This window comes from Stenella coeruleoalba, assembly GCF_951394435.1.
Source record: "Stenella coeruleoalba genome assembly, chromosome: X".
Lineage (NCBI taxonomy): Eukaryota > Metazoa > Chordata > Mammalia > Artiodactyla > Delphinidae > Stenella > Stenella coeruleoalba.
Window position 1 is genome coordinate 7,599,861 of NC_137152.1, and position 143,838 is coordinate 7,743,698.

Consider the following 143,838-nt stretch of genomic DNA (forward strand, 5'->3'; position numbering starts at 1 on the left):
GCAATTTGAACTCAAACGAAAGGAAACTAATCTATATGAAACTGGAATACAAATAAAAACAGTTCCTGCTTTTGCTCTTTCACATTTCAAAAACAAGAAAGTTGATATCTTCACAGTTTAAGTCTGAAATATGCCATTTCAAATTTATGAAATGATCACAGTTGGAATTTTCTAAGTCCGTCTAGGCAAGGCTGTTTCAGTTGTGAATGAGAAATATTGACATTGTACATATTTTCTTTAATAGATGACTCACTTTCGCAGAATGTGATAAAAATTAGAAAACGTATAATAGTGAGTTATTGCGAATTAACTTTCATGTCTGAGAGATCAAATTCTTTGCCAGAAGATTTAGGAAAACAGACACAAGTACAACCGTGCTCATGCGCTAGCGCTTTACTTTAAACAGTCAAATGTTCAAGTAAGAAGTATAACTACGTGGTGTCACTGTTGTTTTCTTCGGCAAAAACACGGTGATATTGGAATGCAGGTATTGAGAGTAATTACAAGCATTATTCATCAGTGCAATTAGTATTACATTCCACAGTGAATATGCTTCAAATTAATGTATTTGATATACGGTTTGAAACATGGACCCTCTATGCAAAATATGTATATGCATTCTGTATTTTAACTGTCATTTTGATTTGCACAAAATAGATTTATTTATTTAGTTCTCCATTGCATTTGATAAAGACTTCTTAAAAATAAAAGACTAAATTATTTCCTTTCATTACTAATCCCCTTATTGAAATCCTATTACCTGCGTGGAGCCTGGAGTCATTTGGGTCTCCCCTTCTGTGTGCCGTTTGTTTCCCACAGTTGGTGGAAGGCTAGGCCAGCTGCCCACACCAAACACACCGCCCTGAAAGGAGGCCAGAGCGAGGCTTCCCGGCCACTCGCTCCTCGCCTACAGGGACTTCCAGGGTCTTCCCCCGCCCCCCTCCCCTCCTCGCCCCGAGGGCGTCACGTGGCGGCGTGGGCCCGCCTCCCGGTGACGTCAGCGCGCTCGCAGCCGTTGAGCCGAAGAAAGGATGCTCTAGGATGCGGTGCAGGTGGGCGACCGGCCTGCGCCATGCGGCACTGCAGGTAAGGGACTCTGCAGGAGGAGCCCCTGCAGACCGTCGGCGAAAGTGGGGTTTCTGGCTGCTGCGGCTGCTGCAGGCACCAGGCAGCAGGGGGGCGCGGAGGGCGGTTGCTGCAGGCTCACGCGTGACTTGGGTCTTGGCAGGCGCACCCTGGGAAAGTGGGCACGGGCCAGACTGAAAGACCCGGGCCTCTTTCACAGGAGGGGAAAAAAATCAGGAATGATCACAGTACAGGCATTGTAAGGAGAGACAGGGGCTGCTCGTCAAAGATAACTGTCTACCGACGGTCATTGTGCTTCTTAAATAATGACACATTTACTGATTCTCCTTACAGGGGTTTGTCCTCAGTGGTCAGCCTGATTTCTTTCAAAGCCAAGCTGCTTTGCTTGAAATGGAATGGAAACTTCTTGGTTAGCATTTGAAGAGCTAGATGTGCGGTCTAAATTGTTTGGCATTATTTTGCAAGGTTCCGGCATTTAAAGGGGATATGTCAGAAATGTGTTTGTTTTCTCCGGGTGTTTTAAATAGATTAAAAAATAACAGTATCCAATAAAATAAAATAAAGCTTCCAATGTGCGTGTAGGAGAGTGCAAACCAGCTACGTCTGTTAAGAACAAAAAGGTCTTTAGAAGGGGGTGGAGCTGGAAATGAACACCAAAATCCATGAATTTCCAGTGTTCTTTTTAATTCCATTGCTAAGTAATTTGCTTGCTGAAAGAAGGGGCTTGATGACGCAGTGGCAGATGGAGGAGGGATCAGCTGACTTCAATTTTAGCAGGACAGGAGGTGGGATTTTAATGGACTCTTTTGAGAGTTCAGGCCTGTGTTTACATTCCTTTCTCTGGTTCGCAAACGACCCGAGGCCAGGACATGTGTGGGTACCCTTAGGAGGAGAATGTGGTGTTCTTTCCTGTAAAACGTGACCCCTCTGGAAGCCGTGGTATCACTGAATTGTATTGGAACTCACACCATGGATCATTTGACCCATCCAGCAACTGTGGGAGGACCTGTAAGGCAATGGTATTTTAGTTGATAATTAAATAAGGCATTTCTTTCAGCGTTTGGACACTCTGATGTGTTGCTGCAGTAATTCAGTAATTAATTTACTGCAGTTTTCTTCACTTGGTTCAGGTTGGCTATTAGAGTCAAGGTCCTCAGGCCCCTACCTTCCCTTGTCCCCCAGCCCAACCCTAGACAGAGCAGATGAGAGACAGATGTAGTAGAGACCTGATTCCACTTCTGGCTTTGGGACTGTGGAACCTGGGACAAGTCACTTTGTGTCTTTGGGAGTCAGTTTTCTTGTCCCCAGAGTGACCAAGGAATTTATATCAGGGTTTCTCAGCCTTGGCACTATTGACGTTTGGGGCTGGATAAATCTGTTTGTTGTGGGCACCGTCCTGTGCCCTGGAGGATGTTTCTTTAGCTGCATCACTGGCCTCCACCCACTAGATGCCAGTGGCCCCCGCCCCCCAAGTTGTGACAATGAAAAATGTCTCCAGACCCTGCCACTTGTTCCCTCGTGGGGCTCCATTGCCCCTGGTTGAGAACCACTGATTTGGACGATCTTAGATGTTCTGGCTCTGGTATTCTAGAATTAATTTTCCTATGATTTGTTTCATGCTGAGCCCTTGGTCAGAGATCCGATTCCCTTTCATGATGTTGTCAATGCAGAGACTTTTTTATGCTCTGGGGTTCCAGAAGTAGCTTCAGTCAAAAAGGGGAGGCCTGTCTTGTGTGCCAGTCGTAGCTGGGAAGCTAGCTTGCCAGAGTGTCAGGGAAGGAGGGAAGAGCACAAGCAGCACACCAGCGTGTCGGGAACTGGGGCAGACCAGGGTCCCCATCCTTATCTGCAAAAGTGGGAATAGGACCCGTGTGGAGGTGTCGAGGGGAGGGAGTGAGGTAACGCGGGTGCTGGTGCCCGTTGTGGCCGTCACGGTCACGCGCTTTACGCTCCAGTGTAGGACTGGCCGCTAAAGGTCTGGCTCTGACACTTCAGAGAGCGGCTTTTGCTGCACCACTTCACCTCTTGGAACCGTTGCCGAAAATGTAAATGGGGCTACTGTACTTGCTGGTCCTGCTTCTTCGGCTCTTGGGGGGATCAGATGGATGTAAGAGGGTCAGCAAGCTGGAAACTCCCGGGAGACAGGAAGCAGTCATGGCAGTGGCATTGCGAGGCATGGGCTATGTGTAGTGGGTTTGGGGGAGGGAGCTTATCATCAAACAATTATCCTTGTCCCTCCCACGGGCCTGGGACTGTGGTGTGCCCCTCCCCCAGTACCCTTGCCCACAGCTCACTCTCTCTGCCTCTTCCTGGCCCCATAAAAATTGCTCGCCTGGGGGAGGGTTGGTTCTTTAGCGAGAAGGAGCCAGTGTGCAGAGGCCGGGGCACAGGCAGCCTCCTTTGTCCACTTCCAGCCATTTTCTTTACAGGTGGCGCCCACAGCCGGCCAGGTAGCTTGTCCCCAGAATGGCTTGGCACGCTATGTGGGTCATTGGGCGCTGTCTCTGCACCCAGTCAATGATGTGAAAGAAAATGAAAAAGGAGGAGGGCTTCCCTGGTGGCGCAGTGGTTAAGAATCCGCCTGCCAATGCAGGGGACACGGGTTTGAGCCCTGGTCCTGGAAGATCCCACGTGCCGCGGAGCAACTAAGCCCGTGCACCACAACTACTGAGCCTGCGCTCTAGAGCCCGTGAGCCACAACTACTGAGCCCATGTGCCACAACTACTGAAGCCCGCACGCCTAGAGCCCGTGCTCCGCAACAGGAGAAGCCACTGGAGTGAGAAGCCTGCACACCGCAAGGAAGAGTAGCCCCCGCTCGCCGCAACTAGAGAAAGGCCCTGCACAGCAAGGAAGGCCTAATGCAGCCAAAAACAAATAAATAAAATAAATAAGTTAAAAAAGAAAAAAAAGAAAATGGAGGCGGATCCTCCATCAAATGAGACTTAAGCGCTGGAATCACTATCCTAGGCAGCCCTGCTGCTGTGACAGAATACCACACACCGGGTGGCTCATCAACGACAGACATTTATTTCTCACAGTTCTGGAGGCTGGAAGTCTGAGCTCAGGGTGCCCGCATAGCTGGGTTCTGGTGAGGGCTCTCTTCTGCATTGCAAATGGCTGCCTTCTTGTGTCCTCGCATGGTGGGAAGAGAGCTCTCTGGCCTCTTCTTATAAGGGCACTAGTTGCATCGTGAGTGCTCCATCTTCATTACTTAATCACCTGCCAAAGGCCCCACCTCCTAATACCATCACATTGGGGTTGGGATTTCAATATATGAATTCTGGGGGATACATTCAGTCCATGACAATAACCAGCTATAACTTGTGCCCTTGATTGGATCCTGGCTTGAACAAACATCAGTAATAGGCTTTGGGGACACCTGGGTTATTTTTATGTGCCTGCCTCCTAGATCATGCGAGGAGACTGTTGTAAATTTGATTAGATGCCATAAGCTTGTGGTGTGGTAGGCACCCAGCTCAGCCACTCCTCATTCCTGACACAGAAACAGTGAGATGAGACATGGTTGTTTCCTGCTGCCATGTTTCAGGGTAATTTGTTACACAGCAGTAGATAACTAACACGTGTATATGTACAGGACTCTTATTTTTCAGTGATGCATGCTGAAGTAGTTAGGGGTGAAGTGTCAATGAGAGCAATAAGTTACTTTTAAAGTGTTTTTTTTTTTTTTAACATTTTTGGAGATCTTTTTAATGTATGGCTGAATAGAAGACAGATGAATTCTCAAACCTGCTTCTGCATTCAGTCTGTTGCAGTATCACATGTCATGTAGCCTCTGGAAAATTCCACTGTACCCTCGAAGGAGAATGGAAAAAGGCAAATAAAAATGTACAATTATTATAAGAATGTTTTTGGCAGCATGGACTCCCTTAAAAGGCCTTGGGGACCTCATGGTGTTCCCAGACTACACTTTGAGAACCACAATAATTTACTTTTAAACGGTTCAATTGAATGGAGAGAGAGCGAGAAGAGGCAAATACAGTCAAATAGGAACACTGGTTGAATCTGATTGGTGTTATTAATTGGACTCTTCTCCATAATGTGCTGTGTATTTGAAAATGTGCACAATAGAAAATTCAGAAGAAGGTAGAAAAGAAATATAGACTCTTGGACATGTGAGGGATTCTGATTGAGATCTGAGGGTGAAGCCCAAGGGGAGCATTCTTTTTGTTTTTTGTTTTTTTGCGGTACGCGGGCCTCTCACTGTTGTGGCCTCTCCCGTTGCGGAGCACAGGCTTCGGACGCGCAGGCTCAGCGGCTCACGGGCCCAGCCACTCCGCGGCATGTGGGATCCTCCCGGACCGGGGCACGAACCCGTGTCCCCTGCATCGGCAGGCGGACTCAACCACTGCGCCACCAGGGAAGCCCCAAGGGGAGCATTCTTAACCTGAGCTCCAGGTGCCCTTGATCGCACGAACCTGAGGCCCCAGGTGAGACCTGCTGGCCCGGAGGTTCCCAGCTTGCCCAACAGCCCTCCAGCCCTGCACCCTCCCAAACCAGACCCAGGGGGATTAGTTAGTGGCGAGGAGGGTGGGTGTGTATGAGCCCTCTGCAAATTCTGACGTGTGGTGGCCTTATTATCAAACCCTTGCTTGACTGTATTGTCAGGGGCTGGCCAGAGATAAGTTGTCCTTTCTAAGGGCAGGGGTGGTTTCCTTTCTAGAGAGTGATAAGTAGTTTTTGAATGACTTGTTTTCCATCGAAATAGTAATAGATGCTTTCTGGGAGGATTTCACGCAGGATAAAGGCTATGGAAAGAAAACAAAGTCTCTTTCCCATTCCCGGTCCCCCATCCCACTTCCAAAGGCAACCACTGATAACTGTCTTATATACTGTTTCAGAAAATGTCTATGCAAATACATCCGTCTGTAGAATGTACGTAGCACTTTCCTTTTTCTTTTTTCTTCACTAGGATGTAATTTACATGGAATGAAATGCATGGATCTTAATTCAGTTGGTTTTGACCAACTGAAGAGAACATTCTTGGTACTCCCACAGGGCCTCATCTTGCCCTCCTTTAGTCAAATCCTCTGGCTGGAGGGTACCACCATGCTGATGTCTGTCAGCACAGTTTCCTTTCACCTGTTCTTGAACTTCATATACCTGGAGTCCTATGATCTGTACACGCTTATGTCTGGCTTCTGCACTGAGCGTGATTGTGAGATTCAGCTGTGTTGTATCATGTAGCACTGATTCATTCATTCATTCCATTTTCTTGTGAAAGTACTTGGGAGAGTAATGTACTTGATAGACCTCGTTTCTCTTAGTCCTGCTGTTTGGAAGCTGTTGTACATCAGCTCGCTCACAGCATGTTCCAGAGTGTGGACGGTGTGCAAGTTTACTTAACCAGTCCCCTCTTGATGGGTGTGTGGATTCCTCAAGCTTTTGTAATCAATGCTTGTGGTATTATACCAATGTAAAAATGCCAAACAGGAAAAGACCTCTGGGATTAATTAAATGCATAGAATTTAGATGTTGGAAGCTAGCTAGCTTCAAAAATCAAAGCAACCCTTATATTTTACATATGACCAAGAGATGTCCCGAGAAGTCAGGTGACTTGTCCAAGGTTACGTGACCAGTGGCGACAGAGTTGGGGAACAGCCCAGGTCCCCCCCAGATGCCTTGTACAGAATGTTCTTTTTTGCACTGTAGGCTCTGTGAGGGAAGGAACCGTGTGTGCTTTGTTCACCACTGTAAACCCAGCACATAGCACGTGGCAGAGTAAGTGCTCATTAAATATTCGTTGGATGAAAAATTAAGTGAAATGTTAGTACCCTGAGAAAAGACCACCGATATCCTGAGGACTACAAAGGCGTTTCCATGAGACGTGAGCCTTTATATTCATTCATTCATTCATTCATTCACTCACTCCCTCATTTACTTCTTTATTCAACCAGTATCTGTTGGGTCCCTGCTGTGTGTCTAGGCCAGGGTTTCTCACCCTGGACACTATGGGCTCTTGGGCTGGATGATTCTCTGTGGTGAGGGCTGTCCTGTGCACTGTAGGATGTTTAGCAGTGTCCCCGGCCTCCACCCACTCGATGTGGGTTGCAACCACTGCCCCGTTCCCCACTTGTGACAGCTGAACTCCAGACATTGCCAAGTGTTCCCTGGTGGGCAGAATTGCCCCCGGTTGAGACCTACCAGTCTAGGTACTGGGGGTTACCGTGGAACCAAATGGCCAAGGTTCGTGCCTCGGTGGAGGTGACATTCAAGTCAAGGAAAGAGAAGGTAACTGATAGGTTGTGCTGTCGCATGAAATATAGCGGGAGGCGGAGGGTGGGCAGTGGTGGATTCAGAACCCCGGTTAGACAGGGCGGTCACGGAGGCCCGTCTGAGGGCTCACATGTGACCAGGGACTGAGGGGGAGCCACGTGAACATCGAGGGGGCAGAGAGCTCGGGCTGAGGGAACAGCCAGTGCAAAGGCCCTGAGGCGAGGCAGCAAGGAGGTGGGCGTGTCCAGAGAAGAACCACCCAGAGAAGCCTGGTGGGAAAGGTGCTTGGAAGGGTGGCTGGGCGGACCCTATGGGGACTCGGAAGGAGTGGCACCAACCCTGGTGACTCTAGGTGCGATGACAAGCCACTGGGTGCTCTTGGGTGGGAGAGTGACACTTCTGGACTTGCGTTTGAAAGGATGGCTGTGGCTGCTGTAAGGAGAAAAGTCAGAGGTGGGTGAGAGAGAGAAAGCAGGGTGGCCAGCGAGGAGGTGGGGACGGTGGCCACGTGAGCGGTGACCTGGGTGGCCAGGTGAGCTGTAGCTTAGAGGACCGTGCCCTTAACTAAGTGAGCAGCCACGTCGTGCTCGGAGCCAGGCGGGCCTTGGACATCAGAGGAGCACGTGTGGTCAGGTCACACCGTGAGTGTGTGATTACAGCGCCTCGAGCTGGAGGCCACCTGCCGCACCTGTCGGGACAGTGTCACCAGTGACGGGCGGCAGTTCGCAGGGACAGCAGAGGCGACAGCTCTTGTATTCCACATACGACACTGGAAAGGCTCCCCTTCCGGCCTCCTGGTGTGGATGAAGTCGCTCGAGCTTTCTCGCAGGCCCTTGAGCCCGCCGCCTGCCTCTTTCCCCGTGAACTGGCTGTTCTCTGTCTGGAGGGCTACGCCACACCCCGTGCTGGTCAGCCTGGGTCACCCACCGTCCACTGTCGCCGAGCCCTCCCGTGCAGGTCCTTGTGCCGGTCCTGAGAGCAGGGAGCTGGCCGTCGGTTGGACTGATGGAAGTTTGAGACCAGAGCCTTCCCCGTTGGAGGTGACTGTCCGCCTCCTGGGGTCCCGTGCGGGGAGAGCCCCGCGGGCTAGGCCGGGCCCTCGACCCCCCGAGGATGCTGCGGGGCCCGCTCCCACCAGCGGCAGCGCTGATCCGGGGGTGGGGGTGGGGTTTGGCTGGAGGGAGCGTGACACAGACACGCGGAGTTCTGTTAATCCCCTCGGGAGGTCTGCTCCTTGCCCTGGTGCCCGGGGACCTGCTGACTCATTTCTCGTGGCTGCTGTTGCTTCTCCTGGGCTCGCCCCGCACTTTTTACCACGTCTCTGGGGGTGGCCGGAGCTTACCTCCTGCCGGGATCTTAGCCTCCCTTCTGGGTCGCGATGGTCAGTGTAAAATTTATTGTTTCCATCCACCGGAGCCCTTGGAGGTGCTGGTTGGGTTAGGACGAGAGGGGCCACCGCAGCGATCCCAGACACATTATTTTCCTCTTAGCTCCGTCAGGCCTCCCACCAGCCTGCCTTTTGCCCAAAACATAGGAGTTGACTGACATTTCAGCCCTCACCTTGGTAGCCCCGCTGGAATACGGTGAAGCCACCCCGTGGCCGTGTTCCCGCTGTGGCCTTGCTCTGAGGACACTGCGAAGGACGCCTCGAGGCTGCATTGGAGGACTCCGTGCATTTAACCTTCACGGAGATGCTAGCTGTGAGTGTCTGTGACATTGTTTTCATCCACGAGGGGGAGTAGCCCACATGAGCAGGAAGTAGATTGTTGCGGAGGAAGATGGTCTGCAGAGGTCCCAGGAGAGGGAGGGACGCCGCAGCGTTTCTCACGGGCATCGTCTTCAGCCGCTGTTATGGGCCGATACCGTGTCTCTCAGAGCTCACGTGGTGAAGTCCTAACCCGTAGTACCTCAGAATACGACCTTACTTGGAGACGAGATCTTTATAGAGGTAATCAACTTAGAACGAGGCCACGAGGGTGGCCGCAGTCCAGCGTGACTGGGGTCTTTATAAGAAGAGGAGGTTTCTGCACAGACAGGCGCAGAGCGAAGAGGGTGTGAAGGGGCGCGTGGAGAAGACGGCCGTCTACCAGCCAGGGAGAGAGGCCTGGACGGATCCTGCCCTCACAGCCCCCAAGGAACCAATCCAGGCGTACTGTCGCCTGGATCTCAGGCTTCTGGCCTCCAGCATTGGGAGACAAGAAGTTTCTGCCATTTGAGCCACCTGGCCTGTGGGGCTGGTCAGGGCAACCCAGGTGAACTAATCCAGCGGTGTTTTCCGGGGCACACGAGCCATCGCCCACCCGGGAGGTTGGACGGTAACCCAGCAGCCTTTACCTGAGCGCTTTCCGCGCAGTTTAGGAGAGGCTTGGCGAGCAGTGCCCTCTGCGTGGAAGCAGGTAGCTCTTGGGTCCCGAGAGGAACGAGGCGTGTTCAGTCCTCTCACGACCCAAGAGGAAGGGCCCTCAGGGCCCCGGTGGGAATCTGGCTCCCCGCTCACTGTCTGTGGGACTTGGGCTTGAGACCTAACCTCCCCTCTGCCTCAGTTTGCTGATCTGTAACGTGGGCCTGAGGGTGACGGCATTTACTTCAGAGAGTGTCAGGACCCCTGGTGGTGGATGCGTGTGAAGCGCTTAGGACGGGAGCCCTGTACAGAGTCGTTGTTGTTCTTATTACTGTGAGGAGGGGGCTCTGGGGACGGTCTCCATCCTTGGCCCTGGGTGCCGGGAACGCGGAGAACTCATGGCCATCTCCCTGCCCTCTGGTGGGGGGGATGTGAGAACAGAGTCCATTGCGTCACCGGAGGCCGTGTGCAGTTGGCCTCGGCCGCTTCCCAGCACGCAGGCCATGTTCCGAAAGGGGACACATAGCCGCGCAGCCCTGGGGCCACAGGAACTGTGCCACGGAGGGCGGCCGCGCCCTGCACCAGCTCGCCAGCCTCGGGGGGCAGAAGGGGTGCGGGAGGGCTGGGTGCTGGGCAGGGGCCAAGGGGGAAGCAGGAGGGGGAGGTAGAAGTGACCCTCCGCCTCTGTGCCCTCTCCAGGCACCATTTTGAAGCTGACAAACTTTAATTCTCACGTCTCTTTCTGCGCATCCTGCGGTCTGAGCTTTCTTCTCTTGGGGACGCCCGAGGGTGCCGTGGCCCTCGGCCTCTCGCCACGTGGCCACCAGGGGGCTCATCTCAGTGTCAGCGCTGCTGGGCCTAACCCCCCTGGGGAGCACCGTGCGGTGGCTGGAGCATTGGCTAGAGGGGGTGGATGAAGCGTGGCCTGTCACCCGCCTAAAGGTGTCTGCATCTTGAAAGCGAGACTCCATCATCTCAAATGAATTTGAAGTTGCTGGGGTTTCAGGTGAGATGGCGAGGGGAGGGGAGGAACTTTGACTAGTGGGGGAACTGGCCTCCAGGACGGGCCCGATGACTGCCTCCTGTGTTCATGGCCAGGTGCAGCCTCTCCCACACTGAGTCCCTCAGGGCTGACTGCCACCGGCGGGGTGTGCTGGAAGGGACGGCGTGTGACTCGCCAGGCTAGGTCATAAGAGACGGCTGCTTCCACCTCGCTCCCATGGAGCACTTGTTCTAGAGGAAGCTGACTGCCATGTCCCGAGGACGCTCAAGCAGTCCCGTGGAGGCGCAGGGTGCAGCGTGAACTGCCCTCACGCCAACAGCCAGCACTGCCTTGCCTTCAGATGCCTGCGGCCCTGGGCGACAACCTCCTGAGAGACCTCGAACCAGAAAGACCCAGCCAAGCTGCTCCTGAATCCCCAGCCCATAGATACTGTGTAAGATTATATGTGTATGATTTTAAGCTGCTGAGTTCTGAGGTAGTTTGTTATGTAGCATTCTAGATAATAACACCTGGGGAGGAGAGGAGCTCCATGCACGATTTAGGTTATTGAGTGTAAGTTAGGGCATATTGATGATGAGCTCCAGTGTACTGATTTAAGTAAATGGACAACTGTGTATATTTCAGGAAAATGTCTACTTCCCAGTGGATTTTCATAGCCTGGAGACTTCAATCTCCACTAGCCCGCAAATGCCAGTGGGGTCTGGATGTCTGCTGTCACTTCAAGCACCCAGCATTGCAAATCTGGGATGTCACTTGCTTTGGGAGCATCTTCCCTTTTCTCCCTGCACCAGTGAAACGTGCTCCGGCCTGTAATGCAGCTTGGAGCCCATGTCATGGTGGGTTTGCCAACCCCAGTGCCTTTGCTCGGTCAGAGGGTTTAGACTTTGGACATGAATTATTTCAGTGGGAGATCAGTTTTTCTAGGTAGGTATTTTAAAACAGAAAGAAAGTAGTTCACAGGTGCTTGAGAGAAGTGTTGCAGCATGCCAACTAAAAAATCTAACTTTTGTACAGTATGGCGGTGAGATTTAATTCTAGTTGATGGGTCTTCTGGGTTGCCTTGAGTAATAAATCTTTTATTGAAATATATGTGCAGAAAAGTGTGTAAAGTGTAAGTGTACAGCTTGATGAATTTTCACAAAGTGATCACACCTGGGTAACCAGTGCCCAGATCAAGAAACAGGAAGTGGGACTTCCCTGGTGGCACAGTGGTTAAGACTCCTTGCTCCCAATGCAGGGGGCCCAGCTTCGATCCCTGGTCAGGGAACTAGATCCCACATGCATGCCGCAACTAAGAGTTCGCACGCCGCAACTAAGGAGCCCACGTGCTGCAACTAAGGAGCTGGCGAGCTGCAACTAAGACCCGGCACAACTAACTAACTAACTAAGTAAATAAATATTAAAAAAAAAAAGAAAAAGAAAAAACGTGACCAGCCACCAGAAGCCACCCCCATGTCCGTTCTGGTCACTCCTCAGCCCAAGGGTAACTGCTGTCCTGATTAACTCCACACATTCGGTTTGCTTATTTGGAACTTTGTTTTAATGGACTCGTGTTCCTGTGTCTGGCCTTCCCTTGACATTGGGTTTGTGAATTTCATCCTTGTCAGTGAGTGTATGTAGTGGTAGGTTGTTCATCCTTGTGGTTGTGTCTAGTCACATAGTTTTCTCTGTATATAGGTGTCTTTTTTTCTGCTTTTAGGATATCCGCCTTTTCACTGGGTTTAGCAATTTGATTATGCCACTCCTTAGTGTGGTTTTATTCTATTATTTATTTGGGTGCTTGGGGTGTACTGATTCGCTGAGCTTCTTGTATCTGTGGGCTTGTAGTCTCGTAGTTTAAATCCTGTAGAACAGGATTTCCTAGAGTAAAAGTTCTGGGCCACAAATGAAAACGTATTTCAGAGAAATTTCTTGAGAGAATTTAAAGGGAGTTTTAAACCAATTTCCCTGTGATCTCCTCCACTTGGATAAGAAATGTGAAGTAGGGTTTGGCTCATCGGGCTGCTAAAGGGGCTGCCAACTCTTGGTGCTGCTACCCTGCTTCCCGCTGTGATGGGTCCAAAGTCCACTTCTTTGGGCTCCCAAGATTCTGGGTCAGATGCCTGTGGTTGGGTGTCAGCCAAGATGTTGGCCGGCGGCACCGAGGAAGAGATCTGTCTATATTTGTCAGCCCAGCTTTTTTCCTGGGTGAAAAGTAATAAGGGAATAATCAGGATGAATCGAGCAGTTAAAGAAACCCCCCGAACCTAGGAGGGGAAAGCAAGGCATGCCCTTCAGACTCGCGTTGCTACAGAGGATAAAACTGCAGACCATGGTGCATATGAAAGGCGATGCAGTCAGAGAGACGTGTCCCAACCTCTCATTTTCACGTCTAGTGACTTGAGTATGGTTTTCGTATTCTTTTTGTCCTGTGTATACTCACAGGTAAGCTATCTTTCTTGTATGTATTTTTGAGTGTGCCTGTGCGGTGATGTCTCAGGCACTGAGCTGACTGCTTGATAACGTTTTCTATCTCTAGATGGATGTAATTTTGTTTGTTTTTTAAAAAAATGTTTATTTAAATGTAGTTGATTTACAATGTTGTGTTACTTTCAGGTGTACAGCAAAGTGATTCAGTTACACGTATATACGTAAATATATGTATTCTTTTTTTTACATTCTCTTCCATTACAGGTTATTACAAGATATTGAGTAGAGTTCCCTGTGCTATACAGTAGGTCCTCGTGGGTTATCTATTTCATATTTTAATCCCAGACTCTTAATTTATCCCTCCCTCCCCCTTTCCCCTTTGGTAACCGTAAGTTTGTGTTCTGTGTCTGTGGGTCTGTTTCTGTTTTGTAAGGAAGTTCACGTGTGTATCATTTTTTTTTGGTTGTTTTTTTTTTTTTTTTTTTTTTTTTTTTTTTGCGGTACGCGGGCCTCTCACTGTTGTGGCCTCTCCCGTTGCGGAGCACAGGCTCTGGACGCGCAGGCTCAGCGGCCATGGCTCACGGGCCCAGCCGCTCCGCGGCATGTGGGATCTTCCCAGACCGGGGCACGAACCCGTGTCCCCTGCATCGGCAGGCGGACTCTCAACCACTGCGCCACCAGGGAAGCCCCACGTGTATCATTTTTTAAGATTGCACATATAGGTGATGTCATATGGTATTTGTCTCTGTCTGTCTGACTTACTTCACTGAGTGTGATCATGTCTAGGTCTAGATGGATGTAGTTTTAATAACGCTCCTTGTGGAGGAGAGATCGTGTATGCGGTGGGTGGAGCTTTTTAGGGTTAACGGATATTGTAACTGTACAGCAGGCTCAGCAAACACTGCCTCAAAGGTGCAGATGGTAGATGGGGGTGAGTAACGCAGGCCTCGGCCCTCAGGAGCTCAGAGGCAGCAAGCTTTGAAACAATGATTCCAGTTTATAAGTAAGATCTATAATCAAAATAGTAGTAATTAAAACACGACGGGAAGGATGCAGGGAAGGAAATGGAGTGGGGAACAGGAGTGGAATGAAGGGTTATAAGGGCCCCTGGTTGTTAAAGCCCGGTCTGCGGGCCAGCAGCAGCAGCAGTCTTCCTGGGAGCTTGTAAGAAATGCAGATTCTCGGGCCTTGCCCCAGAGCTGCTGAAGCTGAATGTCTGCACGCGGGACAGGGACCCAGCCCTCCCGATTTGCCAGGTCACCTGTTGCAATCAATAAAGTGTATCAGGGAGTTTTCCTGCGTTCTTGCATGGATGGCAGGTTTTACTTTGCCCATTAGTACAACTTACCCATTTGGTTTCTTTTAAGGGTCGTGCTTTGGTGTCATCCCTAAAACCTCTGCCTAGCCCTAGGTCACGAAGATTTTGCCCATTTGTACCGGGCGGTAAACATCACTCAGGGATTTACGCAGGCAAAGGCATCCCTGGTTGAAGAAAGAGAAAATGGCCTGCGATGCTGCCTTCATTTGGGTTCTTTCAGAAGCAGACCCTGAGACGAGGATTCTGGTGCAGGGCGTTTCTTGGGTGCTGCAGGGACCCTGGGAGGGGCGACTGGGAGAAGAAGGCACCCGTTAGAGCCTGGGCTGTTAATGCAGTTCCCCATGTGGGCAGCCGGAGCTTAACTGCATGCTTTGGAAACTCTAGGAAATGATGCTTGCAGTGTCACGAGCTCCCCAAGTCACCTGTGGGTTCACTAGGAGGACCTAGGGGACTCGGTGTATAGTTGTCTTCGCTGCTGTGACTTCCTCTGATGGAAGGATATAAAGCAAAATCAGCAAAGGGAAAAGGCGATGGGGCAAAGTCTGGAGGAAACCAGGCTCCGGCTGCCAGAGTCCTCTTCCCGTGGAGTCCCACAGGGATGCCCTTCCTTTTCCCACAGTGAGCTGAGGCAACACGGGTGAAGTGCTCTCTACCCAGGAAGCCTGTTAGTCTCAGTGCCCAGATTTCTGTTGGGGGGCTGGTCCTGTAGGCACTCTCTGTCCAGCTTGTATCAAAATTCCAGACTCCCAGAAGGAGAGCAGGGGTTCAGTATCAGTCACAGTATTTGGACAGCCAGTTTAGGTACCGCGAGCCATTCTTATCAGTTCTGGGGATGGTGTCAACCCTCCCGAAATCCACGTTCCCAGGTGCCAGCCGAGGGCCAGCCTTGCCAGCAGGCCTTCCTGAAGAGAGCAGTCTCTGGCCTGCAGTGCTAAGTCTTTTCTGCACAGGTATGAAACACATGCCTTGAAATGACCCCATTCAGGGGGCGAGGGAGTGAGAGTATTTATGCACCAGTTCCCGAGACATCGGTTAATACCTGCTCCCAGTAATGCTCTTCAGGCGTGCCACGCCAGCAGAGCCACCTTCCACGGGGCCGGAGGCAGTGACCTCAGGCACACACATACAGCTGGGAATCAGCTGGAGCTCACTGGAAGGTCTTGAGGGATATGCGTGGGGCACTGGGAGCATCAGGTACAGTAGTTATTCTAGAAATTGGGTGGGGACGACAGAGCCGTGTGTCCAGGGCAGTTCACATGCGTGTAGGCATGCGGCAGTATTACAACTGTGGCTGAGACGACCAAGGTCAAGGCTTCCCTCTAACTTCCTTGGGCTGTGGCAGGAATGCTGGGTAGGAGGCACCGGGAGAGCCATGGATGGGCACCTCCTCCCTGTGTCTGCCTGTTTCTTTCTCTTCTGAGCCTCCCATATGCATATATTTGTTTACTCGATGGAGTCCCATAAGTCCCTTTGTGTGTGTGTGAGTGTGTGTGTGTGTGTGTGTGTGTGTGTGAGCGAGCATTGTGGGGGCAGAAGATACTGGTATGTTTAACAAATGTTTGCTATAGCCTGAAACGTGCATGGCAAAAGAAATTTTTTCTCTTTATCCACAGGAGCACATTGGGAGACCCATGTCTGCTGTGTAATTTGAAGTTAGCTGTGAATTTGTATTGGATTGCATTTTTTTTTTTTTTTTTTTGCGGTACACGGGCCTCTCACTGTTGTGGCCTCTCCCGTTGCGGAGCACAGGCTCCGGACGCGCAGGCTCAGCGGCCATGGCTCACGGGCCCAGCCGCTCCGCGGCATGTGGGATCCTCCCGGACCGGGGCACGAACCTGTGTCCCCTGCATCGGCAGGCGGACTCTCAACCACTGCGCCACCAGGGAAGCCCTGGATTGCATTTTTGAAGAGTGTCATGGTGTTGTGTGCACAGAGATCCAGGGCATGAATAAAGGCAGGCCGGCGTCCCCGCATTCATTTTAAGGTCCTGATTTCCTCCCGCGTCAGAGAACTGAGTGGATGGGGAGCTGGCCTGGCTGCCCTAGGAGGAGGGGCTGGGGGGAAAGGGTTTACACTGGATCACAAGTTCATGATGATGATCGTGGTAATGCAGCCCTTGAGTAGAGGTGTGACACTCTTCAAAGGCAGGAGCTCCAAGACTGCCCTCTTCCCCAACCCCCCTCCAGGATCACAATCTGCATTTTAATAAGACCCCAGGGGATTCATGGGCTCATCCCAGCCTGGTTCAGGGTCTCACCTGAGAGGCTGCACTTTGGAAGCACCTGGGGAGCTTTAGAAATGCTGATACCTGGGCCCCCCAGACCCCGATTTAACTACTCCGGGCTGGACCTGGGGTTGGGGGCCTTTGTGAAAGGCCCCAGGTGATTGGGCTGTGCAGCCAGGGCTGGGACCAGCCTGGAACCTGCTCACCGCGCCTCCGCAGAGCTCTCCTTTCTCAGCCCCCAAGACACCTGCCCTCCTGCCTGCCTCTGACCATGGCTTCTTTTTTAAAAAATTTAATTAATTAATTAATTAATTAATTTGGCTGTGTTGGGTCTTCATTGCTGCGCGCGGGCTTTCTCCAGTTGTGGCGAGCGGGGGCTACTCTCAGTTGCGGTGCACAGGCATCTCATTGCGGTGGCTTCTCTTGTTGCGGAGCACGGGCTCTAGGTGCGCGGGCTTCAGTAGTTGTGGCACGTGGGCTCAGTAGTTGTGGTTCATGGGCTCTAGAGCATAGGCTCAGTAGTTGTGGCGCACGGGCTTAGTTGCCTCGCGGCATGTGGGATTTTCCCGGACCAGGGCTCGAACCTGTGTCCCCTGCATTGGCAGGCAGATTCTCAACCACTGAGCCCCCAGGGAAGCCCCTGACCACGGCTTCTTAATCTGCTTGGGCCGTGATTCTGTCTCTGGCCCCCAGTCCCGCCTGGCTCCCCGCGTTTCTTCTTTTGAGATTCTTTTCCCATATAGGCCATTAGAGAGCACTGAGTAGAGTTCCCTGTGCTATACAGCAGGTTCTTAACTGTCTGGTAGTGTGTGTATATGTCAGTGCCGATCTCCCACTTCACCCCTCCCTCTTCCCTGGGTTTCTGACTTCAGCCCGGCCCCTTTTCTATATTCAAAGTGTGGTCCGCAGACCGGCAGCAACATCTTGTGAGAAATGCAGAGTCTCAGGCTCTACCCTGGCCATGCTGGATCAGAATCCGCATTTTAGCCAGCTGCCCAGTGCTCCAAATGTGTGGGAAGGTAGGAGAGGCGCTGCTCTCGCTGTCAGAGCGGGGAGAACTGGTGGGAGGGGCGCCGCTCTGGCCGTCAGGGCGGGGAGAACTGGTGGGAGGGGCGCCGCTCTGGCCGTCAGGGCGGGGAGAACTGGAGGGAGGGGCGCCGCTCTGGCCGTCAGGGCGGGGAGAACTGGTGGAAGGGGCGCCGCTCTGCCTGTCAGGGCGGGGAGAACTGGTGGGAGGGGTGCCGTTCTGGCCGTCAGGGCGGAGAGAACTGGTGGGAGGGGCGCCGCTCTGGCCGTCAGGGCCGTGAGAACTGGTGGGAGGGACGCCGCTCTGCCTGTCAGGGCAGGAAGAACTGGTGGGAGAGGCGCTGCTCTCGCTGTCAGGGCAGGGAGAACTGGTGGGAGGGGCGCCGCTCTGGCTGTCAGGGCGGGGAGAACTGGTGGGAGGGGCGCCGCTCGCCGTCAGGGCGGGGAGAACTGGTGGGTGGGGCGCCGCTCTGGCCGTCAGGGCCGGAAGAACTGGTAGGAGGGGCGCCGCTCTGGCCGTCAGGGCCGTGAGAACTGGTGGGAGGGGCGCCGCTTTGCCTGCCAGGGCGGGGAGAACTGGTGGGAGGGGCGCAGCTCTCGCTGTCACGGCGGGGAGAACTGGTGGCGTTGGCAGGAGCCAGGGAACCCGGCCTCAGGAACTGGAAGGCCTTTACTTAGTCAGTTTCTCGGGTGTCGCTGTTGACATTGGCGCGGGCCGTTCTTTGCTGTTCGGCCGTCCTGCGCATTTAGGATGTTTATCAGCATCCCTGGCCTGTACCCACTTGATGCCACTCCCCGACCTCCCCCGCAATTGTGACATCTGAGAATGTCTCCAGGCACTGCCAAGTGGCTGCTTAGGGACACAGTTGGCCCTGGAAGGCCACTTTGGGGAGAAATGACCTGTGAATCCACATGGTTCAAAGGTCACCAGTTGACTCTGGGGCCCCCAAATATAACCCCTGCAGGGAAGTGCCCAAAAGGCTCGTTTGGTCCAGTTTTGAATTAAGGCAGAATTTCTCCGCCTCAGCGCTGTCGGCACTTGGGGCCGTCCTGGTCACTGTAGGGTGCTGAGCAGTATCCCTGGCCTCCACCCACTAGATGCCAGCAGCACCCCTGTCAGATGTGACAAAATGTGCCCAGTGACCCCTGGGGGCAGAATTGCCTGTTGGGTGCCACTGGTCCATACATCTTTGGTCTGTGTCGCCCGGTCTCATCCCCCCGCTGTAGACCCGCCGTAGAGGTGGTGGCTCCCAGGGTAGCCACTCCCCTGGAAAGAGGGTCCTCCTTTTCTCTGTCGTCCGCATGTGGCACTGCATGGGTCCTCTGCTCGCCCCACAGCCAGTCGCTGTGCCTGGCGGTTGGAGACTGTCATTGGCCAGCCTGGGTCACGTGCCCACGGTGGGGAGGGGAAGCTTTGGTACCAAATGGAGGGGAGGGACAGTTCTGGGGGGCGAGAATGACCTGCTCTTGCATCCCTGTGCGGAGCTAGATGCTCGGCTGCACTGCCGTCTAGTCAGTAACCAGCTCGTCTAGCGAATGCCAGGTGCCGGCGTTTCTCTGCCTGTTTCCAGGCCACCTCGGAGGGCGCTCAGCCCTTTTACAGGTGAGCAGCCCAGGCTCGGCAGGGCTGGCGAGGCGCCCACATTGGCCTGCAGGGCCCAGGTGTCCTAAGCCTCCATGCCCCCTTCAGCTTCTTCCTCCAGGCCTCCCTCCACGGGCCTGTCAGAGGGCTCTTTCAGAGCATCCTCTTCTTCTCCAAACACTTCTGCATCTCAAAAGAAAGTGAGCGTTTTTAGACAGCCCCGAAGTCCCTGCCCATCGAACTGGAGCTTTCCTTCCCTCCATAGTCCCCTTCTACCCAAACCTCCAGGACCGTGGAGAGTGGAGAAGGGCTTGTGCTCCAAAGAAAAATGACACTACTATCGCTGGAAGAAGGAACAGATGTGCTGGGCAAAAGCCACAAATGAGAATAGTGCCTAAGAAGCTGCATTTCCTGATGGGCAGCCCACATTTTCAAACACTTCTTCAAACTGCAAAGTATAGCAAACACGCCCCAAAGTGCATAACACCTGACTGTATGGCTTAATGGATCGAACACGAAGTCTCATGTCACCACCTAACGTATAATTTATAGGATGCCACGTAGATGGAATCACACAGTGTGGATTCTGACGCGACTCGACTCTTCGGTCAGCAGGCTGTGTGAGACACACCCACTGCAAGCACACCTTGGGAAGCACTGGAGTCAGAGGGTGTGTAGAAGCCGAGAAGCCACTGAAGGTGACAGAAGAGTGGCCACGGGTCGGAGCGGGAATTGGCCTTGAGTTGCTCAGGGCACAGAGCAGAAGCCATGGGCTGTGGAGACAGGAGTTCCTGTGACCTGAGGCAGGAGCTGGGGCTAAAGGAGGCTGAGGGAAGGATGGCAGGTGAGGCAGGGCAGGGTACTGGTTGGAGCAGATGGAGAGGAGGCAGGCCCCGCCCAGTGGACTCAGCCGCCCCAGGCAGCAGGGCTGCTCACACAGCACCTTCTGGTGGCCCTGTGGTGCAGTGACACCCCCTCTGAGCCCCAGGGAGCCCAGGCTGGTGGCCTTCAGAGGAGCGGCCAGCACCAAGGAGCTGGCGGCCAGCAGACGTCAGCCCTGAGTTTAGTGCCTGCTGTAATCCATGCAGGTTGCAAGAAAAGTGACTTGTGATTGGTTGTTGGAGCTTCTGGAAAATCTGTAAGACATGAAGCTTTTTTCCATATATTTTTTTTTAGTTGTCATCTAAGGCCTGGCTCTGAACTCAGTGTTCTGGGATCCTCTCCTCCTTGTGTCCTACTCCTTTTCACGGTCTCTTGTGAGTATGTGTGATCTCTAGCTCTGATGGCCTTGACCACTTTGTCAAAGTGATGCTATGACCATATTCGTATTCACAAGCCAGGGGCATCTGGTGTCTTGAAGCATTTGGATAGCTAATTTGTTGGAGAAACTTTTCCAGTGGTAGGATATCCTAGAAACCTTGATGTGTATGTGTGTGTGTTAAGAACTACCTTTTATTCCCTTGCAGCTTCCAGGTTGAAACGTCGCTCGGGAGGTCCTGTGCTTGCATTTGCAGGGTCCCATCCTTCCCTTCCAGAATCCTGTGCAGGAAGGCCATGTCTCTTCATCTTTGTACATTCCCAGTGGATGGTGGTGCTTGCTCTGCTGCTTCTGTTGGTAGGTGAGGCTTGACGGCCTGCCGGTGGCTCTGGCACTGTGGACAAGGGCCTGGCAGGTGGCAGATGGCCCGTGACTGCTTGTGTCAAGTAGCGCCCAGCAGCCCCCGAGCGCGGCCTGTTTCTGTAGGTTGCACGTCAGGGCACACAGGCACATGTCTTCTTTCTGCTCTGTCTGGGCTGCTCTGTGTTTCAACGACCGAAGGGCTGAGTAGACGAATTGTGACCGAGGCTGCATGGCCCCTGAGCTGAAAATATTTCCCATCTGGCCCTTTGTAGGAAACATTTGCCAAGCCCTGAATGGCAGTTGAGGTACTGTGAGGGCACAGGGAGGAGAAGGACGGCAAGGCCAGCCCACAATAGAATGGATAAACTCACTGGGGTCTGTTTGCACCATTGAATACTATAGGACAGGAAGCGGCAAAGAACGTCATCCCGTGGGCCAAATCCAGCTCACTGCCTGAGCCAAAATGAGCTAAGAATTGATTTTTATATTTTTTAATGATGGAAAGAAACTGAAGGAAGAATAATACTTGGTGACAGGTGAAGATTATATGAAATTCAGACTTCATTGTCGATAAATCGAGTTTCATTGCCACATAGCCCCAGCCATTAATTTGTGTATTGTCTCTGGCTGCTTTTACGTGACAGTGGCAGAGTTGAGTAGTCCCGACAGAGGCCACGTGGCCCACGAAGCTATAGATAGTTACTCTCTGGCCCTTAATAGAAAAAGTTCACTGTTGTAGAGCATAGAGAATGAATGAACGATAGATAAACTCAACACCATGGGTAGATCTTACAACACAGTGTAGAACAGAAGAAGCTGGAAACGAAAGATCCCGTTTATATAAAGTTCAAAAACGGGCAAAATTCATCTGTGGTATGAGGATAGTGATTACCTTTACGGGTGGGGTAGGGGCCCGGAAGGGGCCGTGAGGGAGCTTCTGGGCGCTGGTCACGTTCTGTCCTTGATCTGGGAGCTGGTTATGTGCGTGAGCTCACTTTGTGAAAATTTGAGGAGGTGTACACTTAGGACTTTTGCCTTTTTATGGATAGATGTTTATTTCAATAAAAAACTTACTTAAGAAAAGTGATTTCAGTCTGGCAGCTCCTCAAAAGGTTAAACGTAGGCTTACCATATGACCCAGTAATTCTGTTCCTAGGTATCTACCCAAGAGAACTGAAAATACATGTCTACATGAAGGCTGGAATGACCATAGCAGCATTAGTCACCATAGCTCCAAAGTGGAAACAGCCCAGATGTCCATCAGCTGATGAGTAGACAAACACAACGTGTGTATATCAAATACAACGGAGTATTATTCACCCATAAAAAGGAGTGAAGCACTGATGCTCCAACATGGACAAACCTTGAAAACATTATAATAACAGAAAGAGGCCAGACACAAAAGGCCGCATATGATATGATGCCATTTCTGTGACGTGTCCAGAAGAGGCAAATCTGCAGAGAAGGAAAGCAGATGAGTGGTTACGAGGGGCTGGGCCAGGAGAGGGACTGCTGTGGGCATGGGGTTACTTGTAGAGGATGAAAACTTCTGGAGTTAGATAGTGCACCTCTGTAGCCAGAAGGAGAAGGTCCTAAGATGACAGCCACCTCGCCTGCTCTTTCGTGCTGCCCTTCCAAGCACAGGTGACTCGAAGGTTGACAGGGGGAAGGCCTGACTTTTCCACCAGGTAATCCAGACCTGCCCCCAGATCCAGGCCAGATGAGTAATGCAGAGCAGTTTCCAGAATGTAAGTAAAATGAGGACGTTAGATTTGCTACTTCTCTTTACTAAAATAGCAGTTGCACGAAAAGCAGGGCAAGTTGGAAGATTGTAGATAACTCACTTCCTGGACTTGCCCTGTGATTATGCCCAGGCCAGCCCCGGCCTTCCTGGTCTCTGTTTCCCTCTGGCTTGATTGGAGAGGAACAAGCATCTTCCTAGCACCTACTGGTGCACATGCGTTTCCATCAAGGACAGGAGCGTGGACTCTTGGCTTCTTGCTGGTTACAAGATCCCCCTGCTTACCTGGGGCTTGCTTTTTCTATGTTTTTAATAATCTTTTCTGAGTTGCACTTTTGGGTTCCCATTTCTAACTGTTAAGGGCAATAATGCTCACAGATATCACTATAGCTTTTGAGGATGTGAGATTATCACTCAGATGATCTCAATTTTGCCAACAGTGAAGAGTATGTTCTTTTTTCAAATGATTTTCTGCTCTGTAATGACTGATAGAAACAGCTGGCAGTGAAGACAGCTCTGAAATTTCTGGAAAGTTCCCTAGGCTTAACCAATATCTGTGCAGAGACAAAAAGTTTTGATGGGGCTTCCCTGGTGGCGCAGTGGTTGAGAGTCCGCCTGCCGATGCAGGGGACACGGGTTCGTGGCCCAGTCCGGGAAGATCCCACATGCCGTGGAGCTGCTGCTCCCGTGAGCCATGGCCGCTGAGCCTGTGCGTCCGGAGCCTGTGCTCCGCAACGGGAGAGGCCACAACAGTGGGAGGCCCGCGTGCTGCAAAAAAAAAAAAAAAAAGTTTTGATGAATTGAAGATTGTTTGCTTGTCCCCGAGCGTGTGGAAGGGGCTGGTACTAAGTTTCAGTCTCTGTGTCATCTGCTCTGGGTGGAAAGCACCTGAGAAACAGTCCAGCCCAGGACTGTAGTTTTTGAGAGGAGGGCGGTGAAGGTCAGTGGGGGTCAGCGGAGGTCACACAGCCAGATGGGATTCACGCAAATTTCTCGGTTAGTGGTCTTTTCACTTTGAGTAGATGTATTTCGTTTGAAAGAAAATAGTCTCTCATTAATGTAAACACTTTGAGGAGTTTTCAGGAGAAGATATTTAAAATGCCAGGCATAGATTCATGTTTTAATGGCCTCACGAGTTCTTGGTGAACAGAAATCGCAGCAGGTCCCCCAAAAGTTCAGTTTGACTTGCTTAATCTCCCTGAGCAGAACTGGAATCCATCAGGTCCCTTCTGTGAGCTACAGACATCAAAGGACTGATTAGACAAACTTTGGGAATGAGGGAACATGCAGGGTGGTAAGGAAAATGTGTTTTCATGAAACACTTAAGGGTTTTTTTTTTAAACATTATTATTATTTTTTTTTATTGGAGTATAGTTGCTTTACAATGGTGTGTTAGTTTCTGCTGTACAACAAAGTGAATCAGCTATACGTATACATATATCCCCTCCCTCTTGGACCTCCCTCCCTGCCCACACCACCCGCAGTCTCGCCCATCTAGGTCATCACAGAGCACCGAGCTGAGCTCCCTGTGCTGCACAGCAGGTTCCCACTAGCTATCTGTTTTACACGTGGTAGTGTATTCATGTCAAACCTAATCTCCCAATTCGTCCCACCCTCCCCTTCCACCCCCCTTGTCCACATGTCCATTCTCTATGTCTGCATTTCTATTCCTGCCCTGCAAATAGGTTCATCTGTACCATTTTTCTAGATTCCACATGTATGCATTAATATACGATATTTGTTTTTCTCTTTCTGACTTACTTCACTCTGTATGACAGGCTCTAGGTCCATCCACATCTCTGCAAATGACCCAGTTTCATTCTTTGTTATGGCTGAGTAATATCCCATTGTATACATGTACCACATCTTTATCCATTCATCTGGTTTTTTTAACATCTTTATTGGAGTATAATTGCTTTACAATGGTATGTTAGTTTCTGCTGTATAACAAAGTGAATCAGCTATACATATACATATATCCCCATATCTCCTCCCTCTTGTGTCTGCCTCCCACCCTCCCTATCCCACCCGTGTAGGTGGTCACAAAGCACCAAGCTGATATCCCTGTGTTATGTGGCTGCTTCCCACTAGCTATCTATTTTACATTTGGTAGTGTATATATGTCCTTGCCACTCTCTCACTTTGTCCCAGCTTACCCTTCCCCCTCCCCATATCCTCAAGTCCATTCTCTAGTAGGTCTGCATCTTTATTCCCGTCTTGCCCCTAGGTTCTTCTGACTTTTTTTTTTTTTTAGATTCCATATATATGTGTTAGCATACGGTATTTGTTTTTCTCTTTCTGACTTACTTCACTCTGTATGACAGACTCTAGGTCCATCCACCTCACTACAAATAACTCAATTTCATTTCTTTTATGACTGAGTAATATTCCATTGTATATATGTGCCACATCTTCTTTATCCATTCATCTGTCGATGGACACTTAGGTTTCTTCCATGTCCTGGCTATTGTAAATAGTGCTGCAATAAACATTGGGGTACATGTCTCTTTTTTTTTTTTTTTTTTTTGCGGTACACGGGCCTCTCACTGTTGTGGCCTCTCCCGTTGTGGAGCACAGGCTCCAGACGCGCAGGCTCAGCGGCCATGGCTCACGGGCCCAGCCGCTCCACGGCACGTGGGATCTTCCCGGACTGGGGCACGAACCTGTGTCCCCTGCATCGGCAGGCGAACTCTCAACCACTGCACCACCAGGGAAGCCCTACATGTCTCTTTTTGAATTATGGTTTTCTCTGGGTATATGCCCAGTAGTGGGATTGCTGGATCATATGGTAATTCTATTTTTAGTTTTTTAAGGAACCTCCATACTGTTCTCCATAGTGGCTGTATCAATTTACATTCCCACCAACAGTGCAAGAGGGTTCCCTTTTCTCCACCCTCTCCAGCATTTATTGTTTGTAGGTTTTTTGATGATGGCATTCTAACTGGTGTGAGGTGATACCTCATTGTAGTTTTGATTTGCATTTCTCTAATAATTAGTGATGTTGAGCATCTTTTCAAGTACCTCTTGGCCATCTGTATGTCTTCTTTGGTGAAATGTCTATTTAGGTCTTCTGCCCATTTTTTTTTTTTTTTTTTTTTTTTTTTTGCGGTACGCGGGCCTCACTGCCGCGGCCTCCCCCATTGCGGAGCACAGGCTCCGGACGTGCTGGCTTAGCGGCCATGGCTCACGGGCACAGCCGCTCTGCGGCATGTGGGATCTTCCTGGACCGGGGCACGAACCCACATCCCCTGCATCGGCAGGCGGACTCTCAGCCACTGCGCCACCAGGGAATACCTTCTTTTTCTTATTATTTTTTTAATTTTTTCTTCTGCCCATTTTTTGATTGGGTTGTTTGTTTTTTTGATATTGAGCTGCATGAGCTGTTTGTATATTTTGGAGATTAATCTGTTGTCGGTTGCTTCATTTGCAAATGTTTTCTGCCATTCGGAGGGTTGTCTTTTTGTCTTGTTTCTGGTTTGCATACTAAAAGGATCTTACACCATGACCAAATGGGATTTATCACTAGGTGCCATGATGGTTCAACATCTGAAATTCAACCCATGTGATACACTACATTAACAGAATGAAGAATAAAAATTACATAATCATCTCAATAGATGCAGAAAAAACATTTGACAAAATTCAACACCCTTTCGTCATTAAAAACATTCAACAAGCTAGGAAAGCTTGTTGAATATGAAAAGCCCACAGCTACCCTCATGCTCTGTAGATCCTTTCTTGCCTTTAAGGATTGGATAAAAGACCTAGGTGTCCTTTGTGTCTTCCGAAGTCCCTGTGTAGGTAAATACGGTTGTGTAAGAGAGATGCTCTTTCTTCAGGATGGACACCTCCAGCGTGAAGTTCGATTCCATCCTGTCTCTGTTGCCAGCTGTGTTATCTGTTGCTGCAACTAACTTAGTTAGTTGTCCTCCCTTGTAACTAACTTAGCATCTTCATTTCTTCTCTCCCTTGGAGCCCACGTAAATCATACCTGTTAAACATTGTTATGATGCTGCTACATGACAACCCTTTCAGAAACACCTGGTGGCTTAAAACAATAACCATTCATTTTTCTCACGGTCTGCAGGTCAGCTGGGTGGTTTGATTGGGTCAAAGCCAGCTGCTCTTGGCTGGGCTCACTCATGAATCTGTGCTTGGTGAGCCTGGATGATCTAGGATGGCTTCAGTTGAGATGACCCACCTTGACTCCATGTGGTCGCTCATCTTCCAGCATGTAGCCTAGGTTTCTGCTCATGGCAGAAGGCCAAGGAAGAAAGCAGAGGCCGCGTCGCCTTTGGGGTCTAGACTCAGTACATGCATGCTGTCACTTCCACTGCATGTCCCAAGGCCAGCCCTGATTCAAGAGCTGGAGAAATAGACTCTACCTCTTAATGAAGAGGAGCCGCAAGGTCCCACTGAAAATGCTGTAGATGCAGGGACAGGTAGAGAATCTGAGCTGGTTCTGTGTTCAGTCCACCGTGTAGATCGGGAGTCAGCAAACGTTTTCTGTAAATGGCCGAATAGTAAACATTTGAGGCTTTGGGGGCCATTTGGCCTTTGTCATAACTACTCAACTGTGCCGTTGCGATGTGAAAGCAGCCATAGACAATATGTGGAGTGGGCATGGCTGTGTTCCTCTAGAACTTATTTACAAAGCCAGGCAGCACGCCGGATTTAGCCCACAGCCAGCAGTTTGCTGTGCTCTGACCTTGACGATCCAGACCAAGTAGGAATCTCAGATGCAGGATCTAGGATGCTGTCCTTCCTGAAATCATAAGCAGAGGTGTCATCTGCCAGCAGAAGTGCTCTTATTGGCGAGAAGAAATAAAACCAGGTGAGAGGAGCAAGGGCTCCCCTCTAAGGTGCAGATGACTATAGTTGACCCTTGAACAACATGGGAGTTAGGGACACTGACCCCCCCAGCACAGTCGAAAAGCCACATCCTGCTCTCACTGCCTCAAAACCAAAGGAATTGATGAATGACTCACCCAAGGGCAGGAAGCTGAAACAGTCTGGATAGAATCAGGACTCAAACCCTAGTTCTTGTGATTCTACATATTGGGCTCTCTAATCGAGCACAAACTTTTCCCCTCACGTAGGTAAAGATCTGTAAAACGAAAATACAGGTATGATATTTATCGAACTAAATCCACGTATAAGTGGACCCACCCAGTTCAAACCTGTGTTGTTCAGGGCTCAGCAGTCTTTGCATCCCTTTGGGTGCCATATTGAACTTACACAGGTTAAGTTTATTTCTCATCAAGTCCCTGGAGTTCATTCCATTTTGTTCCTGTGTTTGGCTGGATTCTCATTTCCTATCCATCTATATCTCCCAGGGGATCCCAGATAGAATTCTTTCCATTTTTATTTTCTTTTCTTAAATTTTTTGGCCATGCTGCACAGCTTGCGGGATCCTACTTCCTTGACCAGGGTTCGAACCCCTGCCCTCAGCAGTGAAAGTGCAGAGTCCTAGCCACTGGACCACCAGGGAATTCCCTCTTTCCATTATTTCTGACCTGGGTGCCCTCTTCTTACACTTCTGGTCCTCCTGTCTTTCTTAATCCGAGCTTCAGAAGCAAAGTCACCACCTCCTTCTGGGCCCCCAGGGAAAGCCTCCAATTAGATCTACGGATTAAATCATGTTTATTTTCCTTTACCAATTATGCGTCTGATCGTCAGGACCATGACATGCTCCACCAAAGTTTAAGGATACATTTGTTCTCCAGAGTGACTTTTTGTTTCAGTCATTATTGCCTGGAGTTGTTGCTTGACTAGAGATTTGGTTAAATTTCAGGTAACATGAACTTCTTTTTAATAGAATGTCCAAGTGTCTGCAATTCTTCGATCTGCTGGCTTGGTGTTTCTTAACACGGGCTACCCATTGTGGGTCAGCAGCCTGCCATCTTCTTTTTCCCATCAGAGATTTTCTTTACCACATATAATACAAGGCTATTACCGTCTTGCGTTTCTAGAAATGAAAATGAAATCTTTGCTTTCTAATTTTATTCCTTCCCTTTTATTAATTGGTTGCTACTGACTTCTGCAATATGATTCTTCCTTGGGCATTCATCAGTGGGTATAGTTTTCAGCTTGGCATGGCTCAGACTTCAAACTTTTTAAGTTTTAAAGTAGCAAAGTTGCACAGACAGTCAATAAATCAATAACTATCGCCATTTTATTGCTTGTAAGGTGATTACTCCACTTTGCCTGTAGCGACTTTTCAATTTGATCAAAATGCAGTTTTGTCAGGTCGTGGTTGAGTCCTCCAGATATAAAAATACATAAAGCAATTGAGAGAAGCCTGTGTTCAAATATTTTAATAACTACCCTTCACTTCTTAAACCATCTTATTCCGGCACTTTTGTGGTTCCCGTCGTATAATTCAAATTTCCATGCTCTTTGCCAAAGAAATTTTGATTTAGTGCCTATTCCAACCTCTTGTCTTTGTAAGAGTGTATTATTTTTCTTGCTAACTGGTGGTGAGCACTGGTCCTGCTGCAAAGAGTTTTCTCTGTGTCAAATTATTTCCTGTGTGATCTGTAAATCAGGTTCTGATGGTGGTGTAACATGGAAGATGTCTTGGTTTATTTGAGATTGTTTTCCAGACAAGGGGAGGCAGAATAATAGGAGTGGAATTGTTATCTTAGGCAGGAAAGGAAGAAATCCTCCACTTTGCTACTGCCCTGGTAGCAGGCACCCTTTTGACTGTATTTTAAGGAAAATTAGAAGTGAGGGCCTGCACTCAGGGCTGCTTGCCCGGGGCAGTGTGCTGCCAGCCTGGTATGGTTTGTCTTAGTCTGTTCGGGCTGCTATAACGAAATACCATAGACTGGGTGGCTTAGAAACAACAGAGGCTGGCAGTCTGAGATCAGGGTGCCAGCATGGTCAGGTGATGGTTCTTTTTCCAGTCACAGATTTCCTATTGTGTCCTTACATGGTGGAAGGGGCAGAGGAGCTCCCTGGGGCCTCTTTTATAAGGGCACTAGTCCCATTCTTGAAGGTACTGCCCTTATGACCCAATCACCTCCCAAAGACCCCACCTTCTAATACCATCCTTGGGGGTTAGGCTTTCAATGTATGAATTTGGGTGGGGAGACACACACGTTCAGACCATAGCATGGCTCACGTGGCAGGTTGTCCTGCCTCCTTGTCATCCCCATGGCATCCCCCCCCCGCCCTGGTGCAGAGGACCACTCCCTCTGTGGATCACCTTGGCTCCCACCAGTGAGTTAAGTCTTAGCATTTTCACTCTGCTGTTGCTGTACGTCTCGAGTATCCGCAGAGGTTGTCTGCCTCAGTGGTCCGCTTTATCTCCCAGGAGAACCGGTTACTGGATTGACTACAGTGATTTGGTTTTGAGTGGTATGCCTCAACCCTGTTTCCCCCAGGCCTCTCATGTTGATGCCCTGCTTTTGCAGAACGTGAGGTTTTCTAGAAATGGTTATAGTTGACCCTCATTATGAGCGGTTCCGTATTTGTGAATTTGCCTGCTCACTAAAATGTATTTGTAACATCCAGGGCAATACATGGGGCACTTGCCTGGTCAGTGCACGTGCAGAGCCTCAAAAAGTTTGAGTTGCCAGGAATGCACGATCCCAGCTGAGGTTGGAGAAATTGGTGCTCTGCCGTCTTGTTTCAGTGCCCAGACCAGAAACAAGTGTTCTTTTCACAGTCTCTTTAGTGCCATATTTTTCGCATTTTTGTGTTTTTTTTTTATTGGTAATTTTGCTGTTTCCAGTGGCCTTGAAATGCAGGGCAGGAGTGTCTGTAGTGTTTTTAAGCACGAGAAGGCTGTGCTGGGCCTCATGGAGAAAATATGTTTGTTAGACAAACTTCCTGCAACGTGAGTGACAGTGCTGTTGGCTGTGAGTTCAGTGGATGAACCAACGATATATATTTGATAAGGTGTCTTTAAACAGAAACACACAAAACAAGGTTGTATATTGATTGGTTGCTGAAGATGTGACCAGAGGCTCGAAGGAACCTAACCCTGTATTTCTCTTGGGGACAGTGATTTAGTACTCACTAATTCGGTGGCCATGGTGACTTTATAGCACAAAACTACCACAAATAATAAGAAAGTAACATTTGTCAGAAACAGACTCACAGATTTAGAGAATGAACTTACGGTTACTGAGGGGAAGGGTGGAGGAAGGGGATAGTTAGGGAGTTGGGGATTGACATGTACACCTGCTGAATTTAAAATAGGTAACCAACAAGGACCTACTGTGTAGCACAGGGAACTCTACTCAATATCCTGTAACAACCTAAATGGGAAAAGAATTGGAAAAAGGTACATGTATATGTATAACTGAATCATTTTGCCGTACACCTGAAACTATCACAACATTGTTAATCAACTATACTCCAGTATAAAATAAAAAGTTAAAAAAAAAGAAATTAACGTTTGTGTCTCCCCAAAATTCATATGTTGAAACCTAATCCCCAATGTGATGGTGTTGGGAGGAGGGGCCTTTGGGAGGTGATGAGGTCATGAAAGCTGAGTCCTCATGGATGGGATTAGTGACCTTATAAAAGAGACCCCAGAGAGCTCCACCAGATGAGGACACAGTGAGTAGATGGCCATCTGTGAACAGGAAGTGGGCTCTCACCAGACACTGAATCTCTAAGTAAGTGCCTTGATCTTGGACTTCACAGCCTCCGGAACTGTGAGAAATAAATGTGTGTTGTTGATGAGCCACCCAGTCTGTGGTATTTTTGTTACAGCAGCCTGTGCTCACTAAGACAGACTGTATGTATCTTTCATCACAGCAGAGGTGCCTATGCTGAAATGTCTTTCCTGTGCAAAAAAATAGCACACGTGGATTGTTCTGCCAGGTCTGTGCAGATGTTCTGCTCACGTTTTTAATGACAGGTTTTCTCTCCCAGGTGTAAGTAGCATGGTCAATGCAGGAGCGATGAGTGGCTCTGGAAACCTGATGGATTTCCTTGACGAGCCGTTCCCTGATGTGGGGACGTATGAGGACTTCCACACCATCGACTGGCTGAGGGAGAAGTCACGGGACACCGACAGACACAGAAAGGTACATGCTGTTCATAAGGACACTGTGAGGGGAATCCCTTCGAAGGGCTGGGCCATGCTTCTATCGGACAGTCACTGAGCTAGAGCTTGGGTTCATGTGTCGTGTGCTGAGCTAGGTTCTAGAGAAGAGAAGGGCTAGTGGGAGAGGCAGAGATGTGGACAGGTAATTCTAATACCAGGTGCTTTGGGTGGAAGGCTATGTCATACAGAGTTGTGGTGTGGAGGGCAAGGAGTGGGGCTCTGGAACCAGACAGATTGGGTACATCCTGACTTTGACATCTTTAGGCTGGCTGACTTTTGGGGTGCCATTTCTGGACCCCATCTTCTCATCTGTAAGGATGGAGTTAATTATACCAGAAGATTAAATGGGGCTCTGTGTGTATGAAAGCACATATTACAGTGCCTGGCCTCTCGTAGGCAGTCAATATATATTTTTATGGGCTGCAGTAAGGTTATGTATCAAGTGCTGTGGGATCATTTAGGAGGGATGGTTAGGGAGGGAGTTTTTAGAGGGGGTGCGATTTCAGTGGGGTCTTGAAGGATGACTAAGAATTTGCCAGGCAGAGGAAGGGGAAAGGATTCTCATCAGGAGTGGCTTTTTTAGGTCACAGAGGCATGAAAGACCGTGGCACATTTAGGCAGTTCAAGGAGCTCTAAGGTTTGGTGGCAGATTCACGGAAGGGGAGGACTAGAGATGAGTCTGGCCACGTGGGCGATGGGGCCACATTGGGAACCACTGAGTAGACCATGAAGAGGAGTTTAGATTTCCTTTTTTTTTTTTAAGATTTATTTTATTATTTTAAAATTTTATTTATTTATTTATTTTTGGCTGCGGTGGGTCTTAGCTGCAGCACACGGGATCTTCGTTGAGACATGCGGGATCTTTTCGTTGTGGCGCGTGGGCTTCTCTCTAGTTGTGGTGGGCGGGTTTTCTCTCTCTACTTGTGGCTCACAGGCTCCAGGGTGCGTGGGCTCTGTAGTTGTGTTCTGTAGTTGTGGCGCACAGGCTCCAGGGCGCTTGTGATCTGTAGTTGTGGCGCACAGGCTCCAGGGTGCGTGGGCTCTGTAGTTGTGGTCTGTAGTTGTGGCACACGGGCTCCAGGGCGTGTGGGCTCTGTAGTTGTGGTCTGTAGTTGTGGCACACAGGCTCCAGGGCGCGTGGGCTCTGTAGTTGTGGTCTGTAGTTGTGGCGCACGGGCTCCAGGGCGCGTGGGCTCTGTAGTTGTGGTCTGTAGTTGTGGCGCACGGGCTCCAGGGCGTGTGGGCTCTGTAGTTTATGGCACGTGGGCTCTCTAGTTGAGGCGCACGAGCTCAGTAGTTGTGGTGCGTGGGCTTAGTTGCCCCGCGGCATTTGGTATCTTAGTTTCCTGACCAGGGATTGAACCTGTGGCCCCTGCACTGTAAGGTGGACTCTCCACTGCTGGACCACCAGGGAAGTCCCTGGATTTCCTATTTACTTATTTATTTATTTATTTGTTTGGTTTTGGCTGTGTTGGTTCTTCACTGCTGCGCGTGGGCTTTCTCTAGTTGCGGAGGGTGGGGGCTACTCTTTGTTGTGGTGCGCTGGCTTCTCATTGCGGTGGCTTCTCTTGTTACAGAGCACGGGCTCCAGGCGTGCGGGCTTCAGTAGTTGTGGCGTGCGGGCTCTAGAGCACAGGCTCAGTAGTTGTGGCACACGGGCTTAGCTGCTCTGCAGCATGTGGGATCTTCCTGGACTGGGATCAAACCCGTGTCCCCTGCAGTGGCAGGTGGATCCTCAACCACTGCGCCACTGAGAAAGCCCTGGATTTCCTTTTCATGGCCACAGGATACAAGAGAGGTGCACTGCCATGCTCTCTATGGCTCCTTCTGTGCTACAACAGCAGAGTCCGGTAGTTGCCACGGAGACCAACTGACCTGCCGAACCGAAAATATTTACTTTCTGTCTCTTTATGGAAAATGTTTGCCAACCCTTGCTCTAAAGGGTTATGAGGGGAATGATGGTCTCAGGAATGTAGGATTCTGTTAACACAGGGAGGCAAAGGGGTGCTCTTACGATGTGTTTAGATGTAACCATCTGCCTGGAAAGCGTGATCCAGGCTGGCTCCTTCAGCCTTCTTGCTGTTAATCAAAACTACAATGAGGTATCACCGCACACCGGTCAGAATGGCTGTCATCAAAAAAGCTACAAACAGCAATGCTGGAGAGGGTGTGGAGAAAAGGGAACCCTCCTACACTGTTGGTGGGAATGTAAATTGATACAGCCACTATGGAGACCAGTATGGTGGTTCCTTAAAAAACTGAAATTAGAGTTATCATGTGATCCAGCAATCCCACTCCTGGATATGTATCCAGAGAAAACTCTAACTCAAAAAGATACATGCACCCCAATGTTCATAGCAGCACTATTTACAATTAGCAGTAATCACACCTCAGATAAACCTCATTGGCTATGATACTGTCACTGCACAAAGCTAACAGCACCATTCACAATAGCCAAGACATGGAAGCAACCTAAGTGTCCATCGACAGATGAATGGATAAAGAAGGTGTGGTACATATATACAATGGAATATTACTCAGCCATAAAAAAGAATGAAATAATGCCATTTGCAGCAACATGGATGGGCCTAGAGATTATCATACTGAGTGAAGTAAGTCAGAGAAAGACAAATATCATATGATATTGCTTATATGTGGAATCTAAAAAAGTGGTACAAGTGGACTTATTTACAAAACAGAAATACACTCACAGACATAGAAAACCAATTTATGGTTACCAAAGGGGAAAGAGGGTGGGGGAGGGATAAATTAGGAGTTCGGACTAACAGATACACACTATTATATATAAAGTAGATAAACAACAAGGTCCTACTGTATAGCACAGGGAACTATATTTAATATTTTGTAATAACCTATAATGGAAAAGAATCTGAAAAAGGATATATATATATAGGTATAACTAAATCACTTTGCTGTACACCTGAAATTAACATTGTAAATCAACTATACTTCAATTAAAAAAAGAAAGTTCGGGGCTTCCCTGGTGGCGCAGTGGTTGGGGGTCCGCCTGCCGATGCAGGGGACGCGGGTTCGTGCCCCGGTCCGGGAGGATCGCACATGCCGCAGAACGGCTGGACCCGTGAGCCATGGCCGCTGAGCCTGCGTGTCCAGAGCCTGTGCTCTGCAACGGGAGAGGCCACAGCAGTGAGAGGCCCATGTACCGCAAAAAAAAAAAAAAAGTAAGTTCTTGGGACTTCCCTGGTGGCGCAGTGGTTAAGAATCCACCTGCCAATGCAGGGGACATGGGTTTGAGCCCTGGTCTGGGAAGATCCCACATGCCACGGAGCAACTAAGCCCGTGTGCCACAGCTACTGAGCCTGCGCTCTAGAGCCCGCGAGCCACAACTACTGAAGCCCGCACGCCTAGAGCCTGTGCTCCGCAACAAGAGAAGCCACCGCAATGAGAAGCCCGCGCACCGCAACGAAGAGTAGCCCCCGCTCGCCACATCTAGAGAAAGCCTGCGCACAGCAATGAAGACCCAACGCAGCCATAAAGGAAGGAAGGAAGGAAAGAAAGGAGGGAGGGAGGGAGGGAGGGAGGAAGGAAGGAAGAGAAAGAAATTAAGTTCGTTCTTGTTGTTAACATGTAGCCTGGAAAATGAAAGAAGGAATTGAAGTCTTTGTCAAAGAGGGTCTTTGTGAACAGACCTTACGATTTAGGCTAAAATAATGATTTGTATTCAAAACGGTGACACCGAAGTGATGTCTTCCTTCAGAATGGCTTTGAAATAATCAAAGATCACATCACACTTAGTGAGGTTTTTTTAAGTAAGTGAACTTTTTTGGATTCTTTGGAGACTACCATGGCATCTTTCTAGCTCTGTGAACTAGAAAGCCCATTTAACCACTGTGCTAGGTAACTGAAAGAGTCACGTTAGCGGCAGTCTAGTTGCTTCATTATATTCGTTTTCTCAATCACCGTGTTTCCTGAGGAAACAGTTTCAGAGAAGGAAGCCTGAATCGGAAAGTGTGTCCACATCAGCTCCGATGTCTTTCTGCTTCTAGATAACCAGCAAAAGCAAGGAGTCCATATGGGAGTTCATCAAGAGCTTGCTGGACGCCTGGTCAGGATGGGCGGTGATGCTGCTCATCGGCCTGCTGGCAGGTACGTGGAGTGTTTCTCTTGTACTTCAGGCAAAGGGGCTGTTACTTGAAATACCTAAGGGCACAATACATGACGATACACTTAACATAAATCTATCATCAGTAAAGCAAAAAGACCCCAAGGCACGGACAGGCCCAGGTATGGTCATTGGAGCGCGGTACCGAGAAGGCGGGTTGGCCCTTTCCACACTGTAGAAAGGTTTACCGCCATGCTGGATTTTATTGAAAACACACATTTCACATTCTATAGTACTTGGCCACGTAGAAGGTGAGAAAGGACGGGAACATGTTGATCTCTAAAAATAAAACATCATATGAGACTGGCCTTTACTAACACCGGCAGGCCCTGAGATGAATTGTAAACATCGAGAGACGCTCACAGTAACGTGAGACACCACAGGGTCTGAGGAAGGCCCGGGGGAGGTACCTCCAGCCCATGGGTTGTTCTGACCCTCAGCGACTCCGTGTCCTTCATTCTTATAATCCCAACACCATGTTTGTGAGCAGTTGCTGTTTCCAGAATGAATGAATGAGTATCTGGAGGGGACACCTCCCCTTTTAATAGCAAATGCACAGCCCTCCATGGAAATTGTTTCCTGAAACTTACTTCCTTTTAGGAGGCTGTGAAGGTTAATGTCTAAGGAGAAAAAAATTTGATCATGCTGAAGAGATTCCCTTAAGAAACTCCCCCTGCCTGTAGTAACACGCTAGTTCTGCTTATAGGACTGATCAGAGAATGGCTGTGTGATACAGGTTGAATATAGTACATACTCGCAGAGCACCTGCGGGACATAGGGTAAAATTTTGTGATTAGAGGACTTTGATTTCTGGCTGCCCTGTCACTCGTTACATCTACAGTGGTAAGAGGGGCCTGGTTGCCGGGGAGGGGCTCCCTCTGCCTGGCATGTCCTAAAGGGCCCAGGAGAGTGCTGAAGGGGCAGTCCTCTCCTTCCGGCCACAGCAGCTACCCACCCATTCCGCCCATCCTGTCCTTCCCCTCCCAGTGGCGCTCCCGGTATATATTGGCAGCAGTGCTGGGAGGGAATTCGAGTTCATGGACATATGGCGTTTTGCCACCCATTCATTAGGCTCTATGAAGTCCTTTAAAGGTAGGTGGGGGGGGAGAGGGCGGAGAGGGTAGTTTGCTGCGAACTTTGATGTCTTTCTTTAGAATAGATTTATAAAACTGTACCCTGTGTTATTCTTGGCTCCTGGGAAGGAGGGATGAATACGGGAAATGAAGGAATCAGAGTAGATGTCTTGGCTTCCTGCTGGAGTCACACAGTATAGATTTATCAACTGATCTCAGAGCCCTGTCGGGCTGTCTTTAACAAGTCAGATACCGACCATCGGGCTTCACTGTTAATCCGATTTCCATCAGTTCTTTCAGGAAGAATCACCTGGGGAATTAAAAAAAAATGCTGCTGCCCAGGCTTCAATTAAATAGTAGCTCCCTGGAGATGACACCCTAGCATTGAGTAAAGCCCCCTTTCCCCTGTGATTTTAATATGCAGCCAGGGGTGAGGACTGCTGGAGAAGGGCGATCCCATGGTCACATCAGCAGATGAATATAGGAGGGAGGCAAGAAAAAGATGATCTTGGCAGTGAAGGTGGCGAAAGTGTTCTTTTGATCTGGATGAAGGAAAAGCCATAAAACTGCCCCATTCACCTTCCCGTTCCCCAGTGGCGAGCCCCAGGGGTCCCACTATCTTGCCAGTCACCTCCGTATTGGCAGCCCAGACATTATATTCCGACGCCCAAGCTGCGGCTCCTCTGCAGGGCGTTAACCAGGAGCCACCACTGGGTGTCGCTGTTGTTCCACACAAGGCAGTTTTTGTTCCAATGTCATCTTCTGCTTGAGGTGTTCTCTGACCACCTTTTCTAAAAGCACGTCTCCCTCTCTGAGCCTCGTCGCCCTCGCCCACTATATGTATGTATGTGTGTGTGTACGTAACAGCTTTATTGAGATATAACTCACATACCATACAGTTCACCTAGTTAAAGTGTACAACTTGGTGGTTTTTAGTGTACTCACAGAGTTTTGCAACATCACCAAGGCCAATTTTAGAACATTTTCATCAGCTCCCAAAGAACCTTCCTACCCTTTAGCTATCAGCCCCAGTGTCCCTAGCCTCCGCTCAGTCCTGGGCAACCGCTAATCTACTTGCTGTCTCTGTAAATTTGCCTACTCTGGACATTTCATAAAATGGAAGCATACAATATATGGTCTTTTGTGACTGGCTTCTTTTACAGCATAACGTTTCCAAGGTTCATCCATGCTGTCGCATGTGTCAGCGCTTCATTCCTTTTGGTTGCCATTGTAGGTGGACCACATTTTGTTTCTCCATTCAGCAATTGATGGGCATATGTGTTGTTTCCACTCTTTGGCTTCTGTGAATATGCAGTTGTGAACATTTGCGTACATGTCTTGTGTTGGGTGTATGTTTTCATTTCTCGTGGGCAGATGCCTAGGAATGGAAGTGTTTGGTCAGGTGGTGACTCCTTGTTTAACTTTTTTTTTTTTTTTTTTTGTAATACGCGGGCCTCTCACTGTTGTGGCCTCTCCCATTGTGGAGCACAGGCTCCGGACGCGCAGGCTCAGCGGCCATGGCTCACGGGCCCAGCCGCTCTGCGGCATGTGGGATCTTCCCGGACCGGGGCGCGAACCCATGTCCCCTGTGTCGGCAGGCGGACTCTCAACCACTGCGCCACCAGGGAAACCCCCTTGTTTAACTTTTTGAGGACGTGTCCGACTGTTCTCCTGCACCATTGTAGGAAATGGCTGCCATTGGAACGTGCTGTATTCTCCTCTCTAGCACCTACCACCTTCTGTTGGAGCCCCTCATTTACTTACTTATTCAATCTAGTGTCTTCTCGTACAAGCTGAGATTCCACGAAGGCAGGGACCTGAGTTTGCTTTGTTCACTGCTGTACCCCAGGGTGTGGAACAGTACGTGGCACGTAGTACGTAGGTGCTCAATAAATAGCCCTTGAGTGAATGGATGGACGTGAGTTTCCTGATTTTCATTCGTTTGTTGCTCTCATTCATTCAACATGGATATATAGTTCCAGCTATGTACCTGACGTGAATACAATGGCCCTTGCCCACTTAAAGGGGACACAGGGTCTAGACACCTGGCTTGATCCCCACCGTGGCACACAAACCAGACAAGAGACTCCCCCCACCCTTATAGACTAATTGGAGTGTGTGTGTGTGCATGTGAGGGGTGTGTGTGTGTGTGTGTGTATACACATATATATAAATACTGATCATATCAGGATGTGATAGGTGTGGTGATGGGGAGTGCCTGGGAAGTATACTTAGCCCAGACTTAGGAAATCAGGGAAGGCTTCCTGAAGGAGGTGATATAAATGCCAGCATCTGGAAGATAAATAGGAGCTTGGCGGGTTGGGGGAGGACAGTGCTATCTGAGGTGGTGCAGAGAGGAGGGCCTGGTGTGCCAAGGAACACAGTGTGGGCAGGGTGTGGGATTCGTGATGGAGAGAGAGGAGCCTGGAGAGAAATGTGGGAACGGTGGTCAGAGCCTGTGCGCCGCTGAGGATTCGGGTGTTCTGGCTAGAACAGTGGGCGACTGCTGATGGAACCAGGAGAGTGGCAAGGCCAGGTCGCCTGAGGCTGGCATATGGCTGCCTTCGGGGAATTGATGTTGTAATAAGGATCTAGTAAAAGTGTGAAAAGTTTGGTAGCGCAAAAGTATTCCCTGCCTTCGTGAAAGACTGGAATGGGTTATTCTAGAAAGAGACCTAAAATGGCCTTCTCTGACCCACTGCACACTCAATTTTATCCCACTCCTATCGGCCTTTAAAGTAGTTATTTACTTATGTAGCTCCTCAGTCCTTTATCCATAATTTTTTAAAAATCCAGAAAGTTCTAACAAGTAAGATTTTTCAAGCTGGATTCCATTTGATGGGAAAACTTTATTTCAATGACGAGGCTGTTATAAATAGTTTTGTCTCCATTTTGTCTGAATTGTCAGGTTTCCTGGAGGATATTCATGTGTGTGATCCCAGCATCCTGCCCCAGAAGCCGCTGAGGGGGTTACGTGATTTATAGGGTGTAGGTACCCTGTTTCTAAGATTCGGAAGGGCTGGGTTCTGAAAGCCGCTCGGCCCCAGGGGCTTGCGGTGGGCTCAGTGCTGCGGGTCTCTCCCTCCCACCCTATCGAAGCCCCCCGAGGACAGCGTATCATTGGCCTTTGTGTCTCACTGGGCTGGGCACCACTTTTGCCACACCTGGTGCCCTGCCACTCGCTCAGGTGACCTCAAGACTGAAGAAAGAGGGTTCCTGGGTGCGTGGCAGCCCGGGGCACGGGCATCTCCGCCTGGCCCTCCGGGCGCACGTGCTACCCTGGCCCATGCCGGCCGTCCTTCTGAGTGGCTCTCGCTGCTTCTTCCAGGCACCCTGGCCGGGGTCATCGATCTCGCCGTCGACTGGATGACAGACCTGAAGGAGGGCATCTGCCTGTCCGCCTTCTGGTACAGCCACGAGCAGTGCTGCTGGACTTCCAATGAGACCACGTTTGAGGACAGGGACAAGTGTCCCCTGTGGCAGAAGTGGTCGGAGCTGCTGGTGAAACAGTCGGAGGTGGGTGCAGGGGCGGGTCCTGGCTGGGAGCCCCGTGGCTGGTGTTGGGGGACGTCCGAGCTCTCACCTTGCAGGGTCTGTCCTGACCGTCGTCGTGGCTACTACGAGTGCCACTTGCCACTTGGCTTTTCCTAGCTCTAGGGTTCAAACTTCACTTGGAAAATCCTTTCCCACTATTTCATGTGCACGATGTATGTATTTTCTTTAAAGCCTTTTGTTTGGCTTTATTTTTCTTACTGAGAGTGATCTCTTGATCATGCTGAAGAAATAGGGTTGATTTTTATCCCTTCTGATTGAGAAGAAAAGATGTTACTGTTTTTTAATAACAGCTTTAGTGAGACATGATCCATACTCCGTGGGGTGTACCCATTAACGGGTACAATGCGGTGGCTTTTAGGATATTCACAGAGTTGTGCCGCATCACCCCGATCGAATTTTAGAACTTTTTTTTTTTTAACATTTATTTTTCATTCAAACAGAAAGTCGCAAAAATTATAATCATCCTCATCAGTTCACTCAGTCCCATGTAATTATTTTCATCTTGATCTTTTGTTAGCACTTTTATGAATGCATCAGTTTTCCATTAGAGTTCTGAAAATGCTTATTCATTCAGTTCAGCAGTATAGTCAGTTACCAGAAACCTGTACTTGTCAGAGTCTTTTCCATGAATTCCTTGAAGCTGAAACCCTTTTATAGGAACATTTTTGCAAAAGCGTCAGAGTACACCCAGAACTGTCTGTAAATGACAAAAGACTTAAAAATGACCACAGTTAAAGATTTGATGAAAGTTCATAATAATGCAATTGACAAGGAAACTTAGTTATTTCTGAGATATACATTTTAAAGTAATAACTAGAATTATGACTTATAACATTATACCAGAACATATAAGATTTTTAGGAATTTCATGTAATGTCTGAAACATTTATATTAACATATTTCCATACAAATAACCCAAAGAAAGTTTAGTATTAGTTGTTTTTTTTCTTTTTATACAACAGGTTCCTATTAGTCATCAGTTTTATAGACATCAGTGTATACATGTCAATCCCAATCGCCCAATTCAGCACACCACCATCCCCACCCCACTGTGGTTTTACCCCCTGATGTCCATACGTTTGTCTTCTACATCTGTGTCTCAACTTCTGCCCTGCAAACCGGTTCATCTGTACCATTGTTCTAGGTTCCACATACATGCGTTAATATACAATATTTGTATTTCTCTTTCTGACTTACTTCACTCTGTATGACAGTCTCTAGATCCATCCACGTCTCAACAAATGATTCAATTTCGTTCCTTTCTATGGCTGAGTAATATTGCATTGTATATATGTACCACAACTTCTTTATCTATTCCTCTGTCAGTGGGCATTTAGGTTGCTTCCATGACCTGGCTGTTGTAAATAGTGCTGCAATGAACATTGGGGTGCATGTGTCTTTTTGCATTATTGTTTTCTCCGGGTATATGCCTAGTAGTTGGATTGCTGGATCATATGGTAATTCTATTTTTAGTTTTTTAAGGAACCTCCATACTGTTCTCCATACTGGCTGTATCAATTTACATTCCCACCCACAGTGCAAGAGGGTTCCCTTTTCTCCACACCCTCTCCAGCATTTGTTGTTTGTAGATTTTCTGATGATGCCCATTCTAACTGGTGTGATGTGATACCTCATTGTAGTTTTGATTTGCATTTCTCTAATAATTAGTGATGTTGAGCAGCTTTTCATGTGCTTCTTGGCCACCTGTATGTCTTCTTTGGAGAAATGTCTATTTAGGTCTTCTGCCCATTTTTGGATTGGGTTGTTTGTTTCTTTAATATTGAGCTGCATGAGCTGTTTATATATTTTGGAGATTAATCCTTTGTCCATTGATTCGTTTGCAAATATTTTCTCCCATTCTGAGGGTTGTCTTTTTGTCTTGTTTCCTTTGCTGTGCAAAAGCTTTTAAGTTTCATTAGGTCCCATTTGTTTATTTTTGTTTTTATTTCCATTACTCTAGGAGGTGGATCAAAAAAGATCTTACTGTGATTTATGTCAAAGAGTGTTCTTCCTGTGTTTTCCTCTAAGAGTTTTATAGTGTCTGGACTTACATTTAGGTCTCTAATCCATTTTGAGTTTATTTTTGTGTATGGTGTTAGGGAGTGTTCTAATTTCATTCTTTTACATGTAGCTGTCCAGTTTTCCCAGCACCACTTATTGAAGAGATTGTCTTTTCTCCATTGCATATCCTTGCCTCCTTTGTCATAGATTAGTTGATCATAGGTGCACGGGTTTACCTCTGGGCTTTCTATCTTGTTCCATTGATCTATGTTTCTGTTTTTGTGCCAGTACCATATTGTCTTGATTACTGTAGCATAGTCTGAAGTCAGGGAGTCTGATTCCTCCAGCTCCGTTTTTTTCCCTCAAGACTGCTTTGGCTATTCGGGGTCTTTTGTGTCTCCGTACAAATTTTAAGATGATTTATTCTAGTTCCATAAAAAATGCCATTGGTAGTTTGATAGGGATTGCATTGAATCTGTAGATTGCTTTGGGTAGTACAGTCATGTTCACAGTATTGATTCTTCCAATCCAAGAACATGGTATATCTCTCCATCTGTTGGTATCTTTAATTTCTTTCATCAGTGTCTTATAGTTTCCTGCATACAGGTCTTTTGTCTCCCTAGGAAGGTTTATTCCTAGGTATTTTATTCTTTTTGTTGCAGTGGTAAATGGGAGTGTTTCCTTAATTTATCTTTCAGATTTTTCATCATTAGTGTATAGGAATGCAAGAGATTTCTGTGCATTAATTTTGTATCCTGCAACTTTACCAAATTCATTGATTAGCTCTAGTAGTTTTCTGGTGGCATTTTTAGGATTCTCTATGTATAGTATCGTGTCATCTGCAAACAGTGACAGTTTTACTTCTTCTTTTCCAATTTGTATTCCTTTTATTTCTTTTTCTTCTCTGATTGCCGTGGCTAGGACTTCCAAAACTATGTTGAATAATAGTGGTGAGAGTGGACATCCTTGTCTCGTTCCTGATCTTAGAGGAAATGCTTTCAGTGTTTCACCATTGAGAATGATGTTTGCTGTGGGTTTGTTGTGTATGGCCTTTATTATGTTGAGGTAGGTTCCCTCTATGCCCACTTTCTGGAGAGTTTTATCATAAATGGGCGTTGAATTTTGTCAAAAGCTTTTTCTGCATCTATTGAGATGATCATATGGTTTTTATTCTTCAATTTGTTAATGTGGTGTATCACATTGATTGATTTGCATATGTTGAAGAATCCTTGCATCCCTGGGATAACTCCCACTTGATCATGGTGTATGATCCTTTTAATGTGTTGTTGGATTCTGTTTGCTAGTATTTTGTTGACGATTTTTGTATCTATATTCATCAGTGATATTGGCCTCTAATTTTCTTTTTTTGTAGTATCTTTGTCTGGTTTTGGTATCAGGGTGATGGTGGCCTCATAGAATGAGTTTGGGAGTGTTCCTTCCTCTGCAATTTTTTGGAAGAGTTTGAGAAGGATGGGTGTTAGCTCTTCTCTAAGTGTTTGACAGAATTCACCTGTGAAGCCATCTGGTCCTGGACTTTTGTTTGTTGGAAGATTTTTTTTCTTTTTTTTTTTTGCGGTACGCGGGCCTCTCACTGTCGCGGCCTCTCCCATTGCGGAGCACAGGCTCCGGACGCGCAGGCTCAGCAGCCATGGCCTACGGGCCCAGCCGCTCCGCGGCATGTGGGATCTTCCCGGACCGGGGCACGAACCCATGTCCCCTGCATCGGCAGGTGGACTCTCAACCATTGCGCCACCAGGGAAGGTCTTGTTGGAAGATTTTTAATCACAGTTTCAATGTCATTACTTGTGATTGGTCTGTTCGTATTTTCTGTTTCTTCCTGGTTCAGTCTTGGAAGGTTATACCTTTCTAAGAATTTGTCCATTTCTTTCAGGTTTTCCATTTTTTTGGCATAGAGTTGCTTTTAGTAGTCTCTTAGGATGCTTTGTATTTCTGCGGTGTCTGTTGTAACTTCTCCTTTTTCATTTCTAAATTTATTGATTTGAGTCCTCTCCCTCTTTTTCTTGATGAGTCTGGCTAATGGTTTATCAATTTTGTTTATCTTCTCAAAGAACCAGCTTTTAGTTTTATTGATCTTTGCTGTTGTTTTCTTTGTTTCTATTTCATTTATTTCTGCTCTGATCTTTATGATTTCTTTCCTTCTTCTAACTTTGGGTTTTGTTTGTTCTTCTTTCTCTGGTTCCTTTAGCTGAGGTTAAATTGTTTATTTGAGATTTTTCTTGTTTCTTGAGGTAGGCTTGTATAGCTATAAACTTCCCTCTTAGAACTTCTTTTGCTGCATCCCATAGGTTTTGGATCATCGTGTTTTCATTGTCATTTGTCTCTAGGTATTTTTTTATTTCCTCTTTGATTTCTTCAGTGATCTCTTGGTTATTTAGTAACGTCTTGTTTAGCCTCCATGTGTTTGTGTTTTTTACGTTTTTTTCCCTGTAATTCATTTCTAATCTCATAGCCTTGTGGTCAGAAAAGATGCTTGATATGATTTCAGTTTTCTTAAATTTACTGAAGCTTGATTTGTGACCCAAGATGTGACCTATCCTGGAGAATGTTCCGTGCGCACTTGAGAAGAAAGTGTAATCTGCTGTTTTTGGATGTAATCTGCTGTCCTATAAATATCAATTAAATCTATCTGGTCTATTGTGTCATTTAAAGCTTCTGTTTCCTTATTAATTTTCTGTCTGGATGATCTCCATTGGTGTGAGTGAGGTGTTAAACTCCCCCACTATTATTGTGTTCCTGTCGATTTCCTCTTTTATAGCTGTTAGCAGTTGCCTTATATATTGAGGTGCTCCTGTGTTGGGTGCATATATATTTATAATTGTTATATCTTCTTCTTGGATTGGTCCCTTGATCATTATGTAGTGTCCTTCCTTGTCTCTTGTAACCTTCTTTATTTTAAAGTCTATTTTATCTGATATGAGTATTCCTACTCCAGCTTTCTTTTGATTTCCATTGGCATGGAATATCTTTTTCCATCCCCTCACTTTCAGTCTAGGTCTGAAGTGGGTCTCTTGTAGACAGCAAATATATGGGTCTTGTTTTTGTATCCATTCTGCGAGCCTGTGTCTTTTGGTTGAAGCATTTAATCCATTCAAATTTAAGGTAATTATTGATATATATGTTCCTATTACCATTTTCTTAACTGTTTTGGTTTGTTTTCATAGGTCCTTTTCTTCTCTTCTGTTTCCGACTTAGAGAAGTTTCTTTAGCATTTTTTGTAGATGGTTTGGTGGTGCTGAATCCTGTTAGCTTTTGCTTGTCTGTAAGGCTTTTAATTTCTCTGTTGAATTTGAATGAGATCCTTGCTGGGTAGAGTAATCTTGGTTGTAGGTTCTTCCCTTTCGTCACTTTATCATGCCACTTCCTTCTGGCTTGTAGAGTTTCTGCTGAGAAATCAGCTGTTAACCTTATGGGAGTTCCCTTGTATGTTATTTTTCCTTTTTCCCTTACTGCTTTCAATAATTTTTCTTTGTGTTTAATTTTTGCCAATTTGATTACTATGTGTCTTGGCGTGTTTCTGCTTGGGTTTATCCTATATGGGACTCGGTGCGCTTCCTGGACTTGGGTGGCTATTTCCTTTACCATGTTAGGGAAGTTTCAACTATAATCTCTTCAAATATTTTCTCTGGTCCTTTCTCTCTCTCTTCTCCTTCTAGGTCCCCTATAATGCGAATGTTGTTGCCTTTAATGTTGTCCCAGATGTTTCTTAGGCTGTCTTCATTTCTTTTCATTCTTTTTTCTTTATTCTGTTCTGCAGCAGTGAATTCCACCATTCTGTCTTCCAGGTCACTTATCTGTTCTCCGGCCTCAGTTATTCTGCTATTGATTCCCTCTAGTGTATTTTTCATTTTAGTTATTGTATTGTTCATCTCTGTTTGTTCTTTAATGCTTCTAGGTCTTTGTTAAACATTTCTTGCATCTTCTCGATCTTTGCCTCCATTCTTTTTCCAAAGTCCTGGATCATCTTCACTATCATTATTCTGAATTATTTTTCTGGAAGGTTGCCTATCTCCACTTCATTTAGTTGTTTTTCTGGGGTTTTATTTTGTTCCTTCATCTGGTACATAGCCCTCTGCCTTTTCATCTTGTCTGTCTTTCTGTGAATGTCTAGAACATTTTCATCGCCCCCAAAGAATGCTTGTACGGAACGGCAGTCACTCCCCATTTCCCCCCAAGTCTGCCAGTCCTAGGCAACCACGAATCTACTTTCTTGTGTCTGCAGATTTCCCTGTTCTGGACATTTCATGTAAATGGAATCATACAGTCCGTGGACTTTTTTTTTTTTGCTGTACGTGGGCCTCTCACTGTTGTGGCCTCTCCCATTGGGGAGTACAGGCTCCGGACGTGCAGGCTCAGCGGCCAGGGCTCACGGGCCCAGCCGCTCCGCGGCATGTGGGATCTTCCTGGACCGGGGCACAAACCCGCATCCCCTATATCGGCAGGTGGACTCTCAACCACTGCGCCACCAGGGAAGCCCCTGTGGACTTTTGTGTCTGGCTTCATTCACTTAGCGTAATGTCTTCCATATTCGTTCGTGTCATACCATAGATTGGTACTTTATTCCTTTTCATGGCCAAATAACATTCCATTGTCTGGATAGAGCACATTTCATTTCTCCACTCATCAGCTGAGTAACATGGGTTGCTTCCACTTTTGGGCTATTATGAATGATTTTGCTTTGAACGTTTGTCTACAGGTTTTTGTGTGGACATATGTTTTCATTTCTTTTGGGTAGATACCTAGGAGGGGAATTGCTGGGTCAAATGGCAACTCTATATTTAACCTTTTGAGGAGCTGCCAGACATCTCTTCCAGAGTGGCTGCACCACTTGAGACTCCAGCAGCAGTGTATGTGGGTTCCAGTTTCCCCACATCCTCACCGACCCCAGTTGTTATCTGGTTTGGATTTAGCCCTCCTAACATGTGTGAAGTGCTGGCTCATTGTGGATTAAGTTACCATCTTCCAGTGCATCTTAGGAGCACGTTACAGAGGATGTTTGTGGGCCTTCTGTGATGGGAATATCCCAGGCCCAGGGGATGTAGCAGTGAAGCACAGACCTGTTGCTTGCCTTCATGGCACTCCAAGCTTCAGATCCACATACACATCTTAGCTGGGGAAAAGGGTTAGTTTCTAACCGAATTCAGTGGTTACCACAATGACTGTGGGTCATCGACAGATCAGAAGCCCAGGTGAGGGGGAGTTAGATTGGAACGATTCACATTAGGGGCAATGTGAGGACCATTCAAGCTAGAAGTGTTCTTGGAAGATAGATGTGATCCCTTTATTCTCCTCTTCCCTCTCCCGCTCTCTTGCCCGATTGACTTAATGCAGCTGAAGACATTTGGAATGCACTTTGCCATTTGCTAAACCTCTTTCTCAGTGGAGTTGAAAATTAATTCCTTCAAATCTCAGAAGTAGACCGGGATCTTGAAATCTCACACATTCTCAGTGCTCTCCATTACTTCCAAAAATACAAAAATAAATTCTCTACTTGAGTTGATGGAGGTGGGCAGGCAGAATTGGCTGGGCGCCATGTTTGATTTCTTCTCTCCTATTTTGGGGGGAAATATGGCCGTCTAGCTTTTCAGCCATTTCTAAGATTTATACTTTGATTCAAAGAATTACTGTTAGTAAGGGTGAGACGTTATTTTTAGTCTCAAAAAAGTCCATTTTTCACTAGGTGAAATGTATTTCTCTGTCTGATTTCTCACCACATAGGGTGTGAATATCTGTGATTGTTAAGGCTAGAGCCATCTCGTGGAGCGTGTTTTTGCGTTTTACAGGCACACGTGTAGCCGTGCCCACAGCCTGGCTTGTAGGTGCCCTCACTTTCCCTCTCCATCACGTGCGGCATCCAGATGGTGGCAAGAAGCTGAGGCCTGGAGAATTGTGGTCTCTGCCCACAGACCAGGTCCTCAGCCTCAGAGACCCCAGACTGTGTATTTGGTTCAGAAAATGTTCCCCACACATCAGATAATTTGAACTATTGGGGCGGGGCCTGAGACTCTGCATTTCCAGCCCACGCCCAGGTCCAGGGACCACATCTGGGTAGCGGTATTCTGAAATGCAGTTCCCACACTTCCTCATTGGCAGGGCAGCTGCGTGCTGCGGCACGGATGTGGCCTTCATGAAAGCAAAGAGGCTGATCCACCATACACGAGACCAAACAAACCTTCCCGGGGCTCGAAGGCAGAATTTTCTCTTACACCTTTCATTAACTTGAGGGCCCGGAGCCATTAAAACCAAGCCTCATTCACAGTTTCTATGACTGCTGAGATCTCACCTGGTAGAAGGTGTGTGTACACAGCTCCCGGAGAAGCAGCCAGCGCTGTGTGTGTGAACCGACTGTAGCAATAGCAGCAGCTGATAAAGCCAACCCTGCCTCTTCGCTGACACAGGACCCGGAGAGAAGCTGCCTGGCGGAGGAGCAGGTGCGTCGCTCGGTTCTGCGGTGGCTCACGTGTTCTTTCTTGTTCTGTGTCTCGTTTAGGGTGCCAGCGCTTACATTCTGAATTACCTAATGTACATCCTGTGGGCGTTGCTGTTTGCGTTTTTGGCCGTCTCCCTGGTACGAGTATTTGCACCATACGCCTGTGGCTCTGGTATACCCGAGGTGAGTGGGGGCTGAATGAATTTCTTTTGTGCCAATAATAAGAATAGCAAATGTTTACGTGGTACTTCTGTGCTAAGCACAGTTCCAAGCATTGGACATCTATTCACTCATTTAGTCCTCACAGGGAGCCTATGAGGTAGGTACTGTTATTCTTCATTTGACGGTTGGGGAAACTGAAGCACAGAGAGGTTAAGTAACTTGCCCAAGGTCACTAAGCCGGTGAGCTGGGAGTCGAATCCAGCTGTCTGGCTTTATGCTCTGTTGCTTCTCAGCTGCTTAAATTCTTGTCTTTACAAACCAGGCATAACCCTTAAAGCCTGTGGAGTCAGAGTCCATCAACCACACACACAAACGTGGCACTCTAGTAACTCATAAGTGCGTCTATGATGGAACGTGAAAGAGGACAACGGTGGAGGTTTACTGCTCAGAAAGCTTACTGATGAGTAAACTCCCTCGCCACGTTTTGCTCTTCTGGTGACAGGGTAATAGCAATCTTTAAAAAATGAATTCCACGTTCAGTACATGCGCCGTGAATGCACCCTTGTGAGTTTAGAGTTCTTATAAATATTTTTCAGCACTTTCTTGTAACCAGAGTATGAGGGAAGTGACCTCATCGACCAGGAGGAATGCCCAAGACCAAACTTCAAACCAAGGAGATCTGCTGGGTTAGAATAACGATGCTTGAGCAAATTCCCGAAAAGCCCACATAGTAAAACTTTTAGCCAGAAATCATTTTAAAAGCACTTAGATGATCATTCTAATCATTGCTGTTCCATTCTCCTTCAAGTCGGTGCTTCAGCAGCGCCCATAGACGGTGGAGATGCCGAGTTGATAAAGATGTGAGCGGTCATGGCAGTGCACCCACACTCTTTGGTGGTGTCGCCAGCACCGCCGCTGGTCTGGGCAGTTCATGCAAAGGGCTGGGGTAATTAAAGGATCATCGAAAGGAAAGCTCAACATTGTCTTGATCCAGGAAAAGATTAAAAAAAAAAAAAGACTATTTCATGCTGAACTTTGGATGGTTTATATGAGCGTGTTGCTGCAGGAGCCTGAAAAATAAGCTGCAATACCATCCTGTTTCCTCGGTACAGCCACTGCTGCTCTAAGGCACCATATGCATTCCTAAAAATCACAAAACTGCATCATCAAAACCACAGAGCTTGTGGGGAAGATGGGGCGAGGGGCACAGCACTCAGAAACTTCACTGGTGACACGTGAAAAAGACAGGAACCTCATAAAAGCAGTAGCAGAGTTAGACACACGTTAAATGGTTAAGAAATGTGTGAATACTCCCCTAGTGCATGCGTGAGCTGGGAGTCGTCTGAGACGTGTGCCTGTGTGCATTTTGTGTAGCCCTGCACGGCTCGATTCGCAGCTGCAGTTTTCCGCCTTGTGTTTCTCCCAGATGAAATTGTGCAGAAACAGATGCGAAATTGGCATTATGCTCAAGTTCTGCCCTGACTGCATGAATCACACTGGAACAAATTTGGGTTTTCCAAACAAGTGTTCAGGCAGAACTGACTGCGTTTTATTGGATATCGAAGACCGAAGGCACCTGGGACACTAAAAAGAACAGATTACTGTTGGCATCTCGGTTTCTGATCGCAATGCCCAACAGCACGCGCTTTTGGACTCCAGCCGCCTATCAAAATAAGGAGATGGCCAGTGGGGAACTGGTGGGGAATTTAAAGCAGCAATAAAAGATGTGGGGGCAATCCCATCTTCCCCTTCCAAGAACCAGAGGTGCGTGGCTCAGCTCTTAGACAGACAGGGAACTCTATCTGGGAGGGGCTGGCTGGACCTGGTCTTCGTCCAAAGCGGGCATCTTTATTTGTGACAGCTGAACTCAAAAGGAATAAACTACTGAGTTGAGCATCGTTTCCCGTGTGACAAAGCACAAGGAACACACTGACATGGATAAAACTCATAAAAGCGGTATCAAGTGAAAAAAGTAAGTTGCAGAAGAATATCTAAATCAAGTATGAATCTATTTATGTAGAGTCCCTAAAACAGCCAAAATGAAACAAGCATACTGTATAGTGATATACATATGTGCTAAAGCTATAGAGAAAGGCAAGGGAATGATTGGAGGCGGGAGGAGGAAGGTTCCACTGAGGAAGCAAACAGGGCTTTCAAAGGTACCTGCTCTTCTGTCCTAAACTTGGTAGTGGGTACATGAACATGCTTTCAGCCGTATATAATATGTAACAGGTTCATGTCTCTATTTATAAAAGAGTTCACAATAATCTTTTCAAGTACCAGGAGCCCAATGGAGATTTCATAATTAAGCTTTGGTTATTATGACTCAGTAGTAGAAAATTTTCCCTATTATTATAGTAGAGCTTGAAATTCCTAACCTAAGGGTGCAATACCTACCCCAGTTCTTGGAGGAGAGGGGCAGAGTGAAAAGTAAGTGCAAATAAGTAGTTCCTGGATATAAAGGATGTCCTTCCAGTTAAAACCCAACGGACCATGCAAACAGCTCTACTCAGTTTGAGATACAGGGCTATTCTTCACTTCAGGAAAGATACTAAATGAGATCTTTAGAAAATAAACTTCCCATCGTAGGAGGTGATCGGCAGTGTCGGAACAAACTTTGAATGCAGTGCACTTCTGAACAGTTTAAAAATCACTCATCCGGGCTTCCCTGGTGGCGCAGTGGTTGAGAGTCCGCCTGCCGATGCAGGGGACGCGGGTTCGTGTCCCGGTCCGGGAAGATCCCACATGCCGGGGAGCAGCTGGGCCCGTGAGCCATGGCCGCTGAGCCTGCGCGTCCGGAGCCTGTGCTCCACAATGGGAGAGGCCACAGCAGTGAGAGGCCTGCGTACTGCAAAAAAAAAAAAAAAAAAATCACTCATCCTTTATAATGTTTGCTTCTGAAACATTTAGATTACTTTGGATGACAGTGTTACTGACCAGGGTTCTTGACCTCCTTAATCAATAGAAAGTGATCAGAGGCCAGGCAAGAAATTCAGGCAAGGCTTTATTGGGGCCCGAGCTGCAGCAGGCGGGGAGGGAGAACAAGTACAGGTGCCCTTGCTGGCCTACTTGCTGGGGGGCAGGGCGAGCTGGTTCCTGATATGCGGTGAGGGGAGGGGTGTGTCCAGGGGTCCGGCCAGAGGGGAGGCTTAGGGGGTCTGCCCACCCCTTTGGTGGTGTTGAGTGCAGGGGGCATGCGCAGTGCCCTGCTTTTGCTCCCGGCTCTTCAGAAGTGGCAGTGGGGCTTTTTGGTCTCTTTGTACCTTGTTGTCCAGAATTTGCCCCAACTGGGCATGCATGCAGTTACTTTTAGTCCCTTATACTTTCTTTGTATTTTGTTGCTAGGTGTTTGTCCAGGTGCAAGCATTGCAGCACTGCAGCAAAGGGTCCCAGGTCCCAGCCAGTGTCAAAAACTCCTTTGAAACATTAAAAAAAATACAAATTTAGAGACCATTTCTTTTCTGTGTAATAAATGCTCTTGTGTTAGCTCTACAAAGCACATTTAAAAGTGCACACTAGTTCTTGGGCTTCAGAACTTAGAGCGAACTGGGCAAGGATGACTCTACTACTATCTGCTTCATTCATAGAACCACTGTGGACCGTATAAGAAATCATGTCCTCCTAGGGACTTGCCTGCTGGTGCAGTGGTTAAGAATCTACCTGCCAGTGCAGGGTACACGGGTTCGAGCCCTGGTCCGGGAAGATCCCACATGCCGCGGAGCAGCTAAGCCCGTGCACCACAACTACTGAGCCTGCGCTCTAGAGCCCGCGAGCCACAACTACTGAGCCCGCGGGCCACAACTACTGAAGCCCATGCGCCTAGAACCCATGCTCCGCAACAAGAGAAGCCACAGCAATGAGAAGCCCGCGCACCGCAACAAAGAGTAACCCCCGCTTGCCGCAACTAGAGAAAGCCCGCACGCAGCAACGAAGACCCAACGCAGCCAAATAAATAAAATAAAGAAAAAAAAAAGTAATCATGCCCCCCTAGAACTTACTTTGAGTTGATGTTTCAGTTCTATACAATGTGAACTCTCTCACAAATATTTATTTGCCAGAGAGGTTTTAAAGTTACCACCATCAAGTCACAAATGTGCTGCAATACATCGCCCTAAAGCCCTGCTTGACTCAGTCTCTGTTGATCCAAATTAAAGCAAGAGATTGGATTTTGGCATCTACTGGGAATGAATTTGCCTTCTTTAGTCCCTAATTTGATCATGACAATTTTATAAAGTCATTTTAGAGAATTACAAAATACCTCTTACATTGTTCAATTCACCACATGTCATGGCTGGCAAAGGCTCAGGTAATTTAGATGCTTGTAATTTTCTAAATGGTATTACGCTCTTCAACTGTACCCTGGGGTCCAAATCCACATTAACTAACTGACAAAAAATTATAGATAATTTTATTCTAGGCAACACAAAAGGGCAGGATTGTGGCAGGCATACTAAAACGTCCCTTAAATAAAGGGATCTGAGATCCCCAGAGCACAGGCTCAAATAGGCCCACTAGCACTAGTTAAAGACCAGTTTAACCACCGCTAGTTTGTCTGCCTTTAGTTAAAGGCTAGTTCAAGAAATACCATCTGATTGTAGAGCTGGAAGACCTCACTCGTGTTCTCTAGGAAGGATCTTAGTGAGTTCTTTAGAACGGATGCCCACACGCTCACTCACTGTTGGTCTTCCTCCTTGAATTAAGAAACAGATCTCTATCAAGAATTCCTGAGATGGAAATGGTCCAGTCACACCCCTGTAAAATTGCTAGGATTAGTTCACTTCACGACCCTCTCCAAATCATCACAGGTGACATGATGCCAAAGAGTGTTTCAGGACCTCCCTTAAATATTGAGTAATTAGGAATACCTGTACTGCTCTTCTCAGGACGAGAGCAGTGCTTCTCTACTGGACTGCATTTTAGAATCACCTGGGGAGGCTGTAAACCTCCTATGCCCAGGATACACCTCAGACGAGTTACATCAGATCTCGGGGTGGGGGGATAACTCGTCCTCACTGGTGCCTAATTCTCCAGGTGATGCCACAGAGCGCCGGTGGAGGACAGTAATAGCTATTTGAGAAACTGATTTCTTGGCGCCCACTAGGAGGCTCTTTGACGTTATGTAAACATCCTGACGGTGACAAGAGCTGAGACTGTCCCATTATGTATTATACAATGGGAAAACGGATACTGACCAAGAATTTCATTAGCTGACTCACTCACTGTCTAATAAATCTCTGATTACAGGCTTGTAAATTGCTAGCTGGGCAGTAAACATTCACTCCATTTCAGCCAGTCGCAGGAGAGGTTGAAGGTAAAATGTTTCTTACCCATTGGTGATGCTTCCGTATCCAGAAGAACCCTGTTTTGGGGGAAGAGGACTCCAGTAGATGAAGTTAATCACTGAGATGGGCACCCCGTTGAATTCTAAAAGCGTTATGCAAATTCACGTGCACATTTAGGGAGAAAGCCATTATTTGGCATTTACAAAACAGTTGCAGGTCTGAAAGTGGAGCACGAGGCAGCTCCACTAACCCCCAGAGGTGCGTTATTAGAATGTTGAGCATCTTCTTTTTCCAATATTGTATTAAGAATATTTTCAAACATACAGGAAAGTCGAAATAATTGAGCACCCATATACCCCTGGCCTGCATCAGGGGTTGGCAGACTTTTCCGATAAAGGGCAGAGAGTCAATATTTTGGGCTTTGTGAGTCAAGAGGCAAAATTGAGGAACTATTCTCACTAAAAGACCGGTAGTCTTGTTTACATATTACATTTAAAAACATTAAAAGCCCTCTTAGCTCGTGTGTCATACACAACAGGCCGTGGGCTGGATTTGGCCCATGGGCCATAGTTTGCCGGCCCTCATCTAAAGTTCAATTGATATTTTGTTGTATTTGCTTTGTCACATAGCCAGCCAGATGTCCCTTTATCTTGGCCATCTTTCAGTAGTGAAAAATTAACAGTTAAAATCAATAGATACAGAACAGTTAAAATCAATTTTCAACACAACAGAGGGTAAAATGCACAGGATAAATGCCATAAATAAAATGAGACTGATAATTACTTACTCAGTCCTCGTTATGATCTCTCATTACTCTCGGAATTATTAAGATTTACTATGCATTGAAATTGTTTCAGGGTTCCATTAATATATAAAATTAGGCGTTAATATAAATTCTCAATATAAAATTATAGCTAAATTAACAACTAAAGCAGCCTGTCCTCCATATGATTTAGTGAATCTCAGTTTGAAAGATGCTTCTCAGAGGAGGGAGAGGTTACTTTCCTAGCCGTGGCGCTGAAGCGGCTCACTCCCTATCGTTCTCCATCCTGTGTTTCAGATAAAGACCATCTTGAGTGGCTTCATCATCAGGGGCTACTTGGGCAAGTGGACCCTGCTGATCAAGACTGTCACCCTGGTGCTGGTGGTGTCCTCGGGCCTGAGCCTTGGCAAGGAAGGGCCGCTGGTGCACGTGGCATGCTGCTGTGGCAACTTCTTCAGCAGCCTCTTCTCCAAGTACAGCAAGAACGAGGGCAAGAGGCGCGAGGTGAGCAGGTGCAGGATGAAGCGCCCTCCCACCCTCTCCGGGCTCACCAGTACCCGCTGATTTGCCGGAAAGGCCTCGGGCTGACGGGGAGCTCTTTGCTTCGCAGGTGCTGTCAGCTGCGGCCGCTGCTGGGGTCTCTGTCGCCTTTGGTGCTCCGATCGGGGGTGTGCTTTTCAGTCTGGAAGAGGTGAGCGTGGGCTCTGGAGGGCCCCGTGGTTCTGAGCGCCGAGGAACACATGGGGGTTCGGGGCGGCAGGAGGCTTCCCTCTCTAGCCCTCTGAGGACTAGATGCGAAGGAGGATTGAGAGATTCCTGCAGCTCATTAAGGAGCCGCAGTGTTCGCCATGAATACGTGTTTTCAAGTCCTGTTGAAAACTTGCCAGTGTGATTTCTGGGGGAGATTTGCAGTCTCCTCTCTCGTTTTCATAAACAACACAATGAAGCATTTTTATGTTTTGCAACGCAAATGGATCTAGTCCAGCAGTTGGCCCACGTTGTCTGTAAAGGGCCAGGTAGCAAATATTTTAGGCTTTGTGGGTCTCAGGGCTCGGTCGCAACCACTGGGCTCTGCCCTTGTAGCGTGGAAGGCGCCGCAGACAACACGTGCGTGCGTGGCATGGCTGCCTTCCCACAAGACCTTCCCTATGGATGCTGAAGTTTGGATTTGATATCATTACCACTTGTCACTAAGTCTTGTTCTTTCGAATATTTCACATGTCACAAAATAATTCTCTCTTCCCCCACCCATTTAAAAATGTACAAACCGTTCTTAACTCACGTGCCCTCCAGGTACGTTTGCTGGGCCAGGGGTTTCAACCCATGATCTGTTGTCTGGAGAATCAAATCAGAGGTTTCTTTTCTTTTAGGATGGTCTCTGTGCCATAAACAGAATTATGATGAAGTGTTCTCATTTCTCTTAAAAAATAGCTCAAACACACCTTGACTAGTATCCGTTCCAATTTTAGACATAGAGTCCTTTAAATATCTTTGTTAGTGCATTTGGGCCATACTCACACCTAGGTTGAGGAAGTGCCCATCTTTGGTCTTGAGTGTGACTTTGTGGCCTATGCCAGCAGGTGGCTGCTGATCAGGGGCTGGGGCTCTGGGCAGCTCTTTCTTCCGCCAGTCTCTGATTTTCCACCTGTTCGTTGGTCGCAGGTCAGCTACTACTTTCCCTTAAAGACTTTGTGGCGGTCCTTTTTTGCGGCCCTGGTGGCAGCCTTCACGCTGCGATCCATCAATCCCTTTGGGAACAGCCGCCTCGTCCTCTTCTACGTGGAGTATCACACGCCCTGGTACATGGCCGAGCTCTTCCCCTTCATCCTGCTTGGGGTCTTCGGGGGCTTGTGGGGAACCCTCTTCATCCGCTGCAACATCGCCTGGTGCAGGAGGCGCAAAACCACCAAGCTGGGGAAGTACCCGGTGCTGGAGGTCATTGCGGTGACCGCCATCACTGCCATCGTCGCCTACCCCAACCCCTACACGCGCCGCAGCACGAGCGAGCTCATATCCGAGCTCTTCAATGACTGCGGGGCCCTCGAGTCCTCCCAGCTCTGTGACTACATCAATGACCCCAACATGACGCGACCCGTGGACGACATCCCCGACCGCCCGGCCGGGGTCGGGGTTTACACGGCCATGTGGCAGCTGGCCCTGGCGCTGATCTTCAAAATCGTCATTACCATATTTACCTTTGGCATGAAGGTAAGTGAAGGGGAGGGAAGGTGTCAGGGGAGGGAGGCAACCTCTATCCTTCTGGGGATAGCACCCTAGTCCCCAGAATAAGATTGTGACGAGGGGAAAAGGGGAGGTGACCTTTACTGAACGTTCTCATGCGCAGGGCACTTGACATTCTTTTAATCAACAAGAAACAACGCTTTTGATAAACAGCAAGCCTATGGAATAGAGATTTATAACCCCATTTTACAAGTGAAGAAGCTAAGGCTTGGAGTATATCATTCATATGGAGACATGTACAGCTTGGTGAATTCTCACAAAACGTACACACTTGTGTGACCAGCACCCAGGGCCAGGAGCAGAACGCTGGGAACCCCCCAGAACCCCCTTGTATTCCATGACTGTTGCTTTTTGTGGTATTCTTACGAATTAAAAAAAACAAAAGTCTAGGGACTTCCCTGGTGGTCCAGTGGTTGAGAATCCGCCTTCCAATGCAGGCGACATGGGTTCAATCTCTAGTGGTAACTAAGATTCCACATGCCGAGGGGCAACTAAGCCCGCCTGCCACAGACTACAGAGCCCACGCGATCTGGAGCCCCCATGCCACAACTAGAGAGAAGCCTGCGCGCAGCAACGAAAGATCCTGCGTACCGCAACTGAGACCCGACACAGCCAAAATAAATAAATAAATAAATAAAAATAAATACTAAAAAAAGTCTGAGAAGCTGTGCACTTGGGTGCAGTGGTCAAACACAAACCTGAATTTTTGCCTTAAGAACAAGGAAGGATGAACGTTATTAAACAGGTGACTGTCTCTGATGCAAAGGGATTTATTTTCTTCTGGTGCCTGCTGGGAGAAGCCTGCTTTGAAGGTACAGGGGATTAAATGATGGGGGGATAAGGGGTGCTGAGAAAGGAACAATTTCCTCAGGAATGTCTCACACTCTGGAAATCACACCCGAGAATCCAAACTTAACTTGAATTTGGGTAAAGATCCACTTGCATCCTCAGGTTGATGACAGCTGGGGGGCGGGGGTGGGGTAGGGGTGACGTAAATGCAGCTCCCGGTCAGGATCGGCGGTCACATGCAGTCTCCACGAACAGAGTCAAGTCTGTTCTGTAGCACATGTCTGATCACTAGAGAAATGAACATGTTTTTCATACAGCAAAATATAAAATACGCTATTACCAAGGCCTTTCAGTTTCCATGGTCTGTTTCTTTGCTGCATTTAGCCTGGCTTGAAAATATTCAGAATACTTTTCGGAAAATGGACTTTGTTAGGAAGACGGACCTGCCCCCCATCTCTCTCTGACAGGTGTTTGGCCACTGTACATACAAGAGGGCAGTAAGCCCGTGCCAAGGTTTTTGGAAGATGCAGGGCAGCTACACTGATGCTTTTAGCTTCTTTCTTTGACCTGTCAACAGTTGAGGCCTTGCTTTTCCATTTTCATGCTGTGGCTTGACATTTAATTTTAAAAGCTAATCTGAATGGCACGTGAGGGGAGAGAGAAAGTGGTGAGTATCTCAAGTGACAGATGTGCAGTTTGAATGTTATTTGCAGTGGGGCTTATCATTCTTTTATCCACAGCAGACAAACTAGGCCAGCTTTTGAAGGCGAGGAAATGAAAGTGTAAAATTGCATTTTCTCCAGGTCACAGTAGATACGACCAAGCAGGTGAAATCACTGGTCCCATGGTTTCCCAGGTGACCCATGTTTTGAAGCGTTGCCCCTCCTTTGAAGACTGAAGCAAAATGCAAGCTCGTCGAGGGGGGCCTGAGTTTCCGGCGGCGGGGCGGCGGGAACGGGGCCCCCTTCCCTCATGCTTCTTTCCCCTGCGCTCCCCGCAGATCCCGTCCGGTCTCTTCATCCCCAGCATGGCTGTGGGGGCCATGGCAGGCAGGATGGTGGGAATTGGCGTGGAGCAACTGGCTTACCATCACCACGACTGGATCATCTTTAGGAATTGGTGCAGGCCCGGAGCAGACTGCGTCACCCCAGGGCTCTATGCCATGGTGGGAGCTGCCGCCTGCCTAGGTACCGTGTGTGTGTGTGTGTGTGTGTGAGTAGCAGAGGGCTTTTCTCTGCTCAGTCATCCAGGGACCCAGGCTGATGGGGTCTCCACCATCTTGCAGCTGTACCATCTACAATAGTGGATAGTCTCTGCAATTTTCCAGCTCGAGGGGTTCTGGTAGAGAGCGATGCTTGCTGAGTCAGAAACCTGCAAAGCCCAAGTAGGCTCCACTCACCAAAAAGCAAGGCGTGTGGTCCTGGGTGAATAGACAACTTGCTGTCCCTCATGGGAGAAGAGCCCCTCAGGGAGATGTGACTTACGGCTCCTGATGCAAGGCTGTGTTTACCGAGTCTGGCCTCTGGCCCAGAGGTCCGAGCCTGGGCGCCGTGTTGGACTGTCTCAGTAGAACAGGTGCCGGGAGGGTAGAGCCGGCTTCTCGGTTTCCACAGTTCATGTCTTCTTGTGGGTGTGGAGTCGAGTCCTGCAATTTCATTCCTCCCTTTGGTTGCAGGTGGAGTTACCAGGATGACGGTGTCATTGGTGGTTATCATGTTTGAATTGACGGGTGGTCTCGAGTACATCGTGCCCCTGATGGCAGCAGCCGTGACCAGCAAGTGGGTGGCTGATGCCTTTGGGAAGGAAGGCATCTACGAGGCCCACATCCACTTAAATGGGTACCCGTTCCTGGACGTGAAGGACGAGTTCACCCACCGCACGCTGGCCACCGACGTCATGCGGCCAAGGCGGGGGGAGCCGCCGCTGTCCGTGCTCACCCAGGGCAGCATGACCGTCGAGGACGTGGAGACGCTCATCAAGGAGACCGACTACAACGGCTTCCCCGTGGTCGTCTCCAGGGACTCGGAGCGCCTCATCGGGTTCGCCCAGAGGAGGGAGCTGATTCCTGCCATAAGTGAGTAAAGCAGGGAGGCTCACGTTTCACGGAGACGAATAGCAGCTCTGTGCCCCGACATTCTCAAAGAGGTTCGACAGAGTGCACGAGGGTCGGAGGGCTTCAGCCCAGGGTCTCTCACGCTTTAATGCTTATTCCGTTTCACCTGGGCGTCTGGCCAGACTGCCGTAGGTCTGGGGTGGGACCCGAGACTCTGCATTTCTCCCGAGCTCCCTCTCAATGCTGCTGTTGCTGCCCCCAAGTCACACCGTGAGGGACAGTGTCTTGTCGGAGGCATTCTTGGCTGGACACCGAGCACCACATTTGCAAGCAGCCCCCTGGGCCGCTCCCGCTAGGACACACGCGCTCCGCCTTTTAGGGACTTGCTGGGCGAAGCTCAGCAGGAAGCGGTGGGAGAGCTTGGGCTGGCCGGGCCAGCTGCTCGCAGAGACAGACTTCCAGGCAGGCTGACCGGCTCAGATGCTGAGCCCTTTGCCTCAGACGCCTCCCTCGGCGCCGCTCAAGCCCGTCACTTCGCCACGATGTCCGGTGCCATCAGTTAGAGACCCACGTGGGTGCAGTCAGTTCCGTGGGATGCTTTTCCTCCTCGTGCGCTAACTGGATCAGCTGGGCTGAGGGGCAGGCTGTTGAGTTGGGAGAGCAGAGAGGGGATGATGCCCAGCTGGATGTTCCCGACACGGGCGGCTCAGAGCAGCCCGGGGCTCCCGATGGCCCAGGGATGAGCGCCTTGGAAGGGGAGCGGGACGTGGGAGGATTCCACAGGCAGAGGCCCGGTGTGAGTCTTTGGAGGCCCAGGAGGGAGGGGCAGCAGGCCTTAGCGGGGCTCCCCCAGGGTGTTCCCTCCGGACTTCCTGATGCAGCGGGGGCAGGGAGCCGCAGAGCGCATCCGCGGCGCACGGTAAACACTAATGCGCGCCGGCTCAGCACCCCTGCATCTCACGGTACACCGGGGCCCACGACATGGCTCACGTGTGCCCTTGATGACTGTACTTCCACGACATTTGTGAAGTTTGCCAGGGGGACTTTTTCAGGTATGATGGTAGAACGCCCCACCGGGAACACACCTTAGCTTATCCCTGCTCTTTGTTAACTATTTCTTAGGCTCTCCCTTTGAATTTCTAAAACCTCTTCGCTATGTTAAGTAGCTTGTAAAATGTTTTTAAAGTATCTTCATCAAAGGCTTTATAAAAATAAGTTTAAATGAGCTATATAGCCCCTAATTTTAGCTTGTTGCTCAAACATATTTCCCTCCCCCAAAGCAACAGTTGATTTTATGTTTTAGACATGAAAGTACATTTGTGCTTCAAGTGCTCCATGATGCTTCTCTTTATTATACGTCCTGTTGCTTAACAGGTAGGTGCCTTTAGGCATGACCATTGCCTTATAAATAATGAGATTTTTTTTTTTAAAAAGCTGTATAGTACGGTTGGGTTTGTTTTAAATTAATGTAATCAGCAGGCTTTAAAAATTTATTCAATCCTTAAAATCTTTTAAGCAAAGGTTGAAATTTAAACACTCTAGTAATAAATGTCACGGAATCCATTACCTATTGTGTAGCTCCAGGCACACCTGCTAAGAGAGAGCTTACTAATTTTGCTGAAACCCATTACTGTAATCAAGTGGGAAACAGTAATTGTCATCAGCCGGTTAGAGAAGAAATTTAAGCTTGCCAACCCAGTGCCCTCCTAGAAGCTATGTTTGGAATGTCTGAAGAGGCAACACGGGGTGTAAATAATACCTTTATGCTTTCCATCAGACCGATAAGAGTGTGGAAGCTGCCATTTACATGGTTTGCAGGAAAGCAAGGAGTGTTTGGCTGTGAGCAGTTTGAAAAGCTGTTTTCCTGCTCCGTGGATATAGAAAAGTCCTGTACTCCGGTGGAGAAATTCATTACCTGTATTTGCAGACTTAGATGCCCTTTTGCGAATATAGAAATAGGACGTAAGCATTTAGCTAGTAAGGATCCCATGCCAATTTCCCTTTCAGGGGACTGAGGAGCAGAGATTTTACATAGATCCAAGATAAGAAAAAAGTAGTAAGTGAGGCAAAGATTTTTTTCTCACGTGTCATGTTTAAAAAGGTGTCAGTTGCTCCCGTGAAGCTGAAAATGTCTTCCTTTCAGTCTCTCTCTGGAATGCCAAACCATAGCTGTTGTCTCTGCTGGAGAGCCAGTAGTCACAGCACCTCGGAAACGTGGCCCCTTCACCGTCACGTACTCACACGTAGGGCCATATGTGGCCCTTGTTCAAGTTCCTGGTAGATGGGACTTTACCTCTTGGTGCTCTCTGCAAACACGAGGCTCTTTCTGTGCTCAGCAGGCTCAGGCTCCTCTAGTCTTGAGTTCCACAGTTAAGTGAGGCTGGATCCAGAAAGGACTCCGTGGGAAGCCGCAAAGATGATTAAAGGGATGGCAAGTTAGAGTCATGGGCCAGAGTTAAGGGAACTCTCATTTTTTTCGCCTGGTGGATGATTTGATGGTGATTCTCCAGCATGTGGAAGAGGCCCACTTGCAGAAAGGGATCCATGTCCAGAACTGAACAACAAGATGCGTGTCAGATCTGTTGGACGGGTTCTTTAGGGATAAAAAGGTTTCTTCCTGGGAGAGCTGTTTGTTAATGATGGGGATAGGCCGTGGAGAACAGTGGTGGCATCTGCTTCTTTCTGCTGGGGATGAAAAAATACATGCAGAGGGACTTCTGCATGCCTTATAAACTATAACTTGTCAGAAAATCATCTGCCTTTTCTTCTAAATAGTTTTTACTTTTTTACCACATCACCTTTGTACTGACCACCACTATAGTTGCTTCTCATTTTCCATTTTAACCTTTCTTGTCAATTATGTCTGTTTTATGGAAGCATGTTTTTAACCTTTGATGTCTGGCATCTGCCTAAACTTTTTTAAAATTAAAAAAGATTTTTTTTATTTTGACTTTTTTACTGAAGTAGAGTGGATTTACAATGTTGTGTTAATTTCTGCTGTACAGCAAAGTGATTCAGTTATGCCTATAGATATATTCATACTTTTTTATATTCTTTTCCGTTATGGTTTATCACAGGATATTGAATATAGTTCCCTGTGCTATACAGTAGGACCGTGTTGTTTATCTATGGAAGCATTTTTTTCTTATTTTTTTTTTAAAATTAATTTATTTTTGGCTGTGTTGGGTCTTCGTTGCTGCACGCGGGCTTTCTCTGGTTGCAATGAGAGGGGGCTACTCTTTGTTGCGGTGCGCTGGCTTCTCATTGAGGTGGTTTCTCTCATTGTGGAGCACGGGCTCTAGGCACGCAGGCTCAGTAGTTGTGGCACGTGGGCTCAGTAGTTGTGGCTCGCGGGCTCTAGAGCGCAGGCTCAGCTGTGTGGTGCACGGGCTCAGTTGCTCCACGGCATGTGGGATGTTCCTGGACCAGGGCTCGAACCCGTGTCCCCTGCATTGGCAGGTAGATTCTTAACCAGTGCGCCACCAGGGAAGCCCCTATGGAAGCATTTTTAACGAACAGGATGATAGCGTATTACCTCCCTAAAAACATGATTAGAGTTTCTCAACCTTAAAGCCATTAACATTGGGGCTGGATCATTCTTTGTTGATAGAGGCTGTCGTGTGCACTGTGGGATCATCTCTGGTCTCTACCCACTAGAGGCCAGTAGCAACCCCATCCCCCCAGTTATGAGACCCCAAAATGTCTCCGGATATTGCCAAATGTCCCCTGAGGGTGGAGGCAGAATTACTCCCAGTTGAGAACCATTGCTCTAAAGCCATTGTAATCACTTACTGGATATGTGATTATTTCCAGTCTTTTAAAATTTCTTGGCCTATCATAGTTTGTGGAATTCACTTTATCAACACTTTCCTCATTACCCTCCCTGCACCTGGCATTATGATCTTACTGCTGCTAGCAAGTGGAATGTCAGGTTGAATGACCTTAACAGGCGCTCGTAAAAGGTGCATCATTTTTCAGGAGCCGCAGCCACTGATAGTAGTTGTGGTAGAATAGAACAGCAGACCACCAATACTAACAACAATTTTAAAAAGTCTAGGGGCTAACAAAAGTTTAGACGTAACAAAAACGATCTTTACAACAAAAATGAAGTTTATTACATTTTTTAAAGTAAAAGTAATACTCAGAATGTTGGGGAAATCAGAAGCAAAGGGAAAATTAACAAGGTGCCCACATTTTCAACACCGTAGAAGGCTCTGGTTAATATTTAGCGCTTTTCTTATCTTTTAGACCTTTTACACATGTAATGTTGGGCTATCTTTTTTTTTTTTTTTTTTTGGCTTCTTTTCTAACACAGGTTCCCATGAGTCCCTGGGGTCTGGGAGCCTATACTCTCATAGCACTGGATCATGTGCTGGGTGAGGGCTTGGTTTACCCTTTCGTACAGGAAATATTTCGTGTAGCATCCACCATGTGCTGGTGCTGTCCCGGGAGCTGGGAGCACAGCGATGACAGCAGCCAGGCTCTGCCCTCTGTGAACTTTCATGCTGGAGTTTGTTGCAGGCATTTTGGTGACAGATGATTTCTTGTCCAAAGTGGGAGTAGATGGTTCCCCCAGTAGAGAGATGAGGAGAGCTTTCTTGCTGATTCTTCCATTCACCAGCTTTTGGCTGTGCGTCGTACCTCCACGCCCAAAGTTCAATCAAGGCTTTAAGATAGGTCTTAAGATAGGTCTTTAAGATAGGTCTTAGTGGCCTCACAGAGAGCCCTTCTGGAGAGAGCCACAGCTGCTACTCTTGGAGTACCAAGGAGCGCTGCTCAGGTCTCCGGCTCTGACCCCAGCTGTTGCCTTTGATTCTTGTTTGGCAGTGGATAGCTCAGGGCTTTCCTTCCTAATGCCTACTTTGTGAGATAGGTTCTGTTCTACATGACAGGCAGAGCCAAGGACACCGACGTTCAGTAGACCTACCCACTCGTTCATCCACTTGTGACTGACGCATGTGTGCACTTGGCAAATACCTGTTTTGTGCCTGCTGTATTCTCGGCATTGTGCAGGCACTGGGATTGCAGTGCTGATCAAGAATTCACGGAGCTAGGTGCTGTTCGCATCAAGGCTTCTAACTCAATCGGTAGATTCAGAGGCAATAGAAGCTTGTTATTCATTTCACCAAGTGAATTGACAGTTGGCTAGGTTGTAGTTGGTTTTATGAGGGGGCTCAGCAAATCCATGTGATCAGTTCTTGATTGGGTTTTGTGGCTTGATCCAATCCTGATGTTCAACTGGATTGTTGAAATAGATGGGATTCCTGTTACATGGGACTTTTAGAGAATCGGTCGGTCTATGAAAATGGGCGATAAGTGTGTGTTGACTGTTTGCCGCCCACCTTAGCATTTCAGGACAGAGCCATCTCGATTTAGGAGAGAAATGCACAGTGTGTACTGTGTGGCACCTACGGCTGAAAGCATGTTGTGCATCAGTGTCATCTGGTATTTGTGGTTGAATTGTACTCCATCTGATGTAACTCGATTGAACCTGACCCACATACTGTGCAGGCATTTGCCCAGCGGGCCCTCTGTTCCCCTTTTAAACAGAGACCCTTTTTCAAACTCAGTCTGACCCCGAATGCTGCCAGTTTTCCATTAGAGTACTCTGTTGTAATAAATAGCTTTAGAGCCAGCAGTTAGAATTTTATTTTTCAAAGAACAATATAGGTGAATAGTAGTCTTTGAGAAGGCAAAAAAAAAAAAAAAGTATTATAGAAAGCAGGATCCATTTTAAGGCAAGCCTTGCTGTACATTTTCCCTAACCTTTTCCCATGAAGCAAAAGAAAGATTAAAATTCCAACAGAAGGAAAATCGCCTTGGAGAAATATCTTGAGACCGATGGATTTATTTCATGTGTGACTTAAAATAGCCTAGGTTTCTAGTACCGCATAAAGCTGTATTTCTAATGAGTTCCTGTTACCCTACTTTTCTTCAGCTTTCTTTCACGTGGGCCCGCCTACAGATAGAAATAGGCTAATTGTTACCATAACAGTTTTACTATCTTTCTTTGAGAAATCCACCAAATGGCCCATATTTAAGAGAGGCGATCCAAGGGGTGGGGGGAATGCAGCTTTTCTAGGGTTATTTCTTTGGTCCCAAGGGTCATAGTTAGACTGAACTGCGTTTCTGGGCTGTGAGCCTAGGATGGTCCTCTTGGTTTCTTGTTCCTTTCAGGATTTATAATGCCATCTGGGCCAGTTATACGTTAGTTTGTTAAAAAAAAAAAAAAAGCAAACCATGTATTAAGGTCATTGGGCAGCTAAGTGAGGTTTCTTTTCACGTCAAACCTCAGCCCCTGATGAGGTGAAGGTGTGTCAGGAAAGCAAGGGTGGCAGGCCCTGGGCCAGCTGGGCGCCCTGGCCTCCAGGCAGAAGCAGTGCATTCGCTAGAGGAAGTAGCCTGGTCAGGCCCGCGTTGCAAGACTTTGGCAGTGAATGATCAGGTCACAGCAGGGGGGTCTCGCGCAGCATTAGCTTGAGAGAGAGAGATGCCAGTTTCACAGATGTTTGGCTGAAGCTCCTCGTTAAGAATGTAGAGTCTGCCTTCCGCGCCCCTCCTCTGTGGGATTCTAGGCTGCTGGGGGAGGGAAGTCGCGTGTTGCTGTGGGATGGGGTGGGATGGGGTGGGATGGGGTGGGGGAAGGGACTCCGCAAGGGAGTCTCGTGAGGCTCACCGTCCTGCTCGCCCATTGCAGAGAACGCCAGACAGAGGCAGGAGGGCATCGTGAGCGACTCGGTCATGTACTTCACCGAGGAGCCCCCTGAGCTGCCAGCCAACAGCCCGCAGCCCCTGAAGCTGCGGCGCGTCCTGAACCTCAGCCCTTTCACCGTCACGGACCACACCCCCATGGAGACGGTGGTGGACATCTTCCGGAAGCTGGGGCTCCGCCAGTGCCTGGTGACGCGGAGCGGGTGAGTGGCGGGACCCTGGGGGGAACAAGATGAAGGGGACGCGGGCTCAGCCCTTGGGGGAGTGGCGGGGACCGGGGCAGGGGGGTGGGTGGCAGTGCTCGGAAGAGATGTCCGTAGGTGAGCCCAGGAGGAGGAGTTGCCAGCGAGCTTGGGACTCAGGCTTCCAGGTGGGGCTCCTGTCTCTGCCCTGAGGTTGAAGGTGGAGTCCGAGGGGAGAAGCCCACGGGGAGGGGCTGTGGCTCCCCCGCCACCCGCAGTGGTCCTGGCTCTGGGAGAAGGTTCGGTCTGTCCTGCTGTGACGTTGCGATGTGACGACACTTTCCTCCACATCACGGTGCTCTGCAGAAACGAGCAACAAGGATCTCAGGGCTGATGAGAAAAATAGGGTTAGGCGCACGACGCTCGAACACTTCGTCAGTGACAGATCAAAAAAAACAGAGATGGCAATCTCATAAAAGCGGTCAGACATTTACACACATTAAATGGTTGAGAAGTGTATCAAAAAGGCCGTTTATTGTCCCTTCACCTTGAGAAAGCCCCGCAGTTGGCTTGTGGAAGCGGGCATCGCGAGGGCTGCGGCTGAGTATTCCCATGCCCCTGGGTGCTCCCGGCCGGGGCATCTTTCTCTGTCCTCCTGGACTTTCCTGTGGATGAAATCACCCATAAGCAAACGTGAGGTTCACAGTATGCTCAAATTACTCCCTAATACATCGGTCGGTTCGAAACAACTTCACGTGTTCAAACGTTATCGCAGAGCCGAGAGATTTGGTGGCCCATGGCATCGTCTCCGCCGCAGCCATATTGCTTTCGCTCTGTGTTATCACGAACCAGGAAACCAGCACTGCAGAGAGCAAAGGTTCGTGATGATGTAAGAGGTGCAGTGCTCCGTGGGCTGTGCTTGGGCTCAGGGGCTCTCCCTAAATTCCAGGGCCTCAGAAACTTGGGTGGAGCGAGAGATTGGCTGGGTCCAGGTAGCGCGGAACCTAGGATTCTCTGCCCAGTTGATTCCTTTATGGGCTGGGGGCTGGGAGGTGGGGTATGGGCTGTGGAGACATCGGTGCCGGGCTTTCCTCCTGCCGCCCTGCTCATGGCTCTGCAAGGAGCTGAATTTGCATTTGACCCAGAGAAATCTCGGCCGATGGGACGAGTGTCCTTCTTAGCTCTGACTGCAGCTGGGGTGTGTCTTGCACATGGAGAGGGGCAATCAATAAGGAACAAATAAATAAGTGTTTGAGGCTAGAGGTCATTTCTGCTGGTGGTTTTTTTTTTTTTTTTTTGCGGTATACAGGCCTCTCACTGCTGTGACCTCTCCCGTTGCGGAGCACAGGCTCTGGACGCACAGGCTCAGCGGCCATGGCTCATGGGCCCAGCCACTCCGCGGCACGTGGGATCTTCCCGGACCGGGGCACAAACCCGTGTCCCCTGCATCAGCAGGCGGACTCTCAACCACTGCGCCACCAGGGAAGCCCTCTGCTGGTGGTTTTTAAAGGAAGTCAGTGGTTCTCAAACTTAAGCAGGCGTCAGAATCCCCCAGAGGAGTAAACCTCTAGGTTAAACCCAGAGTGCCGGGCCCCCCTGCAGCTACTGACCCCTCCGACCTGGGAGGGGGCCCGAGAATGTGTATTTCTAACCAGCTCCCGGAGATTGCTGCTGGTTGGGGTCCCCACTTTGCAAACTGCTGAAGCCCACCGATGAACCTGAATTTCCAGCGCTCGGCAGAAATACCACCGTGATCAGCCGTGTCGTCTCAAGTGTATAGCAGTTTCTCTTTTCCTTTAAAATAATAATCCAATGTCAGTTATCATTGGAATCTCCAGTTCTGGCAGGAAATGCTGCCCTCAACGCCCGCTCACACCTCACGGAGCCCCGTGAGGTTTTCCTGTGAAGATCTGGGTGTCGAAATTGGCTCCGAATGTTCTGCGAGAAAACAATCGCACCCTCTCTCTCGCTCTACGTATTTTAAACAAACACAGATGCTGATACATTAGTGCTGGCAAGAGATCCTTGTTTGCGGGGACTTTCATCTTCTCGGGCTTTGAGCCAGGGCAGGCACGGCTCAAGCCAGCTCGCGTTTTTGATGTATTCCGTCGCCATGTGCCTTCCCTGCTCTAGGCCGAGCACTTGAGCTCGTACCCTTGACTCGCGTTGTCTGCAGGATTTCTCAGGGCCTGGGCTCCCAGGTGATCCTAAAAGCAGACCAGGAGCCAGGGAAGTCTTTGTCTCCCTAAGGCCAGAGTCTAGGAAGCCTCCAGTGGCCAAGAGTGAATTTGGGATTTTCTCCACAGAGGATCTAGAAAGAAAAAGCGAGCAGGGGAGATGGTGTCAGCTTCCACCAAGCCCTGCTAGGTGGGCCTTGGGGCGTGGCCTTCTCACAGGAGCCCAGCTGCTCTAATGTGAATTATGTTCATGGTCATAGATGGACTGTTTATCATTCCACAGGTTCACTTGAACTGCTACCCAAAGGGGCTGGAAGTTTAAACACTTGATTTATATCAAGTAGGACATCTCATACCACTAACAAACCCCGCTGGATTTAATGCTGCCTCCTTTTGGGAGGATGTTCAACTTTCTTCTTTTCTGATACTTATTGTCGCAGGCCAGGCACAATTTATGCCAGAACCCAAGGCAGCTCCTGAATTCATGTTTCCCCAGAGCCATTATAACCAGCTTGACTTTCAGACATAGTTACCAAGCTTTAAGACGGGGTTGTCAGGACTGCATGTGCCTGACCTTTTGCTATTATGTCCAGGATGACTGTAAGGGAACAAAACCCAGGCTTTATAGATATGGGAGGGTGTCTGTGTGTGTTAACAAGTCGTTTTTTCTCAAAGCGGCATTGGTTTCATCAGCATCTTACTGAGCGTCTATGTGAGGGGAGAACTGGAGGAAGCTCAAAAAGGCTTTAAAAAAAAAAATCAAGGAGCTTGTCATCTACCAAGGAACATGGACGTCATCCAATTTGAGTGGTGTTCCCCAGGTGTTCTGGAGGGCAGTGTCCTCAGCCAGGCTTTCAAGTAGAAAAGAAATGTCCGCAAGAACAAAAGAGCCTTTTAAGCTGAGGGAGTGTCTGCCAGTTGGTGGCCGCCAGCCACGGAACTCCTCCCACCGCGGATGAGAAGGTGCTTCACCTTTTCACGTGCTGCCACTTCTCTGATGATCGCAGCTTTCTTAGTGGTGTATTACAAGCGTAAGCTGCTTGCCTTCTAACTATTCCTTTTTGATTTTAAAGGGAGTTGAAGGACCGTTATGGACTGAACTGTGTGCCCCCCGCCCCATCCCCGAATTCATATGTTGAAGCTCCAGCCTCCAATATGACTGTCTTTGGAGATGGGGTCTTTAAGGAGATAGTTAAGGTTAAATGAGGTCATAAAAGTGGGGCCCTAATCTGATAGGACTGGTGTCCTTAAAAGAAGAGGAGGGGCTTCCCTGGTGGTGCAGTGGTTGAGAGTCCGCCTGCCGATGCAGGGGACACGGGTTCATGCCCCGGTCTGGGAAGGTCCCACATGCCGCGGAGTGGCTGGGCCCGTGAGCCATGGCCACTGAGCCTGCGTGTCCGGAGCCTGTGCTCCGCAGCGGGAGAGGCCGCAACAGCGAGAGGCCCGCATACCGCAAAAAAAAAAGGAAGAAAAAGAGGAGACACCAGGGATGCTTGCACAGAGAAAAAGGCCATGTGAGGACACAGCAAAAGGGTGGTGTCTGCAAGCCCAGGAGAGAGGACTCTGGAGAAACCAAACCTGCCAGCACCTTGATCTTGGCCTTCCAGCCTCCAGAACTGGGAGAACATACATTTCTGTTGTTAAGCCACCTACCTAGTGTATGGTGCCTTGTTACAGCAGACCAAGCTAACTCTGTCAGGACACAGACTCAGCTTGGCAGGTTTAGTATAATAGCATCTTGTTTTATGGGGCATCTTTGATTTTACTGTATTTTTATAAATTTTAGAAATGTGTTTGAAGTGATCTATGAGCACAGTTAAAGTCAAGTAGCTCTAAACAGCTGGAAGGAACAATTCCTGGCTCTGTCCTCCTTCACCACCCACCCCCTTTCAGGCAACCGCTTTCTTCCCCCTAAGAATTTTGTGTTCTTGAATTAATAGACTTTATTTTTCAAGCAGTTTAAGGCTTACAGCATAATTGAGCAGAATGTACAGAGTTCCCTCTCTGGTCCTCTCTCTGTTGCCCTTACTGTCAAGTCTTGCATTTGTGTGTTATATTTGTTGCCGTTGATGAGCCAGTATTGAGATGTTATTATTAACTACGATCCATTGTTTACATTAGGATTCGCTCTTGGTGTTGTACGTCCTGTGGGTTTGGACAAATGTATAATGACATGTATCCACCATTGTAGTATCATCAGGAATAGTTTCACAGCCCTTAGAGTCCTCTGTGCTCTGCCTTTTCATCCCTCCCTCCCCTCACCTCCTGGCAACCACTGATCCTCTTACTGTCTCCATCATTTTGCCTTTTCCAGAATGTCTTAGAGTTGGAATCACACAGTGTGTAGCCTTCTCAGATGGCTCCTCCACACCTTTTCCTGGCCTGATGGCTCATTTCTTTTTAGAGCCGAGTAATATTCCATTGTCTGGATGGACCAGTTTGTATATTCACTCACCTACTGAAGGACATCTTGGTTGCTTCCAAGTTTTGCCAATTATGTATGACACATACATCTTCTAAGACTAAGGACATTCTTTTACATAACCACTGAGCCATAATTACACAAAATTAATGGTAACTCAATATGTCACTCAATACCTAGTTCATATCAAATTTCAATCCAGAGTTCCTTCAAGGTTCAGACATCGCATTTGGTTGTTTTTTCTCTTTTGTTTTTTATCTAGAACGGCTCCCTGCCTTTTTTGTTTGATATTTATGACATAGATTTTTTTTTTTTTTTTAAGAATCCAGACCAGTAGTCCCACATTCTGAATTTGATTGATTGCTTCCTCATGGTTTGATTTGGTTTAAGTAGTTTCGAGTTTCGGGCAGTGTTCCAGTGTAGATGATGTCATAATGTCAGCTTTTCTGACTTTGTTGGTGATAAGCTCCATCACTGGGATGAGGTGGGGATGGCCAGAGCCCTCTGTAGTAAGGGGACATTTTTCTCTTTGTACGTAATCTGTGGAGGGATACTTTGAGACCATGTGAATTTTCTGTTTTCCAGCAACCATTTACCTGATGGTTTTGGAATCCATCGATAATTATTGGCTAAACTAATGATTACATTGGGGGTTGCAAAATGTTGATTTTCTAATTCTTTTGTGCTTGCTACATTTTTTCCCCATCTTTTTTTTTTTTTTTGATTATCATGTTAGTCATGGTGCTTTCTTTCAGTGTTTTGTCATCTGTATTGTCATTATTCTTTTCGTTTAGCATGCTTTTAAAGGCCCTTTTTGCTATTTTCCTATCACCTGAAGATGTTCCTATAAGATGGAGGGGCAGAGGTAGTATCTGCTGTCTCCCCCGGTGTGATAGATGGGGAAACTAACACAAGAAATCGATCGCTTTTTCAAGGTTAAGGTCCAGTGTGGTCAGGGACAAGGAAGTGAGAATTCTAGCTGACAGTTTCACTAACCAGTGTCCCTTTCACCAGCTGTCACTGACTGGAGTACTGCTCCAGGTACTTGCGGCCCCTCTTCATGTTCACTTCCTGTTAGTAAGAGATGAGTTTCATAGTTTGGCTTCAATTAAATAAATGACAGTGTATTACAGTTGTGTTTTATGATTTTTTTGGTGTATCATCATTTTACCCAGATACAGAGTAGAAACCTGTCATTTCAATAGCCGTACAGTATTCCAGGGTGAGACTGCCGTCCTTTACTTCTCTATTCTCCTCTTCCTGGGGATGATGGAGACATGGTGAGCAGCGTTTTGCAAACTAATTTGGCAATGGAACTTCTTTTCTCTGAAGAACTTGCAAACATCCCCTTCTTTCAAACCTTTCACTTTCCCCAGGGGGCATGATTTGACCCCAGCAGGTGGTTATTTAAGTATTTAATAAAATCGAGAGTGAGGCATGATCCAGGGGCACTGTTTACGTTGTCGAGTTTGTCAGTGGTGCTCCCTGGAGTTGGGCAGTGTACAGTATAGGTGTCTCTATACCAGGATCCCTGAGAAGTGGCATCGTTTTTATAAGTTGAAAACCATGGAATTATGAAAGAGCAGGTAATTTACATATATGGGCAGAGATGAAACTTTACCCTTCCAGTAAGATAGATTTAAAAATAGAACCGGGCTTCCCTGGTGGTGCAGTGGTTGAGAGTCCGCCTGCCGATGCAGGGGACGCGGGTTCGTGCCCCGGTCCGGGAGGATCCCGCGTGCCGCGGAGCGGCTGGGCCCATGAGCCATGGCCGCTGAGCCTGCGCGTGTGGAGCCTGTGCTCCACAGCGGGAGAGGCCACAGCAGTGTGAGGCCCGCGTACTGCAAAAAATTAAATAAATAAATAAAAATAGAACCAATTGTTATCTTATACTTAAAATTTCTTATGCTTAAAATGCCCCACGCTTGGAATTTCTGCGGTGTGGTCACGTTTTGACAATGGCTTCTGTAAGCCCTTTTTAATTGATTATAGTCTTGGAATTTAGGGGAGCATATTAGTCATCATAGGCTTACTGCTGTAATAAACAAGCCTGCAATCTCAGTGGCCGAACACAATAAAGGTTAATTTTTCTCCCACGTCACTCACATCCAGTGTGAGTTGCAGCAGATGTGGGCTTTGCACCACACAGCCATTCCAGAACCCAGGTCTTTGAATCTGGTGACTCCTGATTCAGTCCTCTGTGACCTCAGAGTCCTTCACTGGCTCCTCCGTCTTGGGCTGGCAGATGAGGAGAGAGGAAATGTGCAGGAGAGTCGGGAGGGGTATCTCTCACCTCCACCCACACGCCATTGGCCAGAGCTCACTCAGTTAGACCCACCCATCCGCAAGGGAGGCTGGGAAATGTCTCTCCGTGTGCCCGGGTGGAAAGGACGCTGGGGATTAGGGACAGGCATGAGTCGATATTGCGAGGCTGACCTCTTTTCTCTATTTTGTTTCTTCTCCAGGAGACTTCTTGGCATCATCACGAAAAAGGATGTTCTGAGACATATGGCCCAGATGGCAAACCAGGACCCTGAATCCATCATGTTTAATTAGAAACAAGATGGCAGTTTCTTTGAGAAAAATACAACTGTGTCATTTGAAAAGAAATAAACAAATGATATGTCATCCTAATGAACGGTCATGCACTGGGGGCAGCGGAAACAAAAGCTTTGTTTAAAAGGAAGGGAAGAAGAATGAAACTTAGAAAAAATACATTGGCGAGTAGGCATTTTATAGCTTTAACCCCTTATGAGTTTCAAGCTGTGTTATGAGTTTAGTAACTACTGTGGGGGCCCGTGGGTGGGTGTAAATGATACGGTTTGTACAAGGACATGGAACACAATTGCTGAGTCAAGAAACATTTGCCCCTCCTGTTGAAGGCTGGTGTTGGTGAAGCTTTGAGTCTGAAAGGCCAAGGGGTATTGGCGTGTCAGCGTCCTTATTTATTGGTTCCTGAGGTTTGGCTGTTATGTTACTGAATCAGATTAAAGATATTTGCACTTACTTTGTTGGAAAAGAAAAATTAAATGTGAACGTAGTGAAAGCTGCAAGTATGCTAGTGGGTTCACTCGTGACCAGCCGTTGCTGGCTCCTGTATTCAGCCTGTTATTTTGCTTATCCATTGCTTTCTGAACCAACGTTGGGTCACCTGCCATGTTGAGTATGAAGAAATCATTTCTCTATGCAAGACCAGCATCTTGGGACTGCGCGATGAACTGTCGAGCATTTAGTGCTGCACTGTTTCCTGCCACGAAAAGGGATTCGTGCTTATTTTGAGGGTATACATACCCCTCATTGATTTGCATCCCCATCGCATTTGCTTCATTTATTTGTTGCTGTTGCCTGTGCATTCTTAAATATTGATCAGTCTAGCGCTTTCCAAGGGCCATGTCCTATATTCTGCCAGCTTGCCGTAGTGGCTGAATTTCCAAATAGCATATACAAGAGTCAAAACAGGCTACCCAGTGTTACTACTTTTTTTTCCTCTCAGATCCTATTAAATGTGGCTGCCGAGAGGGTGAGGCAGACGAGTTCTCTGTGGGAACTCCTCCAAATGGGTTGCAAGAGAAATGCTAAGTTGATTCTAAATCTGTTCCATTCTCTTCTCTGTAGAGTGCAAAACATTCAGCTTTAAAGTGTAAGCATGTACTTTCATATTAACAATCAAAGCGCAGAAGGACAGAGTAAAATTCGAGACAGCCAATTTGAGCACTGGGTGTCTTTGAACTGAACGTTATAATACATTTATTCTTTTAGTCAGGACTTCTGTCTTGTCCGTGGGAAGGAAGTTGTGTTTCTTAGGTCCACTGGGTGATCTCTGTAAGACTGATCCCCCTTGCCCGTTCACTTTCGTCTTTGTTCTTCCCTTTTCACCGAGTCAACCTCATCCTTTTCATTCTCATCATTGGATATTGATGTGTCAGGTGTGCATTTGGCTGCAAGTAATAGAAAACGGAACACACAACGAAGAGCTGCATAAGAAACCTGGAGGTGGGCACTCAGGACTGTCTGTCTCCGTAGTATCGTCGACGACTCACAGTCTTTGGTAGTTTTTTCCTACCATCCTTACCCTTTCTCCTTTGGGTCACTGCCTTGTAGTCACAAGATGCTCACTGAACCGCCAGGTCCGGTATCTGCTTTCTAAGCAGAAAGAGGGAGGAAGAGGCAAATGACAAGGCGCAGTGTCCGTGTCGGGAAGGCAAAGCTTTCCCCGAGATGCTCGGCTTTCCTCCACTGGCTAGCCTTCTGTCGCATGGCGCCCCCAGCTGTGTGTGAGTCTGGGAAGGAAAATATTTAGCTACGTAGGCATATTACGCTGAATGAGATTGAGACTCTCTGAGTAAGGAAGGGGGATTGCTTCCTGGGAGGGGGTGTTGTCTACTCTGTTGGACGCTGTCATCGTGTCCCTGTCATTGTCCTTCTCTTTCTCACTGACCCCCTCCAAACACTCTCCTGTGACCTTATAGTCCCCCACCCCTCCTCTTGGCTTTGACGTAGAACTCCCAGTCAGATGCCATCGTTTCTTAGCCCTAATAAAAATGTTCATTCTGGATAAAAACCTATCTATAAGAGGGCTTCCGTGAAACTTCTAGTGGATACAAGAAAATATACGGATATGTTTAACCTGACTGAAAACTTAAAGGAGTTTAAGTCAGATCACGCTGACAAATTATGGAAAATATGTTTCTGTAATTAATTGGCCTCCTCCCAAATAATATCAGATAGGCACTTCGGTGTGGAAAGGTCAGTCTATACTAGAGAATGTAATCTTTGGTCCTATAAGAGAATGAAATTTGTTGTCTCACTCACAGCACCTAAGTACTGAGTAACGGATCCTAACGTTTTGTTGCTATTGAGGTTTCCACGGAACAGTGCGAGTGAAGCTGGATTCTCCTGGACTTTCAATCCTAAAAAGTCTTAATGTACTTCCCTTCTTAACTCCCATGTAGGCTCTCGAAAGAGTCTTAGTCGTAGCCTCGATTTTTATAATCCAGGACACCCCGTTAGCCGAAACAAGGAGCTTCAGAAGGGAACACGCAACAGTGAACAGACAGCCAAAGGTCAGTAAAACCACAGAATTCCCCCTCCTCCAGCTGAGGCCTGGGAAGGGGAGGGGAGAGTTGACTCTGGGCCGAGGTCACCGATGGGGCTTGTGTCCTCTCCCCATTGCTTAGCATGGAGACGTCCGTGGGGTTCAGAGGGCCAGCATCAGACAGGCAGGTCGAGGCCGGGATCGGGGGCTTGCGGCGTCACTGCCAGAGCCAATTGCCTGCCTTCCCTGGAGCCCTGACCTGTAGCCACCGGCCCGGGCCTCAGACACACTCACGGGGAACGCACTGCTGGGCCCTTTGTGACACTTTCTCATAGAAGTACGTGGATGGGGATTCTGAAGGTGTTGGCTGTATTCAAATGTAGAACTTCATCCACTTTACCTGGTGATCTGTTGAACGAGATGAGTAGATCTGGAATGTGGACGTGAAACCAACATTTCTTAGAATACTGTTTTTGTTTCATTTTCCAGAACCAAAGGCTGTAGACATTCGTTGAACTTTCTGGATTCTTTCTGAATTGTTTTTTTAATGTAAATAAATATAAGTACATAATGGAAAAGGAGTTCTGTAATGAGGTACATCAACCTACTTCTTGCTCTTTTTCTATCACTAAGGGAATGTGTTACAGGACAGATGGCAAATAAAAAGCATCCCGAATGTGACATGTGGATTTCTTGTGTTTTCAGCGCATCCCCTGGGAATGCAGATGTGCATGTGGCTTTTACGGAAAAGCAAGTGCGCTAGGAGCAAATCTGTATTCAGCGTTTGCTGTTCCTTAGAACCAGTCAATCTTAAAGTTCTCTATTTGACATTTCCTGACGACTTGATAAAGGAGAAGACATGTCAATACATATTTTTTTGGCCCTAATAAGTCACAGAAACTGAAAAATTTCCAGCAGTTTGTTTCACTTAGGTGAGAATTAGTTCCCTTAAATTATCAACACATGCGAAATCTGTTCAGTATTCATTGTATTTATTATTCAGATGCTGAGCTGGAACAGGTGAGAAACCCAAGGAGGAGAACTATTAAATTTCAAGTAATTATATTATGTCTTCATTTTCATTTCGCGTGGGCAGTGTTTTATCAGACTCAGCTTCTAACCTTTGAAATATGGTTGACCTGAGCGGGGAGCCTGTCTATCTAAGTTGGGAAACATGAACCAGACTCCATTTTCACCGGCGCAGTCCTAACTATTTATTTGCCATCCTAGTTGTGCTGGGAAAAAGATATATTCGCTTTTGGTGTTGGAATGATGACATAGCGATGCGGTTTGTTTTTGTTTTGGTTTTTTTGCGGTACGCGGGCCTCTCACTTCTGTGGCCTCTCCCGTTGCGGAGCACAGGCTCCGGACGCGCAGGCTCAGCGGCCATGGCTCACGGGCCCAGCGGTTCCGTGGCATGTGGGATCCTCCCGGACCGGGGCACAAACCCGTGTCCTCCGCATCGGCAGGCGGACTCTCAACCACTGCGCCACCAGGGAAGCCCAATGCGGGTTTTTTTTTTAATTTATTGTAACACTCTGTGTAAACGTTGGCACCTTTCTAAACATTACATGTTCGAACTCTGTTTTTTTTAAAGGAACTATTTATTTTATTGGAGCATAATTGATTTATAATGTGTTAGTTTCAGGTGTACAGCAAAGTGATTCAGTAATACATATATTCACTTTTTCAGATTCTTTACCCATATAGGTTATTACAGAATACTGAGTAGAAGAGTTCCCTGTGCTATACAGTAGGTGCTTGTTGGTTATCTGTTTTATATATAGTAGTGTGTGTATGTTAATCCCAAACTCCTAATTTATCCCTCCCCCCACCGTTCCCCTTTGGTAACTGTAAGTTTGTTTTCGAAATCTGTGAGTCTGTTTCTGTTTTGTAGATATGTTCGTTTGTATCATTTTTTAAAATTAGATTCCACGTATGCATGATATCACATATTTGTCTTTGTCTGACTTACTTCACTTAGTATGATCGTTTCTAGGTCCGTCCATGTTGCTGCAAATGGCATTATTTTCTTCTTTTTTACGGCTAATATTCCATTGTGTATATGTGCCACATCTTCTTTATCCGTTCCTCTGTCAATGGACATTTAGGTTGCTTCCACGCCCTGGCTATTGTAAATAGTGCTTCAGTGAACATTGGGGTGCATGTATATTTTCAAAGTATGGTGTTCTCAGGGTATATGCCCAGGAGTGGGATTGCTGGATCATATGGTAGCTCTATTTTTCGTTTTTTAAGGAACCTCCATACTGTTCTCCATAGCGGTTGTACCAATTTACATTCCCACTAACAGTGTAGGAGGGTTTGAACTCTATTTTTCTTTCATAAATTTATTTTATTTATTTTTTATCTTTGGCTGCATTGGGTCTTCGTTGCTGCATGCGGGCTTTTCTCTAGTTGCGGTGAGCGGGGGCTACTCTTTGTTGCGGTGTGCGGGCTTCTCATTGCGGTGGCTTCTCTTGTTGCAGAGCACAGGCTCTAGGTGCGTGGGCTTCAGTAGTCGTGGCTCGCGGGCTCTAGAGCACAGGCTCAGTAGTTGTGGCACACGGGCTTAGTTGCTCTGCAGCATGTGGGATCTTTCCGGACCAGGACTCGAACCCATGTCCCCGGCATTGGCAGGTGGATTCTTAAACACTGCGCCACCAGGGAAGTCCCAGAACTCTATTTTTAAAAATGAAACAAGCACAGAGTCCTTAAGAAGCATGTTGGGAATTGGAAGAGAGATCGATTTCCCAGCCTGTTGCTACCCCGTGGAACCTTTGAAACCTGATTCTTGTGACTGGGAGGTACTTGTCATGTGAGATTGGGGCTTCTGTTTGGCTCACCTTTTTTTTTTTTTTTAATTTAATTAATTTATTTTTTGGCCACGTTGGGTCTTCGTTGCTGCACGCGAGCTTTCTCTAGTTGCGGCGAGCAGGGGCTACTCTTCATTGCGGTGCACGGGCTTCTCATTGCAGCGGCTTCTCCCGTTGCAGAGCACGGGCTCTAGGTGCCCAGGCTTCAGGAGTTGTGGCTCGTGGGCTCTGGAGTGCAGGCTCAGTAGTTGTGGGGCACGGGCTTAGTTGCTCCGCGACATGTGGGATCCTCCCGAACCAGGGCTCGAACCCGTGTCCCCTGCATTGGCAGGCGGATTCTTAACCACTGCACCACCAGGGAAGCCCTGGCTCAGCTTTTAAATCCCTTGTTCTTAGCCTGGTGGGTTTGAATTATGTCCTTCCTCACCAGTTTTGTATTTTGAAATTGTCAACTTTACAGAAAATTTGAAAAAAAAAAACAAAACAGCACAAAGAATGCTCACGTATCTTTGACCTAGAAGAGGCAGTGAGGGGAGTCCCCTCCGACAGGGGAGGGAGCCAGCCCCGGGACCCGCAAGAGCAACTGTCCTGTGGGGAAGCAGGCTTGGGGTGAAGCTGGAGACCACCAGGGGTGAGTGCCTGCAGGCTGTGTGGTGTCTGGGGAAGGAGTGGGGGTTTTGAAGTTGGTTTCCTTTTTCCTGTTCGGGAAGGGGAGACACAAGGAGGCGCTTTGGGTCATGGAGGGCCAGGTACAGATACAGAATTCATGGGAAGGACATGATTTGATTTGCATGGTACACGAACCATTTTGGCTGTTGTATAGCAAGACCAGGAGTCTGGCTGGGAGGCTACTGCAAATAGGTGAGCTCTGATGGAGGCTTGCCCAGAGAAGTTCTTGAATTCTGGGTGTATTTCCAAGGCAGAACCAATAGATTTGTCATGGGATGGATATGAAATGGTACAGCTAGGTCGCCATTTACTGAGGTGGAAGTACTACGTTGGAGATATCTGTTGGACATTCAAGTCCAGAGTTCAGGGGAATTGTTAGGGTTGGCGATGGAGATCAAGCCATAGGCATATCCGTGGTACTGAAGCCATACCTGGAAATTTCTGTGGCCTAGTGGTGTCCGAGGAGCAGAAAGAACCAACATGCTGACAGAATTTCAGCATTGAGTTTCTAGGGATTCACACTGACTTAGATGCCTGTAGGACTGTCCTTGAATTCCAGCTTCATTGCCTCTTGGCTGTGTGACATTGTCAAAGGATCGCACTTTTCAGAGCCTGGGTTTCCCCATTACTGTATAGCATGCCAGTGCCCTTGACCAGAGGCATGGCTGTGAGAGTTACTCACTGTAAAGCACTTGGCATGGAATAGACCATGCAAATGGTAGATATTATCACCTTCTCACATTATGATGCCCTCCCAGTAGCTTTAACTGGAAGTTACTTTAATTAATTTTGTGTTGTTAAAGGACATATTACACTTTAATTATAAGACTGCTAAAAGTAAACAGAGGTTGAGCTAACCAGTTGCCTTTCTCTCCAACTCTTCCTGCAGTCATCCCCCCCCCACAAAACAAAATGAAACCAAGCAAACAAAATAAACAAAATCTCAGATCTCTTAAGGGATGTCAAAAAACAAACAAACCTCACTGACTCCAAATTCATGGGAAATTCTTAGGAAAGAAACCACTTGGTAGGAAATTCCATTTCTCTGTGGCTTTATGTTGACTTTAAAAAAAATTGTAGTATAGTTGATTTAATAGTTTCAGGCGTACAGCAAAGTGATTGTTTTATATGTATATATATATATATACACACACACACACACACGCGCGTATACATAGATATTCTTTTTTATATTGACTTTTGAGCAGAAAAGCATAAATACACATGATGCTAAGCTATTGATTAGCTTCATCTTTGGAGCAAGAATTCCTGAAACAAGACTGTGTGTAACTTGCTTGTTTTCAGACAATGTAAAACCCAATACCCACTGCACTTGCAGACAGAGAAAACTCTCTCTGGCATGGTGTTAATGTAGAAATAAGTCTCATTAGTCAAACTCATGAAGACCAGCCTTTCATAGGCCTTGGATATTTCCCTTCAACATGATGTACAATAGTTAAAAGCCAAAGGGGGAGAATGAACTAACAGGATTTGTCCGAAAGGGGAAAACGCATCATGTTTTAACTCTGGGGGCTTAGCTAGAGCTAACCAGAAGGGCCTTGCAAATAAATGTCCGGGTTAGGCAGGCTTCTTCCTGGGCTTTCATGAGTTGAGACAGGACTAGAAGCTTCCATGTCCTCCCCCCGGGAGTACGCTCTCTGGCGGAGCATGGCGGAGCCCGGTGTGCCTGTTGTTACAGCGCTTCCCCAGTTTGTTGGTAGTTAATTGGCTAGAAAGAAGCTACCATATGGGAAGGCAGACAGGGAGCATCTATTTCTGGCAGTTCCTCAACACTGCATTTCATTAGAGAAATGGCTTTTTCTTTCCGAATGAGCAATAACCATAGAGCACCTTGCCGGGATTTCCGAACCCCTTTGGTCAGGGTTTGGCTCCCAGAACGAAGGGAGCAATTTCTATGTGATTCCAGCATTTATGATGGAACACATATTTCAAAGATTAAGCAGCCGTCCTCAATCCAGACAGATTCCGTCAGAGAAATTGAAAACGCGTAAATTCTCATTCCGCAGGCTGCCTGACAGGTTGAGGCCTGAGGATGCTACTACAAGTAGGACACCCCTTCCTTCCTTCCGCGAGGCTCCGTGTTCATTTCACGCCCTCACGTTCACTCTCGGGGCTCCCACCTGTCTCCCACTGAGGATGCTGACCCAAGCGGAAATTGGAGCTAGCTCCCTTGTGATGAACACTTTTCCTTTTCTGACATTTCTCGAACTTCAGTCGCTCCCCAGAAAGACCAGAGTGTTTCCAGGACTGGCTGTGGGTGGTTGACATGGTCACTGAGGAACTCTCTCCAGGGAGTTGCCCAGCATCGAGTTTTTTCTCCATAGGGTCGGAGTCTCAAAGAGCAGGTCTGCATGCAGTGGGGATGCGCTTCCCAAAATGTTTCCAAGGTACAGTGTTTCTGCAGGATGCTGCTAGGTGCCCGAGGAAAAGGGTGGATTCTGAGCTTCCCTAAATTGCAAAGTTCCATCTCATGGGACTGGGGTTCCAAAGACCAGTCTTGGGGAGGCACTGCTATGGCGTCAGGAGTGTCTCCTTTTTAGTTTCTTTTCAGAATTTCTATCTGAGCGACCTGGAAGAAGTGAGGCACCTTTAATGAACTTCAAGCTCGTCATCTGTGAGGCAGTGACCTTTCCTTATGCTTGATAACCAGGATGATGTCTAGGGATTAGCCATGCCTGCATCCCCAGAGCTGGTTAGAAATGAGTTCCAAGCCCCGCCCAGGCCTGCTGAGTCAGAATCTGCATTTGAGCAAGATCCCTGGGGGTTTGTGTGCAGAGTCAAGTTTGAGAAGCACCTACCCTAGGTGACGGCTCTGAGCGAGGCGATCTCCTGAGTTTACTTCCAGCTCTAAGATCCAGAGTTCTCCAAGATTCTCTCACTTCCAGAGAGAGAGACAGTGGTGGCTGCAGTGATTGAGTCACTGAAGGAGCCTCCAGAGAAACAAGGTGGAGAGAAACTTGCCATGAGGTCTCTCAATCCCATTTTCCAGCCCCCAGACTTCCCCAGTCACCACCGCACTGAGGGCTTCTCAGCATCAGCGCTAGTGGCGTTGGGGGCTCCGTCCTTCTTTGTGTGGGGCTGGCCCGTGCACGGGAGGATGCTTGGCTGCATCCCTGGCGTCTACGCACTAGATGTCAGTGGCAGCCTTCCCGCTGGTTGTGACAACCCCAGATGTCTCCGGATATTGCCAGGTTGTGTATGTGTGAGGGGCAATCCCCCCTTTCCTGCACTTGAATTGTACATCAGCGAGCACTGAGATTTATGAAGCATGGACAAAGGTACCATACCTTTTTGGTGAGTTTTTCATTGAGGTGGTGGGGGGGAATGCTTTGTGTTAGGCAAGGACAGGGTGGGGAATCCAAGGCCTGGGGACAGGCATGGGTGTGTTGGGTGGCTGGGGAAGAGTGTCCCCCCACCTTTAAGCAGAAAGCACCAGTTTAAGGGGAGGGGGGACATTTGCCTTTTTAAAAATTTCATTGAAGTATAGTTGATTTACAAGGTTGGGTTAGTTTCAGGAGTACAGCAAAGTGATTCGGTCATGCATATGCATATCTTCATTCTTTTTCAGATTCTTTCCTCTAGAGGTTATCGCAGAATATTGAGTTCCCTGTGCTACACAGTAGGTCCTTGTTGGTTCCTGAGAACCTAATGTGGTCCACCGGGCAAGGCTGTAGTCACCTTACCGTGGCACACAGCTCACACCAAGTGGCGATTTTGAAGCAGGTGACTTGATGTTCAGCCGGCTGTGTCATCTGCCCTGTCCTCCTTCCCCAGATGTCTCCCACTTCTGGTCCACACATGCGACCATGGGTAGAAAATGGCTCTTTGCTTCTGCCATTTCATTAGAGAGATACCAGCTGCTTTCTTGAGTCGACTTTGAACATTTTTGCGTCTTGATTGCAAGTTTAGAGCAGTGGTTGGCAAACTACAGCCCACGGGCCAGATCCAGCCTGCCACCTGTCTCTGTAAATAAAGTTTTATTGGCCCGCAGCCATGCCTGTTCATTCCCGCATTGTCTGTGGCTGCTTTCGAGCCACAAAGGCAGAGTTCAGTGGTCGCAACAGAGACTGCATAGCCTGAAAAGCTTCAAAGATTTACTCTTTGGCCTGTTACAGAAAAAGTTGGCCGACTCCTGGCTTAGAGTTAATTAGGGTCACCGAACCTCTGGAGAGCCACCAAGAGTAATTTAACTTTCTTTCTTGCACTGGGTGGAAAACATGAAGAGATGCTTTCAAAACAGAAGCAAGGAGAGGCTTGTGTATTGGTGGAGTAAGATGAATGTGTTAAAATGCTTTTCTCTCCTCCAAGTTTCTCCAAGAGTTTAACTTGTGCCAGAGATATCTGTCCTGACTTAGATATTAGCAGAGATATTGGTGACCTCAGGTAAAATTTAAATGTTTTCTGCCAGGGAAACTAACATTTGACTGGCGCTTTGTCATTTATGAAGGTTGAAAACATTGTTTTTTAATTTTTTAAATTTCATTTTATTGAAGCAGAGTTGATTTACAATGTTGCGTTAATTTCTGCTCTATAGTATAGCACAGTGACTCCGTTATGCATATATATATACATTCTTGTTCATATTCTTTTCCATTATGGTTTATCACAGGATATTGAACGTAGTTCCCCGTGCTCTACAGTAGGACCTTGTTGTTGATCCATGCTCTATATAATAGCTTACATCTGCTAACCCCGAGCTCCCAATCCATCCCTCCCCGACCCCCCGCCCTTGGCAACCCGAAGTCTGTTCTCTATGTCTGTGAGTCTGTTTCTGTTTCATAGATAAGTTCATTTGTATGGTTTTTGGGGGTTTTTGGGGGTACGTTTCTGTGTTTTTTATTTTAGATTCCACATATAAGTGATATCATAGGTATTTATCTTTTTCCTTCTGGCTTGCTTCACTTAGTATGATAATCTCTAGGTCCATCCATATTGTGGCAAATGGCATTATTTCATTCATTTTTATGGCTGGATAGTATTCCATTGTATATATGTCCCACATCTTCCGTATCCATTCATCTGTCGATGGACATTTAGGTTGTTTCCATGTCCTGGCTATTGTAAATAGTGCTGCTGTGAACATAGGAGTGCATGTATCCTTTCAAATTAGAGTTTTGTCTGTATATATACCCAGGAGTGGGGTTGCTGGATCATATGACAACTCTATTTTTAATATTTTTAGGAACCTCCTTACTGTGTTCCATAGTGGCTGCACCAATTTACATTCCCACCAACAGCGTAGGAGGGTTCCCTTTTCTCTGCACCCTCTCCAGCATTTATTGTTTGTAGACTTTTTTTTGGCTGCGTTGGGTCTTCATTGCTGTGCGTGGGCTTTCTCTAGTTGCGGTGCGTTGGCTTCTCATTGTGGTGGCTTCTCTTGTGGTGGAGCACGGGCTCTAGGTGCACGGGCTTCAGTAGTTGTGGCTCGCGGGCTCTAGAGCGCAGGCTCAGTAGTTGTGGCACATGGGCTTAGTTGCTCCGCGGCATGTGGGATCTTCCCGGACCAGGGCTCGAACCCATGTCCCCTGCATTGGCAGGTGGATTCTTAACCACTGTGCCACTAGGGATATCCCTGTTTGTAGACTTTTTGATGATGGCCATTCTGACCTGTGTGAGGTGGTACCTCCTTGTAGTTTTTTTTTTTTTTTTTTAAAGATAAATGTTCCTGGTTTTTTTCAAAGATTTTTTTTTTTGATGTGGACCATTTTTTAAAGTCTTTATTGAATTTGTTAGAATATTGCTTCTGTTTTATGTTTTTTTTTTTTATGTTTTTGGTTTTTTGGCCCCGAGGCACGTGAGATCTTAGTTCCCCAACCAGGGATCAAACCCCCTGCACTGGAAGGCGAAGTCTTAACTGCTGGACCGCCAGGGAAGTCCCACCTCATTGTAGTTTTGATTCGCATTTTTCTAATAATTGGCGATGTTGAGCATCTTTCATGTGCCTATTGGCCATCTGTATGTCTATGAAGGGGTTTTAATATTTGTGTTTATTCCCCTCAGTGGTCCTGTGGGGTAAAAATTATTATACCCATTGTTTAGAAGACAAAGCTGAGGCTCAGAGTGGTGAAAACACAGAGGAATTACTCCAAGATTCTGATTCAGTCCATCTTGGGTGGGGCTTGGCATTAACTTGGTAAAAGGCTGCTGGGGGATTCTGGAGTGTGGTTGAGATTGAAAAGTCCTACCCAAGTTGGCATAGCTCATTGGTGGTCTGACCAGAGCTCAAACTTGGCTCTTCTTGGTGACTTTAAGTCCAGGAACTTTTTCTTCAGCATGACAACTTACCATCGCTTATATTAGTCTCTGAGCTGAACTGGTTGGTCTAACCCAGTTGTCCTCAAAGTGTGGTCCCTGGACCCAGCAGCATCAAGATCCTCCAGCAGTTTGTTAGAAATGCAAATTTTCTGCCCGAGGCTGGACCTAGAGAATTGGAAAGTCCGGGGACAGAGCCCAGCCATCTGAGTTTTAATAGCTGATTCAGATGCAGGTCAAGTTTGAGAACCACAGGTCTAAAGTGATGGTAGAGTTGTGATGGAGGTAAGATGCTAAAACCAGAACACACATGTACACACAGACACACGCAGACACACACACACACACACACACACACACCTGGAACAGGCACTGCCTCTGGGAAATTAGCCTGGGTGTAGCGGGGCAGAATGAGCGTGAGAAGGGATGGAAAAAGTAAGAATCCATGGGCGTTTGGGGAAGTATGAAAACACCAGGGCAGTGAAAAGAAAAAAAAGATCATATTGTCCCGGGATGAGCCTCTGCTAACTTAATGTTACCTGGGCGGCCCTGAAGGTGCTAGCAAGAATTCCTGCATTCCTTTGTTGTGCTGGCAAGTCGGAGGGTGTTTTGTTTTGTTTCCTTTTTGTTTTTTAAAGTTTTGGGGGTCTTCTGAATCAAGCACTTGGTAGAGATGAACATTGTTGCGTGATTACACGAGCCCCCTTCTACTTGGAGCCAGAGTCACATTCTTTGCTTCGATTTCAGCCCAGGTGCCTCTTTTTAATTGCATTTCGTATTCAGCTGTGCAGCCATCTCCTTCCCAGAGAGGGCGGCCCCCTAATCACTACAGTGCTTTTGCTCCTGCAGCTGGGACTTCAAAGGCCCCAGAAGTCATATTGTAACGCGAGCTCCACAATAGGCATCGTTAGTCGAGGCTTGTCAAGGGGAAGGGACACCTCAGTGTGGCATAGAGGAGTGGAAGAATCCAGCCTCACCCTCAGTCCCTTTCAGAGCTTCCCCCTGCAAAGCATCGCCATTCCCAATCTGAAAATTGCACCAAGACATACATAATTCAGGGCTGTGTACTGGTCGCCCAGAGCGAGGGGACAGACATTCATGCCCCGGCAAAGAATGTTTGTTTCAACCGAACGTTCAGAGCACCAGCTGCCAACGGGAGAAGAAAAGCAGAGAGGGGGACTCGCACAGACTGACATGGGAAAGTATAAACAGTGATTACAGACTCCGAGAAAGGGCTGTTCTTGGGTGAAATCACATCATCTGATTTGGGTTTTGTTTTTGCAATTACTGGATCTAGAGAGTGGAACTGAAAAGCACATGCTGTTTCCAAGATGAGTGGGGCCATGTGAGCTCATGACGGTTTCAAGTCTGCACTTTGACATTCAAGTTGGACTCTTAAGAGTTAACAAGAGCGGGCCTCGCTCTCTGTAGTAGCTTAATTTTAAGTTCCAAAGCACAGTCTCTAGAAGCAGATGTGATCACTTGCGGTTTTGTTTGATTTTTCAGCCCAGAACTAAGATACATAGAGTATTGATTCTGAAAGTGGGAATTCTGAAGGTGAAAAATTGAGATTGGCCTTCTTGGTCAAATCTGTGAGTTTCTCAAGGTTAAGGAGTGATGTCTCCAAGATCTTTCTTCAGTGTCAGTTCTAGTTATTGTATATAGATGATAACCATTACATATTTTTGAAGACTAGATAAGTGCTGAAAACCCATTTTTTAGTTGTGACCTTTTAGAATAAATCAAGAAAATAATCCTGGCAGAGTTTTCTGAAGACACAGAGCGTCTCCTCAGAAGAGACCCATCTGTCATTGTGTAAAGTGTCACAAAAAACACTCCGTGTCAAAAGAAAATGGTAATTGGCTTGGTGTTTCACGGCCTGAGAAGGGCTGCTGGGTTGAGAGATCCTGAACTTGCAAAGAATGAATCTGAAAGTGGAGTCTGAAGACTCTGTGCCCTGGTGTATCTTTGATCTAGCTGAACCTACAAAGAAGCGTGGCAAGTTCTAAATGCTGCAGAGACCAACGGCTCAGGAAATCCATGCCCATGGCTTTACTGAACATGTCACATCAAAGGGAAAAATGCCCTACTGACTGGAAAGTTCTTTTGGTGTTCAGTGTTGAGAGAGAATAGAAATGAGATTAAATTTCAGTATTTCTGGATTTGGTTAATAGATTCTCTCTCTCTTTTAAACGTAAGAACTTGAAGTGATTTTGTAGAAAAAGTCTCCAAAAGGCGCATCTCATAGCCATGTCTGAAGGGGAATAAAAATATAGCTGTAGATAGAAGGAGCATTGTAATCTTTAGAGAAGTGGTTCCAAAAGTGGTTTTCAGCCTTGACATTCCACATGGCTGAAATTCACCAGCACAAACGCTCCCACAGGGAGACTCTGAGTTTGTGGGCAAACCCGAGGACAGTGTTTGCACCCTGACTCTTTTCTTGGGGATTCAGAGAGGCTGAGGCAAAATGTTGGGGAATGATATTGGAGGAATAAGTATACTAATTTATATTTTTTAGGAAGAAGAGATACTGTGCATACGTGAGTATGTCATATTATTAACAAACTGCTTGTACCCTACTTCACAGCCGCTGATGCAGAGCTGTGTTGGTGGATGTCTGCTTTTCCCGCCTGTACCTGGAAGAGTCCATTCCTACTTAAGGCTCACTAGTAAGACAAAAGTCAGTGTCTGAAAGTTTCAGTTCTCATCTGTAAAAGATGTTAATTCATCTGTCCATATAAACTGGTTGAGGACAGTACCTGACACATGAAAGCTCAAAAATGTGACTGTGGCAGAGACAGCGGATGCTCACCAAATCCGTGTTCTCTCTTCTTCCTGCGCACACAGCTAGACTACATTTCCCAGCATCCTTTGTAGTTAGGTGTGGCCATGTACTAGTTCTAGCCAGTGGGGTGTGAGCCAGCTTGTATAGCTCACAAGACCAATGCTTAAATTTGTAGGAGTTCTGCCAGGAGGTTGATGTCACATTCCTAGCTTGAAATCAGCCATGGTGGGAATATTACACCATGGAGATCAGCAGGTACTACAGCCAGCTGTTTTTTTTTTTTTTTTCCCTTGGAGAACATTTACCAGAACACGACTGACTGGGAATATATCTATTTCCCCTTTCTCTCATCCCAGAGCCTCATAACCCACTGTGTATGTGTATAACTCAGAAAGTGTGTGTGTCTGTGAATCAAGATCAGGTTTGAATAACTTCAACAGAGGAGACATTCTGAAAGGATGGAAGCTGACACCCGAGGTTAGGTGGGGCATACGGTGAAGGGGGAGAACAGTCTAATCTTTGCCCTTTGAAAATAGGGATATTTATGGGGCTTCCCTGGTGGCACAGTGGTTAAGAATCTGCCTGCAATGCAGGGGACCCGGGTTCTATCCCTGGCCCTGGAAGATCCCACGTGCTGCGGAGCAGCTAAGCCCGTGCGCCACAACTACTGAGCCTGCGCTCTAGAGCCCGTGAGTCACAACTGCTGAGCCCACGTGCCACAGCTACTGAACTCCGTGTGCCTAGAGCCCTTGCTCTGCAACAGGAGAAGCCACAACAATGAGAAGCCCGCGCGCCACAACGAAGAGGAGCCCCCTCTCGCCGCAACTAGGGAAGGCCCGCGCACAGCAACGAAGACCCAACACAGCCAAAAAACAAACAAACAAAACAAATAAAATAAATTTATTTTTTTAAAAGGATATTTGAGACGAGGGCTACATTTTTATGTGTTGGGTCTCTTGAGAAGTTTCAGGTCTTCTTTTGCCCCCCTGCTTTATCTGGTTGTCACTGGTCCACCTGGCCGGTGGGTGTCCTCTGCAGCCTGGTGCAGAAGACACCCACCGGCCAGGTGGACCAGCCTAGTATGCCCTCACTCCCAAGCACTCGGTAATGACAGGCACCAGGGAAAGTGTCTTATTGTCTCTGCACTCCTGTGAGGGAGACTGATGCCAGGACAGAGGGGGCTCAGTCTGGATTCTCCTAACAGCAGACCCCGAGATGAGGATTCAAGGGCAAGTCATTTATTTGGAAGGCGATGCCAGGAAACAGCACACGGGGGCAGGAAGCAGTGAGGCAGGGGGGAGAGGCGGCCGACAAAAGGTGTGTTATCCAGCAAGTCGCCTCTGCGGGCGACTGGAGACATGGGAGACAGTGTGGAACACGCATCTCAGAGCTCTCACCCCAAGGGGACAGTGGCTGCGGTATCTTATCTGTCAGCTCTCTTCGGTCAGTGGCATGTCTAGGATGCCCATAACCTGTCCAGACTGCCAGCTTGTGTCTGTTCTTTCCCTAACTGGCCCCTGAGAATCTCTTTACTCTTTGCTTTGTGAGAGGTGAGCTGACTCCCCTATTCTGAGCTCTCCGTGTGGACTTCACGTGTATTGTCCTGGCGGCCCTTGACCCTGACTTTGATATAACGTATGCACCCTGACCTCTGTTGCATTCAATCCCTTCAGTGCCGTCACGTATAAGAAGAATGATTTGAAGAATGGTTTGAATCACACTCTTCGAAATGACAGAACTGGAGAGTTCTCTTACAATCTCGCATGATTATAGTCATCTTGAATTAGATGTATATTTCATCAGAATTTCTGCCTTGTGGTAGATACCACATCCTAATCCCTAGGACTGATGAATATTTTACCCTATTTGGCAAAAGGGGCTTTGCAGGTGTGATTCAGTTAAGGATCCTGAGATGCAGAGATGATCCTGGATTGTCTGAGTGGGCTCGTAAAGGTTCATATGAGAGGGAGGCGGGAATGTCAAAGTCAGAGAGGGTGATGGGATGATGGAAACAGCGTGGAGTTATGCAGGGCCAGGAGTCAAGGAATGTGGGCAGCCCTTAGAGGCTGGAAAAGACAAGGAATGCCTATGAGACCCATGTGGATTCTGCCCTCTAGAACTATAATACACTTGTGTTGCTATAAGTTTGTAGGAATTTGTTACAACAGCAAGAGGAAACTAATATACCCACACAGTCAAGTTTTTAAAATTATGTATTTTGTAAAAATTATGTATTTATTTGGCCGCGCTGGGTCTTAGCTGTGGCACATGGGATCTTTTGTTGTGACATGCAGGATCTTCAGTTGTGGTATGCGGGATCTTTTTTTTTTTTTTTTAGTTGCGGCATGCCTGCGGGATCTAGTTCGCCGAGCAGGGATCGAACCCGGGCTCCCTGCTTTGGGAGCGCAGAGTCTTAACTACTGGGCCACCAGGGAAATCCCCCCAAATTATGTATTTTTAAATTGCCTTTGGGGGGTCCAACGTAATTGTGATGTTTGGGAGTCTATTTTCAGTTAGTTTTGGGAATCAGCTCAGTGGGCTAACTGATCAAATCAAGGTCAGGGTTGGTGTGTCTCTGAGGTCTATCACTTATCGTCTGGGGCTTCTCAGCGCAGAGCCCCTGACCTTGCATGCAGGTAGGTTAGCTGTTGCCAGGAGGGAAATCTGCTGGTGATGGGGCCGCTGATTGCGGTCCAGGTATTTCTGGATTAACTGCTGCTTTTGATTACCTGAACTATTTGTGGATGATCCCTCATCCAGATAATTGAAAATTCTCTGCCTGAGCACACTCTTGTTTTGGCCACTTGGAACCCTAAGGTTTTGCAGCTCTAAGTCTCTGGTTGGGCTTTCCAAGCACCAATAACTTTTATCTTCTCGCGAAACTGGTTGGCTAATTCAGGAATGTGCTTCATTCTAGGTAATAATAGCAAATATTTCCTGAGCACTTGACCAGTCAGGCTCCCGGCCGAGCACTTTTTAAAATCATTACGTTTTTGAAGACTTTGCTCAGAGCTGCGTCCCCCAGGGCCGCCCTCACTGTACAGACGAGGATTGGGGGCTCTGGGCAGCTCACTTAACTAACGCACAGCAGAGCCCACCCCCGACACCAGGCGGTCAGATTCTCGAGCCCACGCTTCTAACCAGCACTGATACTGTCACCCTCTTTTTGGAAGTGGCTCAAGTTTGTTCTCAGAAATAGACCTGAAGTTGGCATCTCGCTTTAGCCGGTAGTGTAAGAGGCCACGAATGAGTCAGGGGGCAAAGCAGCCCTCTGGGAACTGTTGCCCTTTCTCCTGGAGACACGTTTTTGTGAGGGGAGGACGTCCCTGGGTATGATGGATGCTGGATTTCACCACCGACGTTGCAAGGTCTCAATGTTTCGTGATCAAAATGGGTTAAAAAGTGTTCCTGCTCGTGTCCAGTGGTGGTTCAGAGAGAATGTCTAAGCAACAGAAAAGCAAGGTGCTGCTCATTCTGCATGACCGCTCCCTTGATCCAGTTGCCGTCGGCGTTTGCCAGGCAGGTCAGTGGTCTCAACCTGGGTTCAGTTTGTATGATGGCTGGGCAGCATTTACGGACTCAGGAATTCCTTCCTTTTAGACTGGAAGATTCCTTCCCTTTCGATTTTAGAAACTGTAATGCTAACACGGTGGGTCTCGACCAGGGGCACTTTTGCTCCTCATGGGACATCTGAGGTATTTTTTTTAATACATCTTTATTGGAGTATAATTGCTTTACAATAGTGTGTTAGTTTCTGCTGCATAACAAAGTGAATCAGCTACACATATACATATATCCCCATATCCACTCCCTCTTGCGTCTCCCTCCCACCCTCCCTATCCCACCACCCTAGGTGGTCACAGAGCACCGAGCTGATCTCCCTGTGCTATGTGGCTGCTTTTGGGAGGTGTTTTTGATTGTCACAACTGGAGGATGGTGCCACTGGCATCTGATGGGGTGTATTAGGTTCCTGATGCCGCTGTATCAAACTCCCACAAGCCAGGTGGCTTAAAATAAGGGAAATTTCTTTCTCTCGCATTTCTGGAGGCCAGGAGTCCAAAAGATGTCTGCAGAGTTGGTCCCTTCTGGAGACTCTGAGGGAGAATTCAATTCAGGCCTCTGTCCTCGCTTCCGGGGGCTGCCGGCAATCCTTGCGGCCGCATGACTCCAATCTCTGCGTCCAGCTTCACGGGGCCTTCCCCTCTTCTCCCGTGCCTCAAATCTCCCTTTCCTTTCTCTTGCAAGGACACCTGTTATTGGATTTAAGGCCCACCCTAAAGCCAGGATGATCTCATCTCCAGACCCTTAACTTAATTACATCTGCAAAGGCACTATTTCCAAATGAGGTCCCAGTTACAAGTCCTGGGGGTTAGGACTTGGACATATATTTTGAGGGGGGACACAGTTCAACCCACTACATGAGTAGAGGCTGGGAAAGCTGAGAACCACGCTACAATGCACAGGACGGCCTCCACCACAAAGAGGCTGCCGTGAGGGAGAAGTTTGATTGTGGCAGAGAATACCTTTCAGCACGCTCCGCGTCCTTCGCCAGCTGTCACGTGCGCTGTGGCCCAGCCAGGCAATGCGGTCAGATGCCAGCTGTCACCGCCCAGTTCATTTCCAATGAGTGGAGGCCATTAGCGCCCAGCAGGTGGCCTTCAAATACCCACTGTAACCAAGGCTGGTGTGCCAGTGACAGGAAAAGTGAATGCAGTGTTCAGAAGCGTGCGTACTCCAGTGTATACGTAATCAGGTTTGCACCTGTCTTGTGAGTGTGCGTTAAGAACCTCTGATTTGACGGCGTAGACGCCCAAGGCTGCCCCCTTCTCCAGCCCCCTCCTCGCCGTCATGATTAATCTCTTGGGGAATACGTGTCATGGAAATTTGTACCAGTGGTCTCAGGCTTTCTCTGTAGAGCGATAGTAAGTATTCCTGATTTTGCAGGTCACGAGGCAAAGCGGAGCCTCGTCTGCAGGTTCTGATGGAACGAGAGAGAGAGTGCTGCCACGCGCTGCCCCATTTGACCACGTGGCTGGTCTTGGCTGGTGGGCAAGTCGGTGTCCAGTTGCCAGCCGCTGGAGCCTTCCAGAGGCCCGGTGGCGCGCCCTCGGGCTGGGGCCTGGCGCTGGCTGAAGCAGCGGGGGGCTGCGAGGAGGGGCCCACACCGCCCTGCCCAGTTTCCCTCTGTGCCTCAGGGACGCCAGGTGCCAGCACACTCGTCTCTCCTCCTGAAGCGCCAAGTCATCTGAACCTGGGCGCCTGGCTGCAGGGCCCGGGATGCTCAACGCCCAGCACAGGCCCACAGCAGAGGCCCCGGTGTAGAGCTGGAGACCAGCGCGGGTCCTGAGCAGCGGCCACTGGGCCCGGACGCAGATTCTGGGTGCAGAGCGGGGCGTAGGGGTGGAGGGTGATGTCCTGGCTGCTCTCCGGGTTCTCAGGCGCCGGCCTGCTCCAGCCACATCTGCGGGCCACACAGCACAGCCGGGGGGGAGGGGCGTGAGGACAGGGGGCTGGATTTGGCCCGCGGGCCACACTTTGCCAGACCCTGCTTTGACCTTCTGGCAGATACTCGGTCCTTTTTTGGCTTGACCGACTGCGTACCTCATTTGCAAAATCATGGTGTTGAAAGCAGTGGGGACCATCTGACAGCCCTGAGCTAAGCCAGTCCTCGGGGTTTTTGTAGGTAACACACGGAGGCTCGGGAAAATGGGAGATGCACAGCTTCCCTTAGCAAATGAGTGTGCGACCCGGGAGACCCCCAGGATCAGGGCGGTGAACAGAATGTTTTTTGCCTTTTGCCTTTTGAAGTTTAGCTTCTCTTCTCCTTCTAAACCCTCAGCCATCTTATTGGAGCGAATATTCCTGGCAAAGTCCAGGCGCTAGGGGTCAGATTCTATTTCATCTTGTGATTTGGACAGTCGTCAAAGGCAAATATTAGAAGCAATATGTTTGGAAAGAATAAAAGAGCAGAGAATTCCGTCACCCGAAGTTGCAGATGTCATTATGAAGTGCGTGCTGTGCACACCAGCCGTCTGGCATTTGCAGTATGGACGCATTGGTGAAGACAAAATGCCTTCCCAGTCAAAGCCCCAGAAAATTGTCTGCTCTCATAGTAGCGACCGCTGTCAGCAAGTGTTCTTTCCTCGCTGAGAAACTTCATCACGATGCCTTCTTAACGATCAGCTGTCACCTCCCATTTTATTCAGCTAACCTCACACTGTATCGTCCTTCCGGTGCGCACTTCCCAGGCCTCTCTAAGCCAAGTTCAACCAGGTTTGTGGAATGTCAGCTCTCTCCCCGCCCCCTCTTAAATTCCTCTTCAATGCCGTTCGAGCATGACTGCAAAGCCCGGGGACGTTTCCCGAGTCCTTAATTGTGCACAAATTCAGAACTAAGTAAATTTCAGGCCTGCCGCTCGACCACGGAAGTGATCAGCGGCCACCAGAAACGGAGAGGTTTTTAATGGAAAAACGAGAAATCAAAGATAATAAATGAGAGATCTGAGGCTAGAAAAGAGGGCAGCAATTGGTTTTCAGCCCTCCGAACCGCATTCGTGCCCCAGTCAGTCGTCGTTAGTGACCTGATCGGTGCTGACGGGGAGCTGTCTTGGAGCGGGGGCTCGACACTTAGAGGCGCGGCCTGGGTCTTTCTTTATCTTCTGCAGCACCTGAAATTTTGTTGTTGAGGTTTCCTCTGGGCCCATGTAACATGCCTGTAATGTCGGGGAGACTAACAGCACTGGCCTTCTCCAGCCCCTAAATATGGGCTTGCGGGCTCCGGCCTTGACCTTCCCGTCTGTCAAGCTGTTTCAGCGACCTCATGCAGGCTCTTGGTTTTGACCATCTCTCCCCAGCATCTGGCCTTGCCCTATCTCCAGGGACTCCAGATTGGCTTCTGTACCTTCCTGATCGGGTGCACCTGGAGGTCCCCCAGGCACTTCAATCTCAACGTGCTGTCTATAGGAGACACGCTTTAGATGCAGAACACCGAAAGCTTGCAAGGTTTGTCATGTGCTCGTATGTGGGAGGAGACGGATGAGAAGGAGTCAGTGGTGACACTTCGTCTTCCTGGAGCTGACTGGGAGCGTGGAGAGGTATTGGGAAGGTGGGCATGGTGGTGATTAATGGGGGTGATGAGCCACTTAGAAGAGGAGAATAAGGTTGTGGTGGGTGAGTTGTTTTTCGGTTGCAAATTACAAAGACTCAACTCAAAGTAGCTTAAACATATGCAGACATACAACAAAGAAAGGAAAAAAAAAGAAACTCGATAATTTTATTGACTCAAGGAATTGAGAAGGCCAAGGGAGTGGTTTCAGGAACAGCTGGATCCAGGTGCTCAAATAGTGTTATCTGTCATAGGCTGGGTTCCTCCACAAAAGAACCTAAGGCAAAGGCTTGTGTCCTGGTAGTCTATTTGGGAGCAGCATTGGAAAGGGAAGGTGGGAGACCTAAGCAAAGTATGCCTGAACAAGTTGCCTGGCATTATGGGAAACTGGAGCTCAAGCTGTGGGATCTTCGGGAGGTCCTTCCAGGACATCTCAGGACTGTCCTTCCCGGAGACAGAAGGGGGAAGCATGGATTCATCGGCTCTGTCCTGCAGGCATCAAGTGTGGCCCATGGGTGTGGACTCCTCCCACATTGATGGCTGGCACGTGTGAGCACTGACAGCTTCCACAGGTGTCCCACCGGAGAGAAGCCTCCGGGGAGAACGTGAACTCGCTGCGGCCACAGGGAAGTCGTAGGGTGGCACATAGCGTCAGGTCGTGTCTGCACGAGCCTGGTCGAAGCCTGCGCGAAATTGATCTCGGCAGCAGTGGGGTAAGGGCAGAGGCCAAGAGGATTGGAAGTGGCTCAGACAGGGGTCTCCCTCACCATCAGTGTGTCTCCATCTCCCTGTCTCTTGTTCCATCTCTTGACTGTGTGCATCTGCCTGATTCTCAGACAGGCTTATCCACATGGTAATAAGATGCCCCCCCCCCAACAGAAGCGACAAGCTGTCGTGGTCCTTAGAGTCCATCACTGCAGAGAAAGAGAGAGGCCCTCGCCGCCTTCTGCCTGATGTCCAAAAACTGATTCTGATCATCCCTCCGTGGGGCGTGTGCTCATCCCCGTGACCAAGAAAGCAAAGGGTCTCAACTCCTTGCCCTGCTAGAGTTGCGTGGTGCTGGCGTGGGGCTCTTTCCCAGTGGAGAGGTGGCTGGCTCTGGCACACGCAGAGATGTGCTGTCCGGGTCTTTCTTCCAGCTTCAAGAAAAAGCTGGCCGCTGAGTATGTGTTTGGCCAACTGCCTTCGCTTTGGAGCCAGGGTCACGCTCTTCCAAGGGCAGTCCCTGGCCGGGGCCTGAACAAGACAAGGCTACGAAGTGCCTAGCCACTTCTTCCCAGTGCAGAGACTCCTCCAAGGGTGGCTTTTGCTCTGGGCCTCCCAGTTGTGATGATGGAGAAATTGTCGGGTCAGCGTCATAGTCTGGCATCTTCTTCTGCCCCGATTCCTCTTCCTCCCTTTTCTCCCCTCAGGCGTTTCTCTCCAATACATCTTTCGCATTCCTAAGTACATCTCGGTGCTCGCTTCCTGGAGAACTCAGCTGGCACACGGACAGAGGAAGAAGTAACCGACGTTCACCCAGGGGGTGAGACACCTGGAAGGATGAAAGGTGGGAGGAGGGAGGCGAGAGCCCCAAGCTTTGAGTGGGTACAGCAAAGGGCTCCCAATCACCTCCTCGTTGGTGATTCTTTTCAAAACCACTTCCAAACTACCTCTCTGAAACTGGCCCTAGAAGTACAAGGCAGACCTGGATTTGAAAACTATGCGTCAGCTTTGGGCAGCCCACCAACTGCAGGGCCTGCACTTTCGTGAGGCCATGGGTTCCGTCAAGCTGGAGCAATGAACACAGAGAGCAGGGAGACAGCCTGCTTACCCACACTTTTCAGGGCAGCCCATGCAGCCAAGGCCACTTCTCGTGGAGGCATTGACCTTGGTCAGAAGCTGATGTAGGACCAGACGAATTCCAAAGACTACCTGCCCTTTGAGTTGCTTTCTGCCCGCAGGCATATTATGGAAGGGGATGAGTTCTTTTGTTTGGGGGTTGGCTTTAGCCTTGCTGAACTGGGAATCCAAGGTCCAGGGGGGAGTGAGGAAACAGGTTATTACCCTAGACTTGAGTGTCATCATTTCTCTGAGACCACTCTGTCTAGTGTTTCTCCAGAAATCTGGTTTGCATGTCATTGGCCTTGGGCTTACAAACTGGGAGTGAATTTTATGGGAAGGTGGCACATAGAATCATGGGTCTATAAATGGCCGTCAGAAGAAGCCAGCCAAGTACAAGGCATGAATTCCAGGTCACATGGTCTGAAGAAACTCAGCTGCAATCGCTGTTATTTTCGCTGGCAGGCAAATAAAAATGAACAGAATCCTTATTTTTCTGAGTGTATGAGAATCATAATACATTCCCGTAGTGACTTCTCATGACCTGCATTCAAGAGAACAAAACAGAAGGTCTGGTTCACCCATCTGACTTCTAATCACTGAGATTTGATATGAATACAAATAATGATGGACTTCCGTGGAAGCTTTGTCTTGGAAATCCAGTATGCGTCACTGGCGGTGTCCTAAAACTTTTCCCATGGCCCCAAGGGGCAAATTTAAGGCACGTGCTATTACAAGCAAAGGGCTGTATAATTACTACTTGGCAATTTAAAGAATTGAGCTCTTTTTTTGTCCATTCCTGTTAAATCATGAACTACAACAAAGGTGAGTGACTTCGTTGTACTGAGTCCCTGTGGGTGCAGTCCAGGGAGAAGTCTTCACAGGTGCAGCTAAAGACAGGAGAGAGGTGAGGTGAGGTGATGCGCTGACAGTTTAGGCAATGCAGGGGCTCACCCTGTTCTGGGTTTTCAAAGACAGAAAGGCTATTTTATCAATGTCGTCAGAGATGTTGGGTTCTTGGGAACTGACTCAAGCTAGCCAATCACCTAAGAGACTGAGGGATAACACAGAACACAAATGCAAGGTCTAACCGGGTGCCAGGCTGGAGTATTTGTGCCAGCCATCCTGATGCCTTCTGTCCTGGTGTCCAGACATCTGGGGAGTTGGCTTAAAAATGAGAAGACTGGGTGGATGACAAGGAATTAGGATCAAGGCTGGTGGATGGTCAAGGCTACTCCATCCAGGTCACGGTGACTCTGTTAAACCACTCAACTCTCTCCCTAGTATTTATCTCGCAAGAATGAGAGCGTTTGCCTTTGTCAGATTCAGTGCTGGCTTCTCTCTCCTGGATAAACCCTACCATATTTTGCTTCTATTATACACGTTTCTAGTCTACAGGTAGACCAGTATCATCTCACCTTAAAAAAAAAAAAAAAGAGCCTTTCTTTAGAAAGAATATAACACAGTGGAATAGTTTACAATCACCTTCTAGACCTGCCTCTCTAAGTTGAGGCTGGTGTAATTCTGATCTTACCAGGTTAGGGGCAACTTCTTACTTGTCCTCATTATCTCATTGGTTTGTTTTTTTTGTTTGTTTTTTTTATTTTTGTTTTTTTTGCGGTACGCGGGCCTCTCACTGTCGTGGCCTCTCCCGTTGCGGAGCACAGGCTCCGGACGCGCAGGCTCAGCGGCCATGGCTCACAGGCCCAGCCGCTCCGCGGCATGTGGGATCTTCCCAGACCGGGGCACGAACCCATGTCCCCTGCATCGGCAGGCGGACTGTCAACCACTGCGCCACCAGGGAAGCCCCTCTCATTGGTTTTTGAAAGTGTTGGGATGGACATTTCAAAACACAAAGAGGTAGACAAACAAACACAAGAAGAGTTTTTCTTTCATTTCTTTTTTCCATGACAGTATCTAGTAATAATCACACATTAACCACACTGGGATTTTTAGCCCTATATCGGTGAGATTTTCTTTATTTTTCAAATGTTGGAACTTGGCGTGCTCATCCCAAGATGGTGGACAGGGCAAAGAGAGGCATGCCTGTAGCCAAGCTTGGCTGGTATGACAAAGTGACTTTATTTCCTCTGGGGCAGAAATGATGAGAGCTGGTGTTTTCTGCTTATGATTTACTCTTCTCATTGGAAGGTTTCCTCTCATAATATCATTAAGATAGCAAGTCACAATTTTGGAAGAGGAAGCTCTGTCTCAGGAATTTTATACTTGTATCTGCAATTCCCTTCCCTTTCTGCAGCGTGTCTAAATTATATCTGGGGTTGAAGCAAGAGTCTGGCAGCCCCTTGCCTTATTGACGAAAGTGTCAGTTTAGGCATCCCTTCTTTCCCAGGCAAAGGAAAAATTGACACACTGCCAGTGACCGGCAGCCCCAGTGCCTGTTAATCTCCGGATTAACCAATGATTTTCCAGAGCCTCAAGGTCTTCATGGAGCTCTGGATATCTCCCTGACTCTTCAGTTACCCATTTACACACATGCTCCTGATTCCTAATTGCATTCATGATATGTGAATTTTGCCTGTTTAATTTTCTAAAAATAATTTTATTTCTCTTATATGGCGAAGATGGTTAGTCATCAAATTTACAGTGTGCTCCCCTATATTTCTGAGCCTTTTGGGAACTGGGGGTCATCTGACAGCTTCTAGTGAAGGAACTGTGTGTGGAAATGGCATGTGTTACTTATGGGCCAGGGAAGTGAAGGATTGGCCCATAAGTGACACATCCCTCTCTTTCCCAAGCATGGCAACCCAGGAATTCCCATATTATGATGGCAACGTCACCAGATGGAGGAAGCTTGGATCCCTGAGTCACCAGATGGAAGTGAGCCCTGGCCAACTTGCATTGGACTTCACGTAAGTAAGAAGTAAATTTATGTTGTGCTCAGCCTTTGAGACACTTATTACTGCAGCATAGCCAATGCTATACTGACTAAACTTAATTTCCACCTTCTTGGAAAAATATACACTGTCTTCTCTGTGAACTGCTTACAAATATATTAAAAGTCTGGAGCTCTCAGCCTCAAATATCTGAAGTATCAGAATAGGCTAGGTGGAGAAACCTTCTGGTTAGACCCCTTTAGGACTCAAACTAAAAAAGTAAACAAAAATGAACAGGCAAATACAAACCCAAGTTTTCTGCTCAAATAATCTCTTCTTCTAAACTACCCAGGACCCCAGAGGTTCTGTGGTTTGTCAATGCAGAACCGCAGAACACTACCTCTTCAGGAATATTAAGTTGTTTACAAGATGGGTACAGTTGGCTTGAAAGTAGTATTGAGGAGTGTCCCTGGTGGGGCAGGGATTGGAGGGGACTATGGGAATTTGTGCACTTGCCAGTGTTTTCTGTATTCCTGTCCCTTATCTTCTGGCATTCATTCTTTAGTTACTGGGCTAAATTTGACTATCTGATAGGCAGACAATGCATGGGCTTAGGATACTTATAACACACACACATACACACACACACACACCGTTCGGTGTGGGGGGAGATTAGATGTTTTGAAAAAATAGCAAACTTATGGGAAAATCAGAAACTTGTTGGACTTCCTTACCTTTATTCTTTCGGGCTCAGTATTGTTTTTATTTAGGTTGACATCGGGAAAGGGGGTTGGCTCTGGATGGCGTTTCTGTCATATCTTTCAGAGCTTCTTAGAGCCTCTCAAGCTCTTCACGGGACCCTACTTAGATATTTCTTCAGTTATATCGTGTATCCAATTCTTCTCAAATGGCTGCTAACAGGCATTAAATGCAAATTAAGCATTTTTGCAATAACAGAGGGTATTTACATTTCAGAAACATAGGGATGGGTTAGTAAGAGTTTGTGGCAAAGCCTGACTAGCTGATCTCCAAACTGTTTTCCTTTCTTTCTAGGGCACAAACTTGACAACATTTCCCAGATTCCTTGTAGTCAGATGAAGTGTTTGTGAAGCCATCTCCAGGCCCGGCCCATCCAGAGTTTCCTTGTTATTTCCCATACTTTCTCTTTCCCTGAGGGATGACCTAATGCAGAGCATGTAGTGTAGGCCCTCAGGACCCCCAGGGATGTTAGAGCCATTAGGTGGAAGGAATCTGGGTCCTAGAATAACTGTGTGGAGGAAAACCTGCCTGATGGACTGCATTGAACTGTGACATGCATGAGAAATGAACCTTTAAATTAATGTGAGACCCCTGACATCTGGGAGTTGTTTGTTGCAGTAGTTAATCTACCTGACTCATACAAACCTCTTAGCCAGTCACAGTTTATTCTTCCCTAAGAAATGTGCACTGTATGAAGCCCTTTAGGACCCTAAACACCTCCGCTAAAGCTCAAGGGTTTGAGGATTACCACAAAGCGTTTCCACCTTTGTGAAGAATTTCCAGATGCATCCTTCTGAAATCAGTGTTGATTATGTCCTCTTTCCTGACAACATGATAACAAATTTTTACCTGTCTGATGTCACCTTGTCACACAATACTGAAATTCACCGTTAATGATGTAACTTGACAACTTAGGCAAAAGGGGGAATTTATATCCTATGAGGAAGTGGGGTAAACAGTCTCCAAAGATGGGCACCATCAATTCCTCTCCTCCCTGTACACACATGCTGCTCCACCCAGCAAGGGTGACATCTATTTCCCCTCCCCTGGTATCTGAACTGTGGCCTTGTGACTTGCTTTGCCCAATGAAATGTCAAGGATATGACATTCTAGGACTTCTGCGTCCAGGCCTTAAAAGGAATGGCAGCTTTAAGGTCCTCCCTCTGGGAAGCCAGCTGCCAGTTGAGAGGTCTGACTATGCTGAGACCCCCCATGCTGTGAGGAAGCCCAAGGCGACCACGTTGAGAGCCCACTTAGGCACCAGATGTGAGTGAAGGCTTTGTGACCCTTCCAGCCAGCTCAGATGCCCACTGAATACAGCCGAGTGAGTGACTCTAGCCAAGGCCAGAAGAACCACCAGCTGAGCCCAGTGAACTCACAGCTTCGTGTGGAGAAAATAAATCGTTGCTGGTTTAAGCCAAGTTCGGAGTGGCTTGTTACACAGCAATAGGTAACCGAGACAGAAGGGACTCTAGGTGTGAGGTTCTGACTGGTTAAGGAAAGACTTGTGAAATCTCCCATGGGATTGTTCACCGTTGTGTTTTAACTCATGAAGGTGGAAACATGGCTTTGAAAGAGGCCTGAGAAAGGCTTTTATGGTCAGGGGCATACAGTAGCCACTTTCCCATGCTCTTACTTGAGCCTTGACAAATATTTCTTCAACAGAAGATTTTTGAATGAAAGTAATTATCACATACCTCTCTGTTCCGTGTCTTAGGCCGTGAGCTCTTTGGGGGGAGATCATTGTCTGGACATAGAACAGTGCCTCCGCGAGGTTGCAGGCTGTAGAGGTTTATTGAGTGAGTTAATGCTGGGCTTGGGGGCGGACCTCATCCTTTCAGTGGATGAGGATGTGATGAAGAGGAACCCTTGCCTTGCCCCTAATGTCTCACCCAAAGGTCAAAAGGAAGCAGCTAAATGAAGAAATCTTCAGTGCATCTAGACAGTTGCAGTAAATCAATAAATACACCTCTGTATGTTGCAAAAAAGAATTCAGTTGCCACTCAATAGGAAAAGAAAGAAGTTCCTTATCATTAGGCCAGAAAGCACCATCCGAGCATAAGGGTCAATCAAGTTGCATTTGAAACACTCTCTTTATTGCTCTTAGGGTACTTTTCTTGAGTCATGATTTAGCACTCACTATAGACAGGGCAGTGACTCCAGGTACAAATAACGGCAGAGATGGCCCTGGACTAGGAAAAGCAGATGTGAGATGGAGCACATCTGACAGAAATAAGCCTGCTGGAGACAAAATATGTGAGGGCTGTCACTTACCTGCTTTGCCTCAGATTTTGGGTATAGTTATCTTGACTTCAGTAGCCAGGTAGAGCTTGTTCAATTTGTACGTCAATTTATAACAAAGCAACAGGGGTTCCTTGACCTGGGACTTTATGAAGATAATAAGAGGATTAGCTGAGAGGAAATGAACCAGGCTATGGAAAGAGAACTATATCCATTTCAATACTGTTAAATAGATATTTACCACAAACTCCAAAGAATATACTGTAGGGTTGTGTTATAACTTCCAGCTACTGTTTTTAAGGGAGCTGATCAGAACTTCTACAAGGACTCAGGGTGTAACAGGGACTGGAGATAGGACTTCCTACTCAGGATTTCCGTGCTTCCTTCCTTCCACCCACCTACCCATCCGTTTATCCACGTATCCACCCACCCACCTACCTACCCATGTGTTGCACTTCCGCATTGTATCAGGCACTGTTCAGGGGGCCGGTGGTACATTTTCAAGCAAAACAAAACCCATCTCTGTTATCTTGGTGTTTATGACCTGGATGTGGTTTTTAGAATTTAGGCATTCACACCTCAATCGGTTTGGGGGAATTTACAGTTGAATTTCTTGTTAGGAAAATATACTTGGCGTCTTTGAAATCCACCAGTGGACTCTTTTCGTACCTACAGGATTCTACTTCAGGAAAAAAGAAACTGTCTCCTGATGCAGCTGGAAGAAGCCACCCGCATAACGTCCTATCTCCAGTCCCAGTTACAAAGGTGGGTAACTTGTTATCATCTTATAACGACGTGGGCGTGAACTTCACAGTTCCCTTTGGCTTGGTTTTCTCTCCTAGAACTTGGGACCTGCAGTGGTTGTAAACACTGGACAGGAAAGTGGATACACGATATTTTTAAGAGGAGCTACTCATATATGATCCAAGGAATATGAGAACCAAATGTGACTTCTGAATAATGAATCATTTATCGAAGGATTTTGTAACTCACAGCATCAGGAGTGTATATATCCATCTACATATATGCATATGCACATTTTTTAATGATACAAATATTTAAAAAATAAGATTTGGATGCTCGTGCCTGTGAAGCCCTCCATGAGCCCCTAGGCTTTTTAGTGCTTAATTACAGACTGTTCTCCTCTCGCCTAGTACATGCAGGTCATGGCTGTTTTGTGAGATTGTTGAAATGTGCAGAAGTGTCTGTTTTCTTGTTGAATCCCCCATCCTCTGGCACAGCATAATAATCATTTGCAAACAAATAACTGAATTCTGACCTTTGTGACTTTTCCTGTCTTGTGATGACTTCTTTTATTTTAATCACAATTTTATCTCCTTCTGATCCTGACATTTACGCTCTGGTTTCTCTTGATCTGAGGAAGCTTTGCAGTTCATTTTAACCCGATTTCGCCTGAGGAAATGTATTTCGGTACCAGAAGACTCAGTTCTCTCCTGTGACTTGCCCCAGGCTCCAAAGCCCTCTGGAGATCATCCTAGTTCTTTGCAAACATACCCAGGGAATTTTAATGCCCAGTTAATTGGAAGGTTTTACAAACTTCGGCCCTTCTACCTGCCCAGATAGCACAGTGTTTACTGTGGAAAAGAAAAATTTTTTAAATTGCAGAACTAAAAAAATTGGTTGTCACTTGTCATGTTTTTGTGCTAGAGTCTTCATTTCTGTACGAGATCAAAAATGAATGAATGAATACTCTTATTCAGTTTTTTTTTTTTTTTTGCGGCACGCGGGCTCTCACTACTGTGGCCTCTCCCGTTGCGGAGCACAGGCTCCGGACGCGCAGGCTCAGCGGCCATGGCTCACGGGCCCAGCCGCTCCGCGGTACATGGGATCTTCCCAGACCAGGGCACGAACCCGTGTCCCCTGCATCGGCAGGCGGACTCTCAACCACTGCGCCACCAGGGAAGCCCTCTTATTCAGTTTTTCATTCTTCTACCTTACAAAAAGTGTGAGGCCGCCGGTGAGAAATGGAAGCGGTCTCTGAAACATGACTGTGAGCCATGTGAAAGAAGGACTTGGCAATGAAGTAGACAATCACTCAGCACAAGTTTCATTCAAGTTGTTCATTCTCACTGGGGATTTAAAATATGCCTTCATATATCGAGAGAAAACTCTAATTTGAAAAGATACATGTACCCTAATGTTCATTACAGCACTATTTACAATAGCCAAGACATGGAAGCAACCTAAATGTCCATGGACAGATGAATGGATAAAGAAGGTGTGGTACATACACACACACACATATATACATGTATGGTATCTATGGTGTGTGTATATATATATATATATATACACATATACATATGTAATGGATTATTACTCAGCCATACAAAAGAATGAAATAATGCCATTTGCAGCAACATGGATGGACCTAGAGATTATCATACTAAGAGAGAGACAAATATACGGTATCACTTATATGTGAAATATAAAAAAAAGTGATACAAATGAAGTTATTTACAAAACAAAAACAGACTCACAGATATAGAAAACAAACTTATGGTTACCAAAGGGAAAGGGTGGCAGGAAGGGATAAAAGAGGAGTTTGGGCTTAACAGATACACACACTACTACATATAAAATAGATAACCAACAAGGACCTACTGTATAGCACAGAGAATAATACTCAGTATTTTGTAATAACCTATAAGGGAAAAGAATCTGAAGAAGAATATATATATATATATATATATATATATATATATATATACACACACACACATATATATATGTAACTGACTCACTTTGCTGTACGCCTGAAACTAACACAACACCTGAAACTAACACAACATTGTACATCAACTCCAATTAAAAAAACATGCCTCCTTATTCAGCAATGTAACACATTCACAATTTTTCTGGACTCTACCTGTGGCATAAAGTGAGACACACCTCACACCTGTAGATGATAAAAAGGGAAACAGTCTCCTCCGCTGACCTCCCAATCAAAAACATGCTCAGTGGAAACCAGCAGGAAGGAAGAGCTAGCTTTCTTCCTGGGTAGGAAAATAACGAGTCATCATATCCTTGTGGTAAACAGAATTATCAATTCATAAATTCCATGTATTAGGTTTTCACTTTCCAGGGGCTAATGCCCCATTATTTTACTTATGGGAAATAGCACCTTGTAGTTCCTGGTACAGACAGCTGCCAGATGACATGTGCTGGCATCTGTCGGTCTGGCATCTGTTGGTCTCTGCCCACGTCTAATGAGTGTGTTCTCCTCATTGCGATGCCGCCTCTAAAATGGAAGAAATATTAACAGCTTCTACCAGCAGCTGTGGAGGCTGATGTCTTCTTCAGGGCAGGCACGAGTTTGGAATACATTATCTGTTTGGCACAATTTATTCACGGCTACTGCCTGACCTTCTCAAAACAGAAAAGGTCATCACAGCCTGGCTCTCCCAGAGCTGAGCTGGGCATAGTCGTTCACCACTGGAAAGGTCCTTCTCTCTCTGCATTCTCTCTGTAGGATGTGTCACAGGTCACTGTTTGTTTGAGGCCTCAGTTTCAGAGATGAAAATATTTAATGATGTTGAGTCCACTGTTCTCTCATCCAAGGAGTTTATTTTGACCCTTAGGGTACATGAAAATCTGTCCTATGAACTGATTTCCTCTCCTTTTTTTTGGCCTATATTTGCCATAAGAAACGAATCATGAAACAGACAAATGTGACGTCATAAAATTCAGGCACCTTAAAAAAAAGAAAGAAATCTATGTACATGATTCTGAGCTAATCCTTGTTAAAAGTAATTTTCTTTGGGCTAACATGACCTACAAGCACATTCTTTCAAAACTAGTCATTGTTTCGGGGCTGCTGAATGTTTTGAGCTCACAAACCACGTACATTTCTTTTCACTTCTTGTTTCCTGTATGTTACAGCCCCGAACAGACACTGGACATGCTGGCTCCATAGCTAATGTGGTGTGGGAGTTGGTATGCTAGCTATGTCTCTCAGACAAATGTAGATGTGGCAAGTCTTTGTCTAGAAGGCTGGACGGGAGCTTAAAGGGTGGGCTCTAGAGAGGAGATAGCAGGGGTGAACCGGCAGGAGGTCCCAGTTTTAATGCCAGTAATTGCTAACTATGTGACTTTGGACAAGTCACTTAAAACAATTTTTCCCCCAGAAAGCAAAAGGATTGGCTGTGTCTTCTAAGAGCCCATCACTTCTACAATTCTGGTTTCTAGACCTTCAGCTATGTGGGGTCACCCAGACTAGAGGGTCAACTAGTCCGTAACTTTGCAGCCATAGCTCATGGTTCCTGCCCATGTTTAGCACGCTTCCTAAATTTGGAACACCTGACCATTTTTCTTTGTAATAGCACTTGTATTTTTTCTTTTAATTTTATTGAAGTATAGTTGTTGTGTTAATTTATGCTATACAGCAAAGTGATTCACTTATATATATATATCTATACATTCTTTTTCATATTCTTTTCCATTATGGTTTATCACAGGATACTGAATACAGTGCCCTGTGCTCTACGGTAGGACCTTGTTATCTATCCATCCCATATATACTAGTTTGCATCTGCTGACCCCACACTCCCGATTCCTCCCTCCCCCACTCCCCTTCCCCCTGGCAACCACAAGTCTGTTCTCTGTGTCTGTGTTGACTCACTGTTTACAGCTTAAATTTATTGAAGGCAACACAGGTTGGTACTGATTGTAGCAGAAATAACTACAATGACAGAAAACACTACCCAGGGGTCAGGTTAACAAATTAAGGAGAACTGGAGATGTTTTCAGAAGAACCGAGGGAACCCGTTGCTAGCAGACCTGCACTATGAGAAATGCTAACAGCAGGTGGGAAGGAAGTGACACTGGATCACAACTTGGATCTTCAAGAAAGGATGAAGAGCAGTTCCCGGTGTGCTGGGTGATGTGGCAACTGTGTCCCTTAGATGTAGGGCTGGAACGTGGCACAAGGAGCCATGTTTAGGGTGCCATGATGGTGTAAGAGTGACATGAAGGTGCTGCTGTAGGATTTCAGTTTTCCCCAGTAAAGAGACTGCGTCTAGCAGAGCAGCCTCAGTTGGAGTCACCCTCTGACTTTCCACGACCCATCTCTCTTTTTCCGCTTTACAATGCAGAGGTTAGTGGAGATGGATGGGAATTCCCATCCTGCGTCTTCCATGTCTTCAATGGTGCTTCCAATCAGTAATGAATCCCTCGGGTTCATGGTGTTGCTCGTAATGGCCTTTCTTGCTCTGGAGGGAGGACTCTGGAGCCTTCCACACACCTCCTACCACGGGCTGGGAGCACAGTTGGTATTTAGCTCATGGCTGGGCATACGCTCAGGATTTGGAAGAACTAAACACAGGTGGACCTGAGGTTCCACTGGGCTTACCACTAGGTCAGCTCAGCTCAAATTCTGTTTAACTTCTGATCCCCATTAAGTCCCAACTCTAACACATGTGCAGCAGAAACATTCCGCTTCTCTAGATGTTACTGTTGGCTCAATGTCCTGGGGGGCTTTGAACGCTGACCACCAAAGGGAAAAAAAATCCCAGCATCTACTTTGCTTGGTGGTGTGTTCTCTTTATGTCTTTGCTGAGTATTTCCCTTGTTCTACCACAAAGGGTTCCACAGCAAAGTAATAGCCTATTTTTCTTAAAACATCTTAAATGTTCAAATTGGGAAGCCTGACCTCTTTTGCCAGTGGCGGTTATTAGTTATAGAAATTGGGGAACTGGTTGGGGGTGGGGTGGGGAGAAAGGGTGAGGGAGGGTGTTCTCTCAGGGAGAGCCTCTGCAGGCCTGGGGGCCGTGGTCTGCGTGTCACCAGCAGCACATCCCAACAAGGGACAGAGTTCCTAACACGGGCCTCTGTCGTGGTGGCCAGGAACCTAGTTCTGCCCGCTGTGGGCTGGGGAATCTAGACCGCGATAGGAAGGCTGGTTGGTATTAGTTCCCTGTGGCTGCTGTAACAAATTGCTACAACTGAGCGACGTGAAGCACCACAGATTCCTTATCTTATTGTTCTGTGGGTCTAAAAGGGGCTAGAAATCAAGGCGTGGGCAGGGCTGGTTCCTTCTGGAAGCTCTGAAGGAGAATCCCTTCATTGCCTTTTCGGCTTCCTTGGCTCATTGGCTCTCTTTCCTCCAGCCATGGCAGGACTCCAAAAATCTGCTCCCGTCAGCATGTCCCGTTCTCTGACTCTGACTCTCCCACTTTCCTGTTGTACGGATGCTAGTGATTCCGTAGGGCCCATCTGGATAACCCTGGAGACTTGCCCCACCTCAAGACCCTTAACTATTTCACATCTGCAAAATCCCCTTTGCCGTCTAAGGTAACACCTTCTTGGGTTTCAGGGCTGAGGATGTGGACATCTTTGGGGGCTGTTACTCTGCCTACCACGCCGTGGTCTGCATATAACAATTCACGATGGAGTTCATTAACCCAGGAGCTCGGGAGCATGAAAGAAGGATGTGGCACAGAGCCAAAAATAACTCTAAAAACAACTCCAAGGGGTCCTGTCGCCCATCTCCAGGTCCTAGTCATCAGTGATCTCCACCAGGCAGCTGCAAGGATGGCCTCCATTTGGTCTGGTTGGGACTTCTCTCTCTCTCCAGCTTCTGCTGAATCTTCTCTTCTGAGCTCAAGAAAGGGGGTGGGTGCATAGAAATAAGGAAGGATGCGTGATCATTTCACATCTTTGCATTCTATAGTGCTCCAAACCTAGAGGTGCTTATTAAATAGGTATTATGACTGGTGGTGGTTCCATTCTTAGCACTTTTGTGGCAAATATCGGTTGGCTACCCCTAAACCAAAATCCCAGATGCCCAAAGTGAATGCCAAAACCCTGGGGCTCGGGGGCTGACAGCAGCTACAATTGTCGTCTCACCACAGCCAGTTGTGCAAAAGAGCATTCAGAACAGAAGGGATCAAGTTCTGCTGTTCCTTTGGGGGACTGGGAAAAAGCACGCACAAGAGAATGAGCTCCAGGGCGCCAAAGCCCGGGAGGAATATTTAGGCCAAGGCTCTCAACCAGGGTTGCATACAGGAATCACCTGGGGAGATTTCCACAGTGCCCTTGCTCGGCCTGCGCGGCCCGAGATTTGCATCTAATTGGTCTGGGCATCAGAATTGTAAAAGGTCCCCAGATGATGCCAATGTTGAGTGACCGCTGAGAACCAGTGAGTGAGGCGTCAGAAGCAGGCTGCACGGAGGGAGGACCCCAGGTGAGGCAGCCTTGCACCCACAGACGCCGTCCCCATCAGAGCCTCACTGCCCTCCACGTGCATTCGAATCTCCGGGAGTCTTGTTAAAATCAGATACTGACTCAGCAGGGCTGGGGCAGGGCCCGAGGTGCTGTGTGCATTTCTCGCTCGCTTCCAGGTGATGCTGATGAAGCTAATCCGAGGAGCAGGCTTGAAGGAGTGAGGATCTCGCAGCTCATTTCACAGAAGAGACAATGGCGGCCCGGGGCGCGCGACTACGTTTCCAGAGATTTGTGGCTGAGTTGGAACTGGATCAAGTCGCCTTCTTCCCAGTCCAGTGACCATCCTACGTCACAGGCGTCTCTCAGGTGAGCAAAGGATTCAACTGTGCTCGCTATGTTCATCAGTGAAGATAGGGCCTTGACTGATGAGACAAAAATTACCAAGATTTAGCCAAGTGAAAAATTACGGTAGTGGGAATTAATTGTTTGAATTCCTTGTGAGCAAAGTGGGCATACGTGGTTTATTTGCTTAAGGCACCAAAGTCTATGTCGATTCAGGTTTTACATATCATTGTTTTTCTTTATGAAACACTATTTTAATGAGAAGAAACCCTGATGACTGTTAGTGGGCTAGGAGTGAGATAGGGGCTCTGAACCCGGCACATAAGCCTCGTTGAAGGAATCAGACCAAATTTCTTCTAGTTGGAGATAGCTGTTTCAGACCGGGAGTGCTCAGACGGACACGTCGGGGGCTCTACGGCCGGGGGTTATCTCTGGTTGGTCTGTTACCACCAGCAACAAATGATTTTCTTTCCTTCCCTTTTCCTTATTTTTTTCCTTTTTCCCTCTTTCCTCCCTCCCTCCCTCCCTTCCTTTGTCTCATAAACATTCAATGGGTGACTGTAAAGCTCTTCGGTCTCTGAGAATTTCCCCACCCCAATTCAGTACAAATGTTTTAGAATGTTTAGTTCTTGAAGCCGGGTGGATGAAAAGGAAGGCAAAGTCAAGTTGCCAACTTTACCATTTTGCCCCAAGGCCAAATTGGAAGGAGGTGGGCTGTGCTAAGAGCTTTATATCTGGGATGGGAGAGTACTGGCCTTCCCATATCCCCTGCCCCCCCACCCCACATAGCTCTTTGCCCTTGGACAAGCCACTTAGACCTCTCCTAACCCCACTGGTTAGAAGCGGGCAATAAATTTATTTTTGAAGTGTTCTTGTAAAAGATAATTCAGGGGAAAATGGAAAATTCTTCCTGAAGGGCGCTGCCCCTGTTGTTGCTTGGCTAAGGTGAACCCTGATGAAGACCACCGCTTAAACATTAAGACAGAGGAAAGAGTAAAAAGGACTCTCTTAGGGCACAAAGTACCGGACGACCATCGCTTTATTTTATCATTAACCTGACCCCCATGAGTACCAGCTGGCCTGGCAGGAAGAGGTCCTAGCACTGCCAGGCCCTCGAGATTACAGGCCTGGTGTTCAGAAGCCCCGACAGACCCCAGGCAGACGGGGGTCAGCATGGCTGGTGGCTGTGCACACAGGCCTTCAGCGACACACCCTGTCTGGTCTACACTGGGAACAGGAATTCTCTTGCTGGTGTGTCTTCTTGGGACAGTGCGGCTCTATGAAAGCAGAATTAAAACTCACATTGCTTGAAAAATCACTACCTGGAGATGGCATTTATCCAGGAGGAACGGCTAGAGAAAGGTTGGTAGCGAAGAGAAATAATCAAATGGGAATAGAACCCCGAACCCTGTAATGTCGGTGGCCACCATACTCAATATCAGTGACACCTGGGGAGGCTGTGCTATTGGATTGGTAGTTTTTTTCCAGTTTATATTGACTTTATGTTTGTTTATAAATTTATTTATTTTTGGCTGCGTTGGGTCTCTGTTGTGCGCGGGCTTTCTCTAGTTGCGGTGAGCAAGGGCTACTCTTCATTGCGGTGTGCGGGTTTCTCGTTGCGATGGCTTCTTGTTGCAGAGCTCGGGCTCTAGGCGCGTGGGCTTCAGTAGTTGTGGCATGCGGGCTCAGTAGTTGTGGCTGGCGGGCTCTAGAGCACAGGCTCGGTGGTTATGGCGCAGGGGCTTAGTTGCTCCGCGGCATGTGGGATCTTCCCGGACCAGGGCTCGAACCCATGTCCCCTGCATTGGCAGGCGGATTCTTAACCACTGCACCACCACGGAAGTCCCTATATTGACTTTAAAGTCTGCCCTACATCTGAAAATACCACTGGCAAGAAAGCATGACATTAACCTGAAGAAAACATTGAAAGCAGTTCTTTACAAAAACATTTCTTGGCGCGGTTCTTGTATTTTTCTTGCATTTCTTGGGTTTGTGTTCTGAAAAGGTGAAGTTTGGATACTGAAAAGAAGTGCGAGGAGCATCTAGGGATTGTGGGTGAGGAAATGGATCATGACATTGACTCTAAGCCCTGCCTTAGGGCTGACAACCAAGTAAGCTGCATGGATGACCCCAGGCCACTTGCCAAAGAGCTGCCTGGGGTCTTGTTTAAAAATGTAGATTCCAGGGTGCTGTCATTGAGGCTGACAACTCAGTGAAATTGTATTTTTTTTTTTTTTTTTGGAAATTGTATTTTGAAAGCTCTCCTGTTGGTTCTACAGCTTAGCCAGATTGAACACAGGCTAGGCTGCATGGGGCATGTGATCCCTTAGGGCTAAGTCCAGGATCTTCGACCAAATAGGATTGATGGGTAATCGAACTAGATCAAGGGCACAGTGACTTTTTGGAAAAAAGTGGTTCCAGAGAAAGGAAAACAGCTAGCAATTCTTGAATACTTACTATGGGTCAGCCACCATGCTAAAAGCTTTGTAGAGATTAATCCTGGGCATTTATTTACTTGTTTTCAGCAAATGAGGAAACTGACACTTAAAAAGCTTAGGCAATTTGGCACAGGTCATACAGTTACAAGTGCTGGGGTGGTGGTTTGACCTCAAGTCTGTATGACTCTGCAGTTCAAAGCCCAAGGGTGGGGGGGCGGGGAGGGAGAGAGAGAGAAAGTTGCATCTCCCCTAACAAAAAGACATACAATTTTCCTTTGGAAGAAGTTCGGTGAATTTACATATAACTACTACAAGGACTGGACAGAAGGACATAAGATGATTTTCAGTTGCTGTTAAACTTCTCATTATGTTTGAAAGGATGAATCTTGTTAAATGTGGTCCAAACAAAGAAACTTACTCTTAGGGAAAAATTATAATCAGATATTAAACATCTGTGTGATTAATTTTATTCGGTTGACACCAGAGGCCAGTGTTTTTTTCTTGGTATAGCCTTAAATGTAATAAATTGATGGTTTAAATATAATATTAGCTGTATAATTTTATTCTGCTTTGTTAGCTTATGTTAGCCCAATAAAATCTGACAATGGAATGAAAGACTCTCCTTGGGGTGATATTTTAATTGTCATAAAAATGTCATATGGATTAAGGGGCCAGCTGAGCCCTTATAGTTTCTCAGGGACTAGAGAAATCATTAAAAAAAAAAAAAAAAAGCATATGCTATTTCCGAGATAAAATGCTGGCCATGATTCCAGCCATAATGTTCTTTTTATGTGAATTTTGCCAAATACCAAGCCCTGAATTATACTAATACCCAGAAATCATCTTCCAAAACACGTGAGATACTAGAAATTTCTTCCTCCTCCTCCTTCACTGATTTATTTATTTAATTTATTTACTTTTGGCTGTGTTGGGTGTTCGTTGTTGCACGGGCTTTTCTCTAGTTGCAGCGAGCCGGGGCTACTCTTCGTTGCGGTGCGCGGGCTTCAGTAGTTGCGGCACGCGGGCTCAGTAGTTGTGGCTTGCGGGCTCTAGAGCGCAGGCTCAGTGGTTATGGCGCACGGGCTTAGTTGCTCCGCGGCATGTGGGATCTTCCCGGACCAGGGCTCGAACCCGTGTCCCCTGCATTGGCAGGCGGATTCTTAACCACTGCGCCACCAGGGAAGCCCCTCCTCCTTCACTTTTTGTTACAGGGAATTTTGAATTAACACAAAAGTGTACATCATTGTGTAGCAAATTCCTTATACTAAAAATATTTAATTCCATAGCAATTTCTGCCCTTCCACTTCTGCTCAACTTTGAGTCCAGTGGATTCTCTGGTCCTTTATTTCTGGCAGGCTTTTCCTGCAGCAGTTGGGAAACAGGAGAGTGAATAGGTTTTTCCTCTCAGCTATGATTACCTCCTTCTTTGGAATGTCTGTCAGCCCTTCCCCCACCGGGAAGAAATACATGGAGACTCTAAGACTGAGTTACTTAGATAGTTAGGTTAGATCGTTGGCAAACTACTGCCCTGCAGGTCAAATCCAGCTGCTACTTGTTTTTGTAAATAGGGTTTTATTGGTACAGTCACGCCCATTCATTTACGTTTTTATTGCCCGAGGCTGCTTCCCTGCTGCAGTGGTAGGGTGGAAGGGTTGTGACGGACTACAAAGCTGAAAATAGGTACTTTCTGAGCCTTTCCAGAAAAAGTTGTCTAACCCCTGGTTTAGAGGAACTGCTGTTCAGACGAGGGTATTAAACTAGGTCAGTGTCTTTATTAGTCAGGGTGTAGTCAGAAAAAACGAGTGCCCCCCCAGATGAGAGTTTAATACCCAGGCTGAAAGAATGTTGACCATCTGGAATTTGCTGGTTAGTATGGCTGAGGAAAGGAGTCATCTATGGTTCTTTTTTTTATTTTTTTCATTTTTTATTTATTTTATTTTTGGCTGCATTGGGTCTTCATTGCTGCGTGCGGGCTTCCTCTAGTTGCTGCGAGCGGGGGCTACTCTTCGTTGCAGTGCGTGGGCTTCTCATTGCTGTGGCTTCTGTTACGGAGCATGGGCTCTAGGCACACAGGCTTCAGTAGTTGTGGCACACAGGCTCAGTAGTTGTGGCACACGGGCTTAGTTTCTCCACGGCATGTGGGATCTTCCCGGACCAGGGCTCGAACCCGTGTCCCCTGCATTGGCAGGCAGATTCTTAACCACTGTGCCACCAGGGAAGTCCATCATCTGTGGTTCTGAAAGCTTCTGCCTGAAAGTGACACACATCACATCTGCTTCTGTTGGATGACTAGTCAAAACTTAAATGAATCACCACCATAAGCGGATACACACACTTAGAAAATACTGAAATCCTTCTAATGTTTCTAAAATATCTAACAATATTTCTAATAATTTAACTGAGTTGCAGTCTTGCATTGTGTTTACTTAAGAATTTGCTGAGGAGTTTCCCTCTTAAGACTTCAAATGCCTTCTTTCTCAACATTATGTATACAAATCACTGTTTGGGAAAAGAACTGGAACATACATGTCTATATCTAATTAGAATTCTTTTAGTTTTACAAAGACTATTGAAAGTGACTTAAAGCAGAAGTAGTGGAAAGAAACAAAACAGTGACATTTGCATATAGTTGGAGTTTGGAGGAAAAATTCTAAGTGCTTTAATTTGTAGGCACAGCATGTAATAAGTATGCTGATAGGCAGAACTTTGTGTCTGCCAGAAGCAAACACCTCTCAATTCCGAGGAACGTTGACTAGAGTCTGTCATGGTTACAGGGCTGACGGAATGTTCTGGAATGTTCTCGGCATCAGTCTGCAGTTTCTGGGAAAAGTTGTGCTCTTCTGGACACGGTTTGTTCACTCCCCTCCTTTTGGCACCTGGTTGTGAAGAAGGGGAAGGTCTGTAAAGATATTACTATGGAAGAGGAGTCCTCAGATGAGGGTCCTCAGGGGAAATCTAGCTCACTGCTTGGTTTTGTAAATAAAGTTTTATTGGAGTACAGCCATGCTCATTCATATCTGTGTGCTTTATGGCTGTTGTCCTGCTACTGCAGCAGAGTTGAGTAGTTGTGGCAGAGACTGTCTGGCCTGCAAATGTGAAAATATTCACTCTCTGGTCCTTTGGAGAAAAAGTTTAGTGACCCTGCTTCTAAAGTCTTTCCCATCTGCAGAAAAAGGTCTACATGTAAATTTTACACCCACCTAGAAAGTGATGTCAGACCTTTCAACCATATATAGAACATGATGCTGTAACAAAGGAATTTTTTAAGGATTTTAATCATTCCTTTTGGCAAATGGAATACTTTTCTTCTTCTTTTTTTTTTTTTTTTTTTTTTGCGGTACGCGGGCCTCTCACTGTTGTGGCCTCTCCCGTTGCGGAGCACAGGCTCCGGACGCGCAGGCTCAGCGGCCATGGCTCACGGGCCCAGCCGCTCCGCGGCATGTGGGATCCTCCCAGACCGGAGCACGAACCCGTGTCCCCTGCATCGGCAGGTGGACTCTCAACCACTGCGCCACCAGGGAAGCCCTCAAATGCACGTTTGATGATACTCACACACTGAAAACTCTCCAGTGGGTCCTCATCACCCACACAACATTTAGGGAAATAGTCAAACGTTCTAGCAAGGAATTTAGGTGCCTTCATGACATGGCTTTTACTTAGCTATTCAGCCCCATCTCCCACCATCCCCTTCCCTCAGGCCTTTTGCTCCTTGCTCCAGCCAGCACATACGCATGCCCATGATATTACCTCTGACCTGGGTGCCTTTTTCTACCTCGATGCTGCTTCCTGCCCTTCATCCTTTAAGTTGAGCTCAAGCATCACCTCCTCCCGGAAGCTTTCCCTGACTGCCCCACATCAATCGATACCCCACACTGACACCAGGGTCACCTGCCTCTAACGCACATTTTGATGATACTCACATACTGATAGATCATAGATGTGTGGCGAGTGGTTTTTATATTCTAAAAAGTAATGTTTGAGCTATGTATAGGAAAAATAAGGGTATTTCTGTTCCCGTGAGCAAAGAGTCAGAATTTGGCTTTGAGTATATGTGAGGGGATTGAATCCAATGTACTGCTGAGACTGTTTTAGGAGAGGCTGGGCTGGTGGCTGTTACCTTAGGAAGAGCTCTGTAATTCAACCAGAAGAAGGATTCCCAGGGTCTCTACATCTCTAGATAGTAAAACTGGAAGGGGCTACTGATATCTGTGCCCTGAGCCTCAGCTGGAGAGGGAATCAGTGTCTTTTTACTTGGGTCATTGGCTGTGATGTTGGAATCCAGTAGCAGCATGGAGGAAGCCCCCCTGTGGGAGACACTGTGACACCACAGATGGGGAGACACTGACCTGGAGATGGAGGGAGAGCCAGGGAGAGTGAGGTAGCAATGGTATTTGAATTCCGGATCAGCATGCCTTAAGTTAGAACTTATGTGAATCAATAAACCTCTCTTCTTTTCCTTGAACAAGTCTCAGTTGAGTTTGTATCATTTAAGATGCAAAGATTCTTGATTGTTACTAAGTTTGACAAATTTATGTTTTATTTTTTTCTTGACAGCAGAACCAAAATTAAATTTATATAAGCCACATCTACTCTGTCACAAGGATGAATGCATCGATGAACTTTTATTAAAATCCCTTGTACTACCTTATGACAGATAAAGAGAACTTATGAAGGGTGGTAAGATGGCCAATGATAACTTAAAAAGGAACTGTAAGATCTGTGTGCATGGGCCAAACACTAGGATTTGTAGGTCTTGGAGAAGAGAAAACATACTTGTGATCTCGATGTATATGAATGGTTGTTACTCAGAAGAGGATGATGAGACTTCCGCTCCAGGAGATAGGTTGGAGGTTCAGGTATGGTGGAGAGAAATTGTGACAGTGATCAAATACTGAAGGCATTTGTGGAATCTTATTTGGAGGCTGAAATGAAATTTTATTATTTGGAAAATGACTTCTGTGGGCTTTGCCTCAAAGTCAGGTTAGGTCATTTGTTGGAATTAGTTTTTCTGTATCCTGTAATGCAGAAGGGTTCCACTTCATAACTTTCTGAAACTTTTAGCGTTATTAACCAGCAGTAAGACTCAAGTATTGAACTTGGCTCAGGAATGACCACTGGAGAAGACCCTTTGGTGGCATGTGACATGCAGCTCTATTGTGAGAACACGGGCTTCCTTGTCCTTCCTCGTGTATTTCTGGAAGAAGAGATTTCACTTTTCCTTATTCTAATAAAATAAAAAATAATGTATGTTTAAGAAAACTAAAGAATATCTCTACTGTCATTTTTCAGTACTACCAGAGTTAGAAATACAGTGTCCCTACCTTTCATACCTATGTTCTTCCTTCCTTCCTTCTGTCCATCCATCCATCCATTTATCCTTTCTAGGATATTCATTGACTGCCTATGATGTGTCAGAATTTGGGCTTAGGTCCTTCTACTTGAAACACGGTTCTCAGCTTTCCTGCAGCCCAAGCTCTGAAAATGGAATCCCCTTCTCACAAAATAGTCTCTTCACAAGTCACTATTTACCCTCACAATCAGTTTGTTCTAACCCCTGGTTCCTGGACCAGCCAGGCATTCTTTTTGCTACTTCAGACCTACCTGTTTTCTTTTCTTGATCCTTTTCTTAGCATTCGTGGTGGTCTCGGCATAGAGAGTTGAAAGTACTGAGGCAGATTTAGAGCTTAATCTGGGTCGGGGAAACACTGCTCCAAATTCTGATTTTTCGGTGGGAGGTTGGCTAGACATCTCTTGGCATGACCTTCATTTTCTGTCTTTCCAGGCTCTCTGTTTGGCTTCATAGTGAGTTGCTCTTGTCTCCTGGGTTGCAAGATTTCCGTTTTGAAGCCGGGCAAAACACCGTCTACCCTCTGTTCATGTTTCCTTTGTGGATTCTCTCTCTGCCCCGTTCTCATGACTTCCAGTGAATTTTCAGCCCTTAATCTATTGAAAGAGAAATGGCTCAAGGGAGGTGGCCGTGGAATGTATATCTTAAACTTAAATTCTTAAAACTTTAACATTGAAGGTTTCTTTAACATTTAGGACACATAAAATAATTTTTAAAACATTGCTAAACATTTTCCGTGGATTATTTGCTTAATTGCTTGTGTGAAAAGATTTAAACTCCACAGGCTCTCTGCCAGTTCTGCCTTCCTTCCAATGATCTACTTTTGGCTTCTAATATTGGCTTCCAGTGACTGATTCTCCCATCATGTAGCCACTAGACTTTTCCTCACCACCTGGCCCCAATGCTCCGTCCTATCATATGGCTTTGAGTCAAATAGTTGCTTATGGCCTGGTACTCTCAGACACGCATGTGTGCACCTACACAGCAGACCAGAGCCTTCTGTTTGGAAGCCATGCATATGGTAGGCAGATCTTCTTTTCACCAGGATCAGGTTCAATGCCGTGGTTGCATCCAGTTCACTGGATGATGCCCCGATCCAAGGTTGGTTTCCTGGTCACTGGTATTAGCCCTTTCATTTCCCAACTTCAATTTGAATCACGTTCACCAAGTTGAAATTCTCTTTAGCAGTCATGGCCAAGGGGGGAATGAGCCTAAAGAAAATGTTCAGACAATTTTTCAATTCCTTAAGCAGTAGAATAAATGCCTTCATTCAATTCTTAGACTATTGGCTGATCAGGTGGCCGGAGTAATAATTTGTATCGTATTTGTCAGTAATCACAGTCATCATAAGAACTGATCATGTTTCTTCTGAACATACTGGGATGGGCCCTTGACATGGATTATCTCATTAGTTCATCCTTGGATACCAGTCATATGGCCAAAACAGCCATTTGAGGGAGAAGAAAGGGAAAGCTGGCTGTATTTCCCTCTCTCTCTCTCTCTCTCTCTCTCTCTCTCTCTCTCTCTCTCTCTCTCAGCATCCAATTTTAAACAATATTTTTCGGTTTTATAACTTTTTACTTTGAAATAGTTTAAAATTTACAAGAAGTTGGAAAAATAGTACAGAGAGTTCCTGGGCTATGCCTTCCTCCAGTGGTGATATCTTACATAAAAGCAGTACATTGTCAAGACCAGGGAATTAACATTGGTACAATACTATTAAAGCGTGTGTGTGGGTGTGTGGGTGTTGTGTAGCTTCAAATAACCGTCACAATCAGGATACAGAATTGTTGCTTCACCACAAAGAAACTCCCTCACGTTACCCCTCAGTGGTCACCTCCTTCCCCCAACCCTAACTCCTGGCGACTGCCGATTTTTCTCTCTCACTGTAATTTTGTCCCTTCAAGGTGGTTGTATAAGTGGAATCATACTGCATGTAACCCTTTGAGACTGGCTTTTTCACCCAGCATACCCTTAAGCTCCATCCAAGTTGGATATATCAAGAGATTGTAATTTTTTGTGTCCTTTATGAAAATGAGAGTTCCTTAAACAGTGCCCTAACTGGAGTGTTCAGATTTCAGCCAACTGTTGCTCAGTTCTTCAGCCTGTACTGGGCAGGGTCCCCTTTAAAAGGTCAGCCATGGGGCAACCTGGAATCTAGGAGGTTTGTCTTGGTAAAGACGCTTCTGGCTTCGATCAGCCTCTTGCCTTTCACCCAAAGTGTGGAATCTTCCTTCAGCACCTCGTCTTGTCTTTCCCTCATTTCCAGCCGTCTCTTGGTCTTAGACCCTGAGATGAGCGTCTGTGATAAGGATTTAGAGGCAGTTCTTTTATTGGAGAGGTGATGGCAGGAAACAGGAATGAGGGACTAAGGAGAGGGAGGAAAGGAGGGTGGAAAGAAACAATAAACAGTACGTTCATGAGTGTTACAGCTGCGGACAGCTGGGGCTCAGTCCTACCAGGGACTCCTACGGAACTTTGTAGAATGTGCCTTAGAATTGCCACTCTGAAGCATGGGCCGGGAGGCATTTACCCTCTAATTCCAGCTCTCCTTAGTGGAACGTTATTCCAAGTACATTAATGCCCTGCACTTTGGAACGGTCCCTGAACAGGGGGATTGAGAGAGCTCTGGGCTCTGCAGAGAAAACCCCAAGAAAACACAGTGGAGAGACCCAGCCTGGCACCGAGGTGAGAACCAGCAGTGTGCTTGGGAGCTGGCCGCCCCCATGGCACGGGGTCGGATGGGGTGGGGATGGAGAGGTGTGTCCAAGGCAGCCTGGCCTCGCGTGAGCTCTTGCCATCTGACGGCCAGCTCCCTGGCTGCGTGTCACACCTTGACCTCCATGTTCTCTGGGGACCAGGTCAGGACCGGTCAGGAGGCTGGCTGCCTTCTACTTTGCACAGCTACTGATTCTTCTGCTTTCTCCAGCTGTTCACGCAACTCACTTTGAGAGCGTGTCACTCTTTGGAGGGCTTCTATCCATGTAATTAAATGAACCTAAACCTAAATCTGTTTTCACCCCGACTAGCTTCAGATAATTTAAATAATAATTTTTCCCCATGTATCAACCATTTGTTGATGAAAAAACCAATGTGTATGTGTACAGGTGTTAGACAGTTAATGAAAATACTTGAGGGAATTCCCTGGCGGTCCAGTGGTTAGGACCCCGGGCTTTCACTGCCAAGGGCCCGGGTTCAATCCCTGGTTGGGGAACTAAGATCCTGCAAGCCACACGGCATGGCCAAAAACAAAAACAAAAACAAAACTTGGATGCACAGAAGCAGACGTGCTGGTGAAGCAGGTCCGATTAGGATATGAAACTGAGTTTTAAAAGTCTGTGAAGGTTTCCAGTAAGACATAAAAGTTATTTCCAAATATTGTAGAAAGGACAGGGGCTACTTTGAGAATATGGAACATTGTGAGAAAAATCTTAAATACTCAACAGAGAAAATTGGCTGAGAAACTCATGTAAGAACTGAGTTGTTGGGGGTTTCCCTGGGGGCACAGTGGGTAAGAATCCACCTACCAATGCAGGGGACACGGGTTCGAGCCCTGGTCCAGGAAGATCCCACATGCCGCAGAGCAACTTAGCCCGTGCGCCACAACTACTGAGCCTGCGCTCTAGAGCCCGTGCGCCACAACTACTGAGCCTGTGTGCCACAACTACTGAAGCCCACGTGCCTAGACCCCATGCTCCGCAACAAGAGAAGCCACCACAATGAGAAGCCCACCTACCACAGCAGAGAGTAGCCCCCGCTCACTGCAAATAGAGAAAGCCCGCGCGCAGCAACGAGGACCCAACACAACCAAAAATAAATAAATAAATAAATAAATAAAATAACTGAGTTGTTTTATGGAGGGTAGAAGAATTTGATAGACGATTTGAAAATCTGGCTAGGAATTCTGATGTTAAAATTCAGAAAATTGAAAACTTTTCACAAATAATTTTTTTCCCTGTAAGATCAGTCCTTAGAGTTGTGAAAGTCCCCTTCTCACTAGAGAAATCCAGGTTGTGCTGCTGAGAGTCTAGTTTATTCTTCTGCCCTCCCAGAGGGGCCCCGTACTCCCTGATGTCTTATCCGAGTGCTGTTTTTCTAAAGTGTTCTTTCTTCTTCTTGTGCATATGGCCTTGTGCTGCTGCTTGTGGCTGATGTGTTTATCTGTCTCCTCCATTAACTTCCTTGATGTCAACCTTGGAGTTTTAATCTCTTTGTATCCTGGGCTGCTAGCACAGGGCCCCGCATGGAGTTGGGGTCCAGGAATGTTTGCAGCTGATGTTGGGGATGCAGGTGGCGGGTAAACTACAAAAGGAAGGTTCCCACTTGGGTCTTCAGGGGACATAAGAGTGGGTCTTGATTTTGGTCCCAGTGAAGCAATTCCTGGCGAGGCTGCTGCCTGCAGCATGAGACACAGCGGATGACAGTCACCTGTGCGCAGGTGTCCGGCCAGGCTCAATGCTCGTGGCTGGGGAGTTGGGTCATATAGCTTTGGTGACTAAAGTTCCTGTCTGTAAAAGGGAAGACACATGATACAGAAAGATGAGCAGGGGTATAAAAGTCAGGTTTAAATCCCAGATAAGGACTTGATGGAAGTTGGATCAACACCCTTTTCCCCAAAAGATTAGCTGGCTCATAGGGTTGGGGTGAGGCCAGAATGATGGGACGAGGGAAGGCCGGGTCCTGCTGGAGCCAGCGATCCTGCTTCTCTCTGGCTTCACTGATGACACCATTGGTAGGCATCACCTAGACACCCGTCTGCCTATCTGGCTATTACCCTTCCCCTGTTTTACCTTATGAAAAATGTTATTAAAAATCACACTAGCCCACTATTGCACTGATCTCTTGCTGCGTAACAAACTAGCCCCAAACTTAGACCCTTGAAACAATGATTTATTATTTGGTACAGTGTGGCACGTCTGGGATTTGGGCAGGGCTCAGAGGGCTGGTTCTTCTGCTCCATGTACGTCAGCTAGGGTTATTCATTTGGCTCTATCACCTAGCAGCTGGACTGGGCTAGAACATCCAAGAAAGCTTTGCTTATGGATCTAGGACCTCAGTGCTACTCCACGATGCCATTTGGCCTCTCTCTCTTTCAGTCCCCATATCTTCATGTACGTAGTTTGGTCTTCCTTGCAACATGGTGTAAGGGCTTGGGCTTCTTTTCAACAGGGTGGTCAGACTTCGAACATGGTGGCTGATTTCCAAGAGGAAGGAGACAGAAGCTGTCATTATTACTCAGACCTGGGCTCAGAAGTGCCAGAATGTCTCTGCCACCACAAATTATTGGCCAAAGCAAATCACAGGACAGCCCAGATTCAAGGGGAGGGGAAGTGGACTCATCTCTTGCAGCATGCTCATATGGGGGTGGGAGAACTGTTGGGAGACTTCTCTGGAGGTCACTTACCACATGCATCTAATTAGTCCAGTGGCAACAGTGGGCTTGACTCAAGGGAAGGCAATGCTAGGCTGTACAGTGTGGCCTGGCCTGATAAAGCCACCAGCCAGCCATTTTCTAGAGAAACTGGAGTCAAAAGGAGAGAGAGAGGGGGAGAGAGAGAGATGGGGAGGGAGGGAGCAAGGAAGAAAGGAAGGGAGTGGGGGGGGGGAAGAGGGGGAGAGAAAGAGAGGGAGGGAGGAAGGGAGAGGTGGGGAGAGAAAGAGAGAGAAAGAAGTAGAAGGAACCATGAGATGCCACCAGCTGGAGAGCATGGAGACATGCAGAGAGAAAGGGAGATTCCTGGAGCCACAGACCATGACTGAGAGAGGCAGAGAGAGTTAGTGCGTCTCTGACGGGAGGCTTTCAGTTCCAGTGTTAATTCCAGTGAGTCCACGTGCATTCTGAGATACTCCTTTTGACCCGAGATAACCAAGTGTGTTTCTTTTCTTGATTTCTAACAAGATGATTCAAGAGGTGGATTTGAATCCCAGCCCTGCCACCTACTGTAACTTCCTTGGACAAGTTACTTCTGTGCTTCAGTTTTCTCATCTGCAAATGAGAATAATAATTACGCTTATGTCCTATGGTTGTTTTCAGTGTTATAATATTTATATTAGGATGGTTAATAGATTTGTAAGCCCTTGGAACAGTGCCTGGCCTGTAATAAGCCCTGTATAAATAATTGTTAAATTAAAAAAAAAAAGACAATGTTTAGGGGTGTTGTGTTGAACGAACAAATGATTCTATTTTGGAAAGCAAGGTATCTTATTGGGAAAAATACATTATTTTCCCCTGTAATCAAGGCCAGTCCATCCTACCAGGCTGTAATTGGGTGCCACTGAACTAAAAACATGTAGCCTGGAAAATCTGGAGCCAAGTTGTCTGCGGAGTAGCCGGAACTGGGACTGTAGTAAATCACGGAGCTGAGCCATCTCGATCCTTATCAGGAATTTAGAGCTTCTTTGAGGTTGCTGTGCTCTTTTTTCCATCCTTTTTCTTCTCGCTCACTTCTGCCCTTCTCGAGATAACCTAATTTATAGAATTATCTCCAGATATGCTGGTTGACATGACAGCCTGAGTGGAGAAGAATGCCAGAGAGACCCAGTTGTAACCTGTTGATTTATGGTCAGTTCGCTCCACTGTCACTTGGTGATTTAACATCAAAAGAACCGATGAAGGCAATCATGCTGGACAAACAAATATACTGTTGCAAGTGACTTGGCAAAAAAATTTTTTTTATTATTCTGGCCGTGTATAAAGTGAGCTAAAAGTGGCCCTTGGTGCAATCATGCAAATGCCTTCTGCCCTTGTACCATGTGTTTCTTACATTTTCTTTTATCACATGTGGTTGTATATTATAACACACAGCAATTCCAAAGGGGAAACAGATGGCTGCATGTTGCCCAGGATTCTCTGGAAAAAAGACGGAAGGAATCTGGGGCTGGCCATTGGGAGGTGATAATCACTGGTATTTAAGGAAGGCTCAACATTGTCGATAAAGAGTGCAAGTGCTCAGTCACGTCTGAATGTGTCTGTAATGGGCATATCCATAAACAACGGATTGAATGTATTCCTTTACATCTGCTCAATTTGAATATGTTGAGACAAGCAATATTTTAAACTAGTTTTTCTTTTTTAAATCTACACATTTCAAAGCTAAGAGAATTCAGCACCACCAAACCAGCTTTGCGACAAATGCTAAAGGAACTTCTTTAGGTGGGAAACACAGAGAAGGAAAAGAGCCACAAAACAAACCCAAAACAATTAAGAAAATGGTAATAGGAACATACATATCAATACTAACCTTGAATGTAAATGGATTAAATGCTCCAACCAAAAGACACAGGCTGAATGGGTACCAAAACAAGACCCCTATATATGCTGTCTACAAGAGACCCACTTCAGACCTAGGGACACATACAGACTGAAAGTGAGGGGATGGAAAAAGATATTACCCGCAAATGGAAATCAGAAGAAAGCTGGAGTAGCAATACTTGTATCAGATAAAATAGACTTTAAAATATAAAGACTGTTACAAGAGATAAGGAAAGACACTACATAATGATCAAGAAATGAATCCAAGAAAAAGATATAACAATTATAAATATTTATGCACCCAACAGAGGAGCACCTCAATACATAAGGTAAATGCTAACAACCATAAAAGGGGAAATCGACAGTAACACAGTAATAGTGGGGGACCTTAACACCTCACTTACACCAATGGACAGATCATCCAAACAGAAAAGAAATAAGGAAACACAAGCTTTAAATGACACAGTAGACCAGATAGATCTAATTGATATTTATAGGACATTCCACCCAAAAGTGGCAGAATACACTTTCTTCTCAAGTGTGCACGGAACATCCTCCAGGATAGATCACATCTTAGGTCACAAATCAAGCCTTGGAAAATTTAAGGAAATTGAAATCGTATCGAGCATCTTTTCCAACCACAATGCTATGAGATTGGAAATCAACGACAGGAAAAAAAACTGTAAAAACCACAAATACATGGAGGCTAAACAGTGCACTACTAAATAACCAAGAGATCACTGAAGAAGTCAAAGAAGAGGTAAAAAAAATACATAGAAACAAATGACAATGAAAACATGACAACCCAAAACCTATGGGACACAGCAAAAGCAGTTCTAAGAGGGAAGTTTATAGCAATTCAATCTCACCTCAAGAAACAAGAAAAATCTCAAACAAACAATCTAACCTTACACCTAAAGCAACTAAAGAAAGAACAAAGAAAACCCAAAGTCAGTAGAAGGAAAGAAATCATAAAGATCAGAGCAGAAATAAATGAAATAGAAACAAAGAAAGCAGTAGCAAAGATCAGTAAAACTAAAAGTTGGTTCTTTGAGAAGATAATCAAAATTGATAAACCTTTAGCCAGACTCATCAAGAAAAAAAGGGAGAGGACGAAATCAATAAAATTAGAAATGAAAAAGGAGAAATCACAACTGACACCACAGAAATACAAAGGATTATAAGAGACTACTACAAACAACTATATGCCAATAAAATGGACACCCTCGAAGAAATGGACAAATTCTTGGAAAGGTACAATTTTCCAAGATTGAACCAGGAAGAATTAGAAAATATAAACAGACCAATCACAAGTAATGAAATTGAAACTGTAAGTAAAAATCTTCCAGCAAACAAAAGTCCATGACCAGATGGCTTCACAGGAGAATTCTATGAAAAATTTAGAGAAGAGCTAACACTGATCCTTCTCAAACTCTTCCAAAAAATTGCAGAGGGAAGAACACTCCCAAATTTGTTCTACAAAGCCACCATCACCCTGATACCAAAACCAGACACATATCACAAAAAAAGAAAATTACAGACCAGTATCACTGATGAACATAGATGCAAAAATCCTGAGCAAAATTCTAGCAAACAGAATCCAACAGCACATTGAAAGGATCATACACCATGATCAAGTGGGATTTATCCCAGGAATGCAAGGATTCTTCAATATATTACAAAGCTACAGTAATCAAGACAGTATGGTACTGGCACAAAAACAGAAATATAGATCAATGGTACAGGATAGAAAGCCCAGAGATAAACCCACGCACCTATGGTCAACTAATCTTTGACAAAGGAGGCAAGGATATACAATGGAGGAAAGACAGTCTCTTTAGTAAGTGGTGCCGGGAAAACTGGACAGCTACATGTAAAAGACTGAAATTAGAACACTCCCTAACACCATATGCAAAAGTAAGCTCCAAATGGATTAAAGACCTAAATGTAAGACTGGACACTATAAAACTCTTAGAGGAAAACATAGGAAAAACACTCTTTGACATAAACCACAGCAAGATCTTTTTTGACCCACCTCCTAGAGAAATGGAAATAAAAACAAAAATAAACAAATGGGACCTAATGACATTTAAAAGCTTTTGCACAGCAAAGGAAACCATAAACAAGACGAAAAGACAACCCTCAGAATGGGAGAAAATATTTGCAAATGAAGCAGTTGACAAAGGATTAATCACCAAAATATACAAACAGCTCATGGAGCTCAATATCAAAAAAACAAACAACCCAATTAAAAAATGGTTGGAAGACCTAAATAGATATTTCACCAAAGAAGACATACAGATGGCCAAGAGGCACATGAAAACATGCTCAACATCACTAACTATTAGAGAAATGCAAATCAAAACTACAATGAGGTATCACCTCACACCGGTCAGAATGGCCATCATCAAAAAAGTCTACAGGGACTTCCCTGGTGGCGCAGTAGTTAAGAATCCACCTGCCAGTGCAGGGGACACAGGTTTGAGCCCTGGTCCGGGAAGATCCTACATGCCGCGGAGCAACTAAGCCCGTGTGCCAAAACTACTGAATCTGTGCTCTAGAGCCCACGAGACACAATTACTGAGCCCATGTGCCACAACTACTGAACCCCGTGGGCCCAGAGCCCATGCTCCACAACAGGAGAAGCCACTGCAATGAGAAGCCCACACACCACAACAAAGAGTAGCCCCTGCTCGCCACAACTAGAGAAAGCCCATGCGAAGCAGCGAAGACCCAATGCAGCCAAAAATAAATAAATAAATGTATTTATTTTTTTTAAATCTACAAACAATAAATGCTGGAGAGGGTATGGAGAAAAGGGAACCCTTTTGCACTGTTGGTGGGAATGTACATTGATACAGCCACTATGGAGAACAGTATGGAGATTTCTTAAAAAACTAAAAATAGAACTACCATACGACCCAGCAATCCCACTACTGGGCACGTACCCTGAGAAAACCATAATTCAAAAAGAGACATGTACCCCAGTGTTCATTGCAGCACTATTTACAATAGCCAGTACGTGGAAACAACTTAAATGTCCAACGATAGATGAATGGATAAAGAAGATGTGGTACACATATACAGTGGAATATTACTCAGCCATAACAAGGAACGAAATTGGGTCATTTGTAGAGATATGGTTGGACCTAGAGTCTGTCATACAGAGTGAAGTAAGTCAGAAAGAGAAAAACAAATATCGTATGTTAATGCATATATGTGGACTCTAGAAAAAATGGTACAGATGAACCTATTTGCAGGGCAGGAATAGAGACGCAGACATAGAGAATGGACATGTGAACACAGTGGGGCAAGGGGAGGGTGGGACGAATAGGAGATTAGGTTTGACATAAATACACTACCATGTGTAAAATAGATAGTTAGTGGGAATCTGCTGTGTAGTACAGGGAGTTCAGCTCGGTGCTCTGTGATGACCTAGATGGGGGGGGGAAGGGCGGGAGGGAGGTCCAGGAGGGAGGGGATATAGGTATACATGTAGCTGATTCACTTCACGCTACAGCAGAAACTAACGCAACATTGTAAAGCAATTTTACTACGATAAAAAAAAAATCTACACGTTTCAGAAAAAGCAAATAATTTCTTGGAAAGACAGTTCAAAATATGGCCAGTTTTCAACTCTGGCTCCCTTATTGTTGAGACTGCTAGAGAATCATTTGCTCAGTAAGAAAAACTGGGCTAAACTGGTGGGAAGGAATAGGGAGGGAGGTGACTTGATACTTTCCTTCACATGGTTGAAGGGTTCTTGTTCGCCCCCAGCCCCACAAAGTGAAAGCATTTTGCCCTTAGAAGTGGGCTGGGACAATCACAGTACGGGCAGCTGGCCATGCAGACTGCACAATATATGTTGCTGTCTTATTTGCTCCGCAACAGTACAAAAATGATGAACCTCTCAGCATGAAAAAAAGAAACAAAATCTGTGACCACTTTGTTGGATTATACTGATGACCAGGCTATCGCCAGGCTATTTCTGTATGTGGCTCTACGCCCACCTGCCCATCACAACATTTGTTCATGGAGAAATGTGTGTAGTGGTCTCTTAAAAATTGGTGATGTTCTCACGACTCGGAGGGTGAACTACAGATGTAGAAGGAAAATGCCTTTTCCAAAAAATGGTGGGGAAGTGTAAGAGCTAGGATTCGAATGCCAGATTGTGGCAACAGTGGCTCATTTTTTTTTTTTCAGATTCTTTTCCATTATGGTTTATTACAGGATACTGAATATCGTTCCCTGTGCTATACAGTAGGTCCTTGTTGCTTATCTATTTTATATATAGTAGTGTGTGTCTGCTCATCTCAAATTCCTAATTTATTTCCCCCCCTTCCGTTTGGTAACCATAAGTTTGTTTTCTATGTTATGAGTCTGTTTTTGTTTTGCAAATAAGTTCATTTGTGTCATATTTTAGATTCCACATACAAGTGATATCATATGGTATTTGTCTTTCTCTTTCTGACTTACTTCACTTAGTATGATCATCTCCAGGTCCACCCATTTTGCTGCAAACGGCATGATTTCATTCTTTTATATGGCTGAGTAGTACTCCATTGTATACACGTACCACATCTTCTTTATGCATTCATCTCTCTATGGACACTTAGGTTGTTTCCGTGTCTTGGCTAAACAATGGCTCAACTTCATGTGCTCTGGACTGAGAGCCCTGCTCTCCTCTCACCACCTGTAAATGTCAGTTCCCTCCACACCCTCTTTCATGTCTGGCTCCGTCCCTCTCCTTTTGGGGACCTCAACTACACTCATGCTTCCTCTTCTACCTGGCGCTGTTCACCTTCTCTCTCCTAAGGCTCCCTCTGATGCTCCAAACTCAGTCACCCGACCCTTCCAGAAAGTTCCATCTCCAGTTCCCATAGGCATATTCAACTCAAAAGGACCCAAACTGGACTTAGCACTGCCCACCCTCTCTCCCCACCTTCCCGTCCCCTTGAATTCCTTTCTTTACTGATGGCCTTGTTCCTTGTTCCACGCTGCGAGAGTATTTTTTCTAAAATAGAAATCTGATTATGGCATTCCCTCCATCGAGCCCATCAGGAGAGCCCCATGGTATTTCGGATGAAGTTCAAACATCATAGCAGGGCCTATGAGACCCCCTCATCCTCCCACCCGTGCTTGTCTTCTTTCTCTTCACTCCACGGGGGTCTTGGCAGTTCCTCAAACGTCACTTGGACATTCACACGATGCTCCCTTTCCCTCTGAGACAAGCCCTTTCCTTTCTCCTCTCCTCGCCTCCCCTGTTAAGAACTGCGCATGTCCTGGCATTTCTTACCTCCCCCTTCCTGTGAGTTCTTACTCAAGATTGTGGGCTCTTCCATCCAGTTGGCAGCATCAGAGGAGGCCACAACGAGGGACCCACATCCCTGAACAAGGAACATAGAGGGACTCCTTTGTCTCACTGGCCGGAGGGGAAGCAGTAAGGAGGCTGGACAGGCAGGAGAAATGGCAGTTGGGGTAGAGGTTCAGAGGTCTCATGGACAGATAGATGGACAGACAAAGTGCTGTCATGGAGGAAGGAACGAGGGCAGAGAATAGGCTACTCACAGCGGGGCTGTGGCCACCCACACCAGCCAGCCCTTCCCCTAGAACGTTTCAAAGGCCAACATTTGGTGGAGGGCTTTTATGTGCCTAAAAAGCCCTATGTGCATTCTGTGCCAACCACTTCCCTGGAATTTTTTTCATTTAATCTTCACAACAATCTAAGGAGTTAATACCCTTATTAGCCCTATTTGTTTGTTTATGAGATGATAATTCAGTCTATAAAATTCACCATTTTAAAGTGTACAATTCATTGTTTTTTAGGAGATTCACAATGGTTGTCCAACCGTCACCACTAATTCCAGAATATTTCCATCACCTCTCAAAGAAACTTGGTCCCCATTAGCGTTCACTCCCCATTGCCCACTACCCCCATCACCTGCCAATCACTAATCTTCCTCCATGATTCTAGACGTTTCAAAAAATGAAATCACACAATATGTGGCCTTTTGTGTCTGGCTTCTTTCACTTAGCGTAATGTTTCAAGGTTCATCCGTGTCATAGCTTATGTCAGTACTTCATGCATTTCTATGGCTGAATGATATGCCCCTGGATGGCTAGATCATATTTTTTTATGCGTTCATCCCTTGATGGACACTGGGGTCATTTCCACCTTTTGGCCGTTATGAATAGAGCTATTGTGAGCCCCATTTTACAGGCAAAGAAACTGAGGCCCAGGGGGATTAATTAAAACATAATAATGAAAAGTATTGCTTTTTGACCCAGACAGACCTAGATTCAAAACTTAGCTTCATCATTTGACTTTGGACAAATTATTCTTCCTCTTCAGTGTCCAGAGTCGATACAAAGATAGTAATATCATCGGGCTGTCAGGGTTGGTATGAGGATTCTTGGTAATTTATATAAAGGAGTGCTTTGGACATATTAGGACTTCCATGGAGAATAATGATGGGACCCTTCACACCTGGCCCTTCATAGGTGTCCAATAACTAATTTTAAAGAAATGAATAAAAACATCACTTGAATTCTGATTTGGTCACTTATCGACTCTATGACTTTGAACAAGTTACTCATCTGCAAAATTGGAGGTGGTAGCTGTCACGGGAGTCATCAATGAGGTCAAGCACGAGATCTAGCAGAGTCCCTAGCACATGATAGGGACTCAGTAAATGTCAGTTCTCTTTCCCATAACGCCAGCTTAGTATTTCCCCTTTGATTACGATGCAACATACACCTTAACCCCTGAACTAAGCTTTCAGGTCTGCATTTACCTGTAATTTTTCACTTTTGAGTTTTATAAAATTAATCTTATAAATTATTGGGGAAAGAAAAGTACAGCATTAAAAACATGATCTGGGAGCTGCTTTTTTGGGTAAACACGCAGTGTGTTCATGAAACATTATTTTCCTTTTGCCAGAACCTTTACTTTTTGTTGTTATTGTTGTTAAAGCAAACTTCTCAGAAGTCAATAAAGTAAAATTGAAAGGCACCAAAACATCTAGCTTCCGAAGAAAGGCCTAAGTGTAAATTGACGATCTGGTGTTCTCAAGGTTTCCGTTTAGCGAGAGGGCGAGGAAAGGTCTAAATGGAGAAGTCATTCCAAGGAGCTCCATTCACTTCACAAGGGATGAAGTGTAGGTCGGGGTTGGGCAGGGCAAAGGGAAATGTCTTAGAAAGAAGTCATCACATGTCACTCAGGGATTATTAATTTACTGAAAAGTCTACCTTTGGCCTGGGGATTGACTACATTAAGAATTTGCTAGCTGTTTCCTTTGAACCCTGTGTCCAGGCATGTAGAGTGCTGGCTTGCTCCTGTGCCGCGACCTTGCAAACCTGGCCCGCGTCATCACCCAGCTTGGGCCTGTGGCCAGGTTCTTTGTACACCTGAGGCTGATGACGTGTTTCTGCTCAGACTGTTCAGTAACATCAGGGTTTCAAAGATGAGGAGAAAAAAAAAAAAAAAGAAAAACACATTGGGCTTCATGGTATTTTGGTCGTCCACTGCTCTTACCCAGTCATTAGAATTCTTAAGTCTAAGGAGATAAAGGGCACAAAGGCCACTTAGGATCTGGTGAGAAATGAGATGTGTGGTGTGGAAAGAAAGTGAGAGGGTGTTAGGGCAGGTTACTTAGCAACAACATCACTTACTGGGAAATTGGCACCAGCGCGTGTTACTAGCGTTGATACTAGTATGATACCCATACTCTTTTCATCTTTTCTCTTCCCCTGCAAATGGTTTATCAGTACGTATTTTTATGCTATTTTAAAGTCTCGGTTGGTATTTATCCACTTCTGCATTTCAGGAATTTTAGCAAATTCATAGAGACAGAAAGTAGAATGGTGGTTTCCAGGGGTGAGGGGAGGGAAAATGGGTTGTTTAATGGTCACAGAGTTTCAGTCTTACAAGATGAAGCGTTCTGGACATGGACAGTGGTGATGGTTGCACGGCAGTGTGAACGTGCTTAATGTCACTGAACCGTATGCTTAAAACGATTAAGATGATAAATTTTATGTGATGTGTATTTTATCACAATTTAAAATAAATTTAAAATTATGCTGCCAATCCTAAAGCTGTTGAAGGTAGTAAGTTCAAAGCACCAGTTTTGAAATGAAATACATCATTTTGATGCTGTTTATTACTGCTCCTGTCACCTTGTATCGTATATATTTGTGTGTGTGTGTGTGTGTAATGTATTTAATTTTTTTAAAGACTTTGTTTTTTAGAGCAATTTTAGATTCACAGCAAAACTGATCCCCCAACATGTACAACCTCCCCCATTATCAACATTCCCACCAGAGTGTTACGTTTGTTACAACTGATGGACCTATTGAAACATCATTATTATCCAAGTCCAGAATTTACAGTAAGGTTCTCTCTTGGTGTTGTACATTCTATAGGTTTGGACAAATGTACAGTGATGTGTATCCATGATTATAATATCATCCAGAGTAGTTTCACTGCCCTAAAAATCCTCTGTGTTCCACCTATTCATCCCTGCCCGGAGCCCATGGCAGCCACTCATCTTTTCACTGTCTTCATAGTTTTGCCTTTTCCAGAATGTCATCTAGTTGGAATCATACAGTACGTAGTCTTTTCTGATTGACCTCTTTCACTTAGTAATGTGCATTTAAGGTTCCCCCATGTCTTTTCCTGGATCATTTCTTTTTAGTGCTGAATAATACTGTGTTGTCTGGGTGTACCACAGTTTATTTATCCATTCACCTACTGAAGGACGTCTTGGTAGCTTCCAGGCTTGGGCAGTTATGAATAAAGCTGCTATAAACATCCAAGCGCAGGTTTTTGTGGGGACATAAATTGTTGACTCCTTTGGATAAATGCTGGATGGTATTGCTGAATGGTATGTAAAGAGTATGTATACTTTTGTAAGAAACCACTAAACTGTCTTCCAAAGTAGCTGTACCAGTTTGCATTTCCACCAGCAATGAATGAGTTCCTGTTGCTCCACTTCCTCACCAGCATTTGGTGTTGTCAGTGTTGTGCATTTTGGCCCTTCTAATAGGTATGGGGTGATATCTCATTATTGTTTTAATTTCCATTTCCCCGATGACACATGATGTAGAGCTTCTTTTCATATGTTTATGTGCCATCTTTATGTCTTTGTTGGTGAGGTGTCTGTGAAGGTCTTTGGGCCATTTTAAAATCAGGTTACTTGGGTTGTTTATTATTGTTCAGTTTTAAGAGTTCTCTATATATTTTGGACAATAATCGGATGGATTGTTCGTAAATATTTTCTCCCAGCCCACGTCTTGTCATAGCATTCTCTTGACATTGCCTCATGCAGAGCAGAAACTTTTAATGTTAATGAAGTCCAGTGTGTCACTTATTTCTTCCACGGAATGTGCCTTTGGTGTTGAACCTAAAACGTCATCACTATACCCAAGGTCATCCAGGTTTTCTCCTCTGTTATCTTCTAGGAGTTTTATAGTTTTTCATTTTACATTTAGGTCTACGATCCATCCATTTTGAGTTAATTTTTATAAATGGTGTAAGTTTTGTGTCTAGATTCATTTTTTCTTCGCATGTGGATGTCTAGTCATTCTAGTACCATTTGTTGAAAGGACTACCTTTGCTCCATTGTGTAGCCTCTGCTCCTTTGTCAAAGATCAGTTGACTATATTTGTGAGTCTATTTCTGGGCTCTCTATTCTGTTCCACTGATCTATTTGTCTGTTCTCTTGCCAACACCACACTGTCTTGATGACTGTCATTTTATACTAAGTCTTGAAGTCAGGTAGTGTCAGTCCTCCAACTCTGTTCTCTTCCTTGAATATTGTGTTAGCTATTCTGGGTATTTTGTCTCCTCATATAAACTTTATTTATTTTTTTCATATAAACTTTAGAATCAGTTTGTCAGTATCCACAAAATAACTTGCTGGACCTTGTATCATTTCAAAACACAAGTTACAACATGGTGTATATATTTTCTTTCCCAAAGATATAATTATACTTGCATGAAAGGTGAACGTAGATTTTTGTGCTGCTACAAGGCTGGTAAAACTTTCTTGAATATTCATACAAGACATCTCTAGTTAACACAATTAGCCATAAATTTTTAATGGGTTCCATAGACAGTTAATTCATCTAATCAGCTGAAGGTACAGCTGGTCACCTTCAAGCCCTTGATGTTTCAAGAAACTATTTAGAGAAGATCAAAGGCAACTGGTTCTCAAAGTGTGGCCCTGGCCACAGCATTGGTACCAACTGGAAACTTGTTAGAAATAAAGTTCTTGAAGTTCATCCCAGACTTTCTAAATCAGAAATGCTGGGGATGGAGCCCAGAAATCTGTGTTTTAACAAGCCCTCCAAGCGTTTTTGATGCACACTGAAGTTTGAGGACCAGTTCTCTAAGGAAAGAGTATGAAACTTATAGTGATCCGACTTTGCTTTCTTCTTATGCCTTATTGTAATATCTGCACCAAGCTTGCAGAATGAGAGCTTAGTAGAAAGAAAATACTGCAAATAACGAAAGAACATCAGTCTTTGAAATGATGCGTCAAAACAGAACACGATAGGGCTTCTCTGGTGGCGCAGTGGTTGAGAGTACGCCTGCCGATGCAGGGGATATGGGTTCGTGCCCCGGTCCGGGAAGATCCCACATGCCGCAGAGCGGCTGGGTGCGTGAGCCATGGCCGCTGAGCCTGCGCGTCCGGAGCCTGTGCTCCGCAACAGGAGAGACCACAACAGTGAGAGGCCAACGTACCGCAAAAAAAAAAAAAAAAAAGAAAAAAAAACAGAACACGATAAAATGACATCATAAAACCTCATGACTGAGCCCAGAGTGATGTAGAAGAGTCTTTAATTCACAATGTGAAGGAGGTCTAGACTAAAACTTAGATGTTTCTATTGAAGAAGAAAGTGGTGTTCATGGATAATTAAATACAGTAAGTCCCCTATGTACGAACCTGCAAGTTGCGAACTTTCAAAGATGCAAATGTGCGTTTGCATGTCCAATCACGTAAGTTAGTTCACGTGTCTGGCGTATATTGTCGCGTGTGTACATCCTCTACAAGTGGAACTGAACTCATTCGTATGTAGGGGACTTACTGTATTATGATTGGTTAATTCAAAAAGACATTTTAGGAGCTGCTAAGGCCTTTTGAGGGGTGGTATTAGGCAGATGCATGCTACCCTTCTAGAGGAGAGTTGCAAACGGCTTAGCTCTTCAGTGGGACCCAACCCAAGATCCCAGTCTGAAGCTCTGAATGGTTGATGTCTTCATCATAGTCGGGAAGGATTAAAGAACGCCAACCATACTCTCTCAGCCTTGACCCACCAGAGGGTGAGAGGGATGATAGAGGTTAGAGGGCATTTCTGAGTAAGGTTAGAACGTGGTGTGTCACTAAAATGAAACTGAAGACTCCAGAGATTCCAGCTCTGCTAATGTATGCCAGGTATTTAGGCTTTCATGATATTCTTCCAGGTACCTTTGAAATAAAAGCAGAGCAACACAAAATCACCTTTTCAGCCCTTCCTGGCCACAGGATTGAATAGACCTCGTTGACTCTTGGTTCCCCAATATTTCTCATATATACATCTGTCCTTGTATGTTAATGAATGTCTTGCCGAATTTTGTTGAATGTCCTTGTACGTTAATGAATGTCTTGCCGAAGTCTGAATCCCTCCTAAGGGCCTTAAGCCCTTCAAGACTAGGGCATCCTACTCTCCTCAGCATCTAATACGCAATAAATGTTATTGAAGGGAAGGAGTGAATAAATGCATAAAGGCTAAAGATTAAGATTAGGAATTAGGATCTTAGGGAAACTCTATGAGGTAGTGAGTTTTCACCATTGAAAACAAATTTTAAACACTTAGAAACTGTGTGGTAGAAATCTTTTGGGGAGTTTCTGGCCACAAGCTACCCTCTCCGTTTGAGAACTGTCCTCAAGAGTGCAAACGTTTGTCCTGGTGATCACTGCTTTTTTTCCAGCATCTGGTCGAATAGGCACTTAATACATATTCGTTGCAATATTGGATATATGGATGACCCTCTAGCAGCCTCAATTATGACATGTGACCATGCCCACTCTGGCGAAAATGGACTGGATCAGGTTTGTACACTTGACCCAATGGGCCAATGAGATTTTCTCCTGGGAACTTAATTTGGTAGTAAAAGACAGCTGAGCTCTGAGTGTTCTCGGAATAGTAGCATGTACGTATGTATGTCGTGTTGGCTGCGTTGGGTCTTCGTTGCTGCGTGCAGGCTTTCTCTAGTTGTGGCCAGTGGGGACGACTCTTCGTTGCGGTGCGCGGGCTTCTCATTGCAGTGGCTTCTCCTGTTGCAGAACTCGGGCTCTAGGTGCGCGGGCTTCAGTAGTTGCGGCTCGCAGGCTCAGTAGTTGTGGCTCGCGGGCTCTAGAGCGCAGGCTCAGCAGTTGCGGCGCAGGGGCTTAGTTGCTCCGCGGCAGGTGGGATCTTCCCGAACCAGGGCTCAAACCCATGTCCCCTGCACTGGCAGGCGGATTCTTAACCACTGTGCCACCAGGGAAGCCCAGAATGGTAGTATTTAAGTTGAGGGTCTTGTCAGGTTAGCCATATTCTGCCACATGGATGGAGAGGCAGGAAAAGCCAATCAACACGGATATGCATGCATGTACACATGTGCATACACACACATACACACCCCTCAGCCTTTTTTTTGGCCTCCTTTCTGGTTCTTGTTTATATTCCCTCCCTGAGGCCCAACTTCATCCCTTCCTTTGGTTCTATAAGACACCCGTATCCTTAAAATAAATCCTTCTCCTGTCTAAACCACCTGGATTTTTGCCACATGCAACCGAGAACTAATAGCAAATACATTGTCACCACAATCCATTTTCCTTCTCTGCTATTTCAACATTTGGAAGGTTTAAAAATCACCCTAGTAAATATTTGGCTTAATTTGAAGCAATTTCCATTTCCCTGGACTTTCGCTATTTTGAAATGCCTACTTGGCCCCCTTCTGCTGTTTGAAAAGCAAAGCAAAACAAAGGCAACCATGAGCCATCAGCTGATGTGAACTCTTAAGCTCTCTGTGTAAATTATGCCTTTGAAACTCTTGGAATCTTTCTGGGAAACCGTTTCCCAGCAGGAGAAGAAAAGCTAACAGGTTTCAGAAATAAACTTGAAATATTACTCATTGCTATGGAAAAGTACAGCTTAGAAGTACCAAAAGAAATGAAAACAAGTGAGTTATCTCTAGTGTCAGGACTCGCAATAGTCACGAGTGGAGACCCAGAGCCAGATGGCCTATTGATATGTTGCAGCCATGCAACTGCAGGGCACACATCGTAAAACTAGCATCTGGGTCTTAGCTTTGTCCCCTCAGCTCCTAGCATAGGGTCTCACCCGAGAAGATGCTCCATATATGTTAGTTGAAAAAGGACTGAGTGATGAAATAAAGGGTAGTGATTAAGTCTGAAGGTCAGACTCAGAGGGAAATTGTGTGACCATGGGTGTGTCACTCGTCCATGTCTTGGCTTCCATACGTGTAAAATGGGGTGAGAACAGAGCCAACAGGTCCAGAGATTGCTTCCTGATCTCCACTTTCCTGATTAAGAAAGAACTAGCAACGCTCATGCAACACTAGTTCTGCAGTGGGTTCCAGAGATTATTCCTAGGGGCCCAGCCCAAAGCGCTTCCTGCAGTACAGGGACCCTGCTTGTGCTCCATGGAGACAATGTAGACAGAAGTTCCTGGTGCACAATAGTTTTCCAAGCCACGGCTTGGATGAATGAACATTAGTAAGTGCTTCGTTAAGTCAACACATGTTTAGGGAATTCCTCATGCTGAGAAGTTGCCAAGCAGGCTCTGGATTCTCTTGTATCAGGTATTTGCTATATGCCTTCAGCCTCAGTTTCCTTCTTTGTAAAGCGGTAACAATAACTTCACCCACCTCGTGGGAATGCATGAAGGATACGTGAGATGATGCATGTAAAAAGCAGCAGTGAGGTGCCTGGCACAGAGGAAGAGGTCAGTTAGCCATGGAAATGGGGTTGGTTCTGTGCTAGGTGCTAGGACACAAAAATAAATACCTGGGCTCTGACCTGATGGAGCTTGTAGTGGAAAGGGGAAAGCAGACATTTAAGCAACGTTAAAGACAGCGCAAGAATACTCTGAGAGAGGAGCACAGGCCACCAGGGGGCAAACAGCTGGGACACCAAAAGCAGCCTTGCGGAGGGAGGGTGGAGGGGACAGAGACGTAGCCTCAGAGACAATGTGCTGAAAACCAGTTGGCCAAGGACCAACTTGCTGAGAGCTAATTGTCCAATGGGCAAGTCACCTAATGCCTAGTGGCTGATTCATCCAAGTTTAAAAGTTTACTTACAAAACACTTTAAGAATATTCTCCTTGGGCTTCCCTGGTGGCGCAGTGGTTGAGAGTCCGCCTGCCGATGCAGGGGACGCAGGTTCGTGCCCCGGTCCGGGAGGATCCCACAAGCCGCGGAGCGGCTGGGCCCGTGAGCCATGGCCGCTGGGCCTGCGCGTCCGGAGCCTGTGCTCCGGGAAAAAAAAAAAAAAAAAAAAAAAAAAGAATGTTCTTCTTGAGTCTAGTCAATTCGTGTATTTTCCCTAGACACAGTAACTTGTCGAAAGTTCTGGGTTTGAGGGTGGTTTTTGACTTCATGAATACATTTTCCATTAATATTTGTGGAAAACCATGCTAGTGAAGTTCTGTATTGAATATATTAATAATTATGAATATTTTATATTATGAATATATTGAATATATTCCAATACAGTTATTCAGTGTTTTGTGGTTTTTTTTGCGGTATGCGGGCCTCTCACTGTTGTGGCGTCTCCCGTTGCGGAGCACAGGCTCCGGACGCGCAGGCTCAGCAGCCATCATGGCTCACGGGCCCAGCCGCTCCGCGGCATGTGGGATCTTCCCGGACCGGGGCACGAACCCGTGTCCCCCGCATCGGCAGGCGGACTCTCAACCACTGCGCCACCAGGGAAGCCCTATTCAGTGTTTTTATTTACCATAGTTAAGAAGAATATGATCCTAAAAATCAAGTATTTCATTAAATATATTCAAGAAGACTGAAGGGAAGGTTTTAGACAATGGGTAATTTTGGCGAATTCAATCAGTTGGTCATTTGGCAAATCAATCATTTTGCAAATTGATCCTTCAGTTAATTGCATCTAAACCTGTTGATCATTTGGTGTGTTGGGCATTTGGCTAGTTGGCCATCGCTTCTTTCAGACTCTCTTTCTCTGTGCATCTGCCATTCACACACAGACAGCAACGCATGTAGTTGTGTTGTCTCCTTGTCCCCCAGTGATAAATCCACACGATATTATACAAAATGGACAACTGAAAGAGGGAATTGCCCAACAAAAAAGCAAGTGCAGCAAAGAAATGAAGAGTGATATGAAATGCAAACCACACATAAATGGAATTTCAGAAGAGAAAGCTGACTGCGGAAATACTGATGCTGCCACCATTTAAGAGACTTGAGATGAGCAGCCAGAGAAACGTAGTGAAGGGGAACGGAGCAACATAAATGAGCAAAGTGGTTGTGATGAAAAGGATGAAGTTGTCCCAGAGGCAGTGATGCTGGCAAAAAGGAAGGAACTCTCAGAGGTAGTTCATGATGTTGAAGGGACAAAGGATAGAATGGTAGAAGCAGGTCCACGTTTAAAAAGGAGTATGACAGTTTTCCAAGGTGTAGAAAAGATACTCCATCATGAGTGAAATGGTTTACAAACAAGTAAAGCACTCTGATTCTTAATGTTTCTAACATTTTATTAGAATTAGAGTGTACCAAGTAAATAACAGTTTTGCTGTGTTTTATTTCCCTATGCATTTATAACGGACGATAAGAGTTTTTAATAGTCTGGCACACTTCGTAATTGACAGTACAATCACCTTTGTCCTGATTGATGGTTAGGTTCACTTGGCACAGTTCCAGCTTGCACGGTCATTTATGGTCCTGCGCCGACCTGCAAAGGAGCACTGCCTGCGCATCAGATCAGGCAGAAGGGGGATAAAACCTAGGGCTGTTGTCTGTCTTGCGTTCCCTTTGATGTTCCCACTTCAAGAAATATACAAAATTCAAATATTTTGCATTATAAAGCCTGACCTCTGGGCAATTTCAGGGCAGTGAAATGAACACCGTTCCTTTCCTCTCTCTGGCAGCTAATTCAAATGAAACAGGTGGTGAGGACAGAGTACTGTTCTTGTGGAAGATGAGAGAGTTTTGATGGCATCTGGAAGGATGTTATCTGATAGCTAATGGTGATTTTTCTCCCATGCGTCATGATTGCCCGTCGGTGGAGCCGAGCCGTGCTCTTCACACAGTCAAGAACAATTTTCTCCTTCAGTGATCTTTTCCAAAAGCGTTCTCACTGATGAGTTATTTTTCATTATTATTAGAATTTAAGTACCACACTTAAGTCAGACCTCTGCATTCTGAGATGTAACCTTTAGCTGTCAGTGTAAAAAGATAAAACAGAAGTGAAACTATACACCTGGTCAAATGAAAGGAAACAAAGAATGAGGACCATTTATGCAAAGAGAGGAATATGAATATTTGTGTACTGCTGCATAAGCCACTGAGCTGGTTCTGTAACAGAACTCACTAAACATTTCTGTCTTAATTTTAGGACCATGTCTCTCATAGCTACCTGCAATTATTTCTATTAACCACTTGAAATTATGTCGATTAACTATAAAATTGGATTAGTAGTTCTCAGGGATTTTTTTCTCTGAACGACTATATGATCCAGCAATTCTACTCCTGGGTATATATCTAAAAAAACCAAAAACACTAATTCGAAAAGATACATGCACCCCAGTGTTCATAGCAGCATTATTTACAATTGCCAAGATATGGAAGCAACCTAAATGTCCATCAGCAGATGAATAGATAAACAAAAGGTGGTATATATATACATATATATATATAAAATGGAATATATTTATTAGTATTAGTATATATATGTAATTAGAATATATATAATGGACTACTAATCAGCAGTAAAAAAATGAAATTTTGCCATTTGCAGCAACATGGATGGACGTGGAAGGCATTATGCTAAGTGAAATAATTCGGACAAAGACAAATACTGTGTACTCTCATTTATGTGTGGAATCTAAGAAATACAACAAACTAGTGAATATAATGAAAAAGAAGCAGACTCACAGTTACAGAGAACAAACTAGCGGTTCCCGGTGGGGAGAGGGAAGGGGGAGGGGCAAGAAAGGGGGAGGGGATTCAGAGGTACAAACGATTAGGTATAAAATAAGCTACAAGGATATATTGTAT

At 46.6% G+C, this 143,838-nt stretch overlaps 1 protein-coding gene across 3 annotated transcripts; it reads left to right on the forward strand.

Moving 5' to 3' along the window:
* The first annotated feature begins 823 nt into the window (after positions 1–823).
* Positions 824–77,354, forward strand: CLCN4 (chloride voltage-gated channel 4). 3 transcript variants are annotated; one of them, XM_079911475.1, is made up of 13 exons: positions 1,016–1,086; positions 11,006–11,098; positions 31,476–31,630; positions 35,676–35,775; positions 40,193–40,380; positions 48,929–49,051; positions 55,373–55,579; positions 55,686–55,766; positions 56,738–57,283; positions 59,106–59,292; positions 59,781–60,179; positions 66,856–67,072; positions 74,116–77,354. In XM_079911475.1, exons 3-13 carry the CDS (start codon positions 31,487–31,489, stop codon positions 74,204–74,206), a joined length of 2,283 nt encoding a protein of 760 aa, XP_079767601.1. In that variant the 5' UTR covers positions 1,016–1,086; positions 11,006–11,098; positions 31,476–31,486; the 3' UTR covers positions 74,207–77,354. The 3 variants fall into 3 exon arrangements, with proteins under 3 accessions (XP_079767600.1, XP_079767602.1, XP_079767601.1); XM_079911474.1 differs by lacking the exon at positions 11,006–11,098 and having other exon boundaries at positions 824–1,086; XM_079911476.1 differs by lacking the exons at positions 11,006–11,098; positions 66,856–67,072; positions 74,116–77,354 and having other exon boundaries at positions 824–1,086; positions 59,781–60,232.
* The last annotated feature ends 66,484 nt before the right edge of the window (positions 77,355–143,838 follow it).

What these genes read in the sequence shown, in the direction of transcription:
- CLCN4 (XM_079911474.1), top strand. Translation starts at nt 31,487, where the DNA reads ATGGTCAATGCAGGAGCGATGAGTGGCTCTGGAAACCTGATGGATTTC. An exon ending in TATTTACCTTTGGCATGAAG is followed by an intron (nt 57,284 to 59,105) that starts GTAAGTGAAGGG and finishes CGCTCCCCGCAG; the next exon opens with ATCCCGTCCGGTCTCTTCAT. An exon ending in GGAGCTGATTCCTGCCATAA is followed by an intron (nt 60,180 to 66,855) that starts GTGAGTAAAGCA and finishes CGCCCATTGCAG; the next exon opens with AGAACGCCAGACAGAGGCAG.